Here is a 121,896-nt window from a genome sequence, read left to right on the forward strand (position 1 = left end):
GAAGAGGGCTGTTGTGAGTGGGGGGCAGGGACAACGCAGACCCCTTAATCACAGGTACAGAGCATCTGTCTAGCTTTCTGTCTGTTTATACTTTTGGCTTCACACTTATCAGGGAACTTTTATCTGAAGGATTAGAGGAATGCATTCTGGATTTGGTGGTTATTCCTTGGGGAAAGAAATTTTCTCTACTCTCTTAGGTTCATTAACTAGGACATGAAAATTAAACTGATAAAAGACTGGTTAACTGGAAAAAAGAGTTTGTTTCATGTGCATAAGAGTAGTTGATGCCTTAACTTGTCAAAAGTTTACATACCTAACTGAGTAGGGAAAAGAGAGGGTAAGAGAGCCTTTTACGGGAAAAGCCCAATAGGTTTCTTTAGGGAAGCTCAGTGGGTTTTTAGGAGAACAGGTGAGAGATAAGAAGGTTTGTGGTAATGCTTGCCTACACGGGGATGCACAGTATTTCTGTCTTCTTAAGGGTCATTAAGTGGATTTATGGTATCCTTATTGCCTAGAAATTGCTGCTTTTAGTCAGATAAGGAAAGCTGGGAAAAGGTTTTTTTCTGCATCTGTTGAGTTTCAGATGTCTTCAGCTTAAAGTCACCTTTATATCCAGAGAGGATCCCTACATTTTCTAATGTATATCTCATGGCATCTTGCACCTATTGTTCAAAAAAAGAAAAGTGCATATATGATTGATATATAAAACCAGTGCTCTTTGTTTAGAGAGCTGAGCAGAGAATACTTGCATTTCTATGTCCCCCCCAGGACTGCTGGAGAAGGAAATGGCAACCCACTCCAGTATTCCAGCCTGGAGAATTCCAAGGACAGAAGAGCTTGGTGGGCTGCAGTCCTTGGGATCACATAGAGTTGGGCACGACTGAGTGACTAACATTTCCCAGGACTGCATTCTGAGCTCCCAGGACTCACCCTTGACGTGGAGAAGCAGACGGCCTGCCCCTTAGCCTGCAGGGGAGCCTTTAGCTCATAGACCCCACCTCACCTCACAGCACCAGCCCAGCCTCCTGGGCACTGGTTCCCCACAGGACCACCAGCAAGGCCCAGGGCTACAGATGACTCCCTCTTCCTCGCTTCCCACAGTCCCCATCCCCCACCCCCTACTCCCCGCCCCCATGCCTTTTGTTTTCATTTCTTTTTGGCTGCTCTAGGTCTTTGTTGTGGCACATGGGCTTTCTCTTTGAGGTGAGGGTGCGGGGCTACTCTCCAGTTGCAGTGCTCAGGCTTCTCATTGTGTTGACCTCTCTTGTTGTGGAGAAGCGGCTCATCTGATATGACTGGTGTCCTTTGAAGAAGAGGGACTTAGGACCCAGACACAAAAAGGAAAGACGAGGAGAAGACTTGCCTCTGCAAGTCAAGAAGAGAGGCCTCAGAAGAAAGCAACCCTGGGACCAGCAGCCTCTCAAACCATGAGATTGGACAGCAAGGAGATCCAAGCAATCCATCCTAAAGGAGATCAGCCCTGAATATTCACTGGAAGGACTGATGCTGAAGCTGAAGCTGAAGCTCCAATACTTTGGCCACCTGATGCAAAGAGCTGACTCATTGCAAAAGACTCTGATGCTGGGGTTGCAAGAAAGGGGACCCCTTCCAGGGCCTGAAAGTGGGCTCTTGTCTAACACTCAGAAATGGATTGTCCCAGGAGACACTGTGCTGCCAAAGCAAGAGATTTTATTGGTAAGGGCTCCCGGGCAGAGAGCATTCGGGTAAGGGAACCCAGGAGAACTGCTCTGCCAGTGGCTGAGTCTTGGGTTTTATGGTGATGGGATTAGTTTCCCATTGCCTTTAGCCAATCATTTTGGCTCAGAGTCCTTCCTGCTGGTGTCCACCTTGTTCAGCCAAGATGGATGCTAGAGTGGATTCTGGGAGGTGGTCAGACATGTGGTGTCTCCTTTTGGTCTTTCCTGAACTCTTCCGGTTGGTGGTGGCTTATTAGTTCAGAGCTCCTCACCAGGACCTCCTGTCATAAAACAACTCATGCAGATGGTTACTGTGGTACCTGGCCAGGGTGGGCGGTTTCTGTCAGTGTACGTCCCCTAACACTGGGAAAGATAGAAGGCAGGAGGAGAAGCAGACGACAGAGGATAAGATGGTTGGATGGCATCACTGACTTGATGGGCACGAGTTTGAGCAAGCTCCAGGAGACAGTGAAGGACGGGGAAGCCTGGTATGCTGCAGTTCATGGGGTTGCAGAGTTGGACACGACTTAGCAACTGAACAATAACAACAAATAGTGAGATGATAAATTTCCATTGTTTAAGTTGCCTAGTCTTGCAGTACTTTGTTATGGCAGCCCTAGCAAACAAATGCAGGCCCCTACATACCCCTCCAGCTCCACTGTCTCTACAAGACTTCCTTTCATCAGTTTCTAGAACTTGCCTTTCTCCCTCCCACCATGTACCGTGTACAATGGCTATACCAAGTCATTCCCAGCCTTCTCTCTCTTGCTCATTCCCACCACTGAAGTGCAATACTGACTTTCCCACCATCCCTTGCAGTATGTGGTGGCCATATGATTGTTCATGCATGCTTAGTTGCTCAGTCATGTCTGACTCTGCGACTCCATAGACTGTAGTCCGTCAGCTCCTCTGTCCATGAGATTTCCCAGGTAAGAACACTGGAGTGGGTTATCATTTCCTCCTCCAGGGTGGATTTTCCTGACCCAGGGATCAAACCCACATCTCCTGCATTTCCCGCATTGGCAGGCAGATTCTTTACCACTGAGCCACCTGGGAAGCCCAGTCAGATGACCAGCTCTGGCCAATGAGCTGTGAGGGGAAGGATGTGACCAGGCCTGTTGCAAAGAAGTCCTGGGTTTTCTGGAGAAATGACAGCCTTCTGTTTGGTCCTCTCTGCCTCCTGCCTTTGAAAATCATCCTGATGTTTACAGCTAGACAGAGACCCAACTGGAGCACAAGAAGTAACATACAGGAGATGGTGCAACAGAGAGCAGAAAAGCCTAAAAGACAGACTGCAGCAGCTGGCCCAGTGCCAGCAGCCACCAACTGCATATTTCCTGTTGTGGGGAAAATTAAAATGGTTTAAGCCACTGGCAGTCAGACATTTCATTTCTAACCAATGTATGGCATGAGGCTTTGCACATGCTGTTCCTTGTTTCTGGAATGCTAGTCCCTCCTCTCCCCAACCTCAGCTTAAGTATCACTTTCTTGGGGAAATGTTCTGCAAGCTCCTGACCAAGTCCAACCCCTCTGATCCACTCTTACCCTCCAATTCCCGGTCCTTCGTAACACCCGTTATGAAGGCAACAGTACGTGTACTTGCATGCAATTATTTGAATGTCAGTCTTACCTCTAAGATCTCTTGAGAGTGTGACTGTATTTATATTTGTCACTGTTGTACCTCCAGTATCTATCACTCAGTATATGTAAAATGAATGAATGAGTGAGACAAGGCGCAATCCCAGGGCATGCATTCATTCAAACTAGAGCGGTGTGATGCACATCATTGCCATTCATGAATATGTGTCTAATGAGTGAATGAATGGGAGAAACAAAGGCCAAAAGAAACAGCACCTGTTCTCAAGGAGTTTAGAACTGACTCCAAAGAAGGACGTTTTTACTGGGAATGTTCAGCCCTAGAGACATCTGCAAATTGCTTCAGGAGTCAGAGGGGCAGCCTTGACGCCAGACTGGTTGAGAGCAGGGGTCACAGCAGCGGGTGCTGCCCAGGCCGAGGGAGTTTTGAGTGAGCTGAGTCAGATGGCAGACACACAGGCACGGGGCTCAGGAAGAACTGGTGGAGGAGGAAGCTGCAAGGAGTTCCGCACTCACTTCCGGAGGCTGCAGCCAGCTTGCGGGGAAGTGGAGAGGACATGGAGGGGGTGGCCATGGTCCTGCAGGCAGTGGGGAGCCCCCCACCCTGGAGCCTGGCGCTGGTGGACAGATCACAGTCTAGCAGTGGGAGACACAGAGCTCTGAGTCCTGCAGCTGTTAACATTCACAGTGGGTACCTACCCTTTTAATTGGATGGTTCCGAGTCTCAGGCAAGTTTCCTCCATACAAGCTGTCCTGGAAAACAGATTAACCCTGTTAACTGTGTCCAGGAAATAGGGCCTGACCATTCATCAGGGACTCTGGACTTGCCCTGCAGTTTCTCTTCCCCAGGTTAGACCAGAAGGCCGGGTCTCTTTAAAATCCACAGGGACCTTGGTGACTCTGTTTTCCATTCGTTCACCCTCAGGGGCCACCTCCTACCTTAAAAAAAAAAAAAAAATCCCTACTATATATTAAGTTGATAACTGACAAAGACCTTCTATATTAACACAGGGAACTATACTCAGTATTTTGTAATAACCTATAAAGGAAAACAATTTGGAGAAAAAATAGATACATGTATGTATAACTGGGTCACTCTGCTATATACCTGAAACTAACACAACACTGTAAATCAACTCCTCTTCAATAATATTAATATATATCTCTCCTACTTAAAATCCCAGATATCTTTTGTATGTTTGTTTGCTTTAATATTTATTTTATTTGGCTACGTGGGATCTTATTTGTGGCATGTGGGGTCTTTAGCTGAGGCATGTGAACTCTTAGTTGAGGCATTAGGGATTTAGTTCTCTGACCAGGGATGGAACTCAGGACTTGCACTGGGAGCTTGGAGTTTTCTTAGCCAATGGACCACTGGTAAGTTCTCCTTTTCTACTGTTTATACCCAGGCCTTTTCAGCCCCCATAATTGCTGCGCCTCCAGCCACTGCTCTTATAGCCCATTCTCTGACCGCAACCTGTATCTCCCCTTCAGAATTCTCAATCCTGGGGTTTCAGGGATAATAATCCTGTGAGCCGGAGACCCCCCCACCCCCTACAAAAATTCCATCTGTCATAAAGTCTTCTTGCTTGGTGATCAGTTACTGTTGTTTAGTTGTGTCTGACTCTTTTGCAACCCCATGGACTAAAGGCCACCAGACTCATCTGGCCATAGGATTTTCCAGGCAAGAATATTGGAGTGGGTTGCCATTTTCTTCTCCACTGCTAATTAGATCCTCCCCTAAATCAATGAAAGGCTTCAGTCTTTAAATAGAAAGCTGTCTGATTCCTTTTGATTATACTCTGGTAGACGGGATTCTGGTTCCAACACTGCATTTGAATTGCCAAAATGTGAGGTGTGATCCTAGTGTCCGTCGACAGATGAATGGATAAAACAGAACACGTTTTACGTTCCCTGGCAGTCCAGTGGTTAGGACTCCTCACTTCGACTGCTGGGGGCACCGGTTCATTCCTGGTCCAGGAACTAATACGATGGAGTGAATATGATTCAGCGTTAAAATACGATGAAATTCTGACACGTCTCCAACACGAATGAACATTGACGTGATGCTAAGTGAAATGAACCAGTCACAAAAGGACAAATACCGCATGATTCCACTTACATGAGCTACCTAGATTAGTCAGATTCAAACAGATAGAGTGGAGAACAGAGGCTTCAGGTCCAGGGGGAAGGGAGGAGAGGGGAACTGGGAGAATGGGTGCCAGTTTTCAGCTGAGGATGGTGAGAAGGTTTGGGGGATGAAGGATGGTCATGGCTCCACAGCAGTGTGAATACCACCACGGGGAGCTGTACGCTCAGGAATGGCTAAGCTGCTGGTTTTATATTCTGTGCAATTTTAAGTACTTTTAAAACTTTATTTTTGTTTATTACTTTTGGGTGTGCTGGTTGAGGAAAGCAGGGGCTTCTCATCGCAGTGACTTGTTGCAGAGTCGGGGCTCTAGGGCACTTGGGCTTCAGTAGTTGCATGGGCTTAGCTACTCTGCAGCGTGTGGGATCTTTCCAGCCCAGGGATCGAACCCATGTCTCCTGTATTGGCAGGAGGATTCTTTACCACTGAGCCACCAGGGAAGGCCCTGTTTTGTGTCATTTAACACATTTAGAAATTAAAAACTATGAATGCGTTTAGGAGTATTTGGAACAGACAACACACATAGTCGCGTGCCTGTTCTGTGCGAAGCCCTCTGTGAGTCACAGAGACCGGAGTGCTCACACCGAAGTCAGACATCACTGCAGAGAGGATGCAGCCAGTGCACTGCAGGCAGCTACGAGACGCGGAGGTGCAGGAGCTATAAATAGCTGCTAAGAATGGCCGAGGCATGCCCTGACTTCCAGATCAGCTCAGCTGTTCACTGCCTGGGAGATGCCAGCACTCACTGCCTGTTCACTGCCTGGGAGACACTCGTGTTTCCTCCTCCTCACGCCCCCACCTGTCCTGCCATGACCCCCAGGCCCCCCTCCCTCTTGCATCTTCCCAATGGCCCCGTCAGCTGAAAACCCTGGGGTCCTGCCCTGACTGGGCTTCCAGGCCTTTTTTCTTGGTTGTGGCCGCAGGCGTTGCAGCTGACAGTCAAGTCTGGAGACAGAGGGGCAGGAGGTGAGGAGCTGTCTCCCAAGTTCCACAGTCACCTAGAGGCAGAGCTGGGGGAAGAGGCTCTGTGCCTCCCTCCTTCCAAACCTCACTGTCCCTTGGGTGCCAGGGCCTCCCCAGGGGACAGGCCAGGATCTGGAACAGTGGCTGAAATTAATCTCTTTCTCTTCCCCAGGTGAGGCTAGGACAGTATCAGTCTGCCAGTGAGAAGTCCATCTATTCCCCCGACCCCTACCAAACTACTGCACAATGTCCATGTGGGCTGCGTGCTCAGTCGTGTCTGACTCTTTGTGGCCCCACGGACTGTAGCCCGCCAGGCTCCTCTGCCCATGGGATTTTCCAGGCAAGCATACTGGAGTGGGTTGCCATTTCCTCCTCCAGGAGATCTTCCTGACTCATGGGTCGAATCAAGTGGATTCTTAACTGCTAGCGCCACCTGTCCATTTTTTTTTTTTTTCACCTGTCCATTTTGAATTGAAGAAATTGAGAATGAATAGATGCAGGCAGGGTTCTTTGCCCTTCTGCCCCTTCTCCTCCTAAAAGCAGGACATACATTTCCTGCAACTCTCATTTGGGAGATGGAAAGGTCAGCGTGGACATGAGTCTGCACAACCAGATCTTATAACAGAACCCCTATCTGTCATTAGTTTCCCGCATGCATTTCCTAGGCATTTCGCCACAGTTCATTGTCCCTTGAGGCCCAAGCCATGTTTCCTTTGTTAAATGACATATGAACCCCTGAGTCCCACCATTTCTCTGATTTTCACTTACTTTTTATGAACTTCCATGCACGTAAACATCAACAAAAATTGAGTGCCTTTTATCCTGTCAATCTGCCTTTTGCAAGTCTAATTCACAGCCCATAAGAGTGTAGAGAAAGTTTTTCCTCCAACAAAACACACACCCAGACACCCGTATTAAGGAGTAGAATATTATCATGTTAATATTAACATGATATTGGACTGGAAAAGTCCACTCCTGTGTGCCTCTGGTTTTTTGCTTTTCTTTCAGGTACACTGGCTTAGCTGCTCTGAGTCATGTGGGATCTTCCCGGACCAGGGATCGAACCCATGTCTCCTACATTGGCAGGCGGATTCTTTACCACTGAGCCACCAGGGAAGACTGTTTTTTAAAAAGTTGATTTACATGCATTCCTTGGAAAATCTGAACAACATGAGTGAGAACTCACTACCGTCTCCTCATTGAAACTGAGGTCCAGTACGTTGCCTTCCGTGGGGTTAAGGGTGGGTAGGTTAGCAAGAGGGCTTCTCTGACTGTGTCAAACACATGCATGGGGGAGCCCGGTCATCACCATTTGCGAGGCTCCCATCTGAGTGTGGGCCGTGTACAGATGTTCGAGCCGCCTTCTTGGAATGTGGGGTCCATGGTGAAGGGCACTGAGGAGCAGAAGAGGCATCCGGCTTGTCCAGTGGTGGTAGGTGTCGCAGTAGATCCTGGCATCGGACAGTGAGCTCTTCGCTCAGAATGGTGCATTTTGTCCTGGTTCCTGCTGCAAGTGTGCTCATTGGGGCTCTCATGATGTGGATTCTGATGCAAGGAAGCTTCTGTGGTCTCTGATTGGGAAAAAAAAAAAAAAGTTGATTTATATTGGAGTGTATTAATAGTTAGTTTACTATGTTGTGTTAATTTCAGATGTACAGCAAAGTGAATCAGTTATACATAGACATATATCCCTCCTTTTAAAGATTCTTTTCCCATATAGGTCATTACAGAGTATTGAGTAGACTTCCTATTTTTTTGAAGCTATCTTTAAAAAAATATTTATTTAGTTGACTGTGATGGATCTTTTTTTTTTTTTTTTAATAATTTTTATTTATTTATTTGGCTATGCTGGGTGTTAGTTCCTGTGTGGACTTTTCTCTAGTTGCAGAAAGCAGGGGATACTCTCTAATTGCAGTGCGTGGGCTTCTCACTGCCATGGCTTCTTTTGTTTCGGAGTGCAGGCTCTAGCGCATTTGGGCTTCAGTAGTTGTGGTGCACAGGCTTGGCTGCCGCGTGGCATGTGGGATCTTCCTGGACTGGGGATCGAACCCACGTATCCTATATTGGCAAGTGGATTCTTTACCACTGAGCCACCAAGGAAGCCCGGCTGTGCTGGATCTTTTTTTTTTTTTTTTAATTTTATGTGTTTATTTGACTGCTCTGGGTCTTAGTTGTAGCATGTGGGATCTAGCTCCCTGACCAGGGATCGAACCTGGGCCCCCTGCACTGGGAGCTCAGACTCTTAGCCACTGGACCACCAGGGACACCCCTGTGCTGGACCTTAATCATGGCATGCAGGATCTAGTTCTCTTTCTAGGGATTGAACTGGAGGTCCCTTACATTGGGAGTGTTGAGTCGTAGCCACTGGACCACCAGAAAAGCTCCTAGCGACTTATTTTATATTTAGTAGCATGTATATGTCAATTCCAAGCTCCATCCAAGCTTTTATCCCCTCTCCATCCTGTGTGCCTCTTCTGTAACACATCCTGATCCTAAGCAAATCATTCTCCTGAGTCTTGTGTTAATCTGTCCTTTGGTTTTCTTTACACTTGTTTTTACCTACACATGGATTCCTAAATAGTACATTACTAGGTTTGCCTGTTTTAAAATTCTATTTAAGTGGAATCTAACTCATATCCTCCGTTTCTTGCTGATTTATCTTGTGTTCTTGAGATTACTCTATATTGACGCACGTGGCATAGTTTATAGGTTTTTCACTGTTGCATCTGAGGGCTTCCTTGGTAGCTCAGACGATAAAGTATCTGCCTGCAATGTGGGAGACCTGGGTTCGATCCCTGGGTTGGGAAGATCCCCTGGAGAAGGAAATGGCAACCCACTTCAGTACTCTTGCCTGGAAAATTCCGTGGATGGAGGAGTCTAGCAGGCTACAGTTCATGGGATTGCAAAGAGTTGGACACGACTGAGCAACTTCACTGGTTCATTGATAGCCCAGTTGGTAAAGAATCTGCCTGCAATGCAGGAGACCCTGGTTCGATCCCTGGGTTGGGAAGATCCCCTGGAGAAGGGGAAGTATTCTCCAATATTCTGGCCTGGAGGATTCCATGGACCATATAGTCCATGGGGTTGCAAAGAGTTGGACAGGACTGAGCGACTCTCACTTTCACTGTTGCACGGTGTTCCATTGTACGGCCCGCCCGTTTTACAGCTGATGAACATTTCACTGCCTCCAGTTCCCGGCTATTACAAATGCTGCTGCTCTGAATATTCCTGCACATGTCTTCTGATGCGCACGTGCACGTGTCTTGTTGGGTGTATGCTTAGGAGTGGGCTTCCCGGGTGCCTCCGTGGTAAAGAATCTGCCTGCCAATGCAGGAGTCGCAGGTTCAGTCCCTGGGTCTGCAAGATCCCCTAGAGAAGGAAATGGCAACCCATTCCAGTGTTCTTGTCTAGAAATCCCAGGGACAAAAGCAGCCTGCTAGGCTACCTTCCTTGGGGTCACAAAGAGTCAGACACGACTTACAGACTAATCCACAATAGCGCTTAGGAGTAGAATTACGGGGTCGTTGGTCATCCATTCTTTGGTAAGGTCAGTTTTTCAGTGTCGATACTATTTAGTCCCATCATATCCTGCTACTCCACGTTCTTACATTTTAAACTGTATATCCCAGAGAAACTGAACACTCCCAAGTCCCTGTTCTTACTCCAGGCTATGGCCCAAGCTGCTGCCCTCAGCAGTTTAAAAAAGATGTAATCTTTCTCAAGTGATCAAAGTGTTCTGGAGTTGAACAATGCTGATAGTTGTACAACTTTGTGATTGTGCTAAAAACCACCAAATTCTGTACTTGAAAAGGGCAAATGTGAAGTGAGTTACATTTCAATTAAAAAAAAATTGTCTGACTTGAAGTGTTGGTCATCTGTGAGGTTGGCGATGGTAACATGTAGTGGTTTGAATGTATATTTTTCTATTTAATATTGTATTTGAAAACACTTTCATCTATTTATAGAACATTTGTATTTCCTCTCCTTTTGCCTATTTTTACCTTTTTTTGCCTATTTGTGCTTTTCTTTTGCCTATTTTTCTGCTAGATTGTTTGCCTTTTCTTATTGATTCCTAGGGGCTATTTATATATTTTAGGCCCTAATCCTTTGTTGATTATGTGCGCTCAGTCGCTCAGTTGTGCCTGACTCTTTGTGACCCCATGGTTTGTGGCCTGCCAGGCTCCTCTGTCCACGGGATTTCCCAGACAAGAATACTGAAGTGAGTTGCCATGCCCTCCTTCAGGGAATCTTCCCAACCCAGGGATCAAACTATTACAAAGTCTCTTACATCTCCTTCATTGGCAGGTGGGTTCTTTACCACTAGCACCACCTGGGAAGTCCCCTCAGCCACAAAAGAATGAAACAATGCCACTTGCAGCAACATACATGGATTTAAAGATTATTATAAATGAAGTAAGTCAGACAGAGAAAGACAAATGCCATATCATATATTAATGCATGTATGTGGCATCTAGGAAAATGGTACAGATGAACATATTTGCAGAGCAGGAATAGAGACAGACATAGAGGATGGACATGTGGACAAAGGAGGGGAAGGGGAGGGTGGGACGAATTGGGAGATTAGGATTGACATGGATACACTGTTGTGCTGCGCTTAGTAGATTCTTTGCAACCCCGTGGACTGTGGACCACCAGACACCTCTGTCCATGGGGATTCTCCAGGCAAGAATACTGGAGTGGGTTCATATATTCACTACCATGTGTACAATAGCTAGTGGGAGGCCGCTGTGTAACCCAGGGAGCCCAGCCCAGTGTTCTGTGACAACCGGAAGGGATGGGATGGGGTGTGGGAGGGAGTCTCAAGAGGGAGGTGATACAGATACACTTATGGCTGATTTCCATTTTACAGCAGAAATTAACACCGCATTGTAAAGCAATTATACTCCAATAAAAAAAATAAAACAGTGAGGGGCCTGTGGAAGTGTGGGGTGTGGTCTGGGACAGAATGTTCGAGCTGTTTCAGGCTTTATTTCAGGGCTGGAAGCAAGGCCAAGATTCAGCGGACTATTTGAAGTCTGGTTTCAGCCATTTGATGAGTCTCTGGGAGGAGGATCCATCTGGGAGATACTGCTGGGAGTTTGGTGTGCAGAACATGCAGTGAAGCAGGAAGCGAAGGGTTGAGGAGATGACACTATCAGCTGTTGTAGTGAAAATATGCTTCTCTTTCTCTTTTTAAATTTTTTCTTTTGGCCGCTCTGCCCAGCTTGCGGCTTGTGGAATCTTAGTTCCCCCACCAGGGGTTGAACCTAGGTCCTCTGCAGTGGAAGTGCCAAGTCCTAACCATTGGCCTGCCAGGGAATCCTGAAAACAAGCCTAATGAGCAGAATATGAGGGAATTGCTAGTAAGACTTTGTGGGAATTATGTTATCGGTCACAGGAGTTGCCGTGACAGTAGCCACCCCACTACCGGAGCCAAACACTAAGAAGGTGGAGGAGGGGTTCTCCTGATGGTGTGAGCAGGGCTGTTTCTAACTTCTGCAGCCCCTTGGGTCCTGTAACCTGGGGCGGCTGCAGGCTCAGCTTGCCCCATGCACCAAGCTTACTCTCCTTCGTCCCCCAGTGGCTGGTCTCGTCTTTTACTTTAACTGAAATACAGTTCACATACTACAAAGTTCACTTTTTTGTGTCTTATTTATTTTAAATGAAACAAAGGTGAATCTTTTTAAAGATTAAAGTGTACCCTCTGGGGACTTCCCCGGTGGTCCAGTGGTTAAGACTCCACACTTTGAATGCAGGGGACACACGTTCCATCCTTGCTCAGGAAACTAAGACCCTTCAAGCTGCATCCTAACAATAAATAAATAATAAAACTAAGGGTACAATCTGGTGGTCTGTAATATAGTCGCAAAGCTGTTGCGACTTTATTAGTTGTGTAACCATCACCACTATCTAGTTCCAGAACGTTCTCTCATCACTTCAAGAGCTCGCACCTCTCTTCAGCTGCTGTGGGCTGCAGCTTGGGCGATGCTGCAGCGGAGAAGTAGGGCTTCGGGAGGGCTCAGACCCTCTCCCACACTCAACTTCAAGTGAGGAGGTTTCAGGGCTGCCCTGAAGGTCATTGGCGTCTGTATGGGGCACCCGGCAAGCTGTGTGGCCTCAGACTTTGGCAGGTGTGGGTGCTGGGAAGCTGCTTGATGAGGCAGGCGTGATGGAGACCAGGGTGGGATGACAATGTCCCCGGGGGGGTGACATTCAGGACAGACCCCCCCTCCCCCCACCAATGACATCTTCCCCCTCCTCTAGCACTGGTCTCAGCTCTGGAATCCGCACTTCTGGGTTTACAGCTTAAGAGTCAGCGGTTGAAAATGTCTTGTGGGGGTGACTCCCTAAACAGTTATCACCACAGCCTGATCCTCTGAGAGAGCTTATCTCTGGGCTGAGGGCGGTGGAGCTCTGAGGCTGAGAAAGGAAGGAGGAGGGGCTGCCTTCGAGAAAGCAGAGGAAGGAGGGAAGATCAAGGGTTAGCAAAATTCTGCTGGGCCAACCACATGCACCAGGTCTTGTCCTCAGCCTCCATTTGTCATCCCCACACCTCAGAGGAAGGCTAATGGTGGGCTCCTTCACCATCTTCTGGATCAGTCCAGCAATGGTAAGAATTCAAAATTTTAAAAAGAACATATATTACTTTCCTGCGCTTCCCAGGTAGCTCAATGGTAAAGAATCATCTGGCTGCCAGGCAGGAGACTCAGGTTCAATCTCTGGGTCAGGAAGCTTCCCTGGAGAAGGAAATGGCAACCCAGTCCAGAATTCTTGCCTGGAAAATCCCATAGACAGAGGAACCCGGTGGGCTACAGTTCATGGGGTCGCAAAACAGTCAGACACGGCTTAGCGACTAAACAATAACAACAACATTTCTTTCCCATGTAGACTTAGAAAGTGTTCGCAGGATCAGTCTCTGGAGAGTGAAAGGAACAATTGCATAGAGTTTGAAGAAGTTGGTGTTTATCCTGTAGAAATCCTGTGTGGGTGATAGATGTGTGTGTGCTCCGTCATGTCTGACTCTTTGCAATTCCATGGACTGTAGCCGGCCAGGCTCTTCTGTCCATGGAATTTCCCAGGTAAGAACACTGGAGTGGGTTGCTATTTCCTTCTCCAGGGGATCTTCCCGACCCAAGGATCAAACCTGCGTCTCTTGCATCTCCTGCATTGGCAGGCAGATTCTTTACCACTGCAACACCTGGGAAACCCTTGGATAATATATTTGTTGTTGTTTAGTGGCTCAGTCATGTTTGACTCTCTGTGACCCCATGGACTGTAGCCCACCAGGCTCCTCTGTCCATGGAATTCTTCAGGCAAGAATACTGGAGTGGGTTGCCATTTCCTTCTCTAGAGGATCTTCCCAACTCAGGGATTGAACCCAGGTCTTCTGCATTAGCAGGCGGATTCTTTACCATTGAGGTTAATTTAATTGCACAGAATATAAATACATTGCAGCGTTATTGCTATGGGCGTTTTAATTGTTTTTCTAAGACAGCAGGCACAAGACATCAAATCTGATAGTTTAATCATTTTTAAGTTTCCAGTTCAGTAGCGTTAAGTACATTCACATCGTTGTGCAATCATCGCCTGCTCTCTGTTTTTAAAGAGCAACGTTTTGGCGTGGCTAGAAAGTGCATGACTGGGCCCTTACCGGCCCCATACCCCCAGAAGGCAAATGTCCCCATCTTGAGAGAAGCCTCGACAGCCCTCTGGTTCCACAGCTTCACCTCCCCACAAAGTGAGGCTTGACCAGCCTCATGGGGCCGTTTGGGTGGACAGAACCAAGGATGCGGAGCCCGCGGAGCCCAGGCTGCTGGGAAGGCACCGACCCCTGACCCTGTGAGTCACCCTAGCTTGGCTGACCCTGGTTTGGCCTTGGCAGGGCTGTGTGCCACCTCAGCTCCCGCCCAGAGCTTTCCCAGGCCGGATAAACCAGGGCAGAGAGGGGAGAAAAGCGTCCTCAGCCTGGGAACCACTGGGGCTCCGGTTGCCCAGGGCAGCTGTCAGCTGGCCAGGCCCTGCCCTTCTCAGGACCCACGTCAGCTGCCCCTGGCTTGTCGGGTCCGCTGCCACCCAGAGCCCCTTCGGATGAGCAGCCCTTTCACACCTGTCCAGGGGCCACGAGAGCGAAGGGTGGGTCCGCCTGAATCTGCCAGAAAAACAACTCAGTCCACATTCCGCCCATGCAGGTCAGGGAATTAGCTCCTTGGTAGGAAGGACAACCCGTGGTGAGCTTTGGTTGCAGGACTACTGAACTGTGGGCTCTCAGGATTATGGTCAGGTGAGGAGGGGTGACGGTTGTGGGCAAAGAGAGTCAGAGGGGCAGGTAGGGAGCCCAACGTTGATCAAAGGTGAGACGGCTCCCTGGACCGGTGTCAGGGAAGTTGCCCCAGGCTCACTGTAGCCTGGAAGAAGTTGCAGGCTGGCGGCGCAGCCCCGTGCAACAGCTGGGTGGGGGTGAGGTGTGGTCACTGGACAAGCCAGGGAGGGAAGTTAATTGGCCTTGACAGGCGCCAGCAGTTAAGCGGCCCTTCTCACCTGCCTCTTGCTTTCTTTACTAACCTTTGCTCGGCCAGGAATCTCCCCTTCCTCCTCTGCCTGTTCCAGCCCCTCCCAAGCACCCATCTGAACTCTCAGCTCACGTCAACCCTCCTGAACTCTGAGTTGAGGTTCCAGCTTCCGCCCGCCTTGCCCTCCTCTGAGTTCACTCCTGCAGCATCTCTCCTCAGGATTTTGGGGGGTTGGGGGTCAACCTGTACCGCAGTGGGCTTGCTTTTAATCCTAGACAAGATGATTATGTGCATGCTCAGTTGTGTCCAACTCTTTGTGACCCCATGGACTGTAGCCCATCAGGCTCCTCTGTCCTTAGGGTTCTCCAGGCAAGAATACTGGAGTGGGTTGCCATTTCCTTCTCCGGGGGATCTTCCTGACCAAGGGATTGAACCTGGGTCTCCTGCAATGATAGGTAGATTCTTTACCATTGCACCCGCCCCCCCCCAAAAAAAAAAAACACAACCTGAATTTACCAGGTCTGTGGACTCTTGTAGGCTTTCATCAATATTTTTGATCTTTAAAGCATTTCAGCTCTTATGTAATACTGAACTTGGGCCATGCGTGCAAAAGTCTTAATTTCAAAACTTGGCCCTAAGATTACTCTCTGTGAGTGAAACTTACAAGATAATTTACATATAAGGGAGGAGATTGGGTCACCTGAAGAAGTGAGTCATCTAAGACAGAAGCCTGTAAGTACTTGAAGGCATTTGGGAAACTTGCAGCCAATCACGGGCTCTAGGGCCTTAGTCTCAGATAAGTCAAGGTGGATTCCAGGGATCTGTACTTAATATCCCAGGTGGATCTGACGCAGGTGATGCCAATCACCCCTGAGAAACAAGGGGTCCCCTCTGAGAGGTTTGGCTGGAAGGTGATGGATACAGCTAAAAAAGCTGGAATCTGTCTGAAGAAAGGGAGGGAACATAGGAAAGGGGGTACCCTTCATACCTTGTGGGCAGGCGTATAAAATCATGTAAACTCTGTGGAAAACACTTTGATGGTGCTTCAAAAATTTAAGCGTAGATATTAACCTATGATTTGGCAATTCCACCCGTAGGTATACACTTAAAGAAATTGAAAACAGGTACTCAAACCAATGGGTTTCCCAGGTGGCTCCGTGGTAAAGAATCTGCCTGCCAGTGCAGAAGACGCAGTAGATGCGGGTTCCATCCTAGGTCAGGAAGATCCCCTGGAAGAGGAAATGGCAACCCACTCCAGCATTCTTGCCTGGAGAGTCAGTCCCATGGACAGGGCAGGCTGGAGGGCTGCGGTCCAAGGGGTTACACAGATAGACACAACTGAGCACGAACAACTCAGTCCACTACTCAGACAAAGGTGTGCGTGTGCATTAAGTTGCTTCAGTCGTGTCCGACTTTGCGACCCTACGGACTATAGCCTGCCAAGCTGCTCTGTCTATGGAATTCTCCAGGCCAGAATACTGGAGTGGTTTGCCAAGCCCTCCTCCGGGGGAATCTTCCTGACCTGGGGATCAAAACCGTGTCTCTTCCATCTCCTGCACTGGCAGGCAGGTTCTTTACCACTAGCACCACCTGGGAATCCCAAACAAATAAGTGAACACAGGTTTGTTGCAGAACTATTCACAATAGCCAAAAGGTGGGAAAAACCCAAGTATCCCTTGAGTGATGAATGGACTTCTGTGTTACATGAATTTCCCCCCAGTAAAATAAAACAAAGGGGAAAGAAAAAGGAGGGCAGGGTGGGGGCAGGGGAAATGTCCAGGGGAACAGACCCTCTGTGAGACAGGGAAGTCTGTCAGGCTCCCCTCCCCTCCTGGGGAGATGTCCCTGAAGACTCTCCAACACCTTTGTTCTGCTTTCCTACTCACCAAGCAACCTTCTGATTATTAATGTGGTCTCCTAGGAGCTTGGTGCTTGTGCTGAAAACGATATCTGAGCTACCGGAAGTGGCTGTTAGAGTCAGGAGCTGGCTGGCATCTCCTGATGAAGCACTCCTTTGACTTGGAGGGGTACCCATGCATCTCTACGGAGCTTGCTGCCTGCGACAGTCAGTACAGTCCCACCTTAGTACTACTGTGGGAATTGTTGCTTTGATCAGCAAACATTTACCGAGAGATGACTCTGTGCCAGGCACTGATCTGAGGCTCTGGGAATTCAGCATTGAACGTAATGGATACAGTCCCTTCCTTCATGATGCTTACATTCAAGTGATCAAATAACACACATGATGAACTGAACATGTGTGCATGCATGCATGCATGCAGAGTCACTTCAGTCGTGTCCGACTCTGTGCGACCCCATGGGCTGTAGCCCACTAAGCTCCTCTGTCCATGGGATTCTCCAGACAAGAATACTGGAGTGGGTTGCCATGCCCTTCTCCAGGGGATCTTCCCAACCCTGGGATCGACCCACGTCTCTTACATCTCCTGCATTGGCATGTGGGCTCTTTACCACTAGTGCTCCCTGGGAAGCCCGAACTGAACATAGTAATGGGCAAAAAGAAATAATACGTAGCAGATCTCCTCATTGTTCTTGGTCTGCGTGAGAAAAGGTTTGTGTGATAATTTCTAAGAACGAACTCTCCCTTGTCTCAGCAGTGGTGACAGCTACCTTCTCTTTCAGATTCCCTATCTCCGGCCAGTTACCGAGACATGCCAGCCACACCTGCTCCCACTCATCCCTTCCCTTGCCCACCAGTGTCTCAGATAGTCTACGGCAATGAAGCCCACCCAGAAGTCCTGCTCCAACTGGTTTTCATGACCATGTGATTGACCCTGAATTGAAACACGGTAATGGAATGCCTCTAAATACACATTCTTCATGGAAAATGCATGAGGTTTTTTTTCTTAATTTTTCTAATGGAATCGGAGGACTTGGTTCCTGGACAGACTGTTGGTGTGAGGTAAGATGAAAAGGTTGAGCGGCCGTGTTCTATCCGACACACCCATGCTTCTTGGCTACAGTTTGTTTCTAAACCCAAATAGCATTGTCCACCCAAGGTCTGCCCTAGACTGTGAGCAGGGAATCACAACCCTCTTTTTTTCCTCTGGTTTCTGATGCTCCCCTTCCTTAATTACCATTTTGCAAAATGAAGGCACTTCCTTAGCTGATGTAGTTTAAACTTATGCAGAGTAGGGTGGGAGGGATGTTGGTAAGGTGAACCGCATCCGATGATGTTCTGCTCCTGGACTTGGTACCTGGATGTGGTCCTTTGTGAAAGTTTGTCAGACTGTGTATCCATGATCTGAGGACTTTTCTGTATATATATTTTACTTCAAGCAAAAATGAAAATAGGGGGCTTCCCTGGGGGCTCAGTGGTAAAGAATCCACCTGCCAATGCAGGAGACACACACAGGTGTGATCCTTGGTCTGGGAAGATCCCTCAGGCCGTGGGACAACTAAACCTTTGGATCACAGCTGCTGAGCCTGTGCTCAAGTCCATGCTCTGTGACAAGAGAAGCCACCGCAACGAGAAGCCTGTGCACCGAAACTAGAGAGCAGCCCCTGCTCGCCGCAACCAGAGAAAAGTCCGCACAGCAACAGAGACACAGCACAGCCAAAAATAAGTAAATAAATAATCTTTAAAATTGAAAACGAGGCATATGTACTAAGAAACTTTTACAAAGATGTTTTTCTCAATGCTCTTTATGATATTAAAAATTGGAAATATCTTGCATGCATGAGGGGATTGGTAAAATAACATCATATCTGCAAAACAGAATATTACATAACCATTAGTAATGTTGACAAAAGTATATATTTATTCACTGAGACGTGTTGAGTAAACAATATAATATGAAATAAGTTAGAAAGTATATTCCAAAATATTAAGAAAGCTATCATCTTTCAGCAGAATATAGATGCTAATAAAGTTAACTAATCTGAGGCGCTTGTTACAAATTCCTGAGTCCCCACACCCAGAGATTCTCTTTTGGTCTTCCCCAACCCCCAACCATACATATCTATACACCTAGGTAATTGTTATGTTCTTGTCCTTTTAGGGGGCCTTGGACCCCCTTCAGAATCTGATGTAAACTATGGACTCTTGCCCCCGAATCGAATGGACACACCAAATCTTGGATACAATTTGGTGGACCATGACTTTAGTTAAGAACCCCTAGTATAGGGTGAGAGGTCGACCTCTCCTCGTTTTCCTCTTGTTCTTATTTTTTCTCCAAAGACCTCTTTGCTCCCAACTCCTTAGAGGTCAAGAACCTCTGCCAGGCAGCCCAGGCCCCAGAGCCATTGCCAGGGTCAGAGCACATTCCTTTTGTATGTTTTTGTAGGGTTCCTGGTGCCACCCTGGTGGGATACTAGGCAGTGGGTAGGCCATGGGGCGGCCCCGAGGCCTGTTTTGAGAGGGTGCCTGGGTCGCCCAAGACTCTCTTCCCACCGGGGCAGGATAGCGCCCCCTGGAGTGCAGCCTTCTCCCGCACCTCCTGCCCCCTCCCCTCTGGCTGTGCAAGTCTGAGGAAGCCGTCCCCAAAGTTTTGATGCTCCTTTTTTTCTTTTTTAACTTTTTATTTTGTACTGGGGTACAGCCGATTAACAAAGACGTGACAGTTTCAGGAGAACAGTGAAAGGACTCAGCCATACATAAACATGTAGCCATTCTCCCCTAACTCCCCTCCCACCCAGGCTGCCACATATCACTGAGCAGCGTTCTCTGTGCGGTACAGCAGGTCCTTCCTGGTTATCCACTTTAAATAGAGCAGTTTGTACACGTCTGTCTCCAACTCCCTAACCGTCCCTTCCCCCCAGCCTCCCCCACCTCTCCTGGCAACCGTAGTTTCGGTCTCTAAGTCTCTGAGTCTCATTCTGTTTTGTAAGTTCATTCGGATCGTGTATGTACCCGACATTGATGCTGCTTCTTGATGACAACAGAAGTCCCTCCATTCATCCTACACGGGTAGCGTGTACGACTGTACATGTGCTGTTCTGGGCCCTACACGGAGATGGGAAAATCTCCTGCAGTAAAATAGGAATGGGGTCGAGGCCATGGCTTGTAGGCTTTAAGGTGGGCAGCATCGTAAACTTTACGGCCCTAAGAATATTTTATTAACATCTTACGAAGAGAGAGCCTCTTTTTGCGTGTACCTGTAAAAGTCGTGGACTTGTGGGCAGGGGCGGACTCTGTGGCCTCGGAGGGGAAAAGAGGCCGTCCTGGAGAGTCAGGTCCATTTGGGACCAGAGGCGTCGGCGACATGACGACAAGCGGGCTCGGCCACCAGGTGGCGTCACCGGCCGGGCTGAAAGAGCAGTTAGTCCCAGGAAACCGAATCCTGCTGCTGTCCTCTGTCCGCCTTTCCAGCACAGACCTGACTCCACTACCTGCTGATCCTTTCCCCGACAGGACTCCCGCCCTGACACCCGCGGCGTGGGGTCTGCAGTGCCTGTGGGTGTCGCCACGGTGCTTCTCCCTTGACCCCAGTTCTGCCCCCGGGAGCATCTCGGTTCCAAGTCCCAGGAGGCCGCTCCTTCCCAGTCTCCTCCTTTTGGCTCCAGGGTGAGCTGCCAGGCAGGATGGACCGGGGAAAGGTTCATGACACAGGCCAGGACAGCTGTCTTAGCCTTTGCGAAATAAAAAGAAAACCCAAACACTTTTCTTCTTCTTCTTTTTTAATATCTAAGATAAAAAAAAAAAAAAAAACACCCCAAATCCAACAACCCAAAACAATCCCTTTGAATGTGCCTGGTCCCAGGTCCCATTTCCAGTGCTGTTCTGAAGAAGCTGCCTGCCGGCAGCTCTGGGGTCCTGTCCCCGGGGAGGACCCAGGGGTGGCCAGAAACCATCCTGGCCTTTATCCCAGCACCTGGGACAACCAAGGACCCGACTTCTCAGGAAGACCGCCAGGACTGTTTTTAAGACATGTGGTTGCCCTGGGAGGAACTTTTCCCTGGAGTCTGGGTTGAGGGCTATTTCTTGTGGAGAAACTTCATTTTATTGCCTAAAAAAAGAAAATGAGAACATTGCACCAGGCAGACAGAGGAGCCGAGTTAAAATCCTGCCCTTTTCACACCAGCTGTGGTGTGGACAACTGGGGCTCCCACACCACCCCTGAGCTTCACCCCAGGGCTCAGGAGAAATTGGGGGGTTCCTCCAGCCTGGGTGCCCCCTGCACTGCTCATGCGCCTCCCCTGTGAACAGGGATCTTTTGAAGGGAAGACTGTCAGAGCTGCAGACGTTGCTTCTGAAATGGTGACACAGGACGCAGGGACTGTCACGCCTCCCTGGGAGTCCTGAGGGGAACAAATGCCCGGCCCGGGCACTAGGCCACCCACCCCCCCGGGTGAGGGTCTAAGCATGACCCTGCAGGTCCTCCGGGGGGCTGTCCTCACTGCAGCTCGTCCTCACTGGGGCCTGCTCCCTCCCTCATGCTTTTTGCTTTCCTCTCCTCTTCCATTTTCTAGCAAGGGCCTTTTTTGTCTGGTTAAACTGCAGTCCTTACTGAAATCCTTACATTTCCACTTTTCAGGGTCATCTGGAGGCTGGCCCAGGTCTCTACCACCAGGCCCCCTTCTCTGGTTCCATTCATCATACTTCTAAGCCCCACTCCCCAGAAGACTGAAGATGTGGGAGGTAAGAGTGAAAGAAGAGCAACACAGCCAGGGCCCTGGAGGGCCAGGAGAGGGCCGTGTGTCCTTAGCTTCCGCTCCGGGGGCAGGGCAGAACTGGAGGTTGGTAAGACGCCGACTGGGCCCAGTGGGCGCAGGCCTCAGAGTTCAGTGTCATGAGCCCCGGCTCCGGTGACAGAAACTGGCTAAGACCCCGTGGCCCTGGGGGCTGCTGCCGGGAACCCAGACCCCGGGCCTCACCTAGTCCCTTCAGGAACTTGTTGACACCGCTGTGTTCTCCGCTGGGGAGTGTTTCCAGGTACTCCTGGGCTCGGACCTCAAATAGACCTGTTGAGGAGAGAAATCCCAACCACTTTAGTTCCTTCTCTTGGTGCTTCTACACGTGTTCGTTTCCTTACTGCCGCAGAGAAGAGAAACCTTGCCGCTGAGACAAAGCTGCTCTATAAACATGCTCTGAATCAAAAGATTTAAAAGGGCTTTGTTCTCTGACCTTATAATTGCCCAGCCTCATGCAGAAACTGTCTTTGGAAAGCTAAGTGAAGTCCTATTTTTCCAAGCGCCTGGACTGGGTCGGGCCTGTGGTTTCAGGGAAGAACCAGATGGTCCCAGTCCTTCCCTTCTCCTTGAGATCTCCCATAAGAGTGCCCCTGGCCAAGTGGCCTGCCTCCTGGGAGCCTGGCTGCCATTGAGGGACTCAGGAGGGCGGGGTGGGCAGGTCACCTCAGCAGGCAGGGACCTTCAGTTCTCGCCCAGGGCTGGAGCCTCAGGCTGATCTTCTGTCAAACAGTGGTCCGTGTACCAGGCAGGTCTTCGAGTGAATTCTTTCATCAGGAGTTGTGTGCCTCCTCCCAGTCTCCAATCCACCTTCTCTTGTCTCTCCGGATACCCTCATCAGAATCATCTGAAGTACGAAGCCCCACTTTCTGCTTTGCACAGAGCTCTGGGGATGTGGAGCTTTGCTGCCTTAGCTCAGGGTCTGCGTTCGCGACACCAGAGGACACCCAGGCCTGGGTCAGCTGCTCCCACACCCCCGACCCTCGTCACTGGGGGGCATCCCCTCAGGGTTAATCATCTCTCTCTCTGGTCCTCTGGCCTAGCTCCCACCTGGGGCAGCCTTTCCTGATATTTCTAGCTTTCAGATTCCCCAAAGGACTTAAAGAGCATGGAAGAAAGAGACAGGAATGGTTTCATCCTCTTCCGCACACTTCCCGCTCCTGATCACTAGAGGCGTGATGGAACCCAGCAACAGGGACAGGGACACTGAGGGAGACAAGGAGAACCCGAAGGAGAACCTGAGGAGCGGGGGGTGGAAAGGGGGCCCTCGGGCTCCCCAGGCCAGGGAGGGGGGCTCTCTGCTGTCCTCCTTCCCCACGGCCAGCCCGCTGGGCGTCGGTGGCAGCACGTGGAGCGGAGGGTGCGGGCCAGCCTCTCCTCCTCTGTCCATCCCTGGGGCCCTGCGGAGAGAGTGAGGAAGGAGGGCAGAAGGGACAAGAGGAGGCCTGAGGAAACGGGGGAGAGACGCCACAGAGAGAGGGGGGAAAGGGTGTCCCTGAGAGTCCGGTCAAGCTGGGGAGACGGGAGACGAGGACGGAGGAGAACTCGCACTGGAACTGGAAGCGGGGTTCTGGGCGTGGGGAGCAGAGGTAAAGCGACACCCAAGGAGACAGAAGGGCCCCCGACCTTTGGCGTCCTGCCGGCGCAGCTCCCGCTCCTGGATGAAGCCCCGGAACGTCTGGGTCTCCATGAAGACCTCCAGGAACCGGCGGAGGCTCTTGGAGGAGACGGCTTTGCGGAAGGCCTCTCGCTGCAGCTGCAGCGTCCTTTCCTCGCGCTCGCCCGCCGTCAGGAACAGCGAGTAGTGGCCCACGATCTCCACGAAGAAGCGGACAAAGGCTTCAGACACCACCTCGTTCAAGGGGCTGGACTCAGGGCCTGAGCAGAGCAGGGGAGAACCAGGACCGCTGAGGGCGGAGGCAGAGCCTCTGGGACGAATCAGTCAGAAAAGACAAGGGTGCTATTCCAGGTCCCTGGAAGGCCGACTGTGATGATCCATGAAAGAGGTTCCCCACAGTGAGCCTGTCTTTTCTTCCCTACCTTTAAACAGGTGTTTTAGGGCTAAACTGGGGGTGGGGTGGGAAGGGTTTTTCCTACAACTCGCTGCTGAAGGGGATGAGCGCCAGCCTCGCCCCTCGTACACCTCGCTGCCCATTTCCCGACTTAACCCCACACCAAGTGTACAGATAGATGCCCACAGTCCATTGCTCCCTGGCTCCGAGGATGGAGGCGGGGGTGCAGTCTGGGAGGGGGTTGAGCATGTACCTCGCTTGCCATCAGGGGGCCCCTCATCCTGCTCACTAGCCAGGTCATTCCTCTGCTCCAGAATGTGTTCCAGGGCTACCTGAAGCTTCCGGGGCAGAATGGAGTCCTCATCGTCCATCTGTAAAGCAGAAAAAACGGGAGTCATTGTCCCAGCGTTTCCGGGGATGGCGTCTGTATCCCAGCCAGTAGGACACAGCGGATTCTACAGGGCAGGCCTGGCACAGTTCCTGGTTTAGGGGAAAGACCACAACTTTGAACCAGAGGCTTGAATCTTGATTCCACTCTTAACAAGCTACAGGAGCCTCAGCTTCCCCATTTGGTAAAACATATTACCTCACTGTGAAGATTAAATGCAACAAATAAGACGGTGATGAATGAAACTGAAGAAGATATAAAATAGATCGAAAGATATTCTGTGTTCATAGATTGAAAGAATATTGTTAAAATGTCCATGCTATTCAAAGCCATCTATAGATTCCATGCAAATTCCTATGAAAATTCCAATGACATTTTTCACAGAAATAGAAAAAAAAATCCTAAAATGTGTATGGAACCATAAAAGACTGAATAGCCAAAACAATCTTAGGAAAGAAGAACAAAGCTGGAGGCATCCTAATTCCTGATTTCAAACTCTATCATGGAGCCATAGCAATCAAGACAGTATGGCTGTTATTGTCGTTCAGTCGCTCAGTCCTGTCCAACTCTTTGCAACCCCACGGACTGCAGCGCGCCAGGCTTCCCCGTCCTCCCCTGCCCTCTCCTGGAGCTTGCTCAAACTCATGCCCATTGAGTTGGTGATGCTATCTAACCATCTCATCCTCTGTTGTCCCCTTCTCCTTCTGCCTTCAATCTTTCCCAGCATCAACTGGCATAAAAACAGAAACACAGGGAAGACAGGGAAGCCTGGTGTGCTGTAGTCCAGAGGGTTGAAAGAGTTGGACACGACTGAGCGACTGAACAAGACGACAAACAGAACAGAATCGAGAGGCCAGAAACAAACCCACTCATATACGGTCAACTAACATTCAACAAGGGAGTTGAATATTCAATGGGAAAAGGATGGTTGCTTATATAAATGGTACTGGAAAAACTGGACATCCACATACGAAGGAATGAAACTGAACCCCTATCTTGTACCTCTCCCCCAAATTATGGGGATTTTAAAAAATGGATTACAGACTTAAATGTAAGACCAGAAATTGTAAAACTTCTGAAAGAAAATACAGGTGAAAAGCTCTTTGACACTGCTCTTGGCAACGATTTTTGGGAATATGACACCAAAAGCACAAGAAGCAAGAATAAACAAGTCAGAAAAAAAAAAAAAAAAAACAAAAACAAAAACAAAAACAAAAAAAAAAAAAAACAAGTCAGAGTCCACACTGAGAAGCTTATGCACAGTAAGACAATCGGTCAGCAAAGCAAAAAGGCAACCTCCAAGATGGGAGAATGTATCTGTAAATCACACACCCGATAAGGGGTTACTATCCAAAATATATAAGGCACTCATACAACTCAAGAGAAAAAAGAAGGGCAGAGGACAAGAATAGACATTTTTACAGATGTGTATGTATGTGTATATGCATGTGTATGTCTATATGTACACATACACATACATATACACGCTCAATGGAATATTATTCAGCCATAAAAAGACATACTGCCTTTGTGACTACACTGATAGACCTTGAAGACATAATGCTAAGTGAGGTAGACCAGACAGCAAAAGATAAATACTGTATGTTCTCACTTATATGAGGAATCTAAAACACTGAACTCAAAATATTAATTAAAAAACTGAACTCATAAAAAAAAAAAAAAAAAACAAAAAAAAAAAAAACAACTGAACTCATAAAAACAGAGAGTAGAGAGGTGGTTGCCAGGGGCGAGGGGTGAGGAAAAGGGCAAATGTTGGTCAAAGGGCGCAAATTTCCAGCTATAAAACGAGTCAATTCTGAGGAATCTAATGTCTAGTTTGGTGACTATAGTTAAAGTATACTTAAAAGTTGTTAAGAGAGTAGATCTTAAGTGTTATCCCTCCATACACAGGTAATTATGTGAGGGGATGGAGGGGTTAGCTAATTAATCCTATTGTGTTTCTAATTTCTCAATGTATTCGTATATCAAATCATCATGTTGTACGTCTTAAATTTAAATATGTTTGTTATATGTCAATAAGAGCTCAATAAGGCTGGGAGAAATTAAATGCAATGCAATTAACTTGTGAAAGTTCCCTGCACCTAAGTGGCTACTCAATAAATGTTTCCCAATGCCCCATCCCACAAGGTGGCTAATTCTTATCAGGGGGCTCTGGTCAGGGCAGATGACCTGTATGATTGAAAGCTGGCTTTATGATCTGGGTCTCAGAGCAGGAGGGCCGTGGGGATGGGCCTACCCAGAGAGCCCGAGGAAAGTGAAAGTAGATGGAACTAATAATAAAGAACAGCATTATCATGCATAACTTTTCAGTGGCCACTCCAAGTTTATTTTATTTTATTTATTTGGCCATGCCATGTAGCACGTGGGTTCCCCCACCAGGGACTGAACTGCACCCAACCCCCATTCTCTGATAATGAAAGTAGTTTATCATCATTATAGAAAATGTATGAAAATATTAAAACAATCTAAAATTGCTCATAATCTGTCTCCTTTTCAGTCTCTCACCCTAAGACAACCAGAATTGATGTTTTGGTGAGTTTTCCTTTCTATCTTTCTATATATATATATGTATTTTTCCCCTCATTTCTTTTTTCCCCCCTCATTTCTATCCTTAAAAAAAAGATCAGCAAAGTAATGTATATAATTTGTATCCTGATTTTTCCACTTCACATTATATCATGAAATTTGTTGTCAAATATCTAAAGGCATGTTGAAAAAGGTTAAGTGTCTACAGTTATAATCCATACAAAGATTCTGTCAGCAAACCATTTTGTGACAGAGCACATGGGAATCGATCGTTTGTCCAAACCGCTCTTCTTTGGCCCCTGCCTCCTGTGCTGTCCGCAGTCAGCCCTGGTCGGGGACTGCCCCAGCCTGCTGGCCTGTTCTGCAACTCCCGGCCCCCCACAGAGCTGGCAAGGTGAGCTCTAAACAACAAGAGGTGACAACAGAGCAAGCAGTGGGCTGAAGCTGGGGTGCTTCTCACTCACCTGTCTGAGGAACCGATTGTTGACGAGGTCGACCACGAGGACCTACGAGGTGGGGAAAAGGGACTGTTACTGCGAGCAGGGAGGGCTTCCAGAACATAGAGATGGACGGTTAGCCTTCTTCTTTCTTGGCACCCAGAGAGGCAGCCGGGTGGGGGCGGAGTGGGCCAATTATGGTTTCCTGACATTGCCACTGAAGCCACAGATGATGAAGGGGGAGGAGGGGGAAAGCTTTCCAGACATGCATGCTTTCAACACTGTAACCGCAGGCTAGGATACGTGTGAGCCAAAGGCTGGACTTCCTGCCCTGTTCCTGGACTGGCTAAGGCAGAGCCGCTTTTAGCGTGTGGGTCACTGAGACAGAGAGAGAGGCTAGAGCCCCAGCTTGTTCCCATTCCACTGGATTCTGCCACCCCCGCCAGGCCTCCCCCTCCCACCTCCCAGGTACCCACTCAGTCTTGTCATTTCTCTTAATGGGATAAAAGGGGAGAGACCCAGAGGACTGGACCCAACGGGGCAGTAAGCCAAGCTGCAGATGCTGGGCTTCCATGAGCCAAGGCCTACGTCCTCCTTCCTCAGAGTGAGGCTGAGGTCCGGGGCCACAACTAGGGAGAGGCAAGTGAAGCGCCTAGGGCGCAAAACTTAGGAAGGCTCCCATTCACGGGATCACACAGTGTGGACCGCTGGCTATGACGGAGGATGAGCAGGGAGCCGGCATGCCCGCCGTGTTTCCACAAGAGCAGGAACCACGGGCTCTAACACAGGGGCCAGGAGCTGAGAGAGGCTGTCCTTCCTTCTCACATCCTCTCCTGGGGGTGGAACTGAGCCGTCTGCAGGCTCACAAGGCACCCAGGAAAACCCTCTGCAGTTCGCAAACCCACACTCAAAGACCTGAGTCGGCTGGTTCATCTTTAACGAGACTATAGGACCACCTGGGCAATTAGAGGAGCTGCATCTCGGGACACGGGGAGGGTTCAGGCCTGGCGGTTCTGTGCAGCATCACTTGGTCCCTACGGTTCTGCTGTGACTGCTGGAAGCTCTCAGTACTGGAGACGGAAACCAGTCTGAGGAAGGGGCTGGGACTCAGTAACCACAGAGACGCTAAGCAGGGCTTTTCTCATTTAGATCCAGAACTCAATTGCTGAACACATTTAGGTCACTGCCTTTTTAACTAATACGAAAAAGGACCTACTTATAGGAACACAGTCCTTCTCAAGACTTTGTTATTGGCTCAGAGATGATTTCCAGATACCATTAGCTCTTCGTGTGCTTTCTTCCCATGGCGGAGGGGTGGACGGGGGAAGGATGGGGCGCATGGCTCTTTACGACAAGGTGTATTAAAATCTAGTAAATCATTGGTTGGGCTTCCCTGGTGGCTCAGAGGTAAAGAATCCACCTGCCAATGCAGGACACACAGCTTTCCATCCACGGATCGGGAAGCTCCCCTGGAGAAGGAAGTGGCAGCTCACTCCAGTATTCTTGCCTGGGAAAGCCTATGGCCAGCGGTCCGTGGGGTCACAAAGAGTGGGACGTGACTCAATAACAGCAACCAATTGCTGACTGCAGCCCTTCTCAATGGGTGTCCACGGCTGTAGGTTCATTTAGAGGGGAAACTGAGTCTGCAGTCAAGAGGTTCTGCTGAAGCTGGCTTGGCGGGGGGGTGCTGGCTCAGACAAGGCCGTGGGGTCCCGCTGCCCCCGACCCTGCCTGCTGCCAGAGCCACAGGCGGCCCCTTCCCCCGCCCCTGCCCCACAGGGCGCTCACCTCCTCCAGCGGCAGCTCCCTGAGCAGCGGCAGCGAGCTGGTGAGCAGCCCGATGAGGAAGGGCGTTGGCGAGCACACGATGTCGATCATGGCGGGCGGCAGCACGGGGATGTAGGTGTGCTGCCAGGCGAAGGGGTAGATGGCCGCCAGCATCGCGTGGCAGCACGTGGAGAGGGTGCTGCGGCGGGGAGAGAGGGGAGGGCCGGTTCAGGAGGGCGGGCCGCCTCCGCGAAGACGCCAGAGAGAAAGGTTCACACGCCAGCCCCCTCGCACCCCCCACCCACAGAAGGCCCCCAAACGACGAAAGCCTCCTTCCTCATGGGTGCTCCTTCTCTCAGTGAAGAGGCTTTGTATCGGAACCCACGTTCTCTCCGCCAAGTGTGAACGCCTAGGTGCGGGCAGGGGAGGGGGGAGACAGCGTCCTTCAGTGTCCAGGTGCAGCCGTCCGCTCCAAATGGCTCGGCTGTGCAAAAGCAGAATTCATGCACTTCTTGCCCAGAATTCAAAACACAGAAAACTAACGAGAGACTCAGTCTTTAAGAGAGGCTCCCTTAAAGCAGGATGATCATAATGTAGCCTCGTATTGGCGAACGCTGGGCCTGACAGTTGTGTGGGAGCCACAACGCTTTGCTCCGTGCCTGGATTTGGGCTCGGTTTGTGCAGTGAACGGGTGGATTACCTGGGAGCATCGCTTTTATATCATTTCTGCAGAGCTGCAGCATAGTGACGACTGGTGGCTTCCAAGATGAGTGAGAGCAGGCTTTCTCTTCTTCCTCGAAATCGTTCCTTATCACTAAATGAGCCTGCTCCCAGCGGCTCCCCTCTCCTCTCATCCTGACATGCTGTTTCTAAAATGTTATGGTGTTGGAAACTCTAGCAGCTTGTTAGAAGTGTCTAATGCAAGAGTAAAACAAAAGTGAGGGCCCAATGGATTCACCCAAGAGTATACCGGGTCACCTTCGGGTCCCTGTAACCAGCACTGCATTTGTTAGGACACCTTCTGAATGTTCGCCCTGGTTCTCAGCTGTGCTCTGTTCACGTCAAATTGCAAGGAGGTTGAGTTCTGGATGGATGAATGCTCCTTTACTGCGTTCCCATGATGTCACACACCTATAATCTCGTTGCCATAAAACTTTCCTGAGCCCATCAAAAAATCACTTAGCTCTGGTTTACTTAAGTAGAAAAAAGTGGACTAAAAGATACTGGCCAGCAAGTGAACTCAGCTAGGCAGAATGAGACATGTACTGTATGATTCAGTCACACGAGGGACTTAGAATCAGCAAATACATCGAGACAGAGCAGAAGGGAAGTTAGCAGGGGCTGGAGGAAGGGAAAGGGGCACATTGTAGCTTAAAGAGGACAGAATTACAGTTGAGATGATGAAAAGCTCTGGAGATGGATAGTAGTGATGGCTGCAAACATTGTGAATGTGCTAAATGCCCCTGAATTGTACACTTAAAGATTATTAAAATGGTAAAATTTATGGTTATGTATATTTTACTGCAATAAAAAAGCAACCTTCCCCAAATCATTTAGATTCCTCTGAATCTAGTAAGTTCCTATGAATCTAGCACCCCCTGAGACATCCTTAACATATGCACTAGCCCTCGTTTTGATCCTGCTTTCATTTGGGGGCTCCTAACCAAAATGACAAAACTATTTGAGACGATAAACAATGATGGTCTCAGAATGTCTATCACTCTTCGGACCTTTTCTCTGTACTCAGCATATCAGGCTTCCCTGGTGGCTCAGAGGTTAAAGCGCCTGCCTGCAATGCGGGAGACCTGGGTTTGATCCCTGGGTGGGGAAGATCCCCTGGAGAAGGAAATGGTAACCCACTCCAGTACTCTTGCCTGGAGAATCCCATGGACGGAGGAGTCTGGTGGGCTACAGTCCCTGGGGTCTCCAAGAGTTGGACGCAACTGAGCGACTTTCACTTTCACTTATTAGGCTATAGAGTCTGTGGTATTCTCCAGGCCAGAATACTGGAGCTGGTAGCCGTTCCCTTCTCCAGGGGATCTACCCAACCCAGGGAGCGAACTCAGGTCTCCCGCATTGCAGGCGGATTCTTTTCCAGTTGAGCCACTAAGAAAGCCCAACCTAATAAGAGCAATGTTGAATCTTGTTCATTTATCAGTATGTCTCCTAACTTTCCTGTTCTCTATCTTAGCAAATAGTCAATCTCCTAATACTCACTGGGGTCATGAGATACCTCTCAGTAGTGGAGCAGCCACAAATTTCACCGATACTTGGTCTTATGTTTTCTTTCAAATGATCACCCTCAAAATGAGAAAGATGCTACCCCAACATTTTGTTTTTTATCACTATAATACCTTCTTTATTAGCTGAGTAAGGGTGAGACATAGCTGAGTAAGGTAAAGTTTGGACTTATACCAAGAGAGCAACATCAATAATTCAGCCAGCAGTGTGCAGTGAAGTGATTTCTGCCTTTTAAAAGATCTTCTTGAACGCCATTTAGCAACTGAACAACAACAGACACCTCTCAATAGCACTCTGAGGTTGTAACTATTATTATCACCATTTACTCTTTAATAACTACTAATGACCTCTTTTCACAACTGAAATATTAGGTTACACTATAAAAATAATAGCAAATGTAGTTTTTAAACCTGTATATATAACCCTATCCATTATGTTACATTAAATCCTAAGGCATTGAGACATGACACACACTTTTTTTTTTCCATTCTGTAAATCATTGTTTTCTCTCTGGATTCAATAAACGTAAAGACTTTAAAAAAAATTGACTTGAAAAGCATAAGAGCTTTATTTCTTAAGGCATCACTTTCTACCAGATAAGTCAGGAATGTTGATACTTTTAGTGAATTGCTGATCATTTACGTCTAATTTCCTTGACCTATAGATCACTGAATGTGCTGAATTCACTTTGTTCTAAAACTTTGACTTTTTAGGACGAAGCTGCATTTGTGTGTGGCCAATCTATAAAGCTGATCTACTCAAGTACTATGGGTCATGACTTAGAAAACTACAAGGATATCATAATATAAACAAGGATAGTCATGTGTAAAGCAGGTTTTTGCAGACCATAATTTTGCAGTGCATCGGGGGCTCTGAAATAATTTCAGAGGGTTATGATCAGCATTAAAAACAACTACAACAAAAAGAATGTAATAGAAAATAAGAGTGTGATGCATTTTCCCCAATTGTAAATAACTATATGTGTGTATTATGTGGGGTGTATATTAGGTCTAAATATAAAATGTATTTCTAATTGTGGACTGTAGTAGAAAGGCTTGGAAGTCAATGATTTTGACTGGAGAGCTGGGGGTGGGGTATGGTGGGGAGTGGGTAGAAAGTGATGGTCGAGGTGGAATTTTGATATGTTACACCTTTTACTGGGGTGTTGGCTTTCATTTCCAAGTGGCTAGTGGGAGTTCTTTAAAAGAGATCCTAAGAAGGGATTTTCTGAAGGAAGTCTTGTGTATGAAATCCACCTCTTTTTATAGCACATTTGTTATTAAGCTCCTAAATATCACTTGGAGAAAGAGTGGATCATGCAATGGTGTAGGTCATGGACTCTGTCATCCATGGTCCCTTCAGCAAGTTTTTGAAATTCCCACTTTAGTCAAGGGCTCCCCAAGGGGCCCTAGTGGTGAAGAACCTGCCTACCAATGAAAGAGATGTGAGAGACTTGGGTTTAATCCTTGAGGTGGAAAGATCCCCTGGAAGAAAGTCTGGCAACCCATTCCATTATTCTTGGCTGTAGAACCTCATGGACAGAGGAGCCTGGCCGGCCACAGTCCATATGATCACAAAGAATTGGACACAACTGAAGCAAGTTAGCACTTTAGTCAAGTCACTAAAGGAGAATAAAAATGCGGCACTTATGTTTAAGAGTGTGTTACACTTCAGAGGTGTAGTTTAAGCATTTCTGAGTCTGGGGAAGTTACAGAATCACAGAATTTTAGACCTGGAACCGATTTTAGAACTCCAGGAGATGGTGAAGGACAGGGAAGCCCAGCATGCTGCAGTCCATGGGGTCACAGAGAATCGAATGCTCCTGAGCAACTGAACAACAGTGAAACCCAGGCTAAAAGAGGTTAAAGTAGCTTCTGCATTCAGGGTGAGGGCAGGGTGGGGAGCAAGGAGTCCTGAAGATGGCACAAGGTAGAGGGATGCAGACTGAGGAACAGAGGCACGAAAAGGCATAGCCAGAAGACTTTGGGTTTTTCTTGATTACTGCAGTAGAAAAACAAGTCTGGGGACTTCCCCAAAGGTCCAGTGGTTAAGGCTTTGAGCTTCCAATGCAGGGGGTATGGGTTCGATCCCTGGTCGGGGAACTAACATTCCACATGCCATGTGGCATGACCAAAAAACTCCAAATAAAAAGTTTTTTTCAAAGTCCAATTAAAAATTAAAAAAAAAAAGAAAACAAAATCTGTGTAATTTTCTTTCTTTTTTTCTTTTTTTACCAATTCAGAGTAATGGCCTCCTGCCCTTTGGCCTTCTTTTGGCCTCAGCCCTGGAGGGAGCAGGTTTGCAGGGAGTCTCCCCTTCTCTCCACCGCGGCTGTACTTTGTATTTCTGGCTGAAGCCCAGGGGTCTGGGGGGCAGGGTGTGTGGCTCAGCTGCAGTGAGTGTGAACCAGCTGGGCGGGGAACAAGTAGAGAGCACAATGATAAGCAATGCCAGCACTAGATACGCAGGGCAGGGAAAGAAATGTCTTGGAAAGAAGAAATGCATTCATTTAACTGGAATGCAGGGAGCTGAGGGACACCGGTACTCAGCCTGCTGTTGTTGTTTAGTCGCAAAGTCGCGCACTCAGTCTCGATGGGGACAAATGACAGCTCAACTGTGTCAGCCGTTGGCCATGTAGGTTGGTACTACCATTGTCGATTCTGCTAACAGGTGTTTTTTGTTTGTTTGCTTTTTAAACAGTCCGATCACTGTTGCAGCTGGGTCCCCATATTTCCCACCTGGTTTCCACTGCCACCTCACTTGCTGGCGCCTGGGCAGCACAGCGGGTCAGGAGCCACCCGAGAGGCGGGCAGTGCGGGCAGTGTCGCATCCCACTTGTTCTCCAGCCCTGTCCAATATTCTAAAACAAAATTCTGCCTCTTGAAACACGAGAAGGAAAGGTCAGATTCTGCAAATAATACAGTAAGTGGCAGCTGTTCCTTCCAAATAAATGGCAGAAGAGGGGCTTCCCTGGTGGTCCAGTGGTTAAGAATCCGCCTTGCAATGCAAAGGACACCAGTTTGATCCCCGGTGTGGGAAGATCCTACATGCCAATCCTACATGCCGCAGAGCAACTAAGACTGTGCACCACCTACAGCTACTGAGCCTGTGCTCTAGAGCCAAGAGCTGCAACAACTGAAGCCCGTGTGCCCTAGAGCCCATGCTCCACAACAAGAAGCCACTGCAATGAGAGGCCTGCACACCACAATGAGAGAGTAGCCTCTGTTTGCCGCAACTAGAGAAAACCTCCGTATAACAATGGAGACCCACCACACCCAAAAAATAAGTGAATCTTGGAAAAAAAAATGGTAGAAGAGAAAAGAAGGGATTATTCTGAGTGTAGCTTGTTGTGATTTTATTCCCCAACCCATAAAGGCTAGAGGAGCTTCCATGGGGGTGGGCACTGCTAGGACTGGTGGTTTCTCAGGAACATGCAAAGTACAGTCTACAGTTCTAGGGATGCTAAGGATGACTGCTCAGTCTCGCTTGCCACTTAATGTGGAGCCTTACTGAGCATTTGCTGGTTGGAGGAGAGGCAGTGTTTTTGAAGGAAGTTCTAGGAGGGAGCCCTGGCAGCTGGCTCGCATTACAGTGGGGGTGGAGGAAAGGAATGCTGGCCCCCTGCAGCTGTGATCAATTTGCACAAAAGCGAGGGAGGGCGGAGATGCCCCAGTGGGAGGTTGGCTGGGCCACAAGGTTAAAAGATGGGCACAGGGGAGAAGGGTCAGGTCCCAGAATGCTTTGCTACTTGGTGGTGGTTCCTGAGGGTTGAAACATTAGTCCAGAGACACCAGGATACCCTTGTGAGCACTCAGATTCTCCTGGAGAAGACGCTTCAGTTCTGGCTGCTACAAAGCCCTTGTGCCCTGTGTGGTGTTGTTTAGTCGGTCAGTTGTGTCTGACTCTTTCTGATTCCATGGACTGAAGCACATCAGGGTTTCCTGTCCTTCACCATCTCCAGAGTTTGCTCAAGATCAGGTCCATTGAGTCAGTGATGCCATCCAACCATCTCATCCTCTGTCGTCCCCTTCTCCTCATGCCCTCAATCTTTCCCAGCACCAGGGTCCTAGCCCAATTTGCGGTTAGTTATTACTATGCTCAGCAGCCTCCCAATTCACCTAGAAACCAGAAAGAGTTAAGCACAGAGCTTTCTCTAAGACGCTACCAGAAAAGTGAAGGATGAGTTTCCAGAATTGGAGAGACCTCAGGAATTTGCGGAGTGAGTCCATCAGCATCCTTTAGGATTCCAGGCAAAGCATCTCTCTCTTTGTGCGTGATTCCCAGGAACCAGAGCGAGCGGTGATCTGATGTGGTCTGGTGCCTGCTGATACCTAGTGGGAGGTGGCTGCCATGCTTCCATTACTGTACTTTCAGACCCTGAAGAAATGTGTCACTGAGTTAAAAAAGAACCCAGGCTGGACCTCAACAAAACTGGGTCTGCTACTCTCTGTGTGATCTCAGGTAAAGCTCTTCTCCAAGGCCTCAGCTTCCTCATCTGTAACATAAGGAAAGTGGGTGTTCTAGCTTTAATGTCTGCCAACTATGAACTATGAGAGAGAGAAAGCCAGGAATTGGAAGTAGGAGCCAGGAGCTGAAAATAACTGACACTGAAAAAAACCCAGGCCTGAAGGGTAATTCTAGAGCTTACTGATGGAGACAGGACAGAAAGTAAGGTGACATCTCATTCTGAGGGATTAGTGGATACAGTGTTGGAGAGTTTTTAGGTGGCCGCAGTAAGCCCCTGAAGGACTACACTTAGAGCCAGCACAGCCTGGAGGGGCCTGACTCCAGAAGAGAGCTGGAGTATATATATATATATCCGAGATTCTGTTGGTGATGGGTTTGGAGTCAAAGACAATTTGTGGCCATGCTATTATCTAAACCTTGCTTCAAAGTTATCTTGGTGTTCATAGGCAAAAAAAAAAAAGGTAGTTAATACTTAACGTGTAATCAGTCTGCTGGCATTTTCATAGCACTCTGCTGAACTAAAACATAGGTATCTCCCGATTAGCTTCACGAGGACCTCTGAAGTAGTACTCTAGATGCTGGACCACAGAGATGGTGGCTACTCACACCCTCAAGTAGCCCTTGGCAAGCTCGCTTGCCTGGAGAGGGTGTGCCACAAACCCAACCTTTTATTGAAACACTACGATGCAACTGACTGAGACAGGATACGGGGCCTCATTTAAGCCTACAGAAACTGATTAAAAATGAACTAAAAGGAACACACAACAAGACGAAGGTGCACAGCTACACATGGACTTATTTGTGTAGTCACTCCATGTCAAGGCCAAGGTTCAAGCTCTACTATTTGTCCAGATTGGACCACCTAGTCCCACTTCTAGCTAATGAGCTAGAAGTCTGTCATTTAGCTTCTGGTGTGAATGCACTACGGAAAGATAAGTAAGTTTCTCGAATATTAAAAACCATCGTCCTGTGGTACATATACACCATGGAATATTACTCAGCCGTTAAAAAGAATTCATTTGAATCAGTTCTAATGAGATGGATGAAACTGGAGCCCATTATACAGAGTGAAGTAAGCCAGAAAGATAAAGATCATTACAGTATACTAACACATATATACGGAATTTAGATAGATGGTGGCGATAACCCTATATGCAAAACAGAAAAAGAGACACAGAAGTACAGAACAGACTTTTGAACTCTGGGGGAGAACGTGAGGGTGGGATGTTTTGAAAGAACAGCATGTATATTATCTATGGTGAAACGGACCACCAGCCCAGGTGGGATACATGAGTCAGGTGCTCGGGCCTGGTGCACTGGGAGGACCCTGAGGAGTCGGGTGGGGAGGGAGGTGGGAGGGGGGATCGGGATGGGGAATACGTGTAACTATATGGCTGATTCATGTCAATGTATGACAAAACCCACTGAAATGTTGTAAAGTGATTGGCCTCCAACTAATAAAATAATATTTAAAAAAAAAAAAAATAAAAAAAAAAAATAAAAACCATCGTCCTGCCTAAAACTTTTACACAAATTGTTTACGTGCAGCTGACTCTCTTATTCAGTCTAGTGTGTAGATTTGGCCAAAAGCTTGGGAACTGAAATTAATAAACGAAAAAACAAAATGTTTATCATCAGGGAAATGAGGAAAGGGGTATAGGGAAATATTTATTTAGGTTGTTATGACAACAGAACAAGCGATCACAACAACATTCTTTCTTTCCCATCTGCTAAACTTTGGCTTGACAGAGCCTTAAGAAACACTCAACGTCCACCGTAAAGATGAAACGGAGCAAGAATGTTATTCTAAATTTGATAGATTTTTGGCTCCACTTAAAACCCTTTTATAACTCATACAATATTTGCCACAACTCCCAGCTATTTCCTCTTGCAGTGGGCAGACGCACTTCCAACGATGAGGAAATGAATTGCGTGTGGGGGAGGGTGCTGGTGGCAGTGGCCACAGGCCTCTGGCAGGCTAATGTTCACCCCGGGATGTCACGGGGCCACTCACTGAGTCTGCAGCGTGCCCTGTTCTCATGCCCTGCTCCATGGCCTTGAGAAGACGGGGGGCTACAGATGGGAACCTGGGGCAGCCTACTTCTACTTCCAGCTGAGCAGGGCTAGAAATCAGGGCATGCACAGCCCATAGACAGCGAGTGGTGCCCACTGATGAGGGTGAAAGTACTGGCTGAACTTAGGCTGAAGGCTTTCTTCAGAGACTTCCAGGTCAGATAACTTGCAGTCAGCCACTGGTTTGTCATGGCCGAGCTGAAGAATGCTTCAATTCCCTAGAGCTACTTTCCCAAAAATCAGTAGGTGGAGGCTGATTCCTCTCAGAGGAACCCCTTAGGTGGAGCAGGCTGGAGAAGAGAACATGGGTTCTGGCTTTGTCACTCAGTAACTTCACATGCACCATGTTCTCTGGCGGTGTTTCTGGGCTCTGATCATTAGGTAGGTCCCTGTTTCACAGGTGAGCCAGACTTCCTGTGTGGGCTCTTTGTTAGGGGAGGGGGTAAGTCTGAGGGTCAGAGAGACCCCCAAAGAGGAGGCTGTGCTGAGGCCCCCTCAGAAGAAAGCACTTAGAGCTGCAAGAGGAGGTACAGATGGTGCCCTGACTTCTGAACAAAGGCTAGCACAGAGGCCTGGGAGTCGGAGAGTGGGTTCATAACATGCAGTATATTTATTTATCTTCAACCCAGATAAGGTTAAGTGGGGTGTTAGAAGGGGACTCGCAGTTAGTTACCTCAGCACCTCACCATCCTGAAGTGCCTACATTTAGAAGCACTCTCAGGAAAATGCTATCGAGATGGTTTCTACTGAATCAGAACCCCTGGGAGAGTAGTGGGCCATGTGAGGGTGGAATCCCAGAGCATCTGAGCTGAAGGGATCTCATGGGAATCACACAGCTGGGCAGAGGAGGTGGTTGTCCCCTGGGACACTGGAAAGCACAGGATGCCTGAGACGGATGAGTCCTGGGTCAGGAATGGGGACAGGGTACTTCAGCAGGTCCGGGACCAAGACTGCTGGGTGGGCAGAGACCAAGGGGTGTGGCAGACACCTGGGGCACCCCAGCCCACCGACTCAGAGAAGGTCAGAGCTGGGAGAGACTCTGGAGGTTCCCTGGCCACTTGCTTCACGGGGGTCCCAGCTGGAAGGGTGGGTGGGGGTGGGCCCTGGAGAGAAAAGCACAGATATCTGAGCTTCCTCAGGAGACAATACTGGCTGGCCTGCCAAGCACAGAGCAGGTTGTGATGGCACGTTTTTAAAAAGACTGTGCCTATGTATCTGTGCAGACAGACAGTCTCACAGATACTCCTCCACCCCACCCAGACCATGGTGGCCTGCTGGCCCCCTCGTCTTCTCTGCAGCCAGCTACCCCTGTCTGATTCCAGCTCTCCCACTGACCCCTTCCTTGAGCAAAGTGACTTCACTTCCATGTGCTTCTTAGTTAGTTAGTTAGTGAAGTCGCTCAGTCGTGTCCGACTCTTTGCAACCGCATGGATTGTAGCCTACCAGGCTCCTCTGTCCATGGGATTTTCCAGGCAAGAGTTAGTCTCCTGCTAACAGAACCGAACTGATGGAGTTCTCGAGAGGCTGAGAGAATGGAGGAGCCCGGCCCAGGGATGGCTCCTGGGTTCCCTCAGGGCTAGGTTCACGCACACTGTGCTTTCTGCTTCAGCGCTCTCAGGGCCTTTCTCTCTTTTCCAGCCTCTTCAGATCTGCACTTAACTAGTGTTGGCTGAAAAGCAAATTTATTGAGCGAGAGAGAGAACACTTGAAGCCATTTGTAATGGGACAATCACGGGCTACTTCTGGGGACAATGAGACACCGGAGCCCTAGCAATTCAGAGCTCTGAGTGGCTGGGCATGGAGGAGCCCTTGTTTCCTAAATGAGGAAACCCAGGGTCAGCAGCTGAGGACGTTCAGGCCTCCCTGCTGGCTGGGAAGGCCCCTCCCGTGGGATGGGACATGCCAGCCTGAATGTCGTAAAGGGTCTGCAATGTAATTTCGGTATTTCATACACACATGCGTGCACATGCACACACTGGCTCCGGATCCAAAAAGGGCACCCAAGTTATCCACATCCCCGCCCCCCCACCTGACAAAAATCCTACCTCCTCAGTGCCCCACGGCTGGCAGCTACTGCAAAAGAAAACAGCCAGTGGGCAGTAACAGCCTTACGGCAAGAATAGCGTCCTGCAGCCACGGCTGGCATTTTACCCTCTTGTGGGTGTTTGCTGCTCCAAGAGACTAAATCTCTCAGGGCAGAGTGCCAGGCACCCTGGGAGGCAGGGTGATGACAGAAACCCCAAAGTCCGTCCAATCAGACCACTGCAGTGACTTGTCTCCTGCCAGGGCAGGAGGGGAGGGGGCTGGGAGGACTGAGCAATGCCCGGCAGTGGGCAGGCCCCACGCTCAGGGAGGGGTTCCTTTCACTGTCTCTCATGACAACAGCTCTGTGTGAGTCCCACCTGTCAGCCCAAAGTCTCTCCAGGGACACGGTGGAGCGACCAAGTCCTTCGCCAGAGGTCTCTGTCCTAAACCCTTCTGGGTGTCTTGGCACCCGAAGCCTCTGACATATGCCCACTGCTGCCCTTCAGGGATGCCTCTGTCTTTGATGTGGCTCCCTCCCTTTCTGTTCCCTTCTCTTTTCATTGTCCCTTTTTGAGAAAAATAGATGATATTATCCCTTCTCCTTCCCCCCTGAACAAAGCCTGGGTTAGAGCGGGGGGCCACAGGCCCTGGTCCCCTGCTCCTCTTGAGTCATGTCCATCTTCTCAGAAATTTGGGCAGGCTGGACCCTTCCTGAGCCTGACATCTTTAAATCAGAAGCAAGCACCCCTTGGGACTGTTTGCCCCATCTTCACTCCCTGGAGGGCCTTCCACTCCTGACCTGGGTCTTTCGGAGATCCATCACTTTCCCCTCCTCCCAAGGAAAGCCTGAGAATCCGACAACTAAAAATATGGTGGAGAGTGGGGAATGGTGGGGCTTCCAGAGAATACGGAGAGTCACTAGAGCACTGGTGAAATCTGATCCTGGTCACGGAAGGGTTATTCCTCATCCTCAGCTTGCAGGCCCCCACCTTGAGAACTCTCTGGTCTGAATCCCCCAGTGCCCAGGGATCTTGGAGAGCTGCCCACAGCACCAGCTGCAGGCTAGAGGCAGGGCCTGCTGACAAGAGTGCTCAGAGAGTACAATAACTGTGACATTGAACGTGAATAGCTAACTCTCAGGCAGGCCGGGGGCAGCCTAGGAGAAGCCCAGTGGCTGCAGTCCAGCGACCGAGCGTGAGCAAGGTGACCAGATGGGCTGCGGTGGAGACAGGGCTGGATTCCATCTCCACCACGCCTCTGGACGGACCCCACATTCACACGCTTTGTCCTTTGCACTCTTCCTTCCCTTTTCTTCTTCTTCCCTTTTGTTTTCTAGAGTCGAGAGTCATTATTTCCTCTCCAAACCGATTTTTACATGTTCTTGGCACGGCTTCTTTCCAGATGGACTCTCAGCTGGCCCCTCCCGCTTGGCCGGCTCATCTCGAGCCAGGACCCACGTCTCAGCCCTCCCTGGAGCAGCAGCCACCACTTGTGCCTCTGCGCCCTCAGTTCCAAAGTGAGGAAGGCTCTGATTCAGTATTTTGAAATGATGAAAATGCCAAGAATTCTTTTTTTTTCTTTTTTTTTTAAAGTTCAGAATTAACCCCAACCCTTATCTGCATCTTCTTCAGGATCTTCTTTGATTCGTGACCTGGGCTTTGCCAATTACCGAATGTGACCACTAGGATGTGGGTGCACCCTGCTGGGCTGCGGGTCTATGTGCGTGGATTCTGTTAGCACGCCTCTGGCTCTGTCTGTGCCTCCCACCTGGTCCTGCAGCCCTCCCGGGAGCCAGGCCCTGCCCGCCTCTGCCAGATCCTGGCTCTCCCCTCGGTTCCACCACACTGAGCTGCTCGCAGTTCCTGAAGGAACCCTTGGCCTCCCTTCTCCCTGCCGTTGTACTGACAGCTCCTTTTGCCTGGAACATGCTTTCTACTTGCTCTTGGCCTTAAGATGCAGGGAACTCATCCACGAATGAGAACGCTCTGCCTCGAGTCGGCCTTTACAGCACAGTACCGGGTGGTCTGTTTACTTCTCTATCCCCCCGCTGGACTGAGGCCTCTTGAAGCACAACACTGTGTCTTTTCCCCGCTTCCCCAGCACGTGGTAGGGTGCCCAGCACCTAGCAGAATGAGTGGACAGCCGGCCAAGTACCAGATGAGCAGAGTGCAGAGGTGCAGGCTCAGCCCACTTTACACAACTCGGGGGCCTCACAAGCCTCCAGCTTCAGCTGCCCGCTGACTCTCACTCCTTCTGCAGAGGAGCTGCCTCTGAACTCCAGGCCATCCCCTGCTACAGGTTCCACCCCGTGCGAGGCTGACCGTCACGCAAACACTTTAGAGACAGTGCGAGACTGACCATCATGCAAACACTTCAGCGGAAGCTGCCAAGGTTTGCTACCTGAGCTTGTCTGCGATGAAGATGACCCTCCTTTCCAGGAGCAGGGAAGCAAAAACGCAGAGCAGGTGTCGGACGCTGAGAGAGGAAAAGAGAGACTCAAAGTCCACGTGTTCGAGCCGGGAGTCCAGCGGACGGCACAGTTCAATCACCTGTCGGGGAACACGAGCGGCATGAGAGGGGCCCGCCTGGTCAGCCAAGGCTCTCATGCACCGGGCAGGCCTGGGGCTCTGTGGTCCTCAGCAGAGAGGCCCACTGCCAGGGGAGGAGGGAGACGAAAACAGGAAAACCAAAGGGACTGGGCAAAGAAAGATGGCAGGAGACTGGGAAAGGAGGTATGTTTGGTAGGGACTCAGTCTCACTGCTGCATGTGAGGGTAGTTTGTGTGGAGCTGGGGAGACAGGACACAGAACCAGAGCCCCTCGGGCCATGATGGCTGGAGCCAGCCCCCTCCCACCCCATCAGTGACACATGTGAGCCCCCACAGGGAGTTTTGAGGGCTGGTCCCTTGCAGTGCCACAGCAAAGCGTCTGATCTCACAAGGCACTCACAGGCTCACAAAGAAGGACCAGCAGCTCCAAGCACTTCGTTCAAGGCTCCCCTCCTCTACAAGGCGATTCTTAACGAACTCGACCCCGTTCCAACCCCTCCTCAGGGATGGCTCTTTCAGCTTGTACTGTGCACATATCTCCTCCCTCTGGATTTGTCGGCATGTTCCTGAGTTCATCTCAAGTCACTACTCACGAGCATGCTCTTCATGGCGGGCAGAACCTGGCTTCTGCTCTCAGCATGGCACCGGCCTGGTGCTGCCTGGACAGCGGGGCTCACTAAGGTTAACTTCCCCACGCCCAAGTCACCTGCATCCATATGGGGTGGTTTAGGATTCCCCAGCAGCAGAGAGACCGCTGCTCTCTGTGCTGGGAAGTTGAGCAGTTCCAGAATATCCCAGACACATCCTTGTCCTCCCTGTCCCCAGAGGTGACCCGATTTTCCGAGGGCCTTTAGAACTGGAGACGCAAGGCTAAACGGGTCACATACAAGGACAGGAAGATGAAAACAAGCTCTGGTATCAAATCCCACCCAGCCAAGGAAAGGGACATACTTCAAAGTCTGGGATGAATAAAAAGTAGCACCTGAGCTTGTCTTCCCTGAAAAGAATCTGCTTTGCATATTAAGTGGTAGCGGTGATATAGATCAAAACCCTAAAAAGGTTCAAATAGGATTTATGAAGGTGGTGGGCTATTAAGAGAAGCTAAAGATGTTCACTGCCCTGGCACAGTTCTCTCCTCCAGCAACCAGCGGATGGACTGGACTTAGGGTGGAATTTATGACTCTCTCACAGATGGATGATCTGGGCCGGCTTGAGGAGCAAGAGGCCACCACTGAATCTGACAGCCCACTGGAGCCAGCCTGTGAGATCACTGGGACCCGATTACTGTCAGGGCTACGTCCCCTGGGACAGGAGAGGACTCTGACGGCGTACCTCAGTTCCTGATCCGGGCAAGAAGTTCTTGACCACAATGGTTTTGCCCAGGGCTGGGAAGGGGGCTTCCATAACGCTCCTCATGAGAGGCTGGACCAGGGCAGGAGAGATGCCTCGTCGTTTTTCCACCTCATCCAAGATCTGCAAGGGACAGAAAAGCAGTTCAGCTACCCTGAAGTCAGGCTTCGAGGTGGAGCTGTCTTCTAGATGAAGGGGGCCTGCCACTGAGGCTGAGGAACCGTGGGGAAGCCTGGGGGTCCTCATCAGGCCAAACCTACTCTTTTCACCTTGTGCATTAAGACCCAGATTCACCCTCTCTGCAGCCACTCTTTTTCCATGTGAATCTGCAATTTCTCCCACTTAAAGGGTGAAGTCTAGTTCCTGGCCCCCTTGACTTTGAAAACTGTCCTGTTTGTCAGTTTGCATACCCCTGTGACACTGACTATAATATACGTTCTCCATGGGAAGAATAGTGCCCCCACAAGGAGGTAAAAATTGGTTTGGGGTTGGTGAAAAAACTTAGGTATCGTGAGGGTTTGTGCCCTTCTAAGGGGCCAAAGTGGGAGAAGGCAATGGCAACCCACTCCAGTACTTTTGCCTGGAAAATCCCATGGACGGAGGAGCCTGGTAGGCTGCAGTCCATGGGGTTGCGAGGAGTCGGACACGACTGAGCGACTTCACTTTCACTTTTCACTTTCATGCATTGGAGAAGGAAATGGCAACCCACTCCAGTGTTCTTGCCTGGAGAATCCCAGGGACGGGGGAGCCTGGTGGGCTGCCGTCTATGGGGTCACACAGGGTCGGACACGACTGAAGCGACTTAGCAGCAGCAGCAGCAAGGGGCCAAAGTACATAAACAGGTATGTGATATATCTATGGAACTGAATTTTCTCTGGGGGGAAGCCACTAGGACAAGACAAACCAAAACCAATGAGATACCACTTGATAGCCATTAGGATGACTATAACAAAAAAAAAAAACAGGTAACAGGTGTTGGTGAGGAAGTGGAGAGATTGGAGCCCTCATACACTGCAGATGGAAATGTAAACTAGTGAAGTTTCTCTTTTGAAAATAGTCTGGAGGCTCCTCAAAAAATTAAACATATACGACCCAGCAGATCCACTCCTAGGTATTTAACCAACGGAGATGAAAACATGTTCACACGAAAACTTGAACTTGAATGCTCAAGGCAGCATTATTCACAGTAGCCAAAAAAGGAAATAACCGAAACACACATTAACTTATGAATAATAAGCAAAATGTGTTACCTATATAATGGAATATTATTCAATATGATGGAATAAAATACTGATACCTGCTACAACATGGATGAATTTTGAAAACGCTGCTAAGTGAAATAAGCCAGACACAAAAGGGACAAATATTATATGATTCCACTTACATGAGATCCTCGAGTCAAACTCATAAAAGAGACAGAAAGTAGAGTAGAGTGGTGGTTGCCAGGGGCTGGGGGAGAAGAGGACAGAGGGTTAGTGTTTAATGGGCACTGAATTTTAGTCTGGGGAGAAATGAAAGAGTTCTGGAGATAGAACGTGGTATAACAAAGTGAATAAACATAATGCCAATCAATTGTACACCTAAAAATGACTGAAATGGTTAAGTTAATGTTATGTATGTTTTAGCACAGTAAAAAGAAAATAATATGACAAAAAGTTAAAAATTATTTCATGGGGAGGAGAGGCAATTGAGGAAAAAAAATATAAAAAGGCTGCTCACTAGAACAATAATGAAAAAATGTTGAGGGCCACTGGGCAGGCAGGATGAGGCAGAAGTGACCGTGTGCCAGTGCTAAGCCCAGAGCTTGGGAGGCAAGCAGAAACTTGCCTTACGTGTTTCTGCTTGCCTCCCTGTGCATGCGTAGGACGGCTTGCTTCCTGTCTCAGGGGGTGACAGACCTGCATCCAGACTTGCAGCTGAAGCACAGCCCAGCCGGCCTGGACCAGCCAACCCCCAGCCTACCGGCAGCACAACAGTGAGCGAGCCACGGAGTCCAGCAGAGCAGAACCCCAGAGCCCTGCCCCTCTGTGGGAGTCAACGGTGGCTGCTTTAAGCCGCTGTGGTTTGTGACACAGCATCATTCCAACAATACTTCTGCTTTCTTCAGAGATTCTGAGAGCTGTTCTTATCCATTATCCCTTTGTCTATACTAAAGGACAGTTTGCCATCATGGTCCTTGTCCCTCACCTAGAAACAGCCTGAGGTCTTGGAATCAGTTAGCCAAAGCTCTGTCTATGGATCTGTGCTGAATTTTTGCTGTGTGGTTATTGGCAAGTATTCACACTATATTCTTAAAAAATTCCCAGCCACAAAACTGACATGAAAATGCAGGATTGTGCATCACACGAGTATGTTAGGATACTCGCTTGCTCTGTGAATACATGATGTAGTAATGTAGCTTATGTGAACTTAAGAAAGCTCAGACTGAAATACGTGCTTAAGGACTTAAAATACATATATAGATTATATATTTATGTCTCGTTAACAGAAGAAACAAATGTTGAGTTATACCTAAATTTTGAGATTGGCATCAGACAGCAAAGTAATTATCTCCTACACACCAATCCAAAATACTGGGGTGGCTGAGCCAATTCACCATGGCAAATCCTACATCGTGATATGTTGCTTCATTTTCCAAAAAGGAGGGCCAAATTATACTAAGATTTTGACAGAGGGCTTCCCTGATAGCTCAGTTGGTAAAGAATCCGCCTGCAATGTGGGAGACCTGGGTTCGATCCCTGGGTTAGGAAGATCCCCTGGAGAAGGGAAAGGCTCCTCACTCCAGTATTCTGGCCTGGAGAATTCCGTGGACTGTATAGTCCATGGGGTCGCAAAGAGTTGGACACAACTGAGTGACTTTCACTTTCACTTTGACAGACTCAGAGTAGTCTTACAATAACAAATCTCACACACACACAACAGATACACACACAACACACACATATACAACACATAATGTGACATAATGCCTAAGAGAGGGAAGGTAAAACACATGGAACATTCTGGGGAGAGCCTTTGCCCCTCCATCCTCAACTGCAATTAGTTAGTCCTTTTCCCCTCCCTCACTTTCTGGGCCACAACCTTCATTCACTCATTTCCTGTCCCAGTGATTATCTCAGTGAGGCTCAAGGAAGGGAGGAGGAGGAAGTGGCAAGGAAAACAGGTGCAGGAATAAGAAGATAAAAAGTCCTGGGAGTTGGGGTGTCTCCTGAGTCCTCCTGGGCCCTGCAACTCCCATGCACTCCCTCCCTTCTCTGGCATCCAAGTCCTCACCTTTGAAAAGAGGCTGAAGCATCCCAGACGGCTCACGATGCAGTAAACTTCGGGGAGACGCTTTCCTTTGCCACCAGGCTTTTGGGAGTGAAATACAAGGAGATTATGAGTGTGACCAATCTCAGGGGAGGAAAGACCTCAGATGTTTTTTAACATGGTGCCAACTGTTTCCACACACCAGAGTTTTTGAAAATCAAGAAGGCAAGCAGTTACCAATACCCCGTCTTACAGGTGGAACCACTTCTGGTTATGTAGACATGTGTTAAAATCCTCCTAAAGGACCAAATCAAGAGTTTTGTGCACACAGTAGGTGCTCAATGTGACCTACAGAACCATAAAATGAGGAATCTTGTTTACTCATATCACTGTGGTTTTTCTCAAGGAAATTATTTATTCCTTATAAATTATAATAACTCCAAATGAGAAATCATTTCTAAAAACCCTTTTTGGAAACTATTAATTTTCAAAACAAAAAAGGAAAACAATCTCAAAACTTAAACTCCAAAGTAATTATAGTAACAGAATTTATTATCCCACTTTACTTTTTTGATTATTATCCATACTTTTTTTTATTCACTAACTCAACAAATATTTACTGAGCAGCCACCATGTGCCACACATTATTCTTGACTATATTAGCCTGTGTATAATAAGACTAAAATATGCTCTCAGTGGAAAATGATTTGCCACTACTGAAGGTATTTCCAAAAATGGGCCTCAAAAAGACAAGTTCTAAAATGTTTTGGCATGATCATCTATCTCACTGAAGTAAGTGTCTGACTTTTAAAGGTTAATGTTCTGAAGGAAACACTTAAATTATTTGTGTCATGAACAGTAAAACCATCCTTCTTCGGCCCTTACCATTATTATGAAAGCTCTCTGTAAGCTCTCAGAGTCTGTTGAGCACACTATATTAGAGAGGACACCTGCCTTAAGGGGGGATGGTCATTTATTTGGCAGGGAAAACAGTGGAGAAAGAATTTTCTTTCCAAGGGAGGCAGACAGTGTTTCCATGCACAGTGAGGCTCATGTGGACCCCCAAACACTCCTGCCTGTGTTTAATGGCCCTGACAAACGTGCTCTACATCCTGTCCTTCTCTTGTGGCCTGTGGCGAATGAGGCCCTAGGAAGCCAGTGGGGGCTCCGCACGGAGCTCTCGTTGCCCGAGAACAGGGGGTACTGACCAGCAGTCTTCGGCAATAACCAAACCTTCTGCTCCCATCTTCTCCAGTTAAGACAAAGGAGAATGTTTCACTGTGGTTGGGAAAATGAAAGGAAATGTGTTACTCTCCGACCACAGTGCTATGAGACTAGATATCAATTACAAGAAAAAAACTGTAGGAAACACAAACACATGGAGATTAAACAACATGTTTCTAAATAACCAACAGGTTACTGAAGAAATCAAAAGGGAAGTCAAAAAATTTCTAGAAACAAATGACAATGAAAACAGGACAACTCAAAACCTATGGGATGCAGCAAAAGCAATTCTAAGTGGGAAGTTTATAGCAATACAATCCTACCTCAAGAAACAGGAAAAACATCGAATAGACAACCTAACTTTACATCTAAAGCAACTGGAAAAAGGAGAGGAAGTGTGTTACAAAACAGAACAAAAGTCACATTGTGCTGAGCCACCAGGGGACATTCAGGAGGAGGCTGTCAAAAAGCACAGCTCTCTGTCCCACCCGTCCATTTCTGGGCTGTGGCTCCAGAGTCTCTTTCAGGGATACGGGGATCTCAAGTGTCGCTGTGTCCTGAGAGGAAGTGAGGACTTTTCTTTCCACCCTCAGCCCTCATATAGTCCTATCACCTGGGCCATCCCATTGAACAGACACAGCGGTCACTGGTCCTCTCCTGGGGGAGCCCGGGAGTGACTCAAGACTGGGGGGCGGGGCCGGGGGAGCTGGGAAGCAGTAGGCAGTGGTGGTGCCCTTCGTGGAGCTGCCATGGGGCAGCTCTCCTGGGCACCGAGGCTGCGACAGTCCTTAAAGACTGCTGGGCCAGCTTCAAGGTACTCAGTGTCCCTCGAACACAGGACCTGGAGCCTCCTGAGTCTGGTCAGTTGCTGAGACCTCTGATAAAATATTTCCACCCAACAACATGGGTTAAAAGCAGAAATGTAAACTTGATCACAATCTGAGTAACGGCTGGATGTGTTGCTGAAGAAGTATTTTCACGGCACTGGACAAGGTTTTCTTACACTACAAATCACCTTATTGCCCATCATGTCAGCTTATGAAACACATTCCAAGATGGAGTGGGAGGTCTGGGAACCTGCACGTTTGGCAAAATGAGTCTAGTCTTCAGGCATGCTTTACAAACACTCGTGGGGGAAATTTACACACTCGAGTCTGTCACGTAGGACTGACTGACGTATGGGGTCTGCCATCGACGACCTCTCTCGAGCTCTCACTTTAGTCTTGGCGGGGTGGGGGGAGGGTGGGGAGACGCCAGCACATACCTGGTAAACTGCTGGACCGGAGTCCAGTCCTTGGCGTCGGGGAAACAGAACTGGGGGATAGCCTTCAGCTGGTCCTCAGCTTCTCTCATGAACTTGAACGACCTTTCCAGCTGCAGGGAGAAGGGTGAGAGGAGGTTGGAGAATAAGCCCCGGCGCGAGCAACAGATGCTCGGCAGGCGCACAGCCCCCACGGCCCTGAAGTCATAACTGTCGCCTTAACCTCCACGCTGAGGAGGGCTTGCAGCTCAGGCTTAAGCTATTTTCTCCCTCAGGGTAGTCTCAACTACAGTCTTACGCGGGAGCAAGGAGAAGAAAATAGCATGCTTTAGAGAAATGTTCTCTATGCCTAACATTCTGAAATATAAGCACTTTAATCAATAAGGAAGAGCTGTCATAGCAATGGCTTCCGAATCCGAGACTCACAAATCTGCAAGGCAGAGCCGCAAACCTATTCTTCTGATGTCTGGACCCAGGCAAAGCCGGCCCTCTTCGATCTTGGCAGAGATGTTTTACAGCCCTTCTTAGTGAATCCATCCAGCTAAATTACGCTATACGGTGAAATTTAATTCATTTCAGGACTAAAGGAATATCAGAACTAAAGGAAAACTAGATACCAGGCTGACTTTTAGAGAGAAGGAAATAAGCCCAGAGAAGTTTAGTGATTTGTCCATGATCACACAGCTAGAAATGAATCTAGGAAAGACTCAAAATGATCTTAATCTCTGACTTCTTGCTCTTTGATTTATCTGACATACCACAGACTGTAGGAATATCATCTCACTTCAAAATGGAACGAATGGATGAAGTCTGGACTTAGAGATTATTTTTAAAGTCGTGACTCTGCTTGTTCTGTGTCTGAATGGGTATCTGCCTTAAAAAGCACTCCATTCTGGGGAATCTGTTGGACAGCAATGCACCTGTAGTTAGCCACGCTGCACTATACACCTGGAGATGGCGGGATGCTGAATTTTATGCGTGTTTTTTTTGCCTCAACTGAAAAAAAAAAAGGTACTCTATACCTAGGTATAAAGTTTGGGGGAAAAAAATAGTTTATAATTAGCATAGTCTGCGTATAAATTGGTACTTCTAAAGTGCTGGGAAGAATTGTTGGCTTTCTGTTGTGTTGTTGTTGATAGGTTTACACTTGTTACATTTTCCTTATAAACAGTTAAAGAAAAAATAAACCATGATAAAATTGCCTTCAGTCACCTAAAATATCAGCTACTTGAACTGAGTGGAGTGTGAATTTCTAAAATTAGGAAACTGTAACGTCTAACTTAAAGTCTTTCTATACTATTGTCCATAATTTCTTATCTCTCATATCTTTCCATTGGCCTCCACCTTAAACCAGGGCTTCCCAGGTGGCCCTAGTGGTAAATAACCTGCTTGCTAATGCAGGAGACTTTTTAAGAGACTAAGGTATGACCCCTGGGTAAGAAGATCCCCTGGAGAAGGAAATGGCAACCCAATCCAGCATTCTTGCCTAGAGAATCCCATGGACACAGGACCTTGACACACTACAGTCCTAGGGTTGCAAAGAATTGGACACGAATGAAATAACTTAGCACAGCACCACCTTAAACCAGTCTTGCAGTTTCTGAGGTCTGTTGGCCAATGGTACTCCTTCACAGAGGATCTACCAGCCTTCCCAAGGCCATGAAACATCAGAGAGAAGAGGTCTCTGAAGAGAGCATCCAAAGGAATAGAAAACTGGGCTGATGGCTTTCAACTTGAAAACCCACTTCTAGAATGATCCTTATTTGGCCAGATCAAATTTAACTAAAGCTGCTACTAAAATAATATTAATGCTTGAGACAACTATTGATGAATGAAACACAGTCACCATATGTAGACTTGAAGCCAGTCATTAATTGTTCTTCAGTCTTCTTCAGAATAAATAGTCACTCTTTCTTTACTGTATAATGGTTCTTTCTTCCATTCATGACTCAGAAGATTCCAACTGGCACTGGAACGGTCTTTGAGTTGACAATTCACTAGCTCAGACTGTTGCCAAAGCAATAGTTTTTGATTACCCTCGGACAGTCTTGCAAAGAAGGAAATATCAGCCGGGTGTAGTTGTTGGAAGGGATCATTAATCACCATAGAGTGATGGACCCCAAACAACAAATAATACAAAAGGAAGGAACAATGACATTTCCCCATAGTGGAAACAGCATTAATTAGAGAACTGAAGAGCAAGCCTTGTAGGAGAGAGAGTTCCAGTGCTTTCAACATGGCCCAGTCACCACCTGAACACACCTGCCCTCGGACCACATGCACGACACCCACAAATATACATATACACATGTATGCACATACACACAGTCATCAACATACAAGTTATCAACCCATATGTGCGCATACGTGCTCGGACACACACAGGGGCACATTTACAGGAAGAGACACACAGAGTGCTCTCTTACAAATACAATCAATCGCAGATGGTTGGGAAATAGCCTGATCTCTGTGAGGTGTCATGAAAGATAACTGTGAGGTGTCAAGTATTTTAATGGAATATGGCAGGCATGATTGCTAGTGCACAAAACGGAGTTGAAACCTTGATCAAGGTGTCTATAGCAGTGGGGGATAAAACTCAAGAAAAAGAGTTAAAAATGAGGAGAAAGAAGAAGAAAAAGGATCTTCCGACAGAGGAAGCAGGTGAAGGCAAGGAGATATATATAGTAGCCTGGCATGCAAAAATGCCTACAAAGAATGATCACCAGAACATTAAAGATAATCACCTAAAGAAAAGCTGGCAGCAAGATGCATTTCCAACAGAAAGAGAGCTGCTAAATAGATCAGGGTATACCCACATCATGCAGTACTCTGGAATTTCAAAAATGATGTCTTAGAATTTGTATGAAATATGTTTGTAAATAATGATAGGTTTACAAAACATGACATGGAAATTACACAATGTCCGACCTCAGTTTTGCAAGAAAATTCTACTCTGAGAAAAGACTGGAGAAAGACAATAGAATGCCAACAGCAAGGACCTCTGTGGGGTTGGAGATGACTTTTTCTCTAAATATTTCTGTATTAGTGTCCCTTTCCACAGTGACTAGGCAACTTTCCACTAAAAAAAAAATTTTAATGTGATGTCTAGGAGGCTGGAGATTCCATGTTGGAAACTCAAGCATTTAATAGGTAGGGTGGTTCATTAATTAACTCATGGGACACTGACTTTATTCCTCGAACACTAAGCATCACCGTATGTATAACACTGTGCTCGGCCCCGAGGGAAGTAAATAAGAGGACCGTCCCTCGTGTCTTGGTCCTTGCTCTGTGAGGTCCCCAACTAAACGTGGGCATAAGTAGCACTGAGGCTTTCAGGGATCCCCCCTGGAGGAGATGGAGGGAGTGAGTCAGTGTCCGTGTGGAAGGCTGGTGCTTATGGCTTATCTCCCTTACACATATTTCCGTCCTAAACTCCAAGCCGAGGACGCGACTGCTCTGCTGGTCCCCAGTGGGCAGGACGGAAGGAAGGGTTGCTCAGGAGGAGGAGAGGGACAGCTGGACGCCAGGTCCTGGCAGATGCCGTGGTTATGCTCTGGTGGTGGCAGCGAAGGGAGGCCCTGAGGGGACCAGGACACGAGCGCCCTCCACTCTTCCCGTCTCTGAGCACCTGGACTGTGTGCAATGGACAGGGACTGGCCCACTTCACCTCCTGAGTCTCTGGAGTCTCCCATGCCCTCCTGTCAGAGGGTAAGCTCCCCGAGGGCAGGAAACACATTCTGCTCATCTTTGTAATCCCCTGGGGCCAAGCAGAGACCAGCTGGAATGTAATAGAGTCTCAGTAAATCCTGGCTGAGTTGCATCAGAAAGTGATGAAAGCTCTCTATCACTGATGCCAAAGCCTACAGATCACTTATCTATGATAGGCCATGCCACTTTAGGCTTTGATTAATAATACGGGGTGGCTTCCCTGATGGCTCAGACAGTAAAGAATCTGCCTGCAATGCAAACCCAGGTTTGATCCCTGGCGAAGGTCCCTCGGAAAAGGGAGTGGCTACCCACTCCAGTATTCTTGCCTGGAGAATCCCATGGACAGAGGAGCCTGGCGGGCTACAGATCATGGGGTTGCAGAGTCAGACACAACTGAGTGACTTTCACTTTAATATATGGCTAAGCCAAATCCACACAGCAGTGACCCATGTGAGAATAGAACAGGATTCTTGCACACACACACTCACAGAGGCACACAGGGCACACGGGTGTGAGCAGCGTGGACACAGATGTGACACTCCTTGTGCAGCTGATGGGGAAGAGGCTTCTAGGGTGGGCTGAGGAGATATGTGGCCGGATGAGGAGACAGACAGAGTGGACAGAACGGTACCGTCAGCATAGTGACCACAGGAAGTGAGTATTTCTGTCCCTGCTTGAGTCATACTTTGAAGGCAGGAGGAGAAGGGGATGACAGAGGATGAGATGGCTGGATGGCATCACCGACTCAATGGACATGAGTCTGAGTAAACTCCAGGAGTGGGCGATGTACAGGGAGGCCTGGCGGGCTGCAGTTCATGGGGTCGCAAAGAGTCGGACACGACTGAGCGACTGAACTGAACTGTCATGCATCACACACCCCTCGGGCCTCCCAAATTCTCCAGCAGCATTTTTTTTTAATTGATATACTTTAATTAGGACCCATTTTTGAAATTCTGAAGCTCCTTGGGCTCCTGCACCTCCCTGAGCCATGAGTCCCAGTAAGATCTTCCCAAGTCCGTGGCAGGCCGCGGGGCCTGGCCCACCCCATACCTTCAGCGGGAACTGCTGGGTGAGTTCGGGCACGTACGCAGCCCCGGCCTGCTTCTTGTGCAGGGACACGACCACGAAGTACTCAAAAAGTTGCCTCTCCTGGTACTCAACCAGCTCCCGGTCCAGGGATGGGTATTTCGGAGCCTGCTTCAGCCGTGACTTCACATTGACCAGGCGCTGGCTGTGGGCTGGAGAGGGAGCAGAGAGAGACAGAGAGAGGCAGACCGCCTGAAAATGACTCACTCCCAGTGTCGAACTGCACAGAACTGCGGCAGGTTATGGAATTCCCAGCTCAGAGTACTTTTCCTAATCCTACAAAAGCGTTCCCACATTTAACAAATTAGAACAAAGCTCTTTACTGGGGATTCTTGCCAAAGTTCTAGGAGCAGCAACCCGCCGCCAGCCTGACTAGGGTGCAGAAGCCTGGAACGTGGGGCCTCCATTCCACCACGGGTTTGCTGTCTGGACTGGGGGCAGCGGCTTGAGTGACCCTTGGGTTCCTGTGTCAGATGGCGTGGGGACTCCTCCCTTCAGTCACTTCCTTCATCTTTCCTCTTGAGGCATGTGACAAAATCCAGACCCCAGAGCTTTCAGAGCTGGGAGCTTTGTAAACATCCCGTGTGACTCAAGTGGCAGAGACCTGCCTGATCAAGAACTCCCATCTGCCTTCTCTCCTGCCACCGCTCTGCGAGCTGCAGGCGGTCGGCCTCATTCCCGAGATGGGTCAGGGAGCAGGTGGGTGTCAGAGGCCAAAGAGGCAGGGCCACTGAGCAGACGGGTGGGTCGCCATCACCTCGCGGAGCAGCCCTGGACTACAGCGTTCCCTGGCTTGGCCCTGGGGCTCTGAAAAGTTGTGGAAAACTCACTGAGACCTAGACTGAGATCACCAAGTTGAGGTCCACAGGGACCAATAATTTCAGTGACTTCATTTGACAGATGAGGAAGTAGAGGCCCTGGATCTCAATGATCTCCTCCAGATCACAGAACCATTTTATAGGAGTAGGACAAGGGCCCCAGGTCTCTGGACTCCCAGGCCAGCACGCTATACCTTTCACAGGTGTGAAGAACACCTATAGTGTAACGGATAGGTGTGGGCAGGGAGTCCCTGAGTCTCCAGAGTGCAGTCAGAGGCTCAGGGACGAGACAGGCCCACCCTGGCCGGTTTCAGACATCCACGCCTTGCCCAGCAAGCTCCTGCAAGGACGCTGTGTCGCCCCTCACACTCAGCAGGGAGGGCCACCTTTGCACCTTCCCAGTCACCAACACGCACCCTGCCCAACAGCTCTTCTCACCTTTCAGCTTCTCCTCCGTGTCACTGTCAGACTCGCTGTTCTCATCTGTCACTAGACGAAAAAAAAAAATTAAAAATTGCAAACGTGGGTCTTTCTAATGCAGGAAACTTTTCCATGTGGTAGCACAATTCTGAGAGTTCTAGTTCAGAGGGGCTGTTTTCTTCTTTTTCTGTTTAAAGGTCATGAACAAACTATGTTTTTGTCCAACTGCATGTGTTTCCAGATTAACTTGGCTGTACTTCAGATGGTACCTCTAGCAAATCCAGTCAAAGATATTGGTCCCTTCCATGCAAATTAAGCAAAGAAGGTGGCTCCCCTGCTGAGGTCAGAGCATGCAGCCCTGGGCTGACATGATGGATGGACAAGGAGAGGGGAAGGGAGAGTCTGTTTTCAGATTCTTGGGGGAGGAGGACAGTGGCAGGGCCCCTACCTTTTCCTGAGTTGCTCTCTGTGGACTGGGACAGCCTCTTCACGCGTTTCTTTCCTCTCCGGGCCTCATAGATGGCATTGATTCGCAATACCAGCTGCCAGACATGGGGAGAAGGGAAGCCAGTGTGAGCAGTCTCTTCCCTGAGAGCGGCTGGGATGCCCTCGCTGCCCATTCTCTTTGAGGACCGTGGCAGGCCAGGGCCAGGGGGCAGGAGGTTGGGGAGACATGTCCCACTGGCCCGCTGGCGTCTTTTAGTCATTCTTCTCAGCCAGATAGAAGACCCACCCGTCAGGAGCACGGCCAGCCTCTCCGGTGGGGGGTGGTGGTGTCTGAATCTAATGCATCCCACAGAGACACAGAGGGAGCCATTTCACTGGCTAATAGTGTGATGGCTGCGCCCCTTCCAACAATGCCATCCCAGTGTGGTTTGGGAAGGAGCCTTTGCCCCCAAAACAAAACAAGAAAAGGAAGAGACACGAAAAAAGCTGTTCCCAGGGAGGGCCCCTTTCATGGGAACCATGCCAAAGTGCGTCTGAGCAGCAGGCAGGAAGGGAGCAGGGTTGTCGTGGCTTTAGAGTCCGAGCTCGGGTCAGCAGGGAGTCAGGCCGGCCCCCAGCCGCTGCCCTTCCTGCAGACTGGCTGAGGCCTCTCACGACCACCCTGGTGCTCAGAAGCTGAGCCGCTCAGCAGACACCTTCCTAAGCGGCACAACCTCCAGGCTGACTATAGCAGAGCTGCTGGGTGATGGAGGGCCTGGGGGTCACTTCCCATCTGGCTTTACAGCATCCCCCGTAACTTCCAAGAGCAGAAGCTTTCTGGGTTCCACCTGGTTGGGAGAAAGGGAGGTCTACCCACGCATAATCGAGGCGAGCCAAATACTGATGCTAAAGGCGAGCTGGCCGTAAGCTACCTTGGAAAGCTTGAAATTCTTTCGTACGTTGGGAAGAACAGGGAGGATGTGCTATGGTAAACTGGGTGATGGGTCCCAGGTGGGCACAGTTGCCAATACCCATCTCTAGCCTCTGCTCTTCTGATCTATTCCCTAAAGGAGCTCGCTGGTTCCTCTCTATAAGCACGGGCCTGACAGGGAGTGTGGGGCTTTTCCTCAAGGGCTCCTCATGGTGGGCCTGGGTTCCACGCCCCCAGCTCTGCAGAGAGCTCCCGACACGGCCCTGCTGCCTCTCCGGACACCTGTGCCCTCGGCTCCTGACGGGAGCCCAGCCCTGGCCTTGCCGACTCTGTGTCCACTTCTCGCCCTAACCAGGAACCTGACCTGAATGAGGCCTCTGCCTTCACCCCCAAACCCCAGCCATGTGCTGGCCCTTTCTGTTCGCTCTCACTAACCCACCATCTCCTTGAGAGCACACCCCCAGGAAGTGGCCTTCTCTTCTTTTCAAGCATGTTCTGACTGGTAGGATACAACATTAACCCCATTTCTCCAGCTGTCACATAATTGAACTTTAACAGGAGATAAGTTTTTTTTTTTTTTTTTTTTTGAGTGTTCTAAAAAAAATAAAGTGTTCTGTACTAGAAGTACTGGCCTCTTTAGAAGCCATTTTTAAGTTGAAAAAAATATTTTTAACTATAAGCTCATTTGGAAGATGGTGTGTTTCAGAGAGTCGTGTGGTACTTAATTCTGCTATGGTGGCTGCCAAAGAAACGGCTCCACACAAACCTGCCGTGTGCGCTGAGGGGGAGCTGGCTTCTCACTAGAAAGGACTGCGCCGTGATTCATGAATCCTGAGGACATCACACTGCTGAGTAAATAACTGCTCGGTTTCAGCTGCTGCGTTAACGAAGGTACAGGGTTGCTAGGAGAATACAGGGAAGGAGTGTCTCCTTCTCTCTCCCCTCCTCCACTGGGACCTTCGTTCCTCTTAGGGCCAAGGTGGGAGGAACCAAGGGGAGCATCCGTGCTTCTGGAAGGGACTCTATGTTACACGGTTTAGCAGAGGCAGCTGAAGGAATGGCAACCAACCCACTGTCTGATCAGTTGTGAGTAGACAGTGCAGTCCTTCTTGCTAGATCAAAACACAACAGCCAGGGTTTTGGACAGCAAATGCTTTAACGGTCCAAAATCTGGAAGTCATGAATGTGCCTGAAAAAGAAACTTTGACTTCAAGAAAAGGATTCAGAGCATCTAGAAAGAAGCTTCATATTCAAGAGTTGGGGTAAGTCTAGGTTAAGATTAAGTAGCAAGTGTGAAGTGATTAGCCTCCAACTAATAAAAAAAATTAAAAAAAAAAAGATTAAGTAGCAAGTGACAGAAGTGGGGATTCATGAAACCTAGAATAGACTATAATTAGTCATTTGTTTTCTTTTTAGACATTCCTTGGGACTTCCCTGGAGGTCCAGTGGTTAGGATTCTATGCTTCCAATGCAAAGGGTGTGGGTTCGATCCCTTGTTGGGGAACTAAGATCCCACATGCTTTGTGGTGCAGCCAAAAAATAAAGAAAATAAGCATTCCTTTCAAGAATTGTGTACTTCACCTTTATGATTAAAGTTTTAATAGGATTTTGTTGTTGTTGTGAAAGTGACAGGTAAAAAACGGTGATTTTTCTCTGGATTTGATTGTATCTGCCAAAGCTGACTTTTTCCCAGATTTGATTATATCTGTCAAAGCCTATTTGAATACGTGCCTGGGCACTATTTAAGTGGGTGGCAACTCACTTTAACTTCATGCAATAAACTAAGAGGAAACAAACTGCTGCTTGTAAATTAAACACATAGAAAGTAGCAGAAATAATTCGACTTTTTTTTCTGCCTCTCTACTTTCATATAAAATATGCATACATATTTTTCTCTCCTTAATCAAAAAATCTTTTGTAAATAATAAAATAATATGAAGGCGATGGAAGATAGAGGTTAAGTACTTATTAAGAGATCACACAGTCAAACTTAGAGTTGTATCAAAGCTTTTTAACCTAAAGCTGATTCATTTGATTGTTCCTGTTTTATTTGCTAAAATAATGGTGAGGTTGTATAGATGTCACTAGCCATTTGTGCAATTATTCCACAATAGCAGGTTTTTGACGGTACAGATATGTATGAGCCTTGCTAGAACAAGAAGAGAAGCATTAAAGGGAGTGACTCAAGACCCTGCATTTTGGGGTCCCCATGAGCAGTCACAATGACAGCACAGGGCAATGACTCAAAGACAGTCAAAAAGAGACAGAGAGAGACTCTGCCAGGGGCGAAGGAGGCTGGGATCCACATGCTAGTGGGAACTCATCCAGCAAACATCTGAAGATCAACCTGCAATGTGCGCTGCACCCTGGGTGGGGCAAGGCAGAGCCAGGAGACAGGGAAGGGGTACGAGCCGTGAGCCCTGCCCTGGGCCCTCTCTCTGCCCTCTCCCAACCGCCAGGCTGCAGGTGTTAGGCCTCTTCTTGACCACCTGACTCTAACTGCCCTTACCCTTCAGAATGCACTCTTGATTATCAAGGTGACTTAATTTCACTTGAAAAAGAATGTAAGGGATGGAGGTGGTATTATGGCTCAAAATACTGAAGAACCAAACTGAGTCAGGAGGGACCAGCTGGTGAAAATGTGCCTTGACTTTTAGGTCAGTGGGTCACTTTGAAAAATCTGATGAAACCTATAGACAACCCACCTCCCTTCCTTTTATCCCCTCAAACTCATTCATGCAGCTTTACATGATTTAATGCATTTCATGACCCCCTGATGTCCATCCGCAGACTCTGAAATGAAAGTTCCTGTAGTGGGGTCGTCACTGGTGGTCCAGTGGTTGGGACTCTGCCTTGCAATGCAGGGGACACTGGTTCGATCCCCCTCATCTGGGAAGATCCCACATGCTCTGGAGCAACTAAGCCCATGCGCCATAACTACTGAGCACAAGAGCTGTAACTACTGCAGTCCGTGTGCCTGGAGTCCATGCTCCGCAATGGGTGAGGCCACTGCAAGAAGCCAGCATACCGCAATGAAGAGTGGCCCCCATTTACCACTGGAGAAAGACCACGTGCAGCAACAAAGACCCACCACACCCAAAAAACAAAAATTTTTAAAAATATATTAAAAAAATGCTCCTGTAGGAAGTTGGTACTGAAGTGGCCAGTATAGAATGACAGGCATTGCAGGGGCTGGACTGAGCAAAAGGAAATATAACACCAATGTAAGAAAGAGCAGTCACTGTTCATGCACACCCAAACCACTGGGCCTGTTTTGCCTTCGGGGCTGAAAAGAGCCAGAAAAGATATATATGTTTTAAAGAGGAGAACCTTGTTCACATAAGCCCTCCATTGTTTAATTTTTTTTTTTGGCCACGCCATAGGGCCAGTGGGATCTCAGTTCCCCAACCAGGGATTGAACCTGTGCCCCATGCAGGGGGATCACAGAGCCTTAACCACCGGACCATCGGGGAAGTCCCAGAAAAGATGCATGTCTGACAAGAGCTCCCTCAGAGCACAGGCTCCATGCGGTGCCCCTCTGCAATGGGAGGTGATGGAGTCTGAGTCAGAGCACAACGGATGGGGCTCTGCTTTTGAGGCCACGGAGGAGGGAGATGTGGCCTTTGGAGGCTGGGCCTTGGAAACACAGTTTGGGATCACGAGTCGTTAAGCAGGGGAAGGGATGGCTCAGAGGAAGGCTGTGTGTGTGTACGCTCAGTCATGTCCGACTCTCCGAGATCCCACGGAAGGTAGCCTGACGGGCTCCTCTGTCCATGGAATTTTCCAGGCAGGAATACAAGAGCAGTTAGCCATTTCCTTCTCCAGGGAATCTTCCTCACCCAGGGGTTGAATCCATATCTTCTGCTGCGTCTCCTACATTGCAGGTGGCTTCTTTACCACTAGTGCCACCCAGTAAACCCTACAGGACCCCAGTTATTATGACTAAGGCCCGGTGAGCTCAGCTGCTGGCTTCCCCATGTCTACCTGGCCCTTGGTGAAGCAGGTAGGAGGGCCCAGTGATTTGATCTCTGCCCAGACTCCTCTGTAGCCTTCCTTTGCAGGGAAGTGTGTGTTGGTGGTGCACCCCTAAACACGAAGCTTGTTGCAAGCCTTACCTTGGGTATCTTTCTCTTCTTCCTGCCATTCTGCAGGTCCCCGAGGTTAAAGAAAGTGTCATCAGGGCTGCTGGGGGTGGAGGGAGGGCTGATTTTGGAAGGGGACCCAGTTCCGTCCCGACTCAACTTCCTTGTGTCCAGCAGTTTGAAGTTCCTCCTTTCTGAATTTTGCCGAAAAAAGGCTGGTTTGGACAAGGACTGCTGTGAGGGGAGAGGAGGAAATAAGAGCAAATAAATACAAAGAGACCCCCTGAGAGATAAGTGGTGCTGCCAGTGATGGAGACCAAGAAGGTCAAGAGGAGAAGCTAGTCTAAGTCCCCAAGGGTACGCTGAGGTCGTCTGTGCTGTTAAGGGCCTAATAAACACTTATCATCCAACTATGGAAAATGAAGATGATAAAGAATGCAAGTATAATCCACTCTCTCTTTTTAGACAAGTGGAAACTCACCTGGCTCTCTCTTTACAAATGAGGCTTTCTGACACCATGTACTGGAAGTTACAAGACTTAAGTTTAGCTTTATCCCTGTCACTGGCAAGTGAAATCCCTTCTAATACGAGGAATTTCACTTCTCTGAGCCTCAATGTCTGATTCTTAAAAATGAGCTGTTTTAAGGTCAAAAGGCCAACAAAAAAACAATTTAAAAATCTGCGTTATAGAACTCATTTTTTCTAATACATGCTACAAGTTAATGAGAAGACTAACAATTCAAAAGAAAAACAGGCAAAAGATAAGGACTGAAGGTTTACAGAAAAGGAAACACAATAATTTTCAGATACATATAAAAGATTCTTAGCTTCGCTCATCAGAAAAAAAAATGAAAAAGCCGTTGAAGAAATAGTTTTCTTTTTTTCTTGAAATCTTTATTGGAGTAAAGTTGATTTATACCATTGTGTTAAATTTCTGCTGTACGGCAAAATGAATCCTTATTAATTAGTTATCTATTTTATATATAGTAATGCGTATGTATCCGTTTCAGTCTCCTAATATATCACTTCCTCCCGGTCCCCCTTAGGGAGGAGGGGGTGGCAAGGAAGCTACGTGCCTTGTGCCTCGAAGACGGAGCTGACCTGGACTCAGCCAGGGTTCATTCACCCTTCTTGTCTATGAATGTGGCTGGTGGCTTAACCCCTTCCAGTCCTCACATGTCCCTGTCTTACTGCCCCAGGAGACTGACAGCAGGAAACTCCAAAGGGTCCCTGATATAAAATATCCCACCTCCTCTTTAGCTATCTCAACCTCACTCCTCCGCTTGCTTACAGAGGACTCCCCCGGGAAGCACTGGGGTGCCATTCACACACACATACAGTTGTTCACCTGTGCCCATGGGTACACACATTCACATGAACACTCAGACACTCCTTTAACTATACACCCACAGGAATACACAGGCAGGCACGTGAGTTCTGACAAGTGGAGACATTACACTAACGTACCACCATGGCATTACATTAAAACAATGGCATACCTTGCAGGCAATACAAATAATTTTTTAAAAGAAATTAATGGCATGGGGAAATATTCATGATAAATGTAACAGAGTGGCAAAAAAGTATATATGAAAAAAAATGTATATACGATATCATCGCAAATCTTTTTTTTATGTACACACACATGCACATACACACACAGTGTAACATGGTCTCTAAGGAAGTAAACCAAAGTGTCAACAGTGGTTTTCTCTGGGTGTTGGGATTACATGCAATTGGTAAAAAGCTTTTAAAACACACACACATACACACACATATATACATAATAACCATCTGTTTTAGAAAAAAAAATACAAGTGAGTATAAAGCAAAAATACAAATTCCCAATTACAGATGATTTTTTAAATTACACTTCTTGGTATTTAAAAAGAATTTTACAGTGAGAATGTTCTGCTTTTAGAAAACGAGGTAATTTTTTAAAATGACACATATTGAAAGCCTAATTCTATAGCTTAAGCAATGTACATAAATAATAGTTATGCTGCAGGCACTAGTCTAAGTGGTATACAAGAATTAATTTGATTAACCTTCACAAGACCTCTCAGTTGTTCAGTCGCTCAGTCGTGTCCAGCTCTTTGTGAGCCCATGGACTGCAGCACGCCACTGAAGAAATATTTCTCTTTTTTCAGGGAAGGACAGGCTTCCCTATTCTTCACCATCTCAGAGGAGTGTATTATCATTCCCGATTTTTACCAGTGACATACAGATATATAGCGATAAGATCATTTGCCCACAGTCACACAACTAGCAAGCGGTCTAGGTGAGTTTGAACGGAGGCAGTCAGGCTCCAAGACCCGCACACTTGACCAGACACTGCCCCTACATAGCCACACGAGGTGACAGATGGTTTGTTGGTGGAAGATGGTGTGGGTGAGCTACCCAGGTCAACTTGTGATTTTTTTCCCCCTTGGGTGTCAATACATAAGAAAGAACATTAGGTTTCCTTTATTAAAAAAAAACAGTTTCTACCATAGTTGTTGTGCTGTTCTATGTGTGGGAATAACAAGAAAAGAAAACAGCCCCTTTTCAGGAGCTTGCCTCGTGTGTTTCTAAGCGTCAGCATCAGCCCCCAGCTGCATGTCTCTCGTGTCTGAGGAAAACCTGTTCAGTCAGCCCTCACTTCTCTACTAGAAAGAGGCACAATCTAGTTAAATAACTGCCCCCTCCAAGATGTCTTAGGACCCTTCTGTGGGTGGTGGAGGAGGCTGTCATGGAAAGACTGCTTCAGTAAGTTCTAAGTCCCAGATGCAGCCCAGATGTGGCAGATGCTCCATGAATACTGGTGCGCTGATGGAGGTGGTGGAGAGGTCTGTGGCTGTGCCCCAGGACCGGGATACAAACCAGACACCCAGATGTGGGAAAGCAGAGGACTGCGCATGACGCACGGTCTTCCTGATGGCTTGCAAAGGCCCCAACGGCCTGCAGATATGAGCGGCAATCAGATGTGCACTGGGCAACTGGGTTATCTTTCTGCAGGATAGCGCCTCTGGACTTCAAGTTCTCATTGACAGGGTTATCGACTGTGTTTCACTGCTTTTTAAACCATTTTAATTATTAAAAGTTATTAAAATGTAATTATTTTATTTTTGGTTGCACTGGGTCTTGGCTGCTGCGTGCAGGTTTTCTCTAGTTGTGGCTCAGCGGCTGCAACTCCCCAGGTCTAGAGTACAGGCTCAGCAGCTGTGGAGCACGGGCTTAGTTTATCCCCGGTATGTGGATTCTTTCCAGACCAGGGATTGAACTTGTGTCCCCTACACTGGCAGGCAGATTCCAATCTATTGTACCACCAGGGAAATCTTCTGTTGCACTATTTTAGGGACAGAGGACCAAGGTTTTCTCTAGCTTGGCAGCAAGGGGAAGAAAAGAGCTGCTTAGGGAGTTCCCTGGTGGTCCGGTGGATAAGATTTCACCCTCCCAATGCAGGGGGCCTGGGTTCGATCCCTGATTGGGGAATTTGATCCTGTGCGCATGCTGCAACTAACAAGCCCACATTGCTGCAACAAACATCCTGAGCTGCAACTAAGATGCAGCACAGCCCAAATAAATAAACATTTGGGGGGAAAAAGAGAAAAGGGCTACCAAGCATTTATTTTCTGATACTAGGGAGGAACACCCAGTTCTGCAGGCAGATCTGCTTTGGGTAGCTGTTTTCCATTGTTCTGAAGAGGGCATGGAGTTCACTCCCTGCATGAAGTGGGATAGAACTGAGTAAGATAAGAATGGGTCAGACTGGGTGTGACAGCCTTCTTTTTCTTTTTTTGAAGATTTTTATTGGAGTAGAGTGGATTTACACTGTTGTGTTAGTTTCTGCTGTACAGAAAAATGGTTCAGTTATATATATATATACACACACACATACATATATCCATTCTTTTTTAGATTTTTTACCCATCTAGGTCATTGCAGAGTATTAAGCAGAGTTCCCTGTGCTATACATAGGTCCTTATTAGCTATCCATTTTATACACAGTAGTGTGTATATGTCAAACTTAATCTATCCCCTACCTTTCCCCATTGGTAACCATAGGTTCATTTTTTACATCTATGACTCTATCTCTGTTCTATAAATAAGTTCATTTGTGCCTTTTTTTTTTAGATTTCAGGTATAAGCAATATCATGTGACATTTGTCTTTCTCTGATTTACTTCACTCAGCACTTCAATCTCGAGGTCCATCTATATTTACTGCAAATGGTATTACTTTGTCCTTTTTATGATTGAGTAAATTCCATTGTATACATGTACCACATCTTCCTTATCTACTCCTCTGTTGATGGACACTTAGGTTGCTTCCATGACCTAGCTATCGCAAATAGCGCTGCAAGGACCACTGGGGCATGTATCTTTTCAAATTATGGTTTTCTCTGGATATATTCCCAGGAGTGGGATTGCTGAATCATATGGTAGCTCTATTTTTAGCTTTCTACAGGAACTTCATACTATTTGCTATAGTGGTTGTATCAATTTACATTCCTATCAACAGTGTAAGAGGATTCACTTTTCTCCACACTCTCTCCAGCACTTATTGTTTATAGACTTTCCTCCAAAGAAGAAAGACAGATAGCCAAGAGGCACATGAACAGAAGCTGGTGCACTGGGAAGACCCAGAGGAATCGGGTGGAGAGGGAGGTGGGAGGGGGGGATCAGGATGGGGAATACATGTAACTCCATGGCTGATTCATGTCAATGTATGACAAAACCCACTGCAATGTTGTGAAGTAATTAACCTCCAACTAATAAAAATAAATGAAAAAAAATTCTTTTTTGATATGGGCGCTTAAAAAAAAAGAAAAGATGTTCAACATCACTCATTATTAGAGAAACAGAAACCAAAACTGTAATGAGGCATCACCTCACACCAGTCAGAATGGCCATCATCAGAAAGTCTACAGACCGCCTTCTTCTAAGTCAGACTTAGTCACGGAGGGAAATGGAGGATTCCCTAAATGCTGAGCACTTCCATATTCCAGTGAAAACACACACAACACATTTCAAAGGCAAGTAGAAACTATTTGCCAATTATTGGCTGTCATGGATTATTCATGATCACGCTATTTTCCATAGGAGGAGAAGACAGCAGTTAATTGATTTTGACAAGTACTGTAGCAATTGATTTGGGCCAGTAAGATCCAGTCTTCGTGAAAGGTTCTACCTTCCACTCTCTTGAGAAAGATTCCCTTTGTGATTATCAGGCCTTATGTCTGTAACCCCCGCCTGCCAGTCAATGCTGACCTCGAGTGGAGCCTAGAGAGGAGGCTGGCTTCTTTTCTTAGGCCGGAAACAGACCCTTTTGATGGGATTTAAACTGACACTTGTAGCCAGGATTTGGTCTCCAATTAATTTCTTCAACAACTAAACTACTGTATAACTACTTACGGGAAACACAAAGAAACCAAATACATACTTCTGACCTTGAGGAGTCTACAGTCTAGTTGAGGAGGTATTTTTAAGACATATTACATGACTTAATATATGGTTAGATAGCATCACTAACTCAATGGACATGAATCTGAGCAAACTCCAGGAGATAGTGAAGGATAGGGAAGCCTGGCGTGCTGCAGTCTATGGGGTGGCAAAGAGCTGGACACGACTTAGCAACTAAATAGCAACATGACTTGTCAGACTTCAAACCATCAAAGTAAGAGATGTCATAAGATGGAATATACAAATTAGTGTAAAATGAATGCTTAGCCCAATGAGTGTTACAGGAGAGCAGAGGGGAACAAGTCCCAGGGACTAAGATGACCTGGAGGTTTTCTGAAGGAGGCATGATTGACTGGGCCTTAAAGGACTGGAAGGGAGAGGTCCAGGCAAGAACCAAGAGCAGAGGTAGAAATGACCTAGCGCAGGGGTGGGCAAAGTACAGCCTGTGGATCATATCTGGGCCACCACCTGTTTTTGTACAGGCCACGAGTCAAGAACAGTTTCACTTTAAATAACTAAATATATATATATTTATTATATATATATATATAATATATATTAAATAACTAAATATATATATATATATTTCATGACATGTGAAAATTATATAAAATCGTATTCCAGTGTCTATGAATAAAGTTTTATTGAAACACAGCCTCACTTACCCGTTTACATATAGTCTGTGGCTGCTCCACACCACAATGGCAGTGCTGAATAGTCAAGACAGAGACCATATATTCACTCCCTGGCTCTTTAGAGAAAACTTTTGCTGCTCCTGGGGCTACAACATCAGAGGCAGTTAGTGGGCTTTGGCTGGAGAGAAGATTTTATATGTAGGAACTGTGGGAAATGGGTGCCCAGGGATTCATTATGAAGAATGTGTAATGTTATGTTAAAGAATATGAATTCATACTAATGTGTTCTGTTTCTTTAATTTTGTCATTTCAAAAGTATATAAATGGAATCATGTAGTATGTAAACCTATTAGAGTGGCTTTGTTCACTTGCCATAATTCTCTGGAGATTTATCCAGATTGGCACACATCAATAGCATATTCTTTTTTAACGCTGAATAATACTCTATCATATAAATGTACTGCACCATATATAACCACTCACCCACTGAAGGACACTGGGGTTGTTTCCAGTTTGGTTCATTATGAATAAAACTACATGTTTTAAAGAAGAAGAATATGAATTCAGTTCCATAGGCAATGTGTTGAAGTTATCATGTATGAGAATACAGTAATATTATCTGTATGCACATACTGCAAAACTGCAAAAGGTTCAAAAAGATATTCTGAGAAAATGTCAGTGTTCTTTCCTGACCTCTAGATACTCAGACAACTCTGCAGAGGTACCTGCTTACTCATTCTTAGGGACCCTCACAGACACATTCTTGTGCATTCACAAATATATATGAGTTTGTTTTATATCAGGACATTCTTCTTCACGGCTGTGTAATGTGGACGAACCATCTTATTTACAGCTGGGGAGAATTCTGAGCCAGAAGCTACAATGCTACTTTAGGAAGCCTTGCTGAGCAGAGGGTTCCAGGAGAACTAGAGTCAGGATGTGGAGGCAGGCCGCTGATGAACAAATCCAGGAGCCTGTAGTGAGGATGCCTGGCATGCCTGCGTAACCCACAACTCCAGCCTGCTCAAGGCCACGGTGCTGGGGACCCCCTCCCTGCACCATTTCTCTGGAGTTCATACCTTGGCAGGTGTGTCAGGGATGGAAGAGGTGGGAGAACCTGGAAAGTTCAAGACACACTTCTTCCCGAGGCAGCGACCATGTAACTCAACGTCCTCATAAGGGTTTTCCTTCATGGGCGGATCTGCGGTCAAAGGCAATGAACAGATCAGAAACTGGGAATACCAAGGAAGCTCTCCTTATCAGAACTCTACCCAACACCTTGGTCTCTCCTTGTGGGGACGTGTGCTGTCTTGCTATGCATTTAGCCTTCCTCTTGGTAACAGATCTCCGTTTTCACTGGGGTAAGTCTCTGTCTCCCCATTCTCAGATGTGTGAGCTTAACCCCACTCTCGGTCTCAGAGCTTAATCCAGTCTGAGTATTCCGAATCCTGGCCTCAGTGACCACCCCAGGAGGGGCTCGTATTCCAGGCCTAAGCCCACTGTTGCATGGCATTCCTGGACTCTGAAGGTGAACAGGGACCGGACCCAGTCCAGTGAGAGTGAACCTCGGGGTGTTTGCTGGGACTTGCAGGAGACAGGCTTTCCTTTTTCGCTGCAGGCAGGGATCCCGGGGAACTGATTCAGCTATCATGGTGATCATGGGACACCTGCTGAGAAGGGAGCTAACCTGAGAGATAAGAAGGAAGAGAAAGCCAGTTCTGGTCCCGTGAGCCAACGAATTCCTTTTGTTGTTTCAGCTGGGTTTTCTTTTCCTTGTAACCAAAAGCTACCCTGCCAGGCACACACTAAGAGAAGTTCAGATCTCATACCCATTTGGGATCTGGGACGTCTACTGCATTGGCAGGAACCTGACTCTGGCAGCTTGGACTCAGTAATTCAAATAGCTCGGCTTAGTATCCCGGCTTCAAGTCTCACGTCTCCTCCCGCCGTGGAGTTTCTTCCAGCGCTGATGACTGTGTGCAAGCAGGAAGGCGTGTATCTGCCCGATCTGCCCCTTGCATAGGCACACAGATGGGCTTTTCCCTCTCACCAGCTCATTTCTTCCCCGCTCCCCCCACCCCAACATATGCAGACACGGTCTGAGTGTACATCTCACTGAAACTGTGATCCTCCCTGAAGATTTTAACTCACCAAATCTAAATGCACACAAGCTCTGTGAATCCGAGTCCCATTTTGGAATCAGAGAATTCTTGGGAGCAAGGCCAAAGTTACTTTTCAAATACATTTCAGTCTGAAGTCTGATGGCGTTACCGCCACACTCCTACAGTTTTGGAAAGAGTACAGTAGTCTTCAGGTTTCCTTCATTCAGTAATCACTACAATTCACCAAGAGTCTGCCATAAGCCAGATATTTTACATACCATCTTCTCCAGTCCTCTAACAACCCTGTTAAGTATCTATCATCCTCCTTAGTACAGAGATGAGAGAAACGAAGTTCAGAGACATTACGTCACTGGCTTAATGTCACACAGCTAACAAGTAGCAGAGTCGAGATTCAGTCATAGATATTGAGGCTCCAGGTCTCGTGTGTTTCCCACTGTTATCACGCTGCCTCCCTGGCCATTCATCGCCAGTCCTTCCTCTCATTTTCTCTCACATATTTCACCAAGGGTCACTCTTCCACCAACCTACCTGCTCTCTCATTTGAGCACATGTTCGTCTTCCAGGGTGTGTGTGTTTCAAGCAGCCAGCCCCACCTCCTTCCCGCTCCTTCGCACACACAGACTCACGCAGACACTCCGGCCTCTTACCTAGAATGTCTTCATAGACGTTCTCCTCCGATAAAGTGCGTGTAAGCCCCAGCTTCGTCTGTGCGTACCAGTCCACTCTGCTGTTCTCAGAGGAAGACTGAAGCAAGTCTTCAAACTCATAAGACTTCCTGGGTTGTACAAGGTGAAAGAAAAAAACCCAAGAACTTAAATCAGATTAGGCTGGTTCAGAGAATACATGCCATAAAAGTTGTTCTTTTTTTTTTCTTGTAAAAATTTCTAATGCCAAAATCAACTCTGTTTCTTGTAAGACAGCGTGAAAATCTTCAAATATGAGATGTGGCTTTTACTTGTGAGAATGTTTATGCTATTATGCCAACTGAAGATTGTAGAGTCTACATTTAAATACAAACCCAACTTTGTAAGTAAACATATATAGGGGGAGATAAAAAAGAAAGGAAGTGAAACATAGAGCTGCTATCTCAGGATTGAGGGATGGCCTCTCTTCATTTTTGCTTTACTGGATTTTTCAAATGTTCTATAGAACACACATTAATAACCAGAAGGGAGCAGTGATGGCCAGTTCAGAGCAGAGGAGAGGCCTGGGTTCCTCCCCATTTCTTTCACCTAAGTGGTTATTATCAGACACCCACAGGTCAGCTGAGACACCCCACCGAACTCTGAGATCCGTACAAACATGGCTGGATCTCTGTCTGGGGCCTGGCTTATTACCACCCTCCCCCAATCCTACATCCACATGGGCTGTTCTAGGATTGAATAAATTTTGACACAGATCCTAAATCCTTCATTCACAAGTTTTTCCTTCTTGGATAAATTACCTGAGCTGAAACTCAGTGTCCTGATTTGGAGATGGTAATTAGGACAGTAAATACGACTGTCCAAAAAACAAATGTTTATAAAATCCTTGGCACCTAATAAGCATGCAACAAATGTTAGTGATAATGGGAAGGGGGATAAACCGGGAAATTGGGGCTGACATATCCACACTACTACATACAAACGAGGTAACTAATAAGAACATACTCAGTGCTCTGTAACGATCCACACGGGAGTGGGATCTAGAAGAAAGTGGATATATTCACACGCATGGCTGATTCACTTTGCTGTACAGCAGAAATGAATTAACACAGAAACAACACTGTAAATCAGCTATAGTCCAATGAAAAAAATTAAAACCTAAAATGTTACCGATTATTATACCTGTAGAAGGAATTAGCAACCCATTCCAGTATTCTTGCCTGGAAAGTTCCAGTGACAGGAGAGCCTGCCGGGCTGCAGTCCTTGAGGTTGCAAGCAACTGAACACAACTGAGTGACTGAGCACACCCGCTATTTTTATTACTGTTGTGGAGCTACTAATTATTTGTGCAGCCAGTGCTGTATTTACTGAGGGAGGTGCTGTGCTCAGGGTTTGATAATGTAGGACTAAAACAGTCAGAGTCCTTGCCTCAAAGAGCTTACATTCTAAGGAGGAACACAGATGTTCAACCAGCTCACACACAAGTAAGTTCAATGACAGGAAAGCCCAGGTTGGAAGAATATGGAGGAAGGTTCAGTTCAGGTTGGGGGATGCATTAGGGGAGGTCTCAATGAGAAAGTCACTCACTGAAGCTGAAATCTGAAGAATTAAAAAGAACCTAGTCGGGGAAAGAGTGTCCCCCAAAGAGGCACAGGCGTGTGAGAAAGTCCTGCGGTTACAGAGACCTCGGTGCATTTCAGGGAACAGCAGACAGACAGTCAGCTCGCTGGACTGCAGGAACAGGGTGGAGAGTGCCGTGCAACAGAAGAGCAGAAGCAGGCAGAGGCCATCTGCCTACTTGCCAAGCTTTGGGGATTTCTTGCATTTAAAATGTTTCCTTTTCCACTAACTTCTTTCTCTTTCTTTAAACATGCATGTGACGCTCAGTCGCTCAGTTGTGTCTGACTCTGCGATCCCATGGACTGCAGCCTGCCAGGCTCTTCTGTCATTGGAAATTTCCAGGCAAGAATACTGGAGTGGGTTGCCATTTCCTTTTCCAGGGGATCTTCCCGAACCAGGGATTGAACTCCAGTCTGTGGATTCTTTACCATTGTGCCATCTGGGAAGCCCAAACAAGCATGGGGTTCCTCTATCTTAAAAAATCTTCCTTTGAAGCAAGGCCCTTGCAGTTCTGCTGTTTCTCGCCTTCCTTCCTTGCCAACACTTTTAACTGGGGGGAGAGGAGGAGCAGAGGTTATTCTCTTAGTTTACCATAGTTCACTGGTTTTTCTTTCCTTTACTCTTTCCTTTACTGTCCGTGTGCATCCTTTTTCTGAAATTCCTCCTAAAGGTCACTAGGGAGTTTCTGGTGAAACCTAACCACTCTGCTCCTTTCATTGCATGACACCACCTGGTTTCCACAGTGAAAGGCAGCAGTGCTCAAAGTGTGACCCACGGGTCAGGGCTGCGGTGCCAGCTCTTACCAGTCCTTGCCGAGGTAAGTACAGAAATTGACAGTAAGTGTCTGCAAACTTTTCAAGCAATCTGACAGAATGGACTTACCAAAAAAAAAAAAAAAAACAGGTCTGTATACTGATGAGTTTTTTTCATTTCATACCTCTTGTAATCCTTTTTTACTATACTTTACAAAAGTGTGGTTCGTGTTGTTCAGCAAAGGATGGGGCACACCTCTGGAGGGTCTAAGGAGGTGGATGCAAGGCGGCCCTAACTCCACACGCCCTGTCAGACCACTCTTCCTGGCCTGCACTGGCAGCCCTCTTCCTCTTCCTCTTTCTGGGTGTAGGAGTTTCCCAAGGCTTCCCCTCCTTAGGATCTATACTATTGATTGATTGATTGGCAGTGCAGCTTGCAGGATCTGAGCTCCCTGACCAGGGATTGAACCCAGGCCGCAGCAGTGAAAGTGCAGATTCCTAACCACTGGATAACCAGGGAGTTGCCTAGGCCCTATACTTTTAATATCTGTCCATCTGAATTCATCCTCCCTTATCTCCACCCCACCCTCATTCCTTAATACTTGAACTCAGCACTTAGGAGTACAAAGACAGGCTTCTAGGCTGGATCTCTATGGCCTTAAGTCAGGCCAGGAGGCTCAAACTGTCACCTGGGGTTCTGGGGTTTAGGAACAGAAGGTCATGCCCCAAAGGAGGGGATACCGACCCATGAGCACCTTCTTTTTCCCCTTGCGGTGTCCAACGAGGAGAGGAAGGACTGAGCTTCAGAGCTCTACTAGAAGGGGCTGGGGGAGGGGAAGCAGGTCTGAGCTGTTTCTCTAAGATGGGAATGGGCTGTGCTGTGAACCCACTCCGAACACGTCCTAGTTCAGGTGCCATTAGCCCAGGCTGGCAATAGCCAGCAGGTGGACTGCGGCTGGAGGTGTGGCCCAGAGCAGAGTCAAGTAACTGGCCGGGAGGGGCCAGAACTCCTGGGTTTCCCCTGCTGGGCAGACTACATTTTACACCAGCTAGAGTCCTCAGCACGCACACTACACCGTAGGGAAAAGGCACACTGTTCAGAATCATTCAGTCAGTACTCACTGAGAGCTGACCGAGCGCCTCTCTTGGATCAGCACAAACTTCACAACAACCTTGTGACGGATTACTGTTACTACACACACGTCATGCGTGAGAAAACAGGTCCGGAGACCTAAGGTACCTTGCTCCCAGTTACAGCAGGAGAGCCCAGGAAACCTGGTTGGAGGCTGGTGCTCTTAAACTGACAGGCATCAAGCAGAGTATGCAATTAAGGCAAGGCAGGAGGAGAGCTGCAGTCACCGGCCCCAAATTAAAACAGGTGGGGTTTCCAAAGGTTTTTGTTAGGAATCTGAACTAATTTAAAAAATTTTTGTTTATTTATTGGCCTCACGACTTGTGGGATCATAGTTCCCCAACCAGGGACTAAACCTGGGCCCTAGGCAGGGAGAGCTCCCGAGTCCTAACCACTGGACCATCAGGGAATTTCCAAATTAATACCTGTATAAAATGATACTACGCATTACTGAGCATTGCCCAGGTAAGCCCTCTATCTCCCTGTATTTTCCATAATGCAACTAAACTATATGATGAAGAGATGCTATGAACCCTCACAGGGAAAAGAAGGGACAGGTGGGGGTCACTTCACTGGGAGCCGAGCAGTTTCTGCCACAGCGGCAGGAAGCTCTACTCCCAGCAGCAGAGAGACAGGGTGGTGGCCACTGCCCACAGGTAAAGCCTTGACTGCCTGGGATTCCAACATGACCCTGGCTAAGCTGGGTCTCTTCTTTGATTGCAGAAAGGGGCTGCAGCTGGACCTTGCCCTGCAGAGAGCTCTATCATTGTCTGCTCTTAAAACACCTTGCATCTCATTTGAGGTATCAATGAAGCAATGTTCGTATAGGTCAAATCTTAAAATAATAAAATTATTATAAAGTATTTATGAAATAGGGGGCTTCCCAGGTGGCATAGTGGTCAAGAATCCGCCTGCCAATGCAGGAGACACAAGAGATGCTGGTTTGATTCCTGGGTCAGGAAGATTCCCTGGAGGAAGGCATGGCAATTCACTCCAGTATTCTTGCCTAGGAGAACCCCGCCGACAGAACAGCCTGGCGGGCTATAGTCCATGGAGTTGCAAAGAGTTGGACACGAATGAGTGACTGAGCATGTATGCATTTATGAAATAATATCCAAGTAGTTTAAATGTTTTAATAATAAATGCCCTAACAATAAAGATGTCTGTATGCTAAAGGCTCTCCAAATCCCAGTGGACGGCTCCCTTACTTCGAGCATATGTGACCAAGGATCTGGATCATCTGTTGGGGTTTGTTAGGATGGGATTAGCCTGTAATCCAAGTAGCTGCTGTCAGACACTCTGGGATTTCAAGCTGTAATTTGAACGTTATTTATGATCTTTCCGTATTTTCAAGAATAAGATGATAATACAAGGTATCAGCTGTATTTTGCATTTGATTACCAACACATAAAAGGTAACACCAGTCTAAATAGTATTAGAAAAGGCCACTTTTAAAATGTTACCAACTTCCATTAAAAAAAAAATGTTGACTAGAGGACGATTAATCATAGTGCAAAACTCTACTATGCAAAAGAATTCATCACAGGACTTCTCAAAAAGAATTTCCATTTCTGTATTAAAATGCTGCTTTTCAGGTGGCTAATTCTTATACAGGAAGCCTGAAAGACAAACTTTAAAGCAACATGAAGCTACTGTCCATATATAATCAAGAAGAAACCAGAAATCTCTTCCAGAGGCAGTAGGAAAAAAAATTCCAAGCATAGAGTTCGATCTCTCACTGTCCTGTGTTGGTAACATATTTTCACCGACATAAAAGCTTTATTAGGCTGTTGGTTCCTCCTCAGCACCATTTCTATCATCTGCGGAAATGCCCCTTGGGACTGCAGTCTTGTTGTTCTGAGCCTCATTGATTAAATTAATCATCCTATAACTTAGCTGAGTCTTTTCTATGAAAAAATATTTTTTAACTCAGAAAACAGTTTTAATACCTTTATTTACGTATTAACTTTGAAAGGAAAATTTGAAAGGCTACTGATAACCACATCTAGATTGGCTTCTTTCTCCTTTAAACACTTCCACGTTTGTTCCACATTCAGTTGCATGTTTCATAAGCACCTTCTTTTTTTTTTTTTTTTTTTCATAAGCACCTTCTTAAAGAGTGGAATTGAACTCACAGCTGGTGATGCAAAGGTAAGAAGTCCCTGGGACTTCCCTGGTGGTCCAATGGTTAGGACTTCACACTTCCACTGTGGGGGACATGGGTTCGATCCCTGGTTGGGGAACTAAGATCCTACATGCCATGTAGTGTGGCCAAAAAAAAACCCCCAACCCCCTGCAATTTCAAGTAGCATTTTGAACAACCTTTGTGATTTTTTTCATATTTTTGTAAATGAAATACTAACATAAGAGCTCATCCCATGTCTCCATTTATATGATGTGTGGGTACTTCCCTGACAGTTCAGTGGTTAAGAATCTGCCTGCCAAGGCAGGGAGCATGGGTCTGTTCCCTGGTTCAGGAAGATTCCACATGCCTCGGGGCAGCTAAGCCTGTGCTCTAGAGCCCGGGAGCCACAGCTACTGAGCTCGTGCTCTGGAGCCAGTGCTCCACAACAAGAGAAAACACTCAAAGAGGAGCCCGCGCACTGCTACTAGAAGAAAGCCCGCACAGCAGTGAAAATCCAGAGCAGCCAGAAGTAAAATAAACAAGTAAACAGATGACGCAGGGGAAGCTCTAAAGGAACTGCAAAGGCTGTCACCATCCATCCAAGTGTTTATGCCTTAAACCTGGAAGTCCTGTGCAGGTTCTTCTTCTCCATCACTGCCCACATCGAGCCAATTAACCAGAGTTCTACCTACACGGTATCCCTGGGATCCACCAGCTTCTTTCAGTCCCCTCTGCAGTTAGACCGCAGGGTGACCCCAGGTGTGTGATCTTCCTCCCACCCCCCAACAACTACCCACCCTGCCCCCGGTGCCCCTGCCAGTCTCCACGCTGCTGCGGAATGGAGGGGCAAGCTCTTAAAAAACACAAATCGGACTGTCTCCCCCGCCTTCTTAAAAAACAACTGCTTCCTGTTCCTCTTTAGTAACAGGCCCAACGGTTGCCTGGGCTACAGTGCTTTTTCAGAGCTGACTCCAGAGGCCCCTGGGCCTCAGCTCACACCCTTCCTATCCCTCTGGCTCAACCCTTGCTTTTCACGTTCTGTCCTCTGGTGGGCTCAAATCCTTCTTGCCCCAGGGTCTTTGCTTGTTTGTTCACTCAAAATGCATCCCTCATCTTCCAGCCCACCCCCTTACCTGGGGACCTGAGGCCCTTGTACCCGAGCCGGCCCTGTTTCCATGACAGGCTAGTCACCCCTAGCACCACCGGCTTCCTCACAGCGCTGAGAGTGGTGGATAACACAACTAGGTGTGTAGTTCTATTACTAGCTTGCAAGTTTCATGAGGGCGGGGTCTCAGTCTACCGTGTTCCTTGCTACAACCTAATACTGCACAGAAAGAAGGAAGAAAGAAAGTGAAGTCTCAGTCGTGTCCGACTCTTTGCAACCCCATGGGCTGTAGCCTTCCAGGCTCCTCCGTCCATGGAATTTTCCAGGCAAGAATACTGGAGTGGGTTGCCATTTCCTTCTCCAGGGGATCTTCCCAACTCAGGGATCGAACCTGGGTCTCCTGCATTGTAAGCAGACGCTTTACCATCTGAGCCACCAGGGAAACCCTAATACTACATAGGTACCTAGCAAATATTCGTTGATTGAATAAGTGAGTGAATATTTTAAAAGCTGGTTTTAATGGTCACCTTTACTGCTTACAATTCATCCCTATTTGGGGGTAAAAAAATTTTATCTGTACTCTGAGAGCTGATTTTTTGTCAATTTTTTGAACACATTTTGCTCCCAGAATTATTTTTGGCTGTATTTACATTTGCTTGGATGGCCTGAGACCAAGCACCCACTTAAAACACGAGCTTGAAACCAGGGATGCCGTGTTCTGAATCCCTCGCCCCCCGCCCCCAGCTGCCATAGACCCTGCTTCCCTCCATGACAGTGGTATCCCTGGGGGTTCAGACGGTAAAGTGTCTGCCTGCAATGCTGGAGACCCGGGTTCAATCCCTGGGTTGAGAAGATCCCCCGGAGAAGGAAATGGCACCCCACTCCAGTACTCTTGCCTGGAAAATCCCATGCATAGAGGAGCCTGGTAGGCTACAGTCCATGGGGTCGCAAAGAGGTGGACACGACAGAGCGACTTCACTTTCCCTCCATACCCGGTGACCAGGAGCAGCTCTTCTTGGGCAGGGCAATCATACCACTGTTACCGACCAGGGTTCTTGACCTCCTTCACCAAAAGAAATTGATCAGGGACCAGACAAGCAATTCAGGCAACACTTTATGGGGCTCCTGCTGCAGCAGCCAGAGAGAGAACAAACAGCAGGTTCCCTTGCTTGCTCACTCACTGGGGAAGGAGTGGAGGTGAGCTGGTTCCTTATATGATGTGAAGGTAGGGGTGTTTCTAGGGGTTGGGCCAGAGGGGTGACTTAGGTGTTTGCCCACTGCTTAGGTGATGTTGTACACTGAACATATGCACAATACCCTGCTTTTGCTCCCAGTTATTCAGAAGTGGCAGTTGCATTTTTTGGTCTCTTTGGATCTTTTGTTCAGAATTTGCCCCAACAGTGCATGCACACAGTTATTTTTAGTCCCCTATAGTTCTTTGTATTTTGTTGCTTGAGGAGCAAGCATTGCAGCACTGTAACAAAGGGTCCCAGGTCCCAGGCAGTCTCACCCCTGAGTGGGGGCTAAGCAAGAGAAGGCTTATTTCAGCTCTAAGCTGTCACTCTGTTACTGGGTATCTCCTCCACCCCGGGTTATGACTACACATGTTGGGTTTCCGCTTATCTCTATCCTGGATCCAAAATAGAAATGTAAGAAGAAAAACTATCCATGGAGAAGGAAATGGCAACCCACTCCAGTATTCTTGCCTGGGAAATACCACGGGCAGAGGAGCCTCACGGGCTGCAGTTCATGGAGTCACAAAGAGTCAGACAGAACTGAGCATACATACACACACATGAAACCTTACTGTGGCTATAGGAGAAACAATCTGCCTTTGATATGCAACCATTAAAACTGTTCACCTAAAAAAAATTGGAAGCAATCATTGGTGTCACAAACAGCTAAAGTCTGGAGAAGATTTTAATAGTGTTGTAAGAACAAGACTTGGATATTGGTAGTTGATCTAAAATGAACGAGCTGAATGACACTGTCAAAGTTAGCCTGGGCACCAGTTCTTCTGTCTCCTTATCACCTCTTCAAAGGATTTTCAAACCAATAAATAAAATATCAAGCTAATTTTACTCCTCTTTGGAGTTAAAAAAAAATCATCTTTTACTCCAGGCCCTTATTAGGCATTGAATTGTTCAGTACAAATTCATATTGCTTTAAGGATATTGACCAAAAAAAATGATATTCAGATACAGGCATCCTCAATGGGTGGACCACATTAGAAGATTCTCCTAATACTTTTAGGACGGGGAGGATTTTGGAAAATAAAAAGTTTATGAACAAAGATGATCTATTTTGACCATCTTCGTCAAACTCAAAGCTAATATATGACATACTAAGGATAATGAAGCCTAGAAGGAAGCACTGTAAAAGAGAGTACAAACTGAATTACCCTGCACATTTTGACACACGTTCAGTATATCCCCCTAAAATAGGAAAGGGGAAAACACAGCTAGCTCAGTTTATGATGGTCCTCAAAATTACCTAGAAAAGCTCTTCAGAGATCCTTTCTTTGAAAGAGATGGTTATTAATTTCAAAGTAAGTTTGAAGCTGGGTCAAACAGAAAAATGTAACTATTTCATAGAAGAATGTTTTCTTAGAATGTTCTCAGTCATCATGGAATGCCTAAACTCTTCACAAAGAAGCAAAAACTATCTTGCAGACTGTGGAGCAAGCAGGACTGTAGCTTTCTTCCTGAAGCGAAAAGGTTGATTCATTGCCCTCACTTTGATACGTAACAAATAGTGGAGTTTCAAAGAGAACTACTTTTCATTTTAGCTTTGTTATCAATTTTATATATAACTTTGCTCAAATTACAGACCTTCTATGTCTCTTGCTTTTTATAAAAATGCAAAAGTCTACCTTTGAAAGATTAACACAAATTGTATGCTATTTTCTGCAAAAATATGTTAAAAGTATTTTAAGCTTACAGAAAAAAAAATATGACACTTTTAAAAAGATATAGCTAAAGAGATGGGACTAGTCAGATGAGAAACACTAAATGATATATTTTCAATATCTGCTTGATTGGACATCTGTAGCTGGTTGTAATAAAACTATCTTGAATCATAAAAAAAAAGAGAAAACCTATCCTTAGCCACTATTGTGCCTAATATCCATCATTTCCACCTTCTCATGAGAAATAAAACTGTTCAATTACTGTTCTAATGAAGAATAATGACCACTCTCTCTGCTCTCATCTTATTGTCTTCTAATGCAACTGCTATTGAAATTTTTAAATGAATTTGCAAAGTCAAGCTTCTCAGATGCTTTCAGAGTAACTTTTGCTCTAGATCTCAAATGAATCAAACAATTTGCCCCTTTGAAGATTTTTAAATATTGTTTTTAGGCATCGGAGAGTTGCCTCATGGACGCCGTGGTGGCCGAGATAGACTCATAGTGACAAGGACAGACCACAACGTGGCTGGTACAGGCAAGACTAAATGCATGATAGCGGAGGGCAGCTGCCCAGCTGGACTGCTGAAGGGTCCCCATCAGTCCTAGAGAAGATGGAGATTACAGAATCGATAACAGTACCATATGATTTGGCAGCCATTTAATGACCGAGGTTTCATGTCCTCAAAAAGTTCTCAAAGTCTTACACTAAAGCCCCAAGGAAAGGCTGGATCTATGTGATGCCAAGATAATCGGTTGAAAAGTTGAAATTTTGGTCATCATGGCTATTCAGTTTCAAAAAGATCCAAAAACTCTGTCATGTGATCAAATTAAACTAAAATTAAAAAAAAATCTGAATTCAAATTAAAACACTTTGGGGATACAGACACATGTGAATTCGGGATGCTGCTTACACTTAAAAAATAATAACTTTTCTTGTTAAATGTCAGCCTTAAGGCATTCCTGCCAAAGTTATTAAACGTATGCCATAAAACATACATAACCAAGCTAATGCTGCTGTAGGAACCTTATCTTTGGAATTTCCTGACATGTGAGGGTTTCTCCTGTTCCATTTTAGGATTGAAGGCGTAAGTCCTTGCATTTAATTTCCTGGGGCTTTAGAGAAATGAAGAAAGAAGAGAGAAGAAGGGGAAGGAGGGAAAGGAGAGAAAAGATGGGGAAAAAGAGCAGGAAAAAAATAGGAAGAGAGAAAGAGAAGAAAAAGAAAAAGACATTTTCTCAAACCCAGAATCGGAATTCATTGGTTTGGCTCTTGCTGAGGTGGACTAATTGGCATATGAAAATAAGCTGGATACATTCTCGGCAGTGCTCAGCCTGGCCGTGTAATTCTAAACCCTCATAACCTCAAAATCCTTAATCATTTCTTTCTTCAACTTGGCTTGGCTTTCCTGCCTCAGAGAGGACAGTAAGTCTGCCAAATTCAGAGTTAAGCCTTTTCTTTCTTTTTTTAAGTGACAGGACCCCAATAAAGAGCATATTTTGTTTTTCAAGAGTAGAAAGTGAACATCTTGCCCTCATCACCTCCATTGTACAATTTCAAACAAAAGGAGAACTCCAAAGCCAAAAGTTCTTTAAACACAGCTGATGCAACCATATCCAAATTGGCCAAAAAAAATTTCATCTTTGGATTGAAACAAAGTAACTTTAGCTGGTTTTAGAGAAAATGCTAGAGGACTGAAAAGAGCAGATGGTAGCTAAGAGAGAAAAGATAATGGGAATAACTGTTCACCAGGTTGATCAGTCTGCCCACAGATGACACAGTTCGAAGACTCCAATTTCCCAGAGCGAACCTGCTTCTGGGAAAGAGGCCCTCTTTGGAGGAATAGCCCATAAAGGGCACAGAAGGGCTTCTCCGGAGAAGCATGGGGGACAGAAGCAGAAAAGTCATGAGAGCACCCAGGGCTCTCAGGTTGGTGCTGGTTTGGGAAAGAATTTAGAATTAGAGATGGATTCAAACTTTCTCATTACATAAAGAAGAAAGCCTATAAATTCTTTTATCCTTCTCCTCCTGGATGCTCAGTCATGTCCAACTCTTTGTGACCCCATGGACTGTAGCCCACCAGGCTCCTCTGTCCATGGGATTCTCCAGGCAAGAATACTGGAATGGGTTGCCATGCCCTCCAGGGGATCTTCGCGACCCAGGTATGAAATCCATGTCTCTTATGTCTCCTGCATTGGCAGGCGGATTCTTTACCACTGAGTCACCTGGGAAGCCCTCAAATGCTTTTATAGATATCACAAGACACTAATACCAAAGCTGGTAAAGTTATTACAATAAAATCCAAGTATAGACTAGTAGTCCCATTTACAGAATACTTATACAAAAATCTTAAATAGAATATTAACATTAATAGGTCAAAGAAGAAGAACCATATGATCATATAAAGTTTCTGAAAAGTAATTTGACAAACCCAATCCTAATTTTTAAAACTCTTAGTTAAAAAAAAAAGGGGGTGGGGGCTACCAGTGAACACTACCTTGACAGAATGAAAATGCAACTCCAACAGGGGTGTTTGGAAGTAGAACACCAGAAGCATTATCATTAAAGTTAGGGCGGGACAAGGCTGCCCAGTGCTATCAGTACTATTATTTCACACTGTTATAAAAGTATCAGTGCAATTTAGTAAGAGAGAGAATTTGGAGATATAAATCAAAAAGAAAAAAACTTAAAATGATAATTCTTTGCAAATAATATTATTACATACATGGAAAGTCCAAGAGAATCGACTGATAATTAGAAACAGTAAGAAATTTCTTCAAGGGCTCTTTTAAATGAGTGAAATATAAAAATAGTTTTCTTAAATACAAAGACCATATAATGAGAAAAAAAGATTCCATTAACAATGGCAACAAAAAGATAAAATACTATAAACTTAGCAAATGTATGGAATCCCAATTAAAAGCTGACATATTTACTGTGTGTGAAATTTGACAGTGATGCATAGATACTTAGAAAAATACATCCAAGAATATTCAAGACATTTTTGAAAAAGGAGAATAATCAGGAAATAATTAAGAGCTTTATAATTATTAAAAAGGAGACCAAATGATCATTTATGTGTATATTACATGATAGAATATGTAGAATGTCCAAAAGAACCCACTGATTAATTATTAGCAACAATAAGAAATTTTTGTTAAGTTCTGCTGCTGCTGCTGCAAAGTCGCTTCAGTCGTATCTGACTCTGTGCGACCCCATAGAAGGCAGCCCACCAGGCTCCCCCAACCCTGGGATTCTCCAGGCAAGAACACTGGAGTGGGTTGCCATTTCCTTCTCCAATGCATGATAGTGAAAAGTGAAAATGAAGTCGCTCAGTCGTGTCCGACTGTTAGCGACCCCACGGACTGCAGCCTATCAGGCTCCTCTGTCCATGGGATTTTCCAGGCAAGAGGACTGGAGTGGGGTGGCTCTACTAGATAGTAAAACAGATTAAGAGGTTAAAATAGTTACAACTGTTTGGTCCTAGAAAAGAAGTACGTACCCTGATTAATTAAACAGAATACAGTCAGAAAAAAATAACAACTAACATTTATTAATCATTTACTATATACCAGATTCTGTTTTAACTTATGTTTACAAATATTTACTCATCCAATCTTCACAACAAAGCTATGAAATGGTTACTATAATTATCTCCATTTTATAGATAAGTAAAATGAGGCTCAGACAAATTCAGTAGCTTGTCCAATGTCACACAGCTAGGATGCAACAGAGTTAGTAAGTTCTCTGGCTCTTCTCTAATGCTGTATTCTGCTAATTAGTCTTCTCTAATGCTGTATTCTGCTCATCACAGCACTATTTGTAAACTGGAAACAATCTAAGTATAAATCAGCAGGGAAATGGTTAAAATACAGTTTGGCCACATGATGTAAAGATGGCAGTTAAAAAAGGAAGGTGAAAAGAAAAAGGTGGCAACATGGTAATATCTCAATGGTATCTTAAGTAAAACACAGTTGGTATACAGCATGATTTCATTTTTTTAAAGGATATAATACATATGTGTGTATTTCTGGAAATTCTAGAATAGCCAAGTTTTTTTCCCCTAGAAGAGAACATAAGAAATTACATTTGTGGCACCCAAAGACTCCTTCCTGACAGACCATGTTGAGTAGGAAACTGATATGATTGAATCTGTATTTCTGACTCCTCTGGCTGCTGGGAAGGAAAATATTGGGGTTAGGGGGCAGGTAGATACAACATGACTAAGGTGGTAGCGGTGGAGGAGATGTAGTCAGGTTTAAGAAAACGCTTTAAAACTAGAACCAAAGGACTTGATGAATTAGATTGGCGGTGTGCGAAAATAAGAGAAATCATGACTCCCAGGGTTTGGGGCATAAACAAAACGAAGGGTGATACCATTTAATCAGAGAGCATCTATCTGGGGAGAAGATCGTTTTAGTAGTGGCCCGGACTGAGAATTTAGGATTAGACATACTAAATTCAAGCTATTAGATAACCAAATGGAGACCCAAGCAGGAGATGACTACACAAACCAAAAACTAGAAGAGGGTCAGGGCCGAAGACACACATTTGGGAACCATAAGCATGTAACTAACATTTAAAACCATAAGAGTGGGTGAGACCAGTTTAAGGGAGTGCATGTAGATGGAGGAGAGGAGACCTGATCCTGGGATGGAGTGTAGATGGGTTGAGGGGGGATGTTACTCAACAGGTAGAAGGAGAGGAGGTACAGCCAGTGAAGTGTGACTATCAGGAAAGCAGGAGGTCTGGAAGCCTACAGTGAACACAGGATTTCAAGGGGGTGTGAGTCAAGCTGGTCCGCAAAGGCTAAGCGAGGTCAATCAAGAAAAGCACAGAGAACTGACAAACTGGATTTGGCAAGGACGGAGGTCGTAGGTGGACTTGGCCAACAGAAGCTCTAGGATTAGTACCAAAAGCCCTACTGCAGGGAGTCAGGCTAAACCCAGGCGGGAAGCAGTGGTGACAGCAGGGACAGACAGCTATTTGGAGGAGCTGATCCTCAGTAGAGGGTTTCCAGATTAGGAGGTATCAAACCAATTAGCACATTACAGAAACAGACTAGAGATCAGGTTTCAGAACAGAAAAGAAACTGTCTCCAAAGCACAGATTTTTACCTTTAAGCATTCACAGGTTTTATTATCTAAGGTATTTCAACATTACAGAATATTTACCGCGTGAGCATCTATACGTATAAATGAGAAAACCAAGGCTTCGAGACGTTAAGTGACTTGTTCCAAGTTAGACAGACCGTGAGAGGGCCAGGATAGGCCAGGCGGTGTGTTTCTAGAGTCCATACCAAGAAAAAACATGAAAGCAAGAGGGAGGAGAGACTTGGAGCACCACGCACAAGGTGGGGGTGGTAGTGGCAGAATGAGCATCAATTAGTACATTGCCAGTGTTAACACACGTTTTCATTTAACTCTTGGTTACTGTCTGAATTACAAGCACTCATTCACACCTACAGGGTGATCTTTCGAAGTGAATACTCTTCTTTATGAGGACAAGGAACAAGCACAAGACACCTGTACACCAGTTACCATGTCTTCAGGTTTAATCAACGAACCATCTTAAGCTATGGACGGTCTCGACTAACTACAAGGTCCGATGGTTTAATAAACAGTTAGGCTGAGAACAGACAGTGGCCGTGGGGCATAAAGTCACTGGTCGCCTACCTGTGGTCAGCGCTGGCTTTTGGTCTCCCGCTCCACAGTCTTCTGTTCACCGAGGGGGGCGGGGGAGAGGAGGGCAGGGGCGGGGGAGGTAGAGAGGGCAGAGGAGGCAGGTTCCTTCTGTCTTTCCGGAAGCTCGTGCCTGGGTTCCCATCCTTGTCCCCTTCTCCATCGTGTTTGAAAGTTCTCCGGGGTTTGGGCAAGGGGTTGATGAAGGGTTTTGTGGGGGGGTCCTCCAAGCCTCTGTACACACTCTCCAGGCTCTGGTCACAGGGCCTCCTGCACAAGCCTTTCCTTTCCTCGGCAGCCTCAAGGGTAGGCTCCCTGGCTTCCAGGTCCAAACGGTGGGCTCTGAATTCTGAGCCGCTCCCACCCCCACGGTGCTCAGGAAGGGCGGGCGCCTCCTCGGCCTTGTCCGGCAGGCAGTGTGGGGAATAACACGTGCCTGGTAACTGGGGATCCAACCCGGCAGACCCATCCTTCAGAGCCTGCTCGAGTTTCTTGACCTGCTTCAGCACAGAGAGGCTATCGTTCTGAAAGCGCTGTTTGCCAAGCCTGGGCTCCCGGCCTCTGCCCAAGCTGGGAGCCAGCTCCCGGGCGGGCTGGCTCAGGTCCGGCCTCTGCTTGGCATCCTGTGCTCTGACCTTCACTTGATTCCGCTCATCCTCTCTACTTTCCACGTCCAGCCTCGCTCCGTTCTGAGCCTCGGTGACCCGAGTCCTCGAACCATCACTGCTTCTCCTCTCCGTCACACAGGACATCAGGTAATCCTCCTGGCCATTTGTCTTCCTGCCAGGGGCAGGAGTGGGCAACTCCCTTTTCCCTTCCCATTCTGATATCTTGTCCTTTATGCTGAGGGACGTGTGCCGGGCCCTGCCTTGGGCGGGAGGGCAGGGGTCCTGAACACTGCCCAGCTGCCTCTTGCCGGCCCTGCTGGTTCCTTTAGCACTGAGATCTGAAGCTGAGTCACTGATGATCATATCTGGGCTGAACATGGTCTGCTGACAACAGTCCACTCTTGGCTCTAGCATCAGGTTATGGAGGCTCTCCAGGGGGCTTCTTCGGAAGGCTGGATCCTGCTCAGTCTCTAGGAAGGGGATGGAGGACCTAAATGGCTGCCTTTGAGCGTTTCCCCCAGTCTTTGGACCATCCACCTTGACCCTAAACAAGAAAGACAAATAACTGAGTGAGGTATTCTTGGTTATTGTTCTTGACACATCATAGCGATTTGCTAAAACTTAGATATAAATTGTTAGGCTTCCCTTGTGGCTCAGCTGGCAAACAATCTGCCTGCAAGGCGGGAGACCTGGGTTTGATCCCTGGGTTGGGAAGATCCCCTAGAGAAGGGAAAGGCTACCCACTCCAGTATTCTGGCTTGAAGAATTCTGGACTGTATAATCAGCCCATGGGGTTGAAAAGAGTCAGATATGATTGAGCGACTTTCACTTTCACTTTCAGATATAAATGTTAGATACTAGTTGCAAGCCACAAACACTGAAACCACCATCTAAAAATCACTTTATGTTCTTCTCCTGGGGAGACAGCGTAACGGAATGAAAGAGCTATTGGACTGTGGCATTCAATAGACTTGGGTGTGAATCTTAATTCAACCACTGACCATTTGTGTGACCTTGGCTAAGTTGTTTAACTTCTCTAAATCTCAGTTTCCTCATCTGTGAAATGGGAATAACAATAAACATACCTACCAAGGTGGCTGTAAACACTTAATAAGATAGCCCAGATTAAGTATTTAGTATGGTGTGAGTGTACCATAAATGGCAGTTATCATTATTGTTAGCTTTTTCCCAGTGAAAATAGAAGTTTCATGAGATAGAAGATTATACCAACAGAAGATCCTTTGGAAGGATTATTTAAAAATTACAACAACAACAACAAAATTACAACAAATACCATAAGTCATGAAGTTTTCCCTAATTCTGGGCTTGATAAATTGTCCTGATTTGAGTGGGTAAAGCCACAATGATTGGCTGCATTTGACTGGAACCTCCTCTAGAATGTAAACCCTACTAGACTGGTTTCTCTAGGGAGATAGGGATCGTTTTGTTTTGTCTATCGCTTCATCCCTAGCACCCCAACAACACCTGGCAGAGTAGGTGGTCAATAATACTTCTTGTATGAACAAGTGAGTAAACGAGCAGATTCATATTTCCTGCATGGCCTAGAACTGCACTCTCTGGTATGGTAGTCACTAGCCACATGTGGCTATTTAAACTAAAATCAAATTAAATCAAAGCTTTGGTTCCTCAGTTGCAGCAGCCACATGCCAAGAACTCAGTAGCCATGTGTGGTTAGCAGTTACTATACTGGATGGAGTAGAAAACAATTTTCATCACTGCAAAAAGGTGTCACTCAACATAAACGTGTGGGGATATAGGTCTCCAAATGTGATTTTAGAAGATTAGTTAGTGCCATGAAGATGTTAAAAATTATTTAGAAAGAAAAAACAGAAGTTCCAATACTTTGGCCACCTGATGTGAAGAGCCGACTCATTAGAAAAGACCCTGATGCTAGGAAAGATTGAAGGCAGGAGGAGAAGCGGGTGACAGAGGATGAGATGGTTGGATGGCATCACCAACTCAATGAGCATGAGTTTGAGCAAGCTCTGGGAGATAGTGAAGGACAGAGAAACCTGGTGTGTTGCGGTCTAAGGCATCGCAGAGTAAGACACGATTTAGTGACTGAACAACAATGAGCATGAGAGTATCGGTGTTTTGAAATGCAAAGCATTTCTTCCACCAGCAAAGGTCATGACTGAGCACAGTGACCTTAAATGTGCCAAGATGAGCAAGCGTGCATGGACCGACTTCATGGTGCATGTTTTCTGAATACACAGGCTCTCGGAAACTCCAGCTAAGGTTCACATGAGGGATGAGTAACTAGCAATTTCACACATCCTGTTACTATCTAGCTTTCTAGTCCAGAGACTAACGGTTGTTTATATAAAGACTTCTTCCTGGCTTGAGATATTAACATGTAAATTATGTTGTTGTTCTTGGTTGCTTAGCATAAATCAGAAACTTGTGAAATTGCAAATAAATTTTCATACGTTAAATATGGCTATCAAAGCAGATTTCCTTATTTAAATAATCAATTACCATTCATAACAGAGCACTTACAAAAAAGAAACCCTTTTTTAATAGTTCTGTCACCACTGAGGACATTAGCATGAATTCAAATTTTAGTCAGAATCAGAGTTAGAATCAGTTAGTTATTCTACTGAGAATTCAAAAGCCAGAAATTTAAATCCTTGCTCTTACTGTCTAGAGGCAAGATGAAGAGATAGGACACATTAAAAACACAATTCAAGTTAGTTCACACTTAGTGAGAACTGATGATATAATACATAATCATTAACATCATATGTACTATTAAATAATATTGACAGTAGATGAATATATGACTTTGGAGTTAAAGGGACCTGGGTTTGGCCCTTGGTTTCATTTTTTTTCACCTTACAATGAGAATACGGCACCATTTCATTGGTGCAGAGGCCAAATTTATTTTGTTCGCTATGCTCAATACATAGCAGGTAGTCAATAAGTTAAATGAGTGAAAGGATGTGTTAATATATGTAAAGTACCCACAGTACAGCATACATCGTAAGTCTTGTTAGCAATAAATGGTAACTAGTGTTATTGTAATAGTTACAGTTATTGTCTAAGATCCCAAACATCTGGAGTGACTTTACAATCACTGAGGGTCCATCTAAAAACTGAAGAGGAAAAAAGGCTAGTCTGTTAGAAAATTACCCTGGAATTACAAAGCTCAAGCAGCAGTGGGAAGGATGATGAAACCAGGGGCAGAGTGCCTTCTGCACATGTTTGCTGGACCCAAGAATTTCTCTAGTTCCTGCTTCCAGGATTCTGTGGCCTTTGAAGGGGCTCTGGACTGGGATGCACAGCTGTGAACAGCTCACCAACTGCCAACTCCACTGCAGAATGTGAGACAGGGATCTGGAGGAAAGGGCTCCATCTGGGGAGAAAACAACCCTGCTAATATAAGACGGGCAAAAAGGCTGTGTGGACAGGTGCAACCGCAAAGTTTTAGGGCTCAACAATAATTAAAACACCTGAACAAAACAGATAACCAACAAGGACTTACTGCACAGCGCAGGGAACTCTGCTCAATGTTATGCGGCAGCCTGGATGGGAGAGGGATTTGGAGGAGGATGGATACCTGTGTATGTACGGCTGAGTCCCTTTGCTGTTCACCAGAAATGATCACATTATTCACTGGCTGTACCCCAATACAAAATAAAAAGCTAAAAATAAGTAAACAAAATGCAGTTTTTTAAAAAGAAAAACAAAGCTTGGACTGGAAGGCACACATGGGGATAAGGCCTGAAATGGACCCCGGGCATCAGCCAGACCTCCCCTTGACCACTGCGGTCCTGTGCCATTGACTGGGCACAGGGCATGGAGATGGTTTACAGGGGAGGGCGCTCATCACAACAACTTAGACCAGAAAGCTTCCTTAGCTCAGGGAGGTGGGGTTCGTGAGGAGGGAGAGGCAGTGGAAAAAGGAAAGAGACTGAGAATCTGGGCCAACTTCTGCAGTCATGGGGGAGAAAAGTTCTTCTTGTCAGCCAGTTCGTAGCCCAGGTTTTCAGTCTGGCTGTGGCTGCCCCTGGCCGGCCTGCACAGTCATCTTGTCAACACCAAGAGGAGCTCCGAGTTGCCTGGGGGGGGCGGGGAGCACACTCAGTGAGCATGGCAGCAAGTCCAGGGCCCACACCCCAAACTATCCCTGGTGGATTCCACCCCAGAGTAGCGGGTGACTGGGTTGCACCATATAGAATTCCTGATGCAGAGAGGGGTGGGGTCAGAGGCACAGAATCTGCGGTCCACCCAGATCCAGCCCCCATGCCGACGCTTCTCATATGTGCAGGCGTGTGTGTGTGTGTGTGTGTCTTTTAGATAGAAGTAACCAAAAAATTTTTAAAAACCATGTGATCTTAGAAAGTAGAACAAATACCAGCACAAGTTGACACTCTTTCAAGGCTCTGTAAGAACTAGTGATGTGCTAACAGACCCCAAAGAAGAGAAGAGTTGTTACTAACTTGAAAAAAGAAATAAACCACCTGCTCAAGTGGCAATGCCTACAGAGAGCTCTTCTATTCTTCTGCTGCCCTGACGCTGGGTATAACCCACTGTCTTTGGCTTTAGAGCCCTGCATGGAAAGACTCTTTCAGAGGCTCAGAATCCAGAAGCGGCAAATGCTTAGCCACCAGGTGATCTGTTTGGTCTATGAAAACTAGGAGACGGTCCTAGCAGACCCAGGTTTCCCACGGAACATCTCAAACCTGCAAGATGCTAAGGACCACGCGGGTAGCAAAGGAGCAGTCTCAGTGGAGAAGCAGCAGTTTTATAAGACTCCAGGGCCTGACACCCAAATGAACTGAAGTAACTGATTAAATGTGCTACTTCAGTAGCAAGTCCCCGCAGAACTCTGCGTCTCTCGTCACAAGGATAAACGAGATGGCCTAGGTGGGCGTGGCTAGGAAGCTGAGACCCCTCGGCGGATGCCAACAGGATCCGCCTTGCAATTCTTCTGTAAAACATGAACATGAGGGACTGGGTCCCACTTGATGGAAAGAAGGTGACTCCTTGACTAGAGGTTTGGAGAATACTCAGACTCTGGAGATCCACATGTCTTCTCCACTGAAAGTGAAAGTTGCGACCTCATGGACTATACAGTCCATGGTATTCTCCAGGCCAGAATACTGGAGTGGGTACCCTATCCCTTCTCCAGGGGATCTTCCTGACCCAGGGTCTCCTGCATTGCAGGCGGATTCTTTACCAACTGAGCTATCAGGGAAGCCCTAACTGAACCTCCCAGGAATCCTGCTCCCAGCTCCTTCTCACATTTCCAAGATTCCTATCCCCTCTCCTAGGATGGTTTACCTGCCAGGTGACAGCATGGCTCCCCAAGGCCCAGACTAGGCATCCCCTTCCCCCAAGAAACCAAGGGGCCAGGCTTTGAGACGTGCATATCACTCTTAGGAATGAGGAGAGGAAGTCTAGAGGGAGAAAGAGAAAAAGAAGAATGGACATGAGCAACAAATTAAAAAGAGGGAAGTTAGGAAATGGTGAGCTGAGAAAACATCAAGAGAAACCATGTGTTTGGAGAGGAGGACGGAGCTTGGACCTGGGTGCGCAGGGAATCAGCTGCCCCCTTCCCCAGAGAGTGGCACCATGCATTTTGGGATATGTCAGTGCTGAAAGCAAGCCTGGTTCTTGAAAGAAGCCGGGCTCCAGGGCTCCCCTCCCATTAGAAAGGAGAGTCCTGAGAGGCCTTTGGGGGACAGGAAGGAACTCAGTGCCCCTCTCATGATGCTCTGCAAAGCTTCTGGAGCCTCTCCCCGCTGCTGGGCTGACAGAGACTGCCCTTCTGTCCTGATTCTGGCAGAGGCCCCACCAGACTCAGGATAACAGCCACTCCCCACTGCCCTCCGCGTGTCGGCACTCCGCCTCCACACAGACCAACCCCAGCGACAGAGCCTTGTTCCACGTGAGCAGCAACTCTCGCTGCCCACCCTCTTCTTTCAGGCTGGCACCCTCTCAGTGGCGCTAGGAAAGGGTGCCAGGCCCTGTGCCAGATGCCGTGGGGATTCACAGATGAGTAAGGCATGGCATCTGCCCCCGGGGAGAGAGCACCAGAACTGTGCTCGGATCACCATCAGCCCTACAACCCCCCTTCTCCCCAAAGGAAACGGTTTCTCTGAAGTTCCCAGGAAGCCACAGCTTTTTCGAAAATCACAAAGCCCACTGTGTCTAATGCACAGAGAACCATGGGTGAACTTTGAGGTTAAAGATCCAGAGACACACTTAAAAAACACGGGACTTAAGTGAACTTGATTCCCATCAGGCAATTATAACTTCCAGTCCGAAAACCACAGTCTCTAGAGACACAGCTGATGCCCTCGTCTGAGAAGCAAGTTCAAGTGGGCTTAAGGGGCTGGAACTGAGCGGGGCACAGACCCCTGAGCACACTCAGCAACCAGCTCACCAACATTTCTGAATTCATAGGAGAATGGAAAACGCTGCTCCAACAAAACTTTGACACTTGCCTTTTGTTTCTGATGTTTCAAGGTCATTAATTAGGTGACAAGCCTAGTCTAACTTGCTAGATGGGAGTACTCTGCGAATTAAGTTACCAAGACAAACTTCTCTATCACTTTATACATCTGGGATTGCAAAATGGAGCTGTTTTCCAAAGTGTGGTCCACTGAGGATCTGATCCAGTCAAACTGAGAACCTTGTCAGACATGTAGATTCCTGGGCACCAACCCAATGTACCAAAACCAACTGTCTGGGGCCGGCCTGGAACCTGCATTTAAATATGGTAAATCAAGGAACTCCCTGGTGGCCCAGCGGTTAGGACTTGGAGCTTTCACTGCTGAGGCCCGAGTTTGGTCCCTGGTTGGAGGAACTATTAGTAAGATCCCACAAGCCTCCCAGCACAGCCAAAACAAACAACAAAACCATAAATATGGTAAATCAAAGGCCTTGGGTGATCTTTACACAATACAAAGCTTATTTCTTGCTAGGTAATTTGGCCTTGTGATCTAAACAGGCTGGTTTGAAGTAGGTATTATGAATGCATGACTAGTAATACATTTTCTCATTCAACTACCACAAAAACAGAACTTCCCATTCACTAGATGAGCTTAATTAGTACCAATAATTTTAGAATAAAATGTCACACAAAATTTTAAAGCTAGGTGATGGGCACGTGAAGGTTCATGTGTTTTGCATATACAAACATTTCCAGAAGTTTTTAAATTGTTTCACAAATTGAAGAAGATATTTTTTAAAATGCCAACAGCTATAGCTAATTATATTTATCAACCTAGTCCATAATTGAATCCTGTTTTTCTCCTTGCTAAAGTGAATACTGTAAAATCTGTTCTTGACTCCTGTTTCTCTTTGGGCTCAATGCCAAGTTGATTGGAGGGCTCAGGTGAAGTTAAGAGATGGTGGGAGAGTCTTCTAAACTTTTAATCTGTTAGGAACTCCCTTCAAATGTCTCAGCCTGTTAATCCTAATTACTTCTATGAATTACCTTTACTTTTTCAAGAGAAAAAGAGAGATTAAGAGAAAATTAAGAGAGATTAAGAGAGAAAAAGTGAGATGTTTCTAAACAACTTCAAAAGTCCACAGAAAATTTTAACTGCTCCAGACTGACATTAGGAGACCAAAATGCTATATTATTTTGTGACCCCTTCACGTTTACCCACTAAGGCTTAAAATTCCAGCCTGATCTCTGAAAACACTTTCTTGAAGGGAGTTTGGAGTACTAACTGTAAGATCATTCCCTGGTGGCTCAGACGGTAAAGCGTCTGCCCGCAATACGGGAGACCCTGGTTCAATCCCTGGGTTGGGAAGATCCCCTGGAGAAGGAAATGCCAACCCACTCCAGTACTCTTGCCTGGAAAATCCCATGGACAGAGGATCCTGGTAGGTTACAGTCCATGGGGTGGCAAAGAGTAGACATGACAGAGCGACTTCCACTGGAGTACTAACTGTGAGATCATTAATTTAAAAACAAGTACTTCCCCCCAAAAAGATCAAGATTTTCAAAGAGATGTAAAGCGTATTTCCACAAACAGGAAGGAAGCAGTTGACTTATCAGATCTTTCCCTGAGAGCAGTTCTTACAGCAGAAGCTGAGGGTGCCTGAGTAGGGAGGGGAGCAGTCCTGGGTGAAAAGAAGCGAGGAGCCCCCAGCTGGCAGATGCTAACTCCTTTAGAACCAGGTCCGCACCTGCCGCTCTGCCTCGTGCACTGCCGCTGAAGAAGCAGCAAAGGCAAGTAGGAAATCCACCTGCTGGAGCCAGCACTGTCTGCAGTACCAGGAGCCCAGGAAGACCGCTGCTCGTGGTCTGAGGCCTGGCCTCTTACAATGAAGCACTGCTCGTATTTTGTTCTGGGCATTAATTAATTATCCATTTGTGATATTTAAAAAATTAAATAGGATGCTACTGATTGTTGATATCACCCAACAGTAATAACCTTTTTAGCTCTGGTGGGGTTTTGATGTTGGGAACAGGGAGATGATAGTAATATATGGTGGGTAGAAATTTTGCTATCAAAGTCACTTAAGAAAAGAAGCGTGGATAGTACTGGTTCGGAGACTGCTATAAAAAAAAATCTGGGCATGTTTAAGTCACAGGGAGATGGGGTGGGGGTGAAGGAAGGAAAAACTGATTCTCCCTAAATCTTTCTTTTTTAAAAAATATTTAATTTATTTGGCTGCATTGGGTCTTAGTCGTGCGGGATCTTTGGTCTTTAGTTGTAGCATGAGAGATCTAGTTCCCTGACCAGGGATCAAATCCAGACCCCTTGAAGTGGGAGCTCAGACTCTTAGCCCCTGGATCACCAGGGAAGTCCCCTCCCCAAATCTTATAAAAACAGTGATTTAAATAAAAATTGAAATCTGGAAATGTCGATCAACTGATGAATGGATAAACAGAATGTGGTCTAGCCACACAGTACAATGTTATTCAGTTCAACGTTAAAAGGAATAAAGGGTGACTACATGCTACATGCTACAGCATGGCTGAACCTTGGAAACACACCAAGTGAAAAAAGCCAGATACAAGAGGAATATTGCATGACTCTATTTATATGAAATGACCAGAATAGGTAAATCCATGGAGGCAAGGGGGAATTGGGATGATTGCTAATGGGTAAAGGTTTCTTCTGGGGCTGATGGAAGTGATCTGGAAAGAGATAGTAATGATAGCTGAAGAACACTGTGAATACATCACAAATGACTAAACTGCGCGCTTTTGCCTTTTTTAATTGTCTGGCCACCCCAGGCAGCATGTAAGACCTTAGTTTCCTAATCAGGGATCAAACCTTCCCCCACACTAGTGGAAGTGTGGAGTCCTAATCACTGCACCGCAGGGAAGTCCCTAAAACGTGTACTTTTAAATGGTGAACTTTATGTGAATTCTATCTCAACTGAAAATACAGTATAGGGATATTCAAGGGAAAAAAATAAATTTGGGCAGTGGAGGAGGTGAAGTGAGGAATAAAATATATATAACTGTAATTTTCCCGTGCCTTTAGTGTTCTATGGCTAGTATGTGGGTTCCGAAATATAGGTAAACATATATATATAAAACTTGATTCATAAAATAGACTTGAGATAGTGAGTGAAAAATACAGTTTATATCACAAATGATATCATACTAATAAAACTAAATTTTCAGTGGTTTTTATTTCTGTTGCAAATAAAACAAGCTTTCCAGCTTTAATGATTCTAATAACTTAGTTTTATCAGCTTATAAACAGCAGGCAACAGAACTGAGAAGAAACTATAACAATTACAGCAGAACAAAAACAGTTATTTTCTCAGCTGAGCGTTTGTTATTTTTTAACCAAGAAGTTTGTGGGATCTCAGTTCCCTGACCAGAGATTGAACCCAGGCCACAGCAGAAAGCCCAGAATCCTAACCACTAGGCCACCAGTGAATTCCCTGAGCATTTTTCTTATTAGCCAGCATACCCAGAAGGTGTCTGCTTTCAGAAAGTATGTTGAGAAGGGAAAACACACACACGCAATCACATAATACAACTCTTGCTGCGTCTAACTGCTTAGCGAAGCTCATTCCTGAGCCTCTTAATGCTTCATTTTCATTATCGTCAAACAAAAATAATTTTTAAAATTAAAACAGGCTGCTCTGGCTCTTTACATAACAGCTTTTTTGGGGGGAGTATTTTCACACACACACAAAAAAAGGCCCTTTTTTTCCCCCCTACAAGAAGATGGGAGATTCTGAAGTAGATGAGGAATAACTGAAATCTAAGCCTACATGCTGCCTCAAAACCACACCCAGGGGCCATTATTTGGCAAAATCACAGTCTGCACTCTTGGATCAAATGCTTAAACCGTGCTTCACACCATGAACAGACACCAGGTCCTCAGCACACACACTAGGTAAAGCCAAGGTAACGGCTTTTCTAGGAACAACCAAAGTCTTCCTATTTCTAGGAGTTCTGTTTGAGCCCCGAAGATTCCCCCAAATCAAATAAGAGTATTCAGGAAAGTTTGTTGAATGAGCCAACACATATACTATCTTCGTATACTTAACAGATGATTGGATAAACAAAATGTGGTTGAGCCACACAATGGAGTATTGCTCAGGTGCTTCAGTCCTGTCTGATTCTTGGCGACCCTATGGACCAAAGCCCACCAGGCTCCATGGGATTTTCCAGGCAAGAATACTGGAGTGGGTTGCCATTTCCTCCTCCAATGGAGTATTATTCAGCCATTAAAAAAATGAAGGACTATTACATGCTACCGGAGAAGGCAATGGCAACCCACTCCAGTGTTCTTGCCTGGAGAATCCCAGGGACGGGGGAGCCTGGTGGGCTGCCGTCTGTGGGGTCGCAGAGTCGGACACGACTGAAGCGACTTAGCAGCAGCAGCAGCAGCAGCATTACATGCTACAACATGGATGAACCTTAAAAACATACTAAGTGAAAAAATAAAACATACTAAGTGGAAAAAAGCCAGACACAAAAGAAATATTGTATGATTGCATCTACATGAAGTGTGCAGAACAGATAAATCCATCGAGATGGAAAGTAGATTAGTATTACCAGGGGCTGTGTGAGGGGGGAGTGTGTGAGAGGGGAATGACTGCTAATAGGTATGGATTTTCAGGGGGAGGAGAGTGATGAAAATATTCTAAAATTAGATAGTGGTGATGGTTGCAATAAATAGCTAATATGCTAAAAACACAACTATTTTACAGGGGTGAATTTTATGGTATGTGAACTATATCTCAATGAGGTTGCTGTTATTATTTTTTTAATCAGTAGGGACAGCTGCTAAAAGTGAGGAGTCCTGGCCCCACCCAGACTGAGTGAATCAGACTGCTAGAACAGGGCCTAGGAATCTGCATTTATAAGTTTCCCAGGGAATTCATAGGCTTAGAGTTGAACTCTGGAGTTTCTTTTCCAGTCACTGGCACTGTCAGTCAGCAACAGATCTACTCTCCTTTGCCCTCTCCTTTGTAAGGCAGCCTTTTACTCCACTGTGTCTGTTTGCTCTTGTTCCTCAGAGCATCTCTGAAATCTGATGGAGGCGTTATCAGCACACAGCAAGTTGCTCCTGTCCCTCGAGCCCAGGTGTAAATGCTCCAAGATGCTCTTTCATAGATCCTCCCTATACAGGCAGGCGTCAACAACAAGGCTTATTTTCACTCTCAGGGATGGCCTCGAGACCAAAAGCAAGATCTGAGTAATTTAAGACTTTCTATGGGTATGAATACCCAGTTACTGACAATAACGTTTACTTTGAACAACTTGATCAGTATTTTCTTGACCCACACCTGTCCGTTTTGTGACAAATGAAACCAATGGGAATTTGTGGGCTTCAACCTGTAGACTGGACCACACTTTGTGATGCTCTTGAGGCCAGAGAGAGCAGAAGATGTTTACTGTTCTCACTTTTAGTAAACCCGGGAAGGAGTTCTTCACATCTGCAGAACATTCTTACATAGAGAGATGTAGTTGGCCACCTTAGTAGGATGGAAACACATTTTTCACTTGACAATATTTGCAAATCATGCGTTTCCCCTCACTCACTTACAATGGGGAAATACTTCCATATGTTGCTTTGGCTTCATCATTTTGTGGGGGGATAAAAAGCGAAAAGTACAATTAGGTGGCCATTTTGCCTATGAACACTCAACTACTGTGCATATAAGGTTTTAGTGGTGTCAGCCCTCCTGAATTAAGGCTTCATTACTACTCATGTCACCTGTCTAGAAAAAGTTACTGTGAGTTTGCCATAAACCATAACAGTAGGAGTTATGAGAGTTATAAAATATGCTAACACTGCCAAAATATGGTTTAAAAATCTGGATTCACGTATGTAGTTTTCTGTTAAACAAAAAAGTACACTTCTTTTTGCTTTTAGGTATTACAGGTCACCAAACTGGGAAGAGTCAGATTCTAACTTCTTTCAGCTCCCAAACAATTAAACTTGTTTTTCCTTCTGTGTTTGGCTAGGCCAGAAGCCACTTTTTATTTCTAACCTCTACAGAAGTCAGGGTCAACGCTCCTACCATTTTTTCTGATGAGGAAATCAAGCCGAGGGAAGCTGTCATTTGCTTAAGTTCATACAACGGCTCTTAAGTGACAGAACCAGGAATGAGTCTATGTTTTGAGCCAAAGTCTGGTGATCCTTAGACAGTATCTCTGTGGCCTCATATTACATTATCTAAACCAGATGTGAGTTAGACTCTAGCTCATTATTCTGGGTGCTGTTAAGCTCTTTGAGATCAGCAATTGGTTTATCCTCTTACATCATGCTGAATTTAATAAATACTTAGTGAGTGATCTGGGAGAGAGACTGAGGGTTTTTTTGTGGGCCTTTCTTTTCATGGTTCTGTGAGTCTACATTTCCATACTTTGGGAGTCTACCTAAAGAATAATCCTGTATATGGAAAAATGTACACAGAAATGTTCATGACTATCTTATTTAAAATACTGAAAACTACAAATAACTCAAGTGTCAAGCAATGTAATGATAAACTATAATATATTCAATGAAATATTATGAAGCAAATTAAATTATGTTTAAGACTACTACCATTCTATAGAGATAGGAAGTAGATTAGTGGTTGCCTAGGCCCAAAGTGGGTGGGTGAGAAAAAAGGGGAGTGACTGCTAACGAGTATGGAGTTTCTTTCTGGACTGATGAAAATATTCTAAAATGACTGTGATAATGGTTGCATAACTCTGTGAATACACTAAAAACCATTAAAGTGTACACTTTAAATGTGTAAATTGAACTATATGTGAATTATATCTCAATAAAGCTGTTATTTTAAAAAAGTAAATTAAGAAGCTAAAGAAAAAAAGACTATTACTAAATGGAAAAAATGTTCACGTTGTGATGTTAGACAAAAGGAAAAAGACCCAAAAGCTTGCATACAATATGAATAAAACATGTTTTTAAGCGGGGTGGCGGGGGGAGAAGAAATCAATTCCTAGTCAAAATCTCACATGTAAGAATATGACTGGAAGGAAATAAAACAAAGGATTAACAGTAGCTGTCATCAGTGAAGAAACTTTGAATAATTTTTTTTTCTGTTCACTTATCTATATTTTCAACAAAAAAATATATTTCCAATGTTTTGGTAATAAACATGCATTATCATGGGGGTTCCCAGAGGGCTCAAGAAGTAAAGAATCCGCCTGCAATGCAAGACACTCAGGAGATGCAGGTTTGATCCCTGGGTCAGGAAGATCCCCTTGAGGAGGAAATGGCAATCCACTCCAGCATTCTTGCCTGGAAAATTCCACAGATAGAGGAGCCTGGCAGACTACAGTCCATGGGGTCACAAAGAGTTGGACAAGACAGAGCGACTGAGCTCACACACGCATTATTGTCACTATTGGCTTCCCTGGTGACTCAGTGGTAAAGAAACTGCCTGCTAATGAAAGAGACGTGGGTTCAATCCCTGGGTTGGGAAAATGCCCTGGAAAAGGAAATGGCAACCCACTCCAGTATTCTTTCCTGGGAAATCCCACGGACAGAGGAGCCTGGTGGGCTACAGTCAATGGGGTCGCAAAAATTGGGACTCGAATTAGTGACTAAACAACATTATCACTATTGTAAATAACAGGGGAAAATGTAAACTCTACTGTTGTCTGTGGGTGTCTGGTCTGCCCTGGTGCTCCCAACAGGCCACACAGTTGCTTTTCAGCCATAACCACAACTGCAGGGCATGGGTCTCAGCTGAGCCCATCACTTCATTACTTGTTTGGCTTTGCCATAGTATCTCCTGAACAGAAGGATAAGTGGTACTTTATTCTCATGACCTCCTTTCCCTTAGTGACCACCAAGACTTGGATCCTGGTCTCCAGTAACCACTTCCTAGTACAGAACCCATTCTTTCAGTGGGTTCAAAGAGATTATATGGGGACCTATGGCTATTAGAGAAATGACTCATGTAATTCATTCTTTCAATTATTAGTGTTTACTTCCCACAGGAACTAAGTGAAACTAGGGGAAATGTGAAATAAATAATTTTTCTTGCCCCCTGAGAGCTTTCATCCTCATCCTGTGAATGTCATGTCATTCACATGACAATACTGTATTATATACTTGGAAGTTAATAAGAGAGGAGTACATCTTAAATGTTTTCACAACACAAACCAAAAAAGTTACCTGTATGAGATCATGGATGTGTTAACTAACCGAATATGGCAATCATTTCACAACATACACATATATCGAATCATCGAGTACATACTTAAAACTTACACAGTGTGTGTGTTAGTCGCTCAGTTGTGTCCAACTCTTTGCGACTTCATGGACTGCAGCCCACCAGGCTCCTCTATCCATGGAATACTCCAGGCATGAATACTGGAGCGGGTTGCCATTTCCTTCTCCAGGGGATCTTCCTGACCCAGGGATCGAACCCAGGTCTCCTGAATTGTAGGTGGATGCTTTACCGTCTGAGCTACTAGGGAAGCCCCTAGTACACAATGTTAAAGGTCAATTAAATCTCAAAAAAAGCTGACACAAAAAAGATGTAAACAAATGTCTCTAATACAAAACATGATATGATAAACAAAACAGGTGACAGCAGGTTGTTTTTGTGTATCTGGGCTTAGAAGGTGGGCTGAATTTGCTTTGGGGTGTATGGGTGAAAAACACAGATGTCTGCATAATCTTCAAATGGCTAAATGTTTAAGGAAGGACAAGCCACTAAATGAAAAGCAGCACTGATTCTTTAAGGAATGACACCTAACTCATTTGCTAGATTTCCACAATCGAGATGGGAACCAAGGCAGAATCTGAACACAATCTGTACAGGTTTCTGAAAGTTTTTACCAAATGTTACCAGAAGCAGGATGACATTAATTTTTTTTTTTATTTCAAAAGCATTTCAAGTTTACAGAACAGCTGCAAGAAGATTACAGAAAACTCACGTACTCTTTTATCTAAATTCACCAAGTTTTAATATTCTCCTTCAATTAAAGAGTGTTCTGAATTGCTCTTTTGGAGCTTCAGGGAATATGAGTGCTATCCAGCCACTAGAAGTCTTCAGTGCTTATGAATCTAAAAGAAAACAGAATCTTACAAAACCAGTTTACTGAAGTAAGTCAGCACACCCAGGTCCAAAAGACAACTCAACCCCAACTGACTCCTGACCCTCCACCAGGACCGCTCAGGAGGACACTGAACTCTTTAAAACCAGATTACCAAATATGCAAGAAGAGTTAGGAAAACACAGGAAAATAAAAAAACTGAGGGGCAGAGGTGACTGGCCCTACTAGATATTCACACATACTATAAAGCCTCTACAATTAAAACAGGATGGTACTGCCATAAGAATGGATAAATGGATTGATAGAACAGATAGTCTAGACATAGACCTAAGTACTCATGTGTGTGTGTGTTAGTCACTCAGTCGTGTCTGACACTTTGCAACTCCACGAACTGTAGCCCTCCAGGCTCCCCTGTCCATGGAATTCTCCAGGCAAGAATACTGGAGTGGATTGCCATTCCCTTTTTCCAGAGGATCTTCCCAACCCAGGGATGGAACCCTGGTCTCCTGCATCGCAGGCAGATTCTTTACCGTTTGAGCTACAGGGAAGTCTTCCAAGTACTCATAGGACTTTACATATGATCACGGGGCTATCTTAAATTACTAGGGCAAAGATGGACTTTCTCATAAATGGGGGATTTACTGACCGGCCTAAAGGTTTTCAAGCTAAGATCACACTGCAGATCTGATGTGCCTGCGGTCCTGATAAACTGCAGATGACATGGGTCTTTCTCAGAGCCAGAAATCCAGCTGCAGGCAAGAGCTAGTTCCACAGAGGGGCTGCAGCCCTGAGGGGTTGACAGCAGCCCCTGAAGGATCTGACCACTGCCCCTCAAGAGCTCCAAATGCCCTCTGAACCTGCTATGATTTGAATGCAGTTTCAAAATTCCGACCCTCCCCCCCCAGTTTATCATTCATTCATACAGCACCTGATTTTCACATCATATGCGCATTATAACATACATGAGCCCCTGCCCTCCTCCCGATTTTCAGGTGTAATTCTTGTTAGGCTTATTTTGAAGAGAAGATTAAGCTTCAGAGACTGGCCCAGGATTACAGTGTTTAGGTAGCGGAATAGAGAATCTTGTGATTTGTATCTTTCTACTCCAAGTTTTATATTTCTCCTCCAAACCTTGTTATCTGCTCTCTTAGTACCTTCAACCAGAACCACCCCATCAACATCTCTCACTGTCTGATGCGAGAATCTGCTACTCAGTGGTGCCAGTACCCCTGGGGACAGTAACCTGAAGGCCTGACCCCTCTTCTTTCAAGGGCGGCAAGCAGGAAATAGCTTTCATTCATAATCTTTGGGAAGGTCAGGGTCAGGAAATGAACACTGTTTTGTCCTGTGATCTGTCAGGCACTGCATTAAGTACTTAACCAACATAATCATAGAAATAACACATCTCCCAAGAGAAATGAGGGCTTCCCAGGTGGCACTAGTGGTAAAGAATTCTCCTGCCAATGCTGGAGACACGGGTTTGATCCCTGGACTGGGAAGATCCCCTGGAGAAGGAAATAGCAATTCACTCCAGTATTCCTGCCTGGAGAATTCCATGGACAGAGGAGCACAGTGGGCTACAGCCAATGGGGTCACAAAGAGTTGGACTATGACTGAGTGTGTGCATGCACACACATACAAATGCACACAGACATAAATGAAAAAACATATCCACATATGTACCTGTATATTAATATTCAGACCACATTATTCTTGATAGCCATAAAGTGGATACAGTCCAAGTGCCATCAACTGATGAATAAACAAAATGTGGTACACCCATACAATGAAATAATACCCAGCCATCAAAGGAACGAAGTACTGACATACGCTACAACATGGATAAGAAGACAAGTAGTAAGACACCAAGCTAAAGGAATAGAAGCCAATCACAAAAGGCCACATATTGTATAAGTCCATTTACATAAGATATCTAGAACAGAGGTGTCTACAAAGACAGAAAGTAAATTAGTGGTTGCTAAGGGCTGAGGCAGATGGAGCTGGCGTTGGGAGTGGTGGCTAAGGGGTATTTGTTGGGTTTCTTTGTCCAAGTGACAAAAATGTTCTAAGACTGATTGGTGATGGTTTCACAACCTGTGAATATACTAAAAATCATTAAATGATACACTTTAAATGGATTAATTTTTATGGTATGTGAATTATACCACAATAAGACTGTTATTTTTAAAAGAGTAGGGAGGAAGGGAGGGAGAGAGGGAGGGAAGTGGAGTGGGGAAGGGAAGAAGAGTGGGTAGGGGGTGGAGACAGACAGAGACACTAAGCATCTGGCAAGCATGTACCAGGTACATATCAGGAAGTTGTAACAGTACCCCTGGGATTTTAAGAGGTGTGCAGCTCCAAAGCCCTCACTCTAGGACACCATTACCTCCTTCACAAGCATTAGCTCTAGCAAAGGAGCAAGTGAATCTGAGGAACCAGGATTCTTATGGGTACAACGGTTAAGACAAATGAAGACAGTAGGGTTACAGAAATATAACTGTGTAGTAGCTCTCACAAGCACTTCCTGGTGCTTGCCTACCTCACAAAGCAGCCCCTTTCCTGCAAACCGCCCCTTCCCTCCTCCGCTGAGGGCACAGGGACCCGGGCAGCCATGTTTGACTGATGATCCCACCCCCTGCCACAGCTGATTGGCTCTAGAGGAGACCTAACTGAAAGTTGGGCCAATCAGGTTCCGCTGCCAGGGAGTTGCATCAATGTGTGTGGCCAGAACACGGAAACGTGGCGCTGTGAGGCAGCCATTTTCAGTCTGCGGACCACGGAGCAGAGGGAGTTGAACTGTTGGGAAGAAGCATGATACTCGCAGGAAGAGGGCTCTGCACTCCCTCAGTCCAATCCGCTTTTAGGTCCAGGCTGCATTCCTGACCACAGGTTCCATAAGATATCTTTATACCCTTGTTTGCTTAAGCAACCAAAAGAATCCCTACTAACACAGTGTCATGTTCAATCTATGTTCAAGTACTTTCCCCAAACGAAAAAAGAAAGCTAGTGTGCCTGTGAGTTTTAAACGTGAATCTGCACCCATATGACTGAAGCTGAGCCAACTGCAGCTACTAAGGAAACCAAACCCTCATTGGGTTTGCCTCCAGCCTGGCACAGAAGTTGCCTGTGATCTTATCATTCCTGTTACACTATTGAGAGTCAAGAAGTTCCTTCCTCTTCCTGGGGGGACCCATCACTGAAGGTGTTGGGAACATCTGAAGCCTTAGTTCATCTTTTTAAAATCAGATGGGTAAAATAACTTAAAAAAAAACAACAACTAATAATATAATTAACATAATGGAATCAAAGCTTTAGGAAAGAAAGCCATGTCATGAGAACTAATCTTCCTAAGGACCTGAACAACATATTATAAGCATCGATACAAGAGGATCTGCTGGACTCTAGGATAAAGTTTTAAATAGGACATGGTATCAGAAGGCTTACAGTTTCCTTCTTTCCTTCCTAATAAAACCTCAGTGAAAAAACTCTGGCCTTACATTGGAGTGGACCAATGAGAGGTCACTGTGGGTAAATGAACAGATAAAGGAATGTATGCCTTCTTCGGTTCTTATTTTGGATCTACAGTATACAAGAAAGCGGATCTCACATCTCTCCCACACACACTGGCAGGGACACATCTGAATTAAAAACATTTAGAGAGGTTGCATTGTCTGCCCACCAGCAGAAGAGCTGAGCTGACAGTAGGAAAGGGATGGACGAGTCCTTTTCCCATCCCTCTGTCTATTTATGGGAGTCATTTCCCTTCAGGAAATGCTGAGCCCCTCTCCCAGGACCCTGTTGGGAATGACGCCTGCACTGGTTGACCCAGCCTTCCACATCCTCCTCCTGGCCTCAGCAGCTCTCCCCTCGTGACCCCCATCAGTCACTGGGAACCCAGCCTGCAAATGACAGTGCTTCTTAACAGTCCTCAGTCTAGTGTGGAAATTCAAAGAGGAAAGGGGGGATACAGATACATAATGAAGCTAGAAAAGCCCTTGGCATGGAGAAGCTCCTTAATATGAACAGAGGATGGGAGCAGATAAGAAGGGTTAGAAATGACCACAATGTGGGCCAGGATTTTGTGGCTCATCTAGCCTCAGTCACCTGTCTGGGGGGTGGCAGAGGCAAGAACAGGACTCAAGGCTCCTGTCACCCCATGTGGGACTCATTCACCTTCTCCATGCTCCTTTCTCTTCCCCAGAAAAATGTATAGATTCATGTTTCTATAAGGGGGCTTCCCAGGTGGTGGTAGTGGTTTATTCGCTAAGTCGTGTCCGACTCTTGCGACTCCATGGACTGTAGCCTGCTAGGCTCCTGTCCATGGGATTCTCCAGGCAAGTATACTACAGTGGGTTCCTTCTCCAGGGGATCTTCCCAACCCAGGAATCAAACCTGGAGTGGGCTGCCATTTCCTTCTCCAGCAGATCTTCCTAACCCAGGAATCGAATCCTGCACTGAAGGCAGATTCTTTACCGACTGAGCTATAAGGGAAGCCCAAAATCCCAGGTGGTGTTACTGGTAAAGAACCCACCTGCCAGTGCAGGAGACTTAAAGAGACACGGGTTCTAGTCCCTGGATCAGGAAGATCCCCTGGAGGAGGGCATGGCAACCACTCTAGTATTCTTGCCTGGAAAATCCCATGGTTGAAGAGCCTGGTGGACTACAGTCCATGGGGTCACAAAGAGTCGGACATGACTAAGTGACTCTAGCTCACACACACACATTTCTATAGAGAAGTTATTCCAGGGGAATCTGGGCCTACTAATTACATATCCTTCTTTTCTTCTTTCTGGGGTTAGCCCTGGCCAAACCCCAAACTGAAGTTCTTCCCCCTGTCCTCTGAATTTCTCTGGATATTTTTTTTAACTTATCTACACTTGGTAACCCTAATAAATGTGTATAACCATGTGGTATCTCTTTCATGGTTGGCTTTAATTGTTATTTATATGTTTGATTCAAGATTTCATGTAGTTATGTTTAACACCTCAGATTAAACTGCAACAATGAATGAATGATAAACACTTATCAAACACTGACTATTTTCTAGGCAAGATTCCAAACAGATTACTTCACCGACTCCTCACACCCACTCTACAGTTGCCTCGCCTTTACAGATGTGGGAAGCAAGGCCTGGAGAGATGAACTTTCCCCAAGGCCACATGGATGCCAAATGAAACCAGGTTGTCAGATTCAAGTCCGGGTGCCTAACGCCAAGTCGAGCGAGAGCTTTGGGGGCAGATTACAGGCCTTCCTCTCTTGGATACAGACTAGTTACTCAGGGAATTGTTTTGATTGGGTTTTATTCACCCCCTCCCTCCTCTCCAAGCACACCCTGGCCCCAGGGCACCGCCTGGCCATCCTGTCCATTTCCAGAGGCAGCCCTTGGACTGCCATTTTGGGATTTATTTTTCCCTCTGAAGGGTTTCCTCATGTTCAATTTAACCTGGCCTCACTGATAGTGGGGCTTCCCTGGTGGCTCAGGCAGTACAGAAATCACCTGCAATGCGGGAGACCTGGGTTTGATCCCTGGGTTGGGACGATCTCCTGAAGGGCATGGCAACCCACTCCCGTATTCTTGCCTGGAGAATTCCATGGACAGAGGAGCCTGGTGGGATGCAGTCCATGGGGTCGCAAAGAGTTGGACATGACTGAGCAACTATCACTCACGCATTGATCAGTAGTACTGAGGCAGGGAGGAGGGCCCCCGGTGGGGTCTGTCCTGTGCCCTGGCCCCTGGGTACCTGGCCGCTCACTCCACACCAGAAGTAGCCACTTGGGGGGGATGCACAGAAGGCCATGCTTTATTTCCTTCCGGCAGCCCGCCCAGGCTCCAGCTGTGCTGCCCCACACGCCGCACTCCCCTCCTCCTCTCCCTCTCGCCTTCCGGCCCTCCTCTTCCCTTCCTCCCCGCTCAGACCCTTTCCCACCCTCTTTTTGCTGGCTTCTGTTCTCTTTCTTTCCATGAGCAGAGAGTTTCCAGCCTGGATCCCGGCCAGCACATTTGGACAAAAGGCAGCAATCTTGGAGGGAGACGTCATCTCCCATCCCCTTTGCCGGGGGCCAGCACCATGGCTCCCCGAGCCCAGAGAGGGAGCCGGGGGCTGGGGCTGCTCCCATTCCACTCCCAGTGCTGGGAAGGCGCTTGAAAGAAGGCGTATCTTGGGGGTTAAAAGCAAAGGGTTTGGAAGCACACAGCCCCAGATTCAAACTCCAGCTCTGCTGCTTGAGAGTCGTGGGACCTCGGGCCAGTTATTTTGCTCAGCCTTGGTTCTCTCTTCTGTAAAGTGGTGACAGGAACAGCTCCTGCTTTGAAAGGCTTACCCGCGATGGCACCTGGGAAGCAGTGGGCATTACATGTCCTGTGAGAAGCTCAACACAGCTTCTGTTGTTATGAACTGACTTAATCCTGCCAAATAATGCAAGTAAAAATACAGGACTTTGTTATGATATTGATATTAATAATGACAATACTAATACAACCTCCTCATCTGCAGGGCTGCAGAAAGTGTTAGTCACTCAGTTGCGTCCGACTCTCCGCGACCCCATGGACTGTAGTTCGCCAGGCTCCTCTGTCCATGGAATTCTCCAGGCAAGGATACTGGAGTAGGGAGCCATTCCCTTCTCCAGGGGATCTTGCACAACCTAGGAATTGAACCCAGGTCTCCTGCATTGCAGGCAGTTTCTATACCATCTGAGTCACCTGCAGACCCAGCCTCAATTGTCTGCAAGTATGGTAAAGCTGTAAAACCTCTCAAAAATATCGTTCCTGTTACAGAGTAATCTGCAAAAACTGGTTTTGAAATTGGAAAAGGAACTGACCCCCTTCCTTTTTCATTAAAGTCACGGCTCAGCCCCGAAGCCAGAAGTGAAAGTTAGGAGGAACCCACCCCATTAGCACAGCCTGCTCGCCTGGACTCCCCTCCCCTTCCACCCTGTTTTCTGGCTCCTTGTAAGCGGAGGCTCCATTTCTGTTTGTTTACTATCTATGCTTGGTGTTTTGTACTCAGAAGTTGTGTAATGCCTGGGAATGTGCTCTGTTTTATTTAGCTAAGTTTTGAGATATGGGCAATTTTTATTTAACTAATCTGAGCCAGCATGGATGGGTTTGAAATTAATCCACAAGATCAATCAAGGAGCTGAGCACATGAGGTGCTGCTGGGAAATACACACGTGCAGGAATGGTCCCCACCCTAGAGCTAGAGATAAAAGATGCAAACCCAGTCAACCAATGGCAATGAAAGACTACAGCTGTTCAACACCAAAAGATTACTTTAAAAGTCCAGGGGATGCCTGACAACATGTTTAACAAAAGCCACAATGTGAGAGGGGTTTAGGAACTAAATTCAAACCACAGTGGTAAATGTTATGAAAGAAATATAACTGGAGGAATTTAGAAGTGGGCAGGCAATGAGAGTCAGAGGGGTCATGGATTGCTTCAGAGAAGACATAGAATCTGATGGCCCTTTGGACTAGTTGGGAGAGGCGTTCAGGTGAGGCAAGAGCATGAAGAAAAGGAGACAGTATGTCCTGCCCTGGACACGAGACTGAATGTGGGACGGCCGCTCTGGGACATGTGATGGGGAAACACGGAGAGGAGGATGGAAGGCAGATGAGACTTGGAGACATTCTGGAATCAGAAAGCAGAGGTAAGATTTGCTCTCCACAGAATATAAACAGGATCCATGATAGAAGGGGCTTCCCAGGAGGTTCAGTGGTCAAGAATCTGCCTGCCAATGCAGGAGACTCAATCCCTGCAATTTTTATCAACCTGTCTGCCAATGCGGGTTCAATCCCTGGGTGGGGAAGATCCCCTGGAGTTGGAAATGGCAACCCACTCCAGTATCCTTGCCTGGAGAATCCCATGGGCAGAGCAGCCTAGAAGGCTGCAGTCCACAGGGTCACACAGAGTCAGACACAACTGAGTGACTGAGCAGGCATGCGCATCGTGGGAGATATGAACTGATATATTCAAGAGGAACATATAGAGCAAGCAGTCAGAGATAGAGACCTAAGAGTCTGGAGATAGAACAACCCTGGGCGGGTGGAGAAGAACTGCGGACACAGCCGAAGAACCAGTGAGCGTGGACAAGCTCTCCCTGGGGGGAAAATGAAGCCAAAGAAGAGAGTGAGGAACAGAGGTGTGGGGGTGACTCTCTCTTGACTGAGCTCTTTACGATGTTTCTTCATCTGGGTCTTCCAACTGGACAGAGAGGTTTGATGGCAGAACACCTGCCTTGGGCTTCTTTTTATTCTTCCACAGTGTCCATCTGGACCAGATCTTGGTGTTTTATGGATGCTTGTTGAATGAGAAGAAAAGGAATCAGTGAAGGAGATCGACTCCATAGACAATTAGCATAACCCAGATGGTGTGGTGTCTCAGGGGAGGAGTCATTATTCAAAATGCTTCACAAGGTGGGGCTCGGGCCCCAGCCAAATGCCAGGGCCTTACTGTTGACCCTTTCATGGCTGGCTCTGGTCATGGGGGGGGTCCCAGAACGGTGGGACACCAGGAGTGACTATTCAGAGAAGCGTCTTCAGCCTTTTGACAAGCGGTGCAGACACGTCACCATAGCAATGTTATATTGACCGTGACCTGGGTCAGGCGAGTCACGTATGTTAGGAAGCTCAGAAACAGAACAGTGAACTAGCTGTACAGTGGCCGCACCATCAGTAATGGGATGAAGTCTCCGCAGACAGTCGGGGATGGAGGCCAGATCTCAGAGACGTGAGGAGGAGCTTGTGGTCCTGCCCTGGGGGCTCAGGCAGGTGTTCTGTCTCCCCATCCTGAAAGCAGCCTCCTTCCTCTCTTGTTCTCCAGTCAACAGCCGGCCTGAACCCGGACTGTGTATGTGTTTAGAAGCACTCTGACTCTTCCCTGTCACTCTTCCCTCTGTCCCAGGTCAAGGCTCTTGGATTCCCTGAGGGCAGGTGAAAGGAGAGCTGGTACAGGAACCTCTCTTGACTCTGCCTCTGCGGTGCCGGAATCACCAAGTCTCATCACTTGGGGAAGCATCAAGGAGCCCCTCCTCTCTGATGCTTTTCTACCCTGTTAGATGCATCAGTTCAGCTGCTGGGTAAACAGAGCGCTGGTCCCTGTTTGATGTCCTGGGAGCTGTGTGTGTTTATTGATTGTCACAGACACAGATGATGAAACGGACCAGATGGAAAGGGATGTCAGGCGGCCAGGGATTTGTATGTGGGGTTGGCTGACCACACACTTCATTTCACATCTGAACGACTCCCACCTCCAGCTCAGAGCAGCGAGTGGAGAAGTCCCTCTGGACCTGCAGCGAGCTAGAGGCATTGCCCTGGGAGAAGCCCAGCGCCCCGGCATGCTGCTTTGGTAGTCCATGTCTTCCCAGCCGCCGCCCTGACCAAGCCTGTGCCTGAAAAACTGGTCCCGCTCCAGCTGCAGGGATGCAGGTTCTACGTCTCAGGCTGCCCCAACACTCCTGCCCAGTGACCAAATCAGTGCTCTGTGGTTTCTTCCCCAGCAAACTTCTCTCCTGACCATGCAAGACCAGTTTTAATCCTGATTTGTGGCACAGTTTCCCACAAATACCTCTGCTCGGTCATCTGGGAGGTTGAGTCTGTATTTCCCAGGGACGTGGGAAGCACACATAAAATTATAGAATGTTCTGCTTTGATGGTTCCAATCTGCTGGGAAAAGGCAGCTGTATTTTCTTGCACAGTGAGCTGTGGGCAGTAGGGACAGTGGTACCCATCTCCTCTGACTCGCTTAGTGGGAAGGAGATGATACACGGCACCGGGTGAGCCACTGGACCCCTCCTCCCTCCCTGCACTCAGGTCTCTACTCTAGGGGGGAGTTAAGAAAAGCTGGGGGGCAGAGGGATGACACGAAATCATGTCCCTGGGTCGGTACACTTAGACCTGCAGGAAGAACGGCTGGGCATGTCCAGCCCTTCACCAGGTGGCAGTTTGCAGGGACGGTCCCAGGACAGGCTGGCTGGCTCTATAGCAATTAACAATTTATTTTTTTGTTTGTTTGTTAATGGAAAAATAGCAAGAAACAAGTAGAAAACAATATATACCAACCCAGCCAATGTGGTAGATCATATCCTTAGATATTACTAATTCTACTATAAGAATTATTTTTATATTTAAAATTTGACACTGTCCTTTTCCCTTTCAAGTAAATACTTTCATGAGTACTTTAAGAAAAAATGAAGAGAGGTATGTTTAAATAAAACATACAACAAACAATTTATCTTTAGTGCTCCTTTTTAACTTTCCAAGTGTCCCACTTTGTATATGGGTTACCCTATCTGTTGTACAAAGTGGATTTGCAGAGAACTTGGGGCTAAATCAAGTCCAACCCTTATGACATAAACAGACAGGATTAAAAAGCAGAGACATCACTTTGCCAACAAAGGTCCATATAGTCAAAGCTGTGTTTTTTTCCAGTAGTCATGTATGGATGTGAAAGTTGGGCCATAAAGAAGGCTGAGCACCAAAGAACTGATGCTTTCAAACTGTGGTATTGGAGAACACTCTTGAGAGTCCCCTGGACTACAAGGAGATCAAACCAGTCAATCCTAAAGGAAATCAACCCTGAATATTCATTGGAAGGACTGATGCTGAAGCTCCAACCCTTTGACCATCTGATGTGAAGAGCTGACCCACTGGCAAAGACCCTGATGCTGGGAAAGACTGAGGGCAGGAGGAGAAGGGGGTGGCAGAGGATGAGATGGTTGGATGGCATCACTGACTCAGTGGACATGAATTCGAGCAAATTCCAGGAGACAGTGAAGGACAAGGGGGCCTGGTGTGCTGCAGTCCATGGGGTCACAAAGAATCAGACACGACTTAGTGACTGAACAACAACAACGTGACGGAGAAAGAGGAAGACACCTTGAATTATTTCCCTGGGCTGGCTCTTATGTGTAACCCACTCTGCCCATTCTAGGTTTCAGCCTACACAATTATATGAACTCGTGGTTATATGAGATCAAGATTTTCGGAACACAAACCAACAGCAAGAGAGAATATTGGGATAATTTGTTGGATGATGAGCTATAAACCATAGAAAAATTCTTAGAAACTCTAGTTTCAATACGTTGTCTTGAAAAATTTAACACAACTCAAGATAATAGATTGCCTCTATGAATGTACACAATTTCTAACTTAAATAGAAATTCATAGTAAATTCAGTGGGGAACGAGGGTGAGAGAGGTAATACTATTTTATAATTTTTGAAAAACTGAGTATCAAAATCCCATTTTAAACATATACACAATGGAATATTACTCAGTCATAAAGAGGAGTGCATTTGAGTCATTTCTAATGAGGTGGATGAACCTAGAGCCTATTATACAGAGTGAAGTAAGACATAATGAGAAAAATAAATATCATAAATTAATGCACATATATGGAATCTAGAAAGATGGTACCAAAGAATTTATCTGCAGGGCAGCAATGGAGAAACAGACATGGAGAACAACCTATTGACACAGGGAGAGGGGAGGAGAGGGTGAGATGTATGGGAAGAGTAACATGGAAACATATATTATCATATGTAAAATAGACAACCAATGGGAATTTGCTGTATGTTTCAGGGAACACAAACAGGGGCTCTATATCAACCTAGAAGGGTGGGATGGGGAGGGAGATGGGAGGGAGGGGACATATGTATACCTATGGCTGATTCATGTGGATGTTTGATAGAAAACACACAACTCTGTAAAGCAATTATCCTTCAATTAAAAAATAAATTGGGCTTCCCTGGTGGTTCAGCTGGTAAAGAACCCACCTGTAATGCGGGAGACCTGGGTTCGATCCCTGGGTTGGGAAGATCCCCTGGAGAAGGGAAAGGCTACCTACTCCAACATTCTGGCCTGGTGAATTCCATGGACTGAAGAGTCCATGGGGGTCACAAAGAGTTGGACACGACTGAGTGACTTTCACTTAAAAAATAAATTAATTAAAAAAAAAACTCATTTCATTAAAATATACATCACTGGGCATGGATATACTCAATATACATTTGGCTTTGAAATCTTTTAATTTAGCAATTCCACCTCTGGGAATTTATATACAGAAATGTTGGAACAAGTGCTGGAGAGTGTTCACAGTGGCTAAAATCAGAAGCAACTAATTACTCATCAATAGACAATGTGTTAAAGAAATTCATACAAAACAAATGTGTTAAAGTCAATTCATACAAAAGGAGACTAACTAGGTAGCTATTAGAAAGGAGAGGACTATGTTATGTCCTACATGGAATTATTCTCACACAATACTGTTCAGTTATTCCACTTTTGTAACAAACAAACAAACATAATATATTACATGTAAAGAAAAGAAGTCTAGGGGGATTTAATATACATACCAAACAGTGATCACTTCTGAGGAGGGAGTAAGTATGGGGAAATTTTTCACTGTGTTCTTTTTGTTGTTGTTCAGTTGCTAAGTCATGTCCAGCTCTTTGCAACCCCATGGACACCAGCTGTCCATTTTATGTATTGCTTGGCGCTTCCCTGATGGCTCAGCTGATAAACAATTCACCTGCAATGCAGGAGACCTGCGTTCAATCCCTGGGTGGGGAAGATCCCCTGGAGAAGGAAATGGCAACCCACTTCAATATTCTTGCCTGGGAAATCCCATGGACAGAAGACCCTTGCAGGCTTTAGTCCATGATGTCCCAAAGAGTCAGACACAACTGAGCGACTAGCACTTAAATATTTTATAATAAGGATAGTTTTTATAGTTTACACATAAATACATACATGTGTATATAAAAGTAATCTTAAAGTTTTACTTCTTTAAAAAAAAAAATTTTGGCCACACCATGTGGCAGGTGGGATTCCAGTTCCCTGACCAGGGATTCAACCCATGCCCCCTGCATTGGAAGCACAGAGTCCCAACCACTGGACCCCCAGGGAAATCCTCAATCTGAAAGTTTTAATGTATACTTTTAAAGAAAACGAAAAAGGAAATGTGTTTGCAGCTCTGCTTGAACTGGTCTGACAGCCCTCCTGATAAGATATGCAAGCTCTCAGAAAGCGTGGGTACCATGGAAGACGTGTCACGGTCACGGCTTCCTGTCCTGTCCCCACTCTCCAGGCCCATCCTGCCCTCCTCTCCTGCTGAAGGGAAGCATGAGTCCTCAGGTTCCCCAATACAATACAGATCCTCTTCCCTAAGCCTGTTGCAAGGGTGACTCATCCCTTCCTTCCCTAAGGCTGGGGTGGGGGGGGGTGGCGGGTGTTGGGGGTAACCATAACTTGACTGTTAGTAGTTCAGCCAGTTGAAAAACGGGGTCTCAGGCTCATCCCTCTTTCAGCTGACCACAGGCCAAGAATGAACGTGTCAAAGGGAAGCCAATTCTGGGCTCTTGTTGGCAAAGTGTTCAACTTCCAGGCAAACTGAGCTGGGATTAATTTTTGCCCAGATCGGACAGTGATTTTAACACAGGGGTCAAGGATGGTCTGACTCTGGCTTCTCTTCTTTTGGGGCCAAATGTAGAGAACTGAGTCAAAGAACTGAGTTAATCTCTCACTCCGGTCCCAGGCACTGACTCGCCTCCCATCATTAAAGGGGCAGTTGTGTCTGAGTCCCTCAGCTGGGCGGCCATTCCAGGGGTTTCAAAGAGCCCAGGTGCCTGTGGCAGCTTTCTGGTGCTGGCGGAGGAAGAAGGGACCACGCCTGGGACACAGGAGACAGCATGACAGAAGACCCAAGCAGGGGTCTCTGTCACTCTCGACAAGTCTGACAATGTCAGACATTCCATGGACCCTCAGGAAGCAAAATAAAGGGGGTAGGTTCCAGAGAGCGTGGGAGAGGCTGAGTCAACTTTGCCCACAGCCAAAGAAGCAACTGCCTGTAAGCTATACTTGAGGGTTTTGGGGAAAGCCATTGAGCCTCAAAATACTACTCCTATTATCCTATCATAGTTACTGAAATTCAGCTCTTAGAGATTCCTTCCTTTTGACTGAGACTTTATGCATGTTAAATGGCAAGCTACTTCTCCCAGCTTCTTTCCAATCTAGAAGACAGAGGTCGGAGAACACATATATCAGGAGGGAAGTAGAAAGAATGCACAACTTAGAGGCTCAGAAATCAAGACAGACAGACCTATATGGGTTCCAGGCAGAGAGAGAAAGTTACCGAGGCTTTTCAGTTTTGGCTAAGGTGAGGCACTGCATCCAATAGTGTTAGACCAAGCAGACCTAACTGTAGAAGGCCTATGATTATGCTTTTAGACTTTTTGTTAAAAAGTACTTTATACACATATGCATACTAGCCTTCTTACCTGTATCTTTTCAAGGCACCTTTAGATCTTGATGGTGAAGGCTGACTAGCCAGCTGATTTCATTGTAAGCAACAGACTTCCAAATTTTAAATTCTACAAGGCCTTTGCTTTTGGAATCTGTGATTTCAGTCCCATCTGGTGATGAGCCCTCTAGGTGACGGCTAAAAGCAACCTCCCTCAACCATGGAAGTACCTTAAAATCACCTGGGACCTTTTAAAAATACTGATACCCAGGGCCTGTTCTTAGAAATTTTGATTTACTTGGTCTGGAGCGGGGCCTGGGCATCAGTTGTTTAAAAAACACCTCCCCTCAGCATTTAAGCATGTATTCTAATGTGTACCCTGAGTTTAAAATGCTAAGAATTGTGATGGGAGGGCAGATGGGGTAGATTATCATTACCCCGTCATTAAATTACCTACTCAACTTAAGACTTCTACAGTGGGCAAGAAGTGCTTTAAACTTTGGAGGGCACGTTAAGAATGCATTGACATAGATTCTGCAGATTCACCCTTCTGCAGAAACCAATAGGAAGGGCCTGGCCAGATGAATGGCTAAGCGCAGAACCACCCAGCTCACACCCCCTGTTCTTCTGCAACATTCCTTACGTTGCAGTGAACAGCTTTCCTGCCCTCCCTGACCTCAGCAGAGTGGATCTCTGGTGTCTTGAGCCCCACCCTTTCCCCCACCCCTAGGAGCGGCCTTAACATTAGGTCGGAGGGCACAAAGGCCTGGACAACTGGGGGAACTGGACTTGCCCAGCTGGATGGAATCCTCAAATGCTCGTTTCACTGTTTCTCTTTGGTCAGGATTTCCGATGCCATTCTTCCCAACGCTCTGTCTTACCAGGTTCCTTCTCCAGACCAGTCTCAGCCCACCTGCCTATGGGCTATACCAGGATTTTCCTGCTTCTCCCTTCATGGTTAGGCACTGGGATGCTGTGCTTGCTACATTCATTGGAGTAGGTATCATCTCTTCCTCCATTTGAGAGCCCACGGCTCCTTCATAGGATCCCCTGGGCCCACACTGCCCTACATCGCCACTGCCCACAGGCCTGAGCCGCATTCGGCCCCCCTGAGAAATGCAGTATGTCCTCAAGTCATGACAGGAAGATGGTATAGGAAAATGGTCACGTGGAGATTTATCTTTCCATCTTTTGTAACACTGACAGTGAAGTTTTTTTTTTTTTTTTTTCTATGTTACTCTTTAGTCTTTACACAAACTTCCACATGACAAATTCCCAGTTGAGTTCAATTCCAGGAAAAAATTTGTCCTGAAAATGAATTTGTATGCTTTCTCTTGTCCAAAATCCCAAACTGGGCAATCCAGAGTACTTTTGTTTGTCTCTAAGCTGCCAGAGAATTCCGAGCCAAATTCATTGTCCAAGTGTTGTAATCTGCTAAATTCAGGCCATTCAAAATCTCCATTCCTTCGGCTTTGCTCTGTTTTCTCCTGAGCGTCTCTGCATTTAGTTCTCGTCTAAGTCATCTGACCCTGTCCCCAAGTCTGCCACCAGGTCCCACCTCTTTATCTCTTAGCTCTTTCCATCCACGTCACCACTGCCGTCACCCTGCGGGTTAAGTAACTGCAACTTGGGTGCTGCAAGGCCTCCGTCTCCTCCTCTCTGAGCCTCCACCCAGTAAGCAGAGTGAACTTTCTAGAATACAGAGTGATCTCGTGGCTTCAGCTTCAGGGAGATCCTTCTTCCCTCTGGGAATTACAACCATGAATTCTCCCCACACTTGCCTGTCCCTCTCCCCCCCGCTTGGTGACACTGCACAGGCTGTTCCCTCAGCCTGAAACAACTCTCTCTGCTTTTGCTTCATTGGCGAAGAGGTTTTCAGGGCTCAGCCTGGCCTTACCTAATCTGTGGGTGTCCCTGCTATGGGTTCCCCAAGTACACAGCACTCACAGCGAGGCCAGATGCCAACTGGATTTAGTATTTTGTCTGACTAGCCAGCTAGGATGGTAAGCGCCTGGAAGGAAGGCAGATACCTTATTCCCTTAGCCTAGCGCTTAAAGTTGTTAAGTGAATGAATACACGACACAGGGAAAGCGAAAAGAAGGGAAAGCATTTGTCACTCAGTCGTGTCCATGGACTCAGTGACCCCATGGACTGTAGCCCACCAGGCTCCTCTGTCCATGGGATTTCCCGGGCAAGAATACTGGAATGGGTAGCCATTCCCTTCTCTCAGGGATCTTCCCAACCCAGGGCTTGAACCCAGCTCTCCCACGTTGCAGGTAGATTCTTTACCATCTGAGGCACCAGAGAAGCAGCGTTCAAATCTTCCAGAATTAGAGGACTGAAAGGCCAGCCTTTTCACTGCCTTTCCTAAGAACACTGCCTTTCCTCTTTGCCCTTGACTTCTTGTAGAATTCTGCTCATTGTAGGCAGCCCACCCCAAAGAAGCTTCTCCTTCACTCCTCAGGTGTGTTTGTTCCTTGATGACTGGCAAGCAGAAAGGATATTGTTCTTTTCTTTTATGTAGTAACCATCGCAAGCGTAAGTTTAATAACAAAATTACTGTAGCGTCTATTGCAACTCTGGGGCCATTATTACGCTGGGACACCCAGAACCTTAGAGAAGTCATAGTCCTAAAGCGGATCTCAACACCAGCTAAAAGTTCTCCGGCTACTTCCACCTACTTGCTGATTTAGTCGCTCGGGCCTGTCTGACTCTGTGACTGCATGGACCGTGGCCCGCCAGGTTCCTCTGTCCATGGGATTTCCCTGGCAAGAATACTGCAATAGGTTGCCATTTCCTTCTCCAGGGGATCTTCCCCACCCAGGGATCGAACCCAAGTCTCCTGCATTGGCAGGCGGATTCCTTACCACCGAGCCATTGGGAAGCAGCTGGTTAAAAACAAAGTCAGTGCCCTTCCCCTGCCCCAATCTCTGCCCCTGGGGGCAACGTCCAGATTCCCCACCCGATGCCCTCCGGGACAGGATTCCTCCGCTGAGGTCTAGCTCTCTAATGTGGTTTGAATCCAGTTCCCTGTGACCCTCCTAAATATCCTTCTATTTGGTGTTAAGAGACTCCCCTGGATTCCATCTGCTGCCAACCCCATCCTGACGGTGAAAGCGGGAGAAATAAGATCATGCAATCATCTTCACCTTTCTGCTTTCTCAACACTGCAAAAAGTCTGACCACAGTGGAGGGCGGGGGAGGTCCGGCTGCTCAGCTTTTCTCGGTTCTTGCTAAACACACACACACACTGACGCCCCTGGGACTCAGCTCGGCGGAGGGCGGGGGCTCTGCCCGGTTTCTGCTGGTTTCCTGGGCGCGGGACCACGGCCTCGGGAGCTCCCGGAAGGACGTCCGGACAACACTTTGCTCTGCCCGGCAGATCGGGCTGCAGCGCCTCGGTCCCCACGTCCGCACGCGGGAAACCCGGTCTTTGGTCTGCAAAGAGCCACTTCACGGCTCCGGGTCGAGGCAGCTCCGGCCGTCGTCTTTCTCCTCCCACTAAAACCCTCTGCACCGCGCGTCCCCTCCTCGGTCCCCCCGCGTCCCCTCCAGCGTCCCCCGGCCCGGCCCTACCTCCTGGCTGGCCGCGGCTCCGCGGGCTCCGAGGCGCAGCTCGGGGGCGCTCGGGCGGGCGGGGGCGGCGCGCGGCGGGGGCCCGGGGCGCCATGGCCCGCAGTCCCCCGCGCTCGTGTCGGCCGGGCCTCTCCCCGCGCCCCGCGCTCGCGTGCCCGCCGCCTGGCCGCCTCTGTGGGCGAGTGGAGGGCGGCCCCTTCCTCTGGCGGCGGCGGCTCTGAGCCGGGCCGCCCCCCGCCCGCCGGCGCTCGGTGAGCTCACCCGCAGCTGGCGGGCGCCCGGCCCGTTGCCACGGCAACGCCTCTCCAAGGGCAGCGCGGACCCTAGAGCGGCTCCCGTAAACAGGACCTTCTGCCGGACTCTTCCCCTCGCCCTTTTTTTGGGGGGGTGGGGGTGGGGTGGGGAGATGGCGGCTTAACCCTTTCTTTGCTGGAGACCACCGAGTGGCCGGCTGCGTCTCCACCCGGCCGGGGGGTTTATTCGCGCTCAGCGGGGCCCTGAGCCCTTGAGACAGATGCTGCGGAGTGGCCGCGACCCTCCCTGCCCTCAGCTCACTCCAGTCGTTGTAACGCGTTGGTGGGAGCGCCGACTGGGGTTCGGGCGCAGGACTGGGGGTGGGACGCCCGAGGCAAAGAGTCAGCCACCACCCTTGGCTCTGCAGCTCCAAGTCCGTCTGCACCGAGACGCTGACCGAGAAAGCCCAGGGCCCCTGAGCGCGGGGCACGAGCCCCCGAACCGGGCGCGCGTGGGGGATGGGGAGGGGTGGGTGTCAGGAAAAACTTCCTAGAGGAAAAGCGACTTTATGGCGCCTGCTGCCACTGCTCTCGGAGGACAAAAGGTCGGGGGACAAAGCTTGATCTTTTGATTTTGATTTATAACTGCCAAAGAAGATGTCCACGTGAAAATGCTGTGGGCAGTTGATGCTGCGGGCCACGCCGGGACCGCGGAAAGCTGATGAGCCGAAGAGTTCCCTGCTGGAAGGGAGATGGAGCTGGCAGTGTGACTTGTGGGTGTGGGGGAAGGCTCCACGCCCATCTCTGTCTCCCAGGAAAGTCATTCCTGTCTTCAGTCTGTCACAGGTTCCTAAAAGGCGGGACTAAAGCCTAGGCAAGGCGAGAAAAGGGAAAGAGGGGCTTAGCCTGTGAATTCAGAGAAGAGGTGTGCAGGAGAGAGGAGAAAGAGAAAATAAAGGATTGTAGAAAGTGGGGAACATTACAACCGCCCCAGGCAGTTCCTACAGACAGAGGACCTGAGGTCTGAGGGGCTTATTCAGATATCACAGTTGCAAAGATGGAAAAGCTGTCTCCTCCTTTGCTGAGCGGTTTGCTTCAAAGATCTTGTAGAATGAGCAACTGTCTCCTCCTTTGCTGAGCGGTTTGCTCATTCTACAAGATCTTTGAAGTTTTTGTAGACTTCCTTAAATCTCCCCAAACTCCACCATACCATACCCATTTCAACTAAACACGTTAAATATGCCTGTGTGGCATGTGGAACTTCCTTTATGTGGAACTTCCTTGACCAGGGATCGAACCCGGGTCCCTTGCAGTGGAAGTGTAGTCTTAACCACTGGACTACCAGGGAAGTCCTAAACATGGTTAACTTTCTGAGTACAAATTTGCAAGGTGTAAGCAGTATTTTTTTTAAGTGTAAGCATTTATTATTTTGTTTGCTAAAGCATAATTCAGTAAGTTTTCACTTCACAAAAAAAGATCAGAGACTTGGCTTCTTGAGGATTAATGACTCCCCAGTCCTGAGATATCATGAGGCAAACTGGCAAAGTGGAGAAAAGAGCAAATGGAGAACAATTGACGTGAGAGGTCCCCCAGGGGGCTCCCCCAAACCACTGCACAGAACAAGTCAGTCACCTTCAGGGTTGTGGCTTTCAAACCGCCAGTCACATTTCAAGTGGGCAATCAGAGAGGAGGCCAGAGAGGAGCCCCTTATGGTATTCCCTAGATGGCAGGCCCACCACTCCTTGGTCTGCTCCTTCATCGTTGAATTCTGGCCACTAACTTGTTTTAGAAAATTTCCCCTGCCTTAGCTCATCAGGTCAGACTCTCATGGGCAATGCTGGGGCCTATGTGTTGCAAGTTTCTATCCCTGCCTGCCTGTCACAGTCCCTGACCCCACTGCTCCTCAGGGCTGGCTGCTTGCATCCCTGGGCCATCCCATGGTTGACCCTGATAGCATGGCAGGGGCCCTGGCCCTCCTTTCCTATGTGCTCCCATCCCAGCTGGCTCCCTGGAGCTTTCCCCAGTTTGATGCTCCCCCTGGTCCCTCGCCAGCCCTGGTTCTCCAGCTCCAGGGGGCAGGATAGCCCTCCAAGGGGTTGGGGGGTGGGGTGTGCCTTAGGACTTGGAAGACCCTGTCAGTAGTCCTCTCTTCTCCCTGGCCTCCCTGACTGTCCTCAGATTTTCCCTACATTGGAAAACAGGCCTGGAGTAGGAGGTAGTGCCTAGCCTCAGTCTGGAAAGGTGCTGATGGGAGGAGGGGGGACGGGGTTCATTTTTCTTGAACTTGAATCCTGCTTTCTCCACCTAGAGCAGCCACAAGTTACAGCAGACCATCTCTTATCCCTGCCCTCCTCTTCCTTCAGCACCCTGTTGAAGAGTACGGGCTCTGGGACACAAGGCCAAATTTGGCTCTGGAGCAGGTTGCTTGGCCTCTCTAACTAGCAGCCTCTTCAACTGTGCGCTGGAAATAGCAGTTGTACCCACCGCAGGGTATTGTGGGAATTAAAGCAGATCTTCAGGTAAAGGGTGTAGTACCGGGCTTGGCCCACGGGGGGCACTCTCCCTCAGCTCCTGTTTGTTGTTGGCTGGTGTTCTGTGGCTGAGAGGTGTCCGATTCTTTGCAACCTCATGGACTGCAGCAGGCCAGGCTTCTCTGTCCTCCACTATCTTCTGGAGTTTGCTCACACTCAGGTCCATTGAGTCAGTGATGCCATCCAACCATCTCATCCTCTGTTGCCTCCTTCTGTCCTCAATCTCTCCCGGCAGCAGGGTCTTTTCCAGTGAGTCAGCTCTTCGCATCAAGTGGCCAGTGTATTGAAGCTTCAACATCAGTCCTTCCAATGAATATTCGGGGTTGATTTCCTTTGGGATTGACTGGCTGGATCTCCTTGCAGTCCCAGGGACTCTCAAGAGTTGTCTCCAACATCACAGTTCAATTCTTCAGTGCTCAACTTTCTTTATGGTCCAACTC

General features: G+C 46.9%; 1 protein-coding gene, 1 long non-coding RNA gene, 2 other non-coding genes and 1 pseudogene across 8 annotated transcripts; 3 read left to right on the forward strand and 2 right to left on the reverse strand.

Annotated features, from left to right (window-relative positions):
* The first annotated feature begins 7,521 nt into the window (after nucleotides 1–7,521).
* LOC136171278 (small nucleolar RNA SNORD116) lies at nucleotides 7,522–7,619 on the forward strand (annotated as a pseudogene).
* Nucleotides 7,620–14,455: 6,836 nt separating this feature from the next.
* On the forward strand, nucleotides 14,456–19,603 carry LOC136170745 (uncharacterized). 2 transcript variants are annotated; one of them, XR_010663673.1, is made up of 3 exons: nucleotides 14,456–14,686; nucleotides 17,556–17,722; nucleotides 18,351–19,603. It is a non-coding gene; the product is annotated as an uncharacterized lncRNA (long non-coding RNA). The 2 variants fall into 2 exon arrangements; XR_010663674.1 differs by lacking the exon at nucleotides 14,456–14,686 and adding an exon at nucleotides 15,295–15,370.
* Nucleotides 19,604–20,565: 962 nt separating this feature from the next.
* Nucleotides 20,566–119,032, reverse strand: DENND2A (DENN domain containing 2A). 4 transcript variants are annotated; one of them, XM_065939211.1, is made up of 19 exons: nucleotides 118,266–118,367; nucleotides 84,784–85,941; nucleotides 69,472–69,599; nucleotides 67,781–67,902; nucleotides 60,657–60,857; nucleotides 55,633–55,726; nucleotides 55,203–55,253; nucleotides 53,911–54,098; nucleotides 49,156–49,265; nucleotides 47,876–47,945; nucleotides 46,692–46,769; nucleotides 43,401–43,541; nucleotides 41,921–42,069; nucleotides 28,736–28,913; nucleotides 26,975–27,016; nucleotides 23,829–23,946; nucleotides 23,190–23,441; nucleotides 21,750–21,836; nucleotides 20,566–20,881 (listed from the first exon to the last, which is right to left on the reverse strand). In XM_065939211.1, the coding sequence occupies exons 2-19, from the start codon at nucleotides 85,809–85,811 to the stop codon at nucleotides 20,850–20,852; spliced, it is 3,069 nt and encodes a 1,022-aa protein (XP_065795283.1). In that variant the 5' UTR covers nucleotides 85,812–85,941; nucleotides 118,266–118,367; the 3' UTR covers nucleotides 20,566–20,849. The 4 variants fall into 4 exon arrangements, with proteins under 4 accessions (XP_065795283.1, XP_065795284.1, XP_065795281.1 ...); XM_065939212.1 differs by lacking the exon at nucleotides 118,266–118,367 and adding an exon at nucleotides 118,693–119,032 and having other exon boundaries at nucleotides 20,567–20,881; nucleotides 60,657–60,854; XM_065939209.1 differs by lacking the exon at nucleotides 118,266–118,367 and adding an exon at nucleotides 118,693–119,027 and having other exon boundaries at nucleotides 20,567–20,881.
* On the forward strand, nucleotides 75,143–75,215 carry TRNAG-UCC (transfer RNA glycine (anticodon UCC)). Its single transcript has one exon. It is a non-coding gene; the product is annotated as a tRNA-Gly (tRNA).
* Nucleotides 76,572–76,644, reverse strand: TRNAC-ACA (transfer RNA cysteine (anticodon ACA)). The gene has a single exon. It is a non-coding gene; the product is annotated as a tRNA-Cys (tRNA).
* Nucleotides 119,033–121,896: the final 2,864 nt, after the last annotated feature.

This window comes from Muntiacus reevesi, chromosome 6, assembly GCF_963930625.1.
Source record: "Muntiacus reevesi chromosome 6, mMunRee1.1, whole genome shotgun sequence".
In the NCBI taxonomy this organism is placed as follows: domain Eukaryota; kingdom Metazoa; phylum Chordata; class Mammalia; order Artiodactyla; family Cervidae; genus Muntiacus; species Muntiacus reevesi.

What these genes read in the sequence shown, in the direction of transcription:
- DENND2A (XM_065939211.1), bottom strand. Translation starts at nt 85,811, where the DNA reads ATGCTAGAGCCAAGAGTGGACTGTTGTCAGCAGACCATGTTCAGCCCA. An exon ending in GGGAGCTGCCGCTGGAGGAG is followed by an intron (nt 27,017 to 28,735) that starts GTGAGCGCCCTG and finishes CCCACCTCGTAG; the next exon opens with GTCCTCGTGGTCGACCTCGT. An exon ending in ACAATCGGTTCCTCAGACAG is followed by an intron (nt 23,947 to 26,974) that starts GTGAGTGAGAAG and finishes TCTGCTTTACAG; the next exon opens with ATGGACGATGAGGACTCCAT.